This window comes from Desmodus rotundus, chromosome 2 (genome assembly GCF_022682495.2).
Source record: "Desmodus rotundus isolate HL8 chromosome 2, HLdesRot8A.1, whole genome shotgun sequence".
NCBI lineage: Eukaryota > Metazoa > Chordata > Mammalia > Chiroptera > Phyllostomidae > Desmodus > Desmodus rotundus.
In genome coordinates, this window is record NC_071388.1 from 103,769,441 (window position 1) to 103,913,619 (window position 144,179).

The window sequence follows — 144,179 nt, forward strand, 5'->3', positions numbered from 1 at the left end:
CCTATGACCTGACCTGGGGTTGGAAGAACCACAGGATGTGGGAATGGAAAATGCTTCACAAGAGAGGCTGAAATGATGGACTGAAGCTTGAGAGAGAAGACAGGTAGACCATGTGGGTCTAATGAGTAACGGCTCAGCAGAGGAGTCACAGGTGGGCTGGGAGCCAAATACGGGTGGAGTGATTGAGTGGTGACTGGGAGGATGGGAGGAGGTGGGCAAAGAGGACTCCTCTGTCCTTTCAGATATCTCAATGGCTCCAGCCCCTCCTTCATTAAGGTGGCAGACTACTATCTTCCTAAAACAGCCTTTCGAAGTCGTTGTCTTACTGAAGAAATCTCATGGCAAGAATGTTCACTTTCACTACTCAACACTGCACTGGAAGTTCTGGACATTGTAGTAAGAAAAGAAAAAGAAAAAAAAAGAAAAGGAAAAGAAATAAAACCATAATGTTGAAAAGGAAGAAATAAAACTCTCCTTATTCACAGATGGCACAGTTTTCTATGTAGAATCAACAAAAAAAGTTATTAAACTAATAAGTGAGTCTAGCAAAATTGCAAGATTCAAGACCAATATACAACAATCCACTGTATTTTCTTATGTGGTCATGTAACACATAATGGTGCTTCAGGTTCTTTATCAGCCTCAAATTCACTGTGGTCACTGGCAGACTGCATATATAGTAGTGGTCCCAATTAGACTACAATAGGGTTAAAAAATTCCTATCACCTTGTGAGGTCATAACCATTGTACTATCATAGTGCAACACATTACAACTACTTACACTATTCAGTACAGTAGCATGCTGTACAGACTTGAAACCTAGGGGCAACAGGCTATATCATATAGTCCAAGTGTGTAGTGGGCTATGTAGTTGTGTACACTTACACAAACCTAGGTTTGTGTAAATGTACTCTATGATGTTTGCACAACAACAAAATTACTTAATGATGCATTTCTCGTTATATATCCCTGCAGTTATGTGATGAATGACTAATAATAAACAAATGGAAAGTTAAATTTTTAAAATTATAATAGCACAAAAAATGAAACACTCAGAAAATATCTAATACAATATATGCAAGATTTATATGTGGAAAACTGCAAAACACTAATGAAAGAAATCAAAGAAGACCTAAATAAATAGAGAGGTATACCATTTTTACATCAATTTTCCAAATTGATACGTTCACTCCAAATGAAAATCTCAGCAAACTTTGTTGTAGAAATTGACAAACAGATTCTAAAATTTATGGAGAAAATCAAAGGAACTAGGATAGCCAAAAGAACTTTGAAAAGGAACAAAGTTGAAGAATTCACATTGCACCAGCCAAGGTGGAGGTGTTGGTAGATACACTTTGCTTCCTCACAGAACCAAAAGAAGGATAACAACCAATTTAAACACACAAAAACAACCAGAACTGCCTGAAAGTCGAACTGTACGTAAGTCCAGCAACCAAGGAGCTAAAGAAGAAACATTCATCCAGACTGGTAGGAGGGCAGGGATGGGCAGTCAGGGTGGACAGGAGGTGCAGCAAGACGACAGCTAGCATACCAGGTGGTCCCACATTCGTGTCCAGATAAACCAGCAGGAACAACTGGGGAGCAACACAGAGTGCCCAACCCAGACTTCCAGCCCCAGGAAAATAAAGCCTCAAAATCTCTGGCTGTAAAAGTCCTGGCTGGTGTGACTCAGTAGATTTAGTGCTGGCCTCTGAATCAAAGGGTTGCCAGTTTGATTCCCAGTCAGGGCATGTGGCTGAGTTGCAGGCCAGGCCCACAGTAAGGGGCACACAAGAGGTTCTATCTCTCTCTTTCTCCTTCCCTTCCCCTCTCTCTGACTTCCCCTCTCTCTGAAATCTTTAATTTAAAAAAAAAAAAAAAAAAACAAACCTGTGGGAGTTGTGGGGGCAGGAGAAACTGCCAGTCTCACAGGAGAGTCCATTGGATGGGACAGGGTCCTAGAATATACACAAACCCACCCACCCAGGAATCAGCACCAAGACAGCACTTCAGAGGGCTCAATTTGCTTGTGGGTAGTGGGTAGTGGGAAAAGTGTCAGAAAGCGGGGTGAGAGCAGAGCAAGACAGCATTTTGCAAGCAGTATTGTTCCTTCTCTGACCCCCACCACATACAGCCCACAATATGAAGTGGGGTTGCCCTGCTGTGGTGAATACTAAAGCCCGGCCCCTTACAAGGTTAACAGGTGCTCCAAGACAAAGAAATAATGGCCCAAATGAAAGAACAGATCCAAACTCCAGAAAAAAAAAACGATGAAATGAGGAGATAGCCAATCTATCAGATGCAGAGTTCAAAACACTGGTAACCAGGATGCTCAGATTGGGTATGGACACAAATAAAGAAAGAAGTGAAGGCTTTACAAAGTGAAATAAAGAAAAATGTACAGGGAACAAACAGTGAAGGGAAGGAAACTGGGATTCAAATCAACGATTTGGAGCAAAAAGAAGAAATAAACATTCAGTCAGAACAGAATGAAGAAACAAGAATTCGGAAAAATGAGGAGAGGCTGAGGAACCTCTGGACAACTTTAAACATTCCGACATCCAAATCATAGGGGTGCCAGAAGAAGAAGAAGAGCAAGACATTGAAAACTAAAATAATGAAAGAAAACTTCCTCAATCTGGTGAAGGAAATAGACATAGAAGTCCAGGAAGCTCAGAGAGTCCCAAAGAAGCTGGACCCAAGGAGGAACACACCAAGGCACATCATAATTACATTACCCAAGATTAAAGAGAGAAGGAGAGAACCTTAAAAGCAGCAAGAGAAAAGGAGACAGTTACTGACAAAGGAGTTCCCATAGGACTATCAGCTGATTTCTCAAAAGAAAGCTTGCAGGCAAGAAGGGGCTGGAAAGAAGTATTGAGAGTCATGAAAGGCAAGGACCTGTCTCCAAGATTACTGTATCCAGCAAAGCTATAATTTAGAATGGAAGGGCAGATAAAGTGCTTCTCAGAAAAGGTCAAGTTCAAGGAGTTCATCATCACCAAGCCCTTATTATATGAAATGTTAAAGGTCCCCGGTAGGGGGCATGCAACAGGCAACCATACATTGATGTTTCTCTCCTTCACTTTCTCCCTCCCTTCCCCTCTAAAAATATATAAACAAAATCTTAAAAAGCACTACAATGAAATACTTCTACACATTTATTAGTCTAGATAAGATTAAGATACAAAAAACAACTGACAATGCCAAATGTTACTGAGGGTAAAGAACAACTGTAATTCTCATGCATTTCTTTGGGAATGCAAAATGGAAAGGCCATTTGGAAGACACGTTGGCACTTTGCTGCATGGATAAATAACCTGTGGTACATCCACATGAGCGAATACTACGCAGCAACCAAAAGGAAGAAACTGCTGATATGAACGACAACATAGATGAATTTCAAATGCATTGGGCTAAGTGAAAAAGGCCAGACTCAAAGGGTTTTGACTCTGTTTCATGAGACTCGGGAAAAGGAAAACTATAGGGATAGAAAACAGATCAGTGTTTGCCAGGTCGGCAGGGAGGAAAACTGACTGCAAAAGGCCATGAGGGAATTTTTGGAGGTGATGGAAATGTGCGAAATTTTGGTTATGGTGGTGGTTACAGGACTGTGTGGCTTGTCAAAACTCATGTAATTGTGCACTTAAAAAGTGTGAATTTTACTGTATGTTCAAAAAAGAATCCTATCATGGCTCCCAGGATTCCACTGCACCAAGATCAAATTCTCCACCCGATCTCCTGGGCCTTGTAAATCCGGCCAACTCCAAGCAGTCCACTTGACTTCTATGCCGTCTTCTGCTCCAGTTAGGACTATTTCTTCTCCATCCTCTCCTCATTCAAGCGATCTGCCTTTTGAAAGCTGGCCCCTCACCTGCAGTGCTCTCCCCTGCCTTCTGCCCATCGAAAATCACTAAGTGGTACTTCCTACACTACACTGCAGTCGTGCCTGAACTGTCAATTCCCACTCTGAATCTGTGCTACACAGTGTAGGCCAGGCCCCACAGAACGTTCACAGGTGTCTGGTAGGTGTTATTCTGATTTCAGGTTCTTTATAAACACAAGCGCAAAATGTGGCCTTACTCACCTCACGACCCCCTCCCCTCAAAATAATGCTCACGCGTCCAGTACACACAGTAGGCCCTAAAGGCAGAGCACCCAGAAGGGAGAGTTACCACCGACCTCCGGAGAAGGCAAGTTTTGAGCTTGGTCTGGGTCTGTAAGGGCTAACGAAGCTCCCTAGAGGGAAATCAGGCCATCAAAACCAGGGCAGTGGAGAAAGCGTGAAGTGCTGAGGTGACCGAGGAGCTAGGTGACCACCTACAGCCCGATGTAGTGGCGCTCCGCGGTGCCCCGTGTACCTTGCCCTCGCAGGAGCGCTCAGCCGCGCTCACTGACAAGGCCTGGATCAGCAGCAGCAGGGAGAGCGGCACCAGGAAGCCCGCAGCGGCTACGGCGACCACGATGCTGCACAGCAGCTAAGGAGCAGCGAGTCCCGAACTGTCCTCCCTGGCCCCCACACACAACCACCTCGTCTATCCTCGCCCTCCCCGCGCCCTGCCCCGCTCCACGCCCCCCCCCCCCCCCCGCATAAACCTCACCCGACCCTGCAGTTCAAGCCCCCGTGCTGCCTTCAGCTACCCCCAATTCCTGACCTTGCTGGATTCTCACCTCTTTGCACTTCCTCCTAGGCCCACCCATCATCTCCCTGGCGCCCCCCACCCTCAGGATGGGTGGCCCGAGCAGCTTCTCTCTCAAACCCCTCCCATCATTAGCTCTGCCCCGGAGACCCCGCCCGCCCCTGTCGTGAGCTACCTACTCATCCCTACTTAGGCCTAGCGGCCAGGGGGATACGCGACGACCTTGTCTATGTAAAGGGGCTGTTGAGTCTTGCGCAGCAAGAAGATCAGGCAGGTGACCAGCATGGCGCCCGAGTGGAGGCATAGGGACAGGACCAGCAGCATAAATAAGCGGAAGTTGCGGTGACCGATGCAGTTATTGACCCACTTGCAGTGATGGTCAAAATCCTGGGCGAGAGGAAGAAGAGGCAGGCCTCTAGGACCCGACCTCTGTCCCAGCCTCCATTACCCCTAAATCTGAGGCCTTACCTTCTCACCCTGAACCACCGCCCTTGGCCCCACGCCCTGCCTTCCCCCTACCCCTGAGTCACAAAGTCCCTAACGCTGGCATTTTCAGTGGTTAGAAGTGGCTCACAAGGTGGCCTGTCAAGGTCGGGGTCTGTAAGGGCTAAGGAAACACCCAGTGTTTAGAGACAAAGCCTGCCTGGTCTTCTGTGGGACACCTATTGGTTACTTTAGGCAGGAGGGCACAGTGTGTCTCTGGACAGCTCTTTTCTCACCCTAGGGATGAGGATAACAATAATACCTTGTCCAGCCAGCCTTCTAGGGTTGGAAGGACTGCACAGGACAGCACATTTGTAAACCTCTGTGGGCTGTGCAAGTGAGAAAGACAAGCACCCAAGTTAGGGTTTGAGCCAATCTGAGTCCGAGGGTCCTGGGTGTCTTCTGTCAGCAAGCGTGGGGTGGGGGTGGGGGTGGCGGCGGGTAGGACAGGGATACCTTTCCTTCTTCTGGCCTGACCAGGCCAGTATAGATGTGGGTGCCCCTGTGTATATCAGCACCTGTGCAGGCAAGGGCCAGCCTCCCAGGACAGGTGCGGGCACAGGTACAAAGGCAGTGACTGCATGAGTAACCAAGAGTGGCTGGGCATTACTGCCACCCTTGGCCTTTAGCAGTCCCTGAAGTGGTTTCATAGCCACCACTGGCCCTGTATGAGTGAGCTTCCTGGTCCCCACCAGGTAATGATCTGGGGGGTGGGGCACACTGGGCAAGCAAGAGGGGCCCTCACCTCCACACAGATGTTGCACAAGGGGCAGTGGTAGGTCCGGGGTGGGCGGTGGAAGCAGCACTTCTGGCACCACTGCAGGCGGAAGGCCCTGTGGTTCACCCATACCACGTGCACCGTCATGGGACCCTGTTCGTTGGAGCCTGGCATGGGAAGAGGATCGAGCAGCACCAGGACGTCTTCTGTCAGTCTCTTGCTGGTTGTGGGAAGCCCTGCAGTATTACTTGGCTCCAAGAAGGATGGGGGGACGGGGCGGGTGTTGGCAGGGGACTCCCTAGTCCCTGCTGAGCAAGCTGACCAAACTCAGAGAGGCTGGCTGTCAAAAGGAAGCATGGTTTCCACCAGAGGCCTCTTGTGAGAACCCAGGCCTTTGGAATCATGAATGATGCTTCAAGGATTTTGTGCAGTAGGAAGGAGCAAGAGAGAACTGAGTGCAAAGAGCTGGCTTCTCTCCCCAGCCTGGCCCAGCACCCCACCCCCACCCCCGCCCCCCGCCCGGCCAAGGCTACTGGAATACCTCCAGAATTCTGTTTTTTTCACATCTCAAGCCCTGGGAAATGAAGGACCACAAGCAGGGCCTGAGAAAATGAGGACTTGGGATGAACAGGTCCCGAGGCCACAGCAGGAGAAATGGGAGGGGCACTTTAGGAATCATCCCTATAGGCAGGACCCCTTAGGCTGCTACCTCCTTCTCCTGGGGGCCCAGGTCTCACCTTGATGCAAGATGCCAGGGTCTGAGAAGTTGAGTGAAACAAGACTGAAGAAGGTGAAGACAAAGAGGGGACCCGTGACAATGGGAAAGACCCACTCTCCGTTCTGGGCCAGCCACCTGCAACTGAGACCGGAGCAGGACTCAGCCCTGATCTGGGGTGGCCTGAAGCTCCCAACAGGACCAAGTTCACCTCTCAGAACCCACAGACCTTAAAGCCTGTTCCAAATACCCAGGCCAGTGATAGATCCATAGACGCTCCACCAAGTGTCCCCCAGTATTACCAGCCACCTGCAGCTCCCAAATGCACCAAGTACTCTATGCATCTGTGCCTTTGCATATTCGATTCCCTCTGCCTAGAATTCTGCCTAGAAGATTCCCTTCTCTGACCCCCCTCTTCTGAACTTCTCTTGCATTTGTACTATCAGTATCTGTTTTCCTTTCTCTCTCTGTAAGGAACCTGCCAGCTTGTGTGGTAGACTCACGGGAATGCAAAGAAGAGGGCGCTGAAAATCAGCAGCAGCACAACATTGAAGGCAGCAAACAGGCTGGGGAGGATCCAGGGAGGTGGGGCCAGAGGTGGGGGATGGGGCTCCCTCAAGAGCGGCATGGCTGGGCCTCCTGTGCCCCCAGGGGAGATCAGAGCCACCAGGCTCCCTCTCCCCTGCTGGCTCCAGGCACCCCATGGCCATAGCAGCCAGGCCAGCAGCCACAGCTTAGGGTGGAAGGAAAGTCCCAGTGTGACATCACAGAGGCTGAGGAGAATGGGGGCCAGGGGCTCTTCAGCAGAACTGTCTGCAGTCTGTGACTGTCACTGCCAACATGAAACCCACCCCACTCTCACTCGTGCTGGGGACCGAGAGGTCCTGGCCCGGTAAGGAGTTAGCTTCAAGACTACATGAGATTAAAGAAACATGTGGCGAAAGCGAATGATTCTAATCAGCCTTTCAGGGGTAACACTAATTGAAGGTGTGCCCATTGCTCACTCTATTTACGTTTTGTTATTACAAAAGGCCCCGTTGGGAGGGGCAGCCAAATAATTTCCTAGGTTCCCTCATTTCCATGGCTGGCTTCATGTCACAATTGTGGTCAATGAGAATGAGTGAATGTCTGTTGAGGGTTTCTAGAAACCCTTTTGCCTTCCTGATACATGGGGGGAAAGACATGGTTGGCATGGTCTGCCCTTCACTTCCTGTGTTGAATCTAGACACGCTGGTTAGGGTGCCACCTGGGACCCATTAGGCTATAAGTCAACATGCTGCATAGACAGGATGACACTGATGACGTTGTCGAATCACTGCCCCAGACTTGAACTGCCTGCCTTTGAGCTGGTTATTATGTGAGAAAATAACTGGGTTTTCTGGTACCAGCTGTAGACATTTGTCATCTGTTTTAGCCATTGAGCATCTGAACCCCTATGTGTTTGGGGGACTCCCCACCCTGTTAAGTCCTGATGAAGGGCAAAGACTGTTTCCTTGTCCCATTTGGAGCTGAAAATGCCGGACACTCGCATTCGAAGCCTCCCTCACAGTTGGCACATAGGCCCGTGACCCAGATGCCAGCACCAGCCTCAGAAGGGTTCTCTCAGAGTCTGCTGTGATGCAGCAGCTCCGCGTGTTGTCAGGGCGTCTGCGTGGTGCAGTGTGATGGCCATTTTGAATGCCACTTTAATTTCAACAGAGATTATATTATTCCTCAACATGGATAAAATTTGTAATTTCGAGATTCCTACTTTGAATTGGACTAAATGAACAGGGACACTTTGAGGAAATTTGATTTAAAACAAACAGCAAAATTCCCTCAACACAAAATCATTGTTACTTATATTTTCTTATCTACAGAGACATATTTTTTCTTTCTATTTTTGTTTTACTCATAACCAATCTTTCTATTTATTTCAGGACATAATATACTTTTTAAAAAGATTTTATTTACATATTCTTAGAGAGCAGGGAAGGCAGGGAGAAAGAGAGGGAGAAAAACATCGATGTGAGAGAGAAACATCATCGGTCAGTTGTCTCTCGCACTGGCCCTGACCAGGACCAGGCTACAACTCAGGCATGTGTCCAGAGACCTTTCGCTTTGCAGAACGATGCTTAACCAACTGAGCCACACTGGTCAGGTCAGAATATAGTATATTTTTTAGATCCATTTATGGTACTAAGTTATAATCCTGTTTATATATCCATAAGGTATGTTATTTTTGCGAAGGTAGGTTCTAAAAATCATAAAATCAAAGAGATTAATAATAATATACATCAAAATTTATTTAAAATCTAGGCCATGGCTCTCGTTCACTGTCTTGGCATTACAGGAGTTGTAAACATGCGTACTTAGAACACCAGCAAGTATCCCAACGTTTTCTGACAAGGTGTTGTCAGAAAAAAGTCTTTCTCTGATTTTGGCAAAGAGAAACTATCCAAATTGTATTTCTTAACTACTGACATTGTTACCGAACAAAGTAGGATTCAGCCACCTGCTGCCATCCTCAAGCATAACACAATAATTGGTGAGGAAGAAAAAAGGTCTTTATTAAAAGGTCCCCCAGTTTGGGGGAGTGGAGAATCCCAGGCTCCAAGCCATTCGCTGCTGCAAAACACAGAAAGAAGCCAGCCACCCCCAGGAGCAGAATCAGTCTCCAGACACACCCTCCATGCTTACCTGTCTTCCCCCTGCCCAACGCTGTTCCATGAACTGTCTGTCTCTCCAGCTCTGTCTCTGTGGAGTGTGCATTTGTGGGCCTGGCATCACTATTATCTTGCCGCAGCTTCCTGTCTCTCCCAGGGCCTAGTACGCTGCCAGATCACTGCAGCTGGCGTCCAAGGCTGTTCGTGCTCCCGGGGCCAGTGAACATTCCGGGCCCAAGCATCTGTGTGCTGATGTCAGAGCGAGAGAGTGGGGAACAGTCCAGGACCGAGCTGTGCGGTGCGGAGCTGCAGCGGCCCACAGGCTGCTGCAGGAGAGGCTCATGTCCCGCAAAAACCTACTCTGGCCAGGCAAGAAGGGCAAGGGGCCCTCAAGCGGGGCCGCCATCCACTGGTCCTGCAAACGCTCTTCTCCCGCCCAACCAGACAAGTGAAGGGAACGCAGAAAAGGGGCTAAGTTTCCATGTGCCCTCTGTCCAGATTTTTCACCCCAAAATCCTGTGTATTGTGAGAGTGTCCAGCTTGTCAGCCAATCTAGTGTAACATCCATCGCATGCGTCAGTCCACACCGCACCTCTGCCCCTCCTCCTGCCACCATGATCTGGGGAGCAGGTAGGAGGGTTTCTAGCCACACTCAGGGGCACAGTGTCTCCGCCAGGGGTGGGGCATCACCATGTTCATATCCATGACTTACGTATGTTGTGACCTTTTCAGCCCGCCCATGCTCTGTGCAAGCTGTATCACGAGAGGCATTAGTAGTTTCTCCTTTGGGGGATGGGGGGATGGAAGTGTGTCAGGCGGTTTTGGTTTCATTTCAATCCTGCCACCTTCAGCATTTCCCAACCCCTTCTCAACCCTTAAGGGGGCGGGGGGGGGGGGGGGGGATCTGGCGAGATCCCTTCCCTTCCCTCCCCTCCCCTCCCCTCCCCTTCCCTTTTCTTCCCCTTCCTTTCTTTCCTTTCTTCCCTTCCCTTGCCAGATCCCCCCTGTTACAACACAATTAACTTCTGTTCATGGCACTACTACTTCTCCTACTGAGGCAAATTCTAGTTTTTTCAAGGCGTTTTCCCTGACTTTTCTGGAAATAAAATATCGTATTTTCAACCTTCAAATTAAAATATTATCCTCATAAATACACGTACCAGGTTGGTATATTCAGATATATGCTTTTCATTTACAATAGAGACTATGTTCTCCGTGTATGTTAAGATCTGTCTGTAGGTGGCACTGTGAGGTGCTCCTCAGGCTGCCCTCCGGAAATAAAGAACTTGCCCCCCCAGCTGCTGGGAGAGTCTCAGTTTGAGGGATAGCTCCCCCCAAAAGAAAACTCACCCAAAGTGCCATCTCCTTCCAGGGGTGTCTTGCATCCAAGGAGCAGCCAACATGAGGGTATAAATGCCCACTTTGACCCAAAGCAGAACAGTTCTGAAGGGATATCCCAGCCCCCATACGACCTTCCAGTTAGCTAAGGCTTTTGTTGGGCCCTGAATACAAATCTCCTTTTGCTCAACCCTGTTTCCTCCCCTCCCACAGGTGCTGATCCCCAAATTATTCTCTAGTAATTATCCTGCATGCTAATAGAGTCTGTTTGTAGACTTTTTGTTTCATTAACTTATTAAATTTAGCACCATGTATTTCAACTTTTTGTAATTTTAGAATTCAAGGCACTTCTTGCATTTTTAGTTGCCATCACCTGAATCCCTAAAGTTATGATGTTACATAGTAAAAAAAATTATAGCACAAACATATCCACTAATAAATAAGAAATAAGCCCTCACTCAAAGATCACTTTTTATTTAAACTAGCATCTTTTTCCCCATCTCAACCACAATGTAAAACAATGCCAAAAGCAAACTGAAATTTAGAATTTTGCAAAAGAAGCAGAATGTTATGATGTTAATAGAAGCAATATTAGAATACCATTTAAATCAGCCCAAAAGTCTACAGCTAAAAACTGAAGAAGAAAAAAGCACCAAGGTTGACAACTTTGTAGTCTCTTTAAAAAACAAAAATGGGCTGTGGCTGCATTGGCTAATTCTACCAAACATTAAAGAATGAACATCAATTCTTGTCAAACTCTTAAAAAATAGAAGAGGAAAGAGTTCTTCCCATCTATTCTATGAGGTCAATAGCACCCTGATACCAATGCCAGACGAAGCATCACAAGAAAAAACTATGGACCGATATCCTTTATGAATATAGCTGCAAACATCCTCAACAAAATACTAGCAGACTGAACCCAGCAGCAGAGTAAAAGGGTTACACACCATGACCGAGTGAGATTTATGCCAGGAATGCAAGAGTGGTTCAGTGTACAAAAACCAATCGATGTACTACATCACATTAATAAAATAAAGGAAAAGAATACAACATGATCATCCCAATGCAGAAAAGGCATTTGCCAAAATCTAACACCTTTACATGATTTAAACACTCCACAGACTAGGGCTAAAAGAGAACCTCCTCAACCTGATAAAGGGCATTTATAAAAACCCCACAGCTAACCGTGCTTAATGATAGAAGACTGAAAGCTTTTCCTGTAAGATCAGGAACAAGACTAGTATGCTTGCTTTTGTCACTTCTATTTTATGTGCTGAAAGTTCTAGTCAAAACACTTAGACAAGAAAAAGAAATAGAAGCATCTGCATTGGAAAGGAGAAAGGGACACTCTCTCTATTTGCAGATGACATGGCCTTTTGTATAGAAAACCTTAAAGAATTCACACACAGCCCTGACCAGTGTGGCTCAGTTGGCTGAGCATCGTACCACAAAGTGAAGGGCTGCCGGTGTGATTCCCAGTCAGGACACATGCCTGGGTGGTGGGTTCAGTCCCTGGTCAAGGCGCATGCAGGAGGCAATCGATCAATGTTTCTCTCTCTCTCTTTCTCCCTTCCCCTTTCTCTAAAAATAAATAAATAAAATCACACACTTAAAAAAAAAAACCACTCACACACAATTAGAGCTAATAAATGAGTTCAGCAAAGTAGCAACATTGTTTATAATAGCCAAAAAATGTACATAACCCAAACATCCATTAACTGATCGAAGGAATGAAGCGCCGCTACACGCTATGACACGGGTAAGCCCTACGTGTGTTCAGACACGACAGTTCACATATCAGTATGATTTTAGATGAAATACCTGGAACAGGCAAACCCATAGAGACAGATGAAGTAGAGTAATGGCCCGGGAGTGGGGGGAAAGAATTGGAAAAAACAAGGTTTCTTTTGGTGACGAGGAAAATATTCTGCAATGAGATTCACAGCGATAGCTGCACAGCATTATGAGTGAGCTACAAACCACTGAATTATATACTTAAAAGGAACTAAAATGGTGAGCTTTATGTTATGTAAATTTTATCTCAATGAGGAATTTTTAAGAAAGAGAAAATAGCCCTTAAATATCAAATGATTGAGGAGACCTGGAAAAAATTGATGAGATTTGTGGGATTTTTTTAATATCTTGATTTTTCAAAAATGTCCCTCACAGTGAGAAAGCCAAAACTGAAACAATAGGTGTCCCATCATGTCATTGTATAATTTTCTGGGGAAAATTAAGCCAAAAAAATGAAGAATGATTTGTTCTTGCTTTTAAAAATCAGTGCTTGACAGCTAGCCGTCCAAAATGAGCAAGGAAGGAATCAGATTGGCTGGGACCTTGTCTTCTCTTGCCATGCCTTAGCTACAGATGAGCTGGCCTTCAGTCAAGGGCATTGCTCTGGACTAATTCATGGGTCACACCACATAGAAGATAGCCACTTAGGACTTTGGGTGGGGCCACAGCACCCCATCAGAGTTGAAGCCTTCCCTCTCACCAGCACCCTCCCACTCCTCCATCATCATCCAACCTGAGAATTATCCGGGCTCCCCGGGACCTCCCAGCTGCCAGACTCTGGAAGACTGAATGTCAGCCCAGCCACCAATTCTTCCAGACTCCCTCCTGCTCTTCAACACCCTTCTCCTGTCTCCCCCAGTTCCACCCTGAAGAAGTTTCAGAGCACATCCTCAGCACCTGCTACCTGCTTTAAGGAAATCTAAAGTTCAGGGGTTTGGGCAATTAAGCCCAAGGCCTCTCACTGCACTAGAGGTGAACGACCCAGGGAGCACTCCCGTGGAAACGGTTTCAGGAAGCTGAGTCAGCTAGTGTCTTTGTCAGGGCGGGCCCCAGGCAGTGGGCCCTCTGGAGGTCAATGCCCCCTCTTCTGGTGGTGTCCAAGCCCCCGCCTTAGGAAGTAATTGAGCCCTTGAGATTCCTGGCTCACCACACTGTCCTGCCTTGAGAACTGTGGAAAGTAAAGGAAGCAGAGGACTCTGCGTGGTCCTCCGAAGATATTTTGAGGTGTTTTGAGACAGGAGCAGGCAGTTTTCTGGAACCACATCAGTAACTGCTTCCTCTGATTGTATCTACTCACAGCCCCATCAGGGAGCCTCCTCTGCTCTCCGGAACTGACTCTTTTGACCCTCTCACTGGCCCTCTCTTAATATCAAAAATCTTCACCTGAATCTCCACAAAGCCCCAACCCAGGTCCTTTCTGCCTCTCTCCATACCTCCATGGCTTTCTACCCCACCCGGTGTCATAACCCCTCTGACTCCCAATTTCCTTATTTGTGAAACGGAAATAAAGATAGCACTTACCTTTACAGAGAGATTGTAAGGCTTAAATGAGATAAGTAACATTGCATTTCCGGCACCGTAAGTGCTCAATAGACCGTAGCTGCTGCTGCTGCTGCTGCTGCTGCTGCTGCTGCAATTTTATTATTTTATCAGCCAGGCAACCAATTCTAAGGAGCACTGAGTGTGTGTCAGGCCCTGTACCAGGAACCTAGGGGTACTGAGCTTGGCCTCAGATAGGTTTATTTGGAGAGAGAAGAAAAATTACCAATCAATAAAATAGTCCATAAGCAATTTGGCACAGTTTAAAAAAAAAAAACACCTCAATATGTTCAGAAATCTCATCCACAATTCTGCCTCTTACATACAGCCTCCCTGTCCCATTTGCTGGATCTTTGGCTGCTATTTGGCTGACAAACTCACCATCAAGAGGTGGTGGGCTGGGCTTTGGAAAACTACAGGGGTCTTGTCTGGCTTTCCCAAGTAGCCCTTCCTTCCACATACCAAGCCACCAGCACCACCACAGCCAAGGCTTCAGCCCTGATTCTCCCACCCCAGGGCCCCAGAGCCTGAGTTCCCACCAGATTCTTGAGGAGAAGTAGTTATCGACCAGGGGCCACTGAGGGGAAGATTGAGAACTTCGTCCCCACCACCACCCTAGAAGGCTTCTGGGGGGCAAGGGTGGGGGAAGATAAAGGGTAGGGGTGGGCCATGGGCAAAGGATGGCTAAAGGTACTTCTGGGAGGGAGGCGGGAGGGACCACACCTAGGGGCAGGGGTGGAGTCAGGAACCTGGGAACTCAGCCAGCTGAGAGGATCAAATTTCAAATTACTCTGGGATGAACTCTGAGATAGAAATTGTGGGCAAGGAGGACTGAGGAGGGAGAGAGCCAGCGTGGATGACCCAGACACCCTACCTATCCTCTACCTGAGTTCTTTGGGAAAAGGCTGGCAGTCAGCAGGGCCGGGAGCCACCTACCTCAGGGCCCACACCTGCCTGTCCCTCCTTGCTATTCAGTGCCTGCCAAGAAGAATTCAGAGTCGAGAACCAGAGAGTGAGAGAAGTAATGGAGCCAGACAAGACTCAGATAAAGCTTGACCCCAGGTGAGTGAGGGCTGCAGGCTCTGAGCCAGGAGCTGGTTGCTATGCAGCATGTGGCCTCTATCGCTCTGGCCTGTCCCTCCCTCCCTCCCAGTACCCTTTGGTTTCCAGCACACAGAATAAGACAGAACTGATAATGGTCTGGCTGTCCCTAAGGTCCTCAGGGACACTTGGGGTTCAGCCAGTGCATGACCCTTCAGAGCCTTGGCTTTCTCTCCCCATTCAAGGAGCGAAAGATCCCAGAGCTGGGAGCTGGGGGAGGAGGGCGCATGCACAGAACGCCCACCAGCTGGGGACCCACCCCTAGTGCTAAGGATCCACTCTTTCCCTGGGATTCTGTTCTTTCTCCCTGGCTGCTGCCCCAAGAGATGTGAAGTGAAGGGACTGTGGGCTCTGTGGGCACTGCAGCCAGGCCTGTCCATGGCCTCGGTGGCAGGCTGCTGGGATCCTAGACAGGATTCTAGATGGGATCCTAGACGGGATCCACTCTCCAATTCCTTCCAAGAATCAGGAACTTGAGGAGAAATGGACAAGCTCCCCGAACCCAGAAGTGTTTGAGGGAGTGTCCAGTAACTGAGGTCCCTTCTGGTATTCTCTCCTGTCCATAAGGCTATCTGAACGCAGGCTGTGTCTCTCCAGGTACACGGCAGACCTTGTGGAAGTACTGAAAACCAATTACAACATCCCCTCTGCCTGCTTCTCTCTCCCTCCCACTGCAGCCCAACTTCTGAGAGGTGAGTAGGGGACCCTCCCTGGAGGGAACTAAAAGGAGGGGGTGAGCATCCCTGTGGTAAGTCAGGACAGCTGAAAGGAGCAGAGGAGTGGTGGTCCTCAGCTGGCCAGCCTGGAGGTCTTGGGAGGATGGCAGGCCCAGGGTTTGTCTACCATGGTTAAGGCCTTGGAGAAGAACAATTCCTCAAGGAGCCCACAGGCCAAAAGAGGGTCATGACAACCTAGCCCAGGAGACTGACGTGCATGTTGGACCTCCCACCTATCCTAGCCTCAGAGTTCCTTCAAATTGGGGACCCCGGCCTAGAGCATTTTTCAGACCCCAGGGCCATCGGAAGACTCAAGATGGTGCTCAAATGACCCAAGCCCCACAGGGTCCCTTGAGGCCCACACAACAGCCTTCTTGGGGAGAGGCCTAAATCGTTCAAGAGGGATGGTTATTACGAATAATGTTCTTAAAACTTAGGTGAACCTGTAGATGTATTCTCACAGTCCCGGCCAACTAGAGTCCTATTACTGAATTACTTTGAAAGTGAAAGGCTGAAGATGGGACTCGGTTTATTTTCTGGATGCACAAAACATGACATTCAAATGACCCCAGCGTCTTCATAGCAAATACTGCTCACCCACATTTTATTTCATTTTCCTACTGCATGATTAACTACCTCTGACACATTGACAAATAGGAGCCTGTGCCTCGATGGTACCTAAATGCTTTTCCCAAACTCCTTCCTGCAAGGAGTAGACTCTTTCTGAACAACAGGTGTGGTCAGCGCGCATTAGAAGGCACATATTAGCATATCCTTGAACAATGGTCAGCCTTGTTTCAGATGCTCTGAACCAGAGGGAATGCCAGCTGCCAGCAAGTGTCCAGAGAAGCCTCTTAGCTGTCAGGAGGCAGCTGCTACATCTAGCTCCAGGAACCTCTTGTTCCCAGAGTGCAGCTGGTGATAGAAGTCTTCCCTTACACCTGAGGTTGTCAGCCAGAGTCAATTTTGTCCCCCAGGGGACTTTTGCAAATGTCTGGTGACAGTTTCAGTTGTCACAACTAGAGGGTGCTACTTGGCATCTACTGGGTAGATACCAGGGATGCCGCCCTGGAAACAAAGGAAAACCTCCCATGAGAAATCCTCTTGGCCAAAAGGTGCCGAGACTGAGAAACCCTGCCTTATGCAGTGAAAATGGACCTCACACTGCTTGGCTACAAAGTGTGCAGAATAGAAGCATCAAGGGCATTCAAAGTAGGGAGACCATTCTGGGCCTGGTAGTCTGGTGAGCTGCCAGCTCCCAGGTGGAACTGTCAGAGGGGGTAGCAGTCGGAGAGCAGCGAGCAGGTGGCAAGCACTGCTGGGCTGGGAATGAGAGTGAGCAGAGAGGTTCCCCAGGCATGGAGGAGCCCTATCTGGCAGGATTCAAGGTTGCTGGTGGGGAAGTAGGGGTCTGCCAAGAGGCTGGGCAGGTAAGGTAGGGTCCAATGAGTGTCAGGCAGAGGAGTTGTACTTTATCCTGCAGACAGGAGGAGCCTGGTGAGGGCTCTGAGATTGGGAGGGGCTGGATAATGCTCAGGACCATTAATCAATAATCAGACTGAACTTCAGGGAAGAAGAACCTTGAGAAGCAGGGATATAAACTGGGGGTTATTGCCCCCGCCCAGCATGAGGGACAAGAGTCTGAGTCACAGCAATATCAGGGAAAGAAAGGGAAGGTTGGAAAACACAGGAAATCCAAAGAAAGAGCAGGCCATCTGGTAAATAAATACCTAGGCAAGGTGAAGGAAGGAAAAAGAGCTTCCCAGGCGGTGGTGACGGCACTTCTGGAAATGGGAGAGTCAGGAAGAGGCACCTGCCGGAGTGGGGCGGGGGGGGGGGGGGGGGGGGGGGGGGGGGGCGGGGGGTCGGGAAACCCCTTCCTTCTTCTTCTGTCAACTGTGCTGTTCCTTGAAATAAATGCCATTTAACAAAGAGCTATTCTGGAAGAATTACTTCAATAATCCATTTTTTAAAAATGCCTGTGATATGAGTGCATTTATGATCCTTACAGGAATTTTTAAAAATGGACTGACCCAAACCTTTATGTATAACTGTAAAGAACCATGTAAAGCCAAGACCTGCCCTTCCAGAGATTAAGGCTTATAATAAGACTAAAGTAGTTTAGGTAACAAGGCAATAACTATAAGGGGTCAGACAAGTAGAAAAATGGAAGAGAATACAGGGCCCAGAAATCATCGCATGCCCACTCAGTGGGGCAGGATGGACTCTTCAAGAAGTGATGGTGGACAATTGCCTGTCCCTACAGCAAATAAATAAACATGACACAGCTTTAATCCTGGTTAGTTAAAATCCTAAATGTAAAATGCAAACATCTGTACAAAATAAAAATAGAAAACTATCTTTATGAGAGTAGAGAATAATTTTTTAAACACAAGAAAGCATAAATGATCATGGATATTCACTACATGAAGCAACCAAACTTCTGCACGACTAAAAACACTATAAAGAATGTTAAAAATCAAAGTACTGACTGGGAGATGATATTTTCAAGCCTATAATCTATAACAAAGGTGAGTAGTCAGTATTAAGAAAAATTACCCAATGAAAATTGGATAAAATACATGAACAATTTACAGAAGAGGGAGCCCAAATGGCCAATACATGTACAAAAAGGTTGTCTATTTCCTTAGGAATTAAGGAGCAAGAGTTAAATAATGAATATCATTTCACTACACTCTTAAAGACAAAATAAAAAACCTGATAATCCCAAGGTGATTTTGAGGTGAACTGTGAACTCATAGACTGCAGGTGGGATTCCAAATTGGTATAACCACTTTGGAGAGTAGATAGCAGTAACTTAAACTCCTTGTGTCCTACAACCTAACTATTTTTAATTTTTTAAGTATATTTTATTGATTATGCTATTACAGCTGTCCCATTTTTCTCCCCTTTATTCTCCTGTACCCCAAATCCCCTCCTCCCAGCGTGCCCCACTCCCTCTAGTTCCTGTCCATGAGTCGTACACATAAGTTCTTTGGCTTCCCCATTTCCTATACTATTCTTAACCTCCCCCTGTCTATTTTGTACCTACCATTTATGCTTCTTATTCCCTGTACCTTTCCCCCTATTCACCCCTTCCCCTGCCCGTGCCATGTGATCTCAATTTTGGGATTCTCTTCCTGTTCTAGTTGTTTGCTTAGTTTGTTTGTTTGTTTGTTTTTAGGTTCAGTTGGTAGTTGTGAATTTGTTGTCATTTTACTGTTCATAGTTTTGATCATCTTATTTTTCTTAGATATGTCCCTTTAATATTTCATATAATAAGGCTTGGTGATGATGAACTCCTTGAACTCGACCTTATCTGAGAAACACTTTATCTGCCCTTCCATTCTAAATGATAGCTTTGCTGGATACAGTAATCTCAGAGGTAGGTCCTTGCCTTTCATGACTCTCAATACTTCTTTCCAGCCCCTTCTTGCCTGAAAGCTTTCTTTTGAGAAATCAGCTGATAGTCTTATTGGAACTCCTTTATAGGTAACTGTCTCCTTTTCTCTTGCTGCTTTTAAGGTTCTCTCCTTCTCTTTAATCTTGGGTAATGTAATTTTGATGTGTCTTGGTGTGTTCTTCTTGGGTCCAACTTGTTTGGGATTCTCTGAACTTCCTGGACTTGTATGTCTATCTCCTTAGCTAGATTGAGGAAGTTTTCTTTCATTATTTTTTCAAATAAGTTTTCTATTTCTTGCTCTTCCTCTTCTCCTTCTGGCACCCCTATTATTCAGATGTTGGAATGTTTAAAGTTGTTTTGGATGTTCCTAAGCCTCTCCTCATTTTTTTTTAATTCTTGTTTCTTCATTCTGTTCTGATTGAATGTTTATTGCTTCCTTCTGTTCCAAATCATTGATATGAGACCCAGTTTCCTTCCCATCATTGTTGGTTCCCTGCATATTTTTCTTTATTTTACTTTGTATAGACTTCACTTCTTCCTTTATTTTGTGTCCATACCCAATCATTTCTGTGAGCATCCTGATTGCCAGTGTTTTGAAATCTGCACCTGATAGGTTGGCTATCTCCTTGTCACATTTCTTTTTCTGGAGTTTGGATCTGTTCTTTCATTTGGGCCATATTTCTTTGTCCCGGCACACCTGTTGCATTGTAAGAGGTGGAGCTTTAGGTATTCACCAGGGCAGGGCAACCCACTTCTCCACATTGTGGTGCTGCATGTGGAGGAGGGGTCAGAGAGGGAAAAGTGCGGCTTGCTTGGATCTCACCCCATTTTCAGATACTTCCCCTGCTACTCACAAGCAAATTGAGCCCTTCTGGTGCTGATTGTCGGGTAGGTGGGTTTGTGTACATTCTAGGGCCCTGTGGGTCTCTGCGACGAACTCTCCTGTAAGGCTGGGAGTTTCTCCCACCGCCAGAACACCCGCAGGTTTTTATAGTCAGAGGTTTTGAGGCTTTATTTCTCTGCACTAGAACCCTGGGTTATGTGATTTGTCTCACTCCCCAGTTGTTCCTCCAGGTGTATCGCACACAAATGTGGGACCGCCCAGTCTACCAGCCGCTGCCTCGCCGACCCAGGTTCTCCAGCCACCACCTTGCCAGAGTCCTCTTTGTCCCACCGCCTGTCTCTGCCCCTCCTACCGCTCTGGATGAATGTTTCTTTAACTCCTTGGTTCTCGGACTTCCATACAGTTCAATTTTGTGTCAGTTCTTGTTGTTTTTTGTTTTTAAATTTGTTGTTATCCTTCTTTTGGTTGTGTGAGGAGGCAAAGTGTATCTACCTATGCCTCCATCTTGTCCAGAAGTCAAAATGCATTTGGAATTTTACTTTGAATTCATGTGTCTCTAACTCCAGAGCCTATGCTCTTAACCTCCATGGAAACAAATATGCAAAGATAAAGTAACTTTGACTAGGACCCAAACTAAGATTATGGATAATACTCTTTCTTCAAAATTTTAATGTTCTGACATTGTTTTCATTATATAAAAAGTAATCTTCACTATTTCAGAGACAGTGAGAAATTTGCTAGTTGCTAAAGTTGTACTTGTATTCAAAATGGTTAGACAAGCATTTCCCAAAATGTGTTCCTGGAATCCCAAAGAGTGCTTCATGAAAACAGGGTCTATAGAAAAACAAGTTTTGTAAAAGCTGTAATTCTATAACCTCCTTTTGGAAATTAACAATGTAAATCAGACTAAACACTGCAGTATGCTCTGCAGGAAAGAAACATGTATAACTTTAAGGATTTCCAAAAATTCTTTGTCCATAGAACACTTTTGTTCCATAATAGCGATTAAGATGCAGAAAATAAGGTAGGGGACAGTCTTCTAAGAAGATAAATAAGTTTGATGGAGGACAGTGGTGCCGGGCCATGAATGTTAAGAAACTCTCTTGCTAGGCTTTTGCACCATGGAGGTGGATACAAGAACCTATAGATACTACAAGTGTGAGAAAGAATAGACTACCAAAGCCAGCATTTACAGTGCAAAAGCATTTCTGCACTGAAGTCAGAATATGCCCTTCCCCCTCCTTCATAAACTTAAACAATCTTTTAGGGTTGCATTTGGTTGTGTCTATCACTCCTCGTTCCCTCTCCTATGGATGTAAACCCAGCCATTAGTCAGCATGTGTAATGGTTGAGAAACCCCTCCATTTAAAATCCTAGCTCACTCACTTCAAGACTGTGTGACCTTGGGCAAAGTGCTTGTCACTCTAAGCTTTGTTTCCTGAAAAACCTGGAAAACAGAGATGGCAATAAAAATTCTCATGAGATTATTTCTTTTATTCCACAAATAGTCACAGTTGCTGTTCCAAGCCCTTGGAGACAAAACAGAGAACAAGACTGACAAAGTCCCTGCCTTGGTGGAGTTTACAGTGAGGTGAAGGGGCAGACAATAAGCAAGTAAATAAATATGTAAATAACTTCATTGTGGGAGGGGCAGGTCACACTGTGCATTTAAAGGAGGCTGCCAGAGGAGAGGTGTTTGAGCTGAGAGCTCAGTGATGAGAGGAGCCCTCTTCTAGGCGCTCAGGGAGAAAAGCTGAACCAGCAGAAGCCAAGTGTAAAGTCCCGGAGGTGGGAAAATCCACGTGGTTGTTGGGAGGCTGAAGGAGTGGCAGGGAAATCCTATACCTCTATGAACAGAGAAGAGCTGAGCTGCTTTGACTGAGTTTGCAGAACACAAGGTGTGGGAGAGGGTGAGGAATCAGCAGAGGAGACCGAGGGTCAGAGGCCCAGAGGGGAGCCATGAGGACTGTGGTTCTGTGAGTCATGGGGAGAGAAGAGTTTCAAGGAGGAGGGAGGAGTCAAGGACAGTGAAGACTGGGGGAGGATTTGGCCTTGATGGCTTGCCTGAGAAAGGGCAGTTTCTGCTCTCAGTTCAGTGAGCTGATGAGGACAAGAGCCAAGGAGGGAGTGGGGTCAGGCCAGGAGAGGCTGAGGCAGGATGACCCCTCCCAACAATGAACATTGGCTCTTAGAAGTCTACTGAATTAATTTTGGTTTCTGCCTACCTGTACTTTATCTTTGTGTGTATTTTTAACTAAATATTTCTATTGTAAAAATAATTCAGGTTTAGGAAAGTAAATATGGAAATTCAGCAAAGTAAAAAGAGGGAAAGTCATTTATAGTCCCACTGCTCAGAAACAGGCCCTGCTTGTAATTTCCTTTTTCTGTGTTTTTATGTAACATTAGAAATCACACTATACCTACAATTTATGTCCTGTTTTTATAAGCAGAAGATCATAAGAACCTTCCATATTAGCATATGTTTGACAAAATGTATCCTTTTAAAAACATTTTTAATAAAATACATGTTTATTACAGAATAATTGGAAAAGGTAGAAAAGAAGGCAAAAATCACCCACAGTCTCATTACCCAAGGACAACATTGCTACTTTTTTTTTTTTAGTATTTCTAGGCATTTTTTAATATTTTCATTTTACCAAAGTAATACATGAACATGGTTAAAAATTCAAATAGTACAAAAGGGCTCTAATGAGAGTCAACAATCCCCTGCTCTATCCATTCTCATTTCGAATCCTCCTCCTGTTTTAGCTGAAGGTTCTTTTGATAGTTACCAGCACGTCACCAGCACGCGCACCTTTATTTCCTGGGTATAAGCTTTGCGCATCACCTATGGCTGCCTCTGATACATGAGGATTTAGCCCACTTAGCACCAAACTTCTTTCCTTTTCTCCATATAATTATGTCAGTATTTTTTGTTGGTTACCTCTATAGGTTTACGTATTATACCTATAGTTTATTTCCTATTCCGCTAACTATCCATAATGTTTCTTGACTTTCCATTTTGTCAGATAAAGATATTAGTGCTTCACTCTTCAAGTTCTTTGTACCTTTCTTTCCCCAAGTAAACCCTTTAAACATGGTTATAATTTTACTGTGCTTATTTTCCATTCTGTTTTGTCCACATAAGTTTTTTTTTAAGGTATGCATTTAAGGACAATGATCTTAAGTATATAGCTTGGTGAATTTTTACCTATGTGTACATCTGTGAAATTGCCACCCAGGTCAATACATGCAACATTGCCAGCATCTGGCGGGGGTCTCTCACACTTTCCCCACTTAATATTCCTACAAAGACCACTATTCTAACCTCTGCCACCTTTATAGATTTAATTTTCCCTGTTCTTCAATTCATAAAAACAAAATCCAACAGTTTGTGCTCTTGGGTCTGGCCTCCGTCACTCATCATTATGTTTTTAAGAGTGATCAGTTTTGTTGCATGTATCAATAGCTCATCCTTGTTATTGCTGTGTGATATTCCCTTGTGTGAACATATCACAATTCCTTTGTCTGTGTTCTTATTGAAGAACATATGGGCTATATTGGGGAAAACCTCAAAAGTCTAAATTCAGTCTTTCCTAAGGGAACCAAGACGGCGGCGTAGGTAGACACACTGCGCCTTCTCGCACAACCAGAACTGACAGAAAATCGAACGGCAAGGAAGTCCGACACCAAGGAGAAAAAACATAAACGTTCATCGAGACCGGTAGGAGGGGCGGAGACGGGCAGCCTGGGCAGAGACTACTCCCGTTGCTGTGGCAGGACCGAGACTGGCAGAGTGTGGGACGAATGGGGCAGGCAGTCTGACCACTAGCAGACCCTGCGGCCCCACATTCGCGCACAGATAAACCCAGACAAAGGGCGGGGAGCAAAGCAAACCGCACAACCCAGGGTTCCAGCTCAGGGAAATAAAGCCTCAAACATCTGAGTTAGAACACCTGTGGGGGTTGGGGCAGCAGCAGGAGAAACTCCCAGCCTCACAGGAGAGGTCGTTGGAGAGACCCACATGGGCCTAGAGCATGCACAAGCCCACCCACTGGGGAACCAGCACCAGAGGGGCCCAATTTGATTGTGGGTAGTGGAGGGAGTGACTGAAATCCAGCAGAGATTGGAGCAGACGCCATTACTCCCTCTCAGCCCCTCCCCCATGTACAGCATAACAGCGCAGCGACCAGCATTACCCCGCCCCAGTGAACACCTAAGGCTCTGCCCCTTTACATAACAGGCACACCAAGACCAAAAAAAAAAAAAAAGGCCCAAACGAAAGAACACTTCAAAACTCCAGAAGTAATTCAACTAAGCAGCGAACAGATAGCCAGCCTGCACAGTTCAAAACACTGGTAATCAAGAAGCTCACAGAGTTGGTTGAATTTGGTCAAAAACTAGATGAAAAAATGAAGGCTATGCTAAGAGAGACAAAGGAAAATGTACAGGGAACCAATAGTGAGGCGAAGGAAACTGGGACTCAAACCAACGGTGTGGACCAGAAGGAAGAAAGAAACATCCAACCAGAAAAGAATGAAGAAACAAGAATTCAAAAAAATGAGGAGAGGCTTAGGAACCTTCAGGACATCTTGAAACGTTCCAACATCCGAATTATAGGGGTGCCAGAAGGAGAAGAGGAAGAACAAAAAATTGAAAACTTATTTGAACAAATAATGAAGGAGAACTTTCCTAATCTGTCAAAGGAAATAGACTTCCAGGAAGTCCAGGAAGCTCAGAGAGTCCCAAAGAAGCTGGACCCAAGGAGGAACACACCAAGGCACATCATAATTACATTACCCAAGATGAAACAGAAGGAGAGAATCTTAGAAGAGAAAAGGAGACAGTTACCTACAAAGAAGTTCCCATAAGACTGTCAGCTGATTTCTCCAAAGAGACCTTACAGGCAAGAAGGGGCTGGAGAGAAGTATTCCAAGTCATGAAAGGCAAGGACCTACATCCAAGATTGCTCTATCCAGCAAAGCTGTCATTTAGAATGGAAGGGAAGATAAAGTGTTTCTCAGATAAGGTCAGGTTAAAGGAGTTCATCATTACCAAGCCCTTATTATATGAAATGTTAAAGGGACTTATCTAAGAAAAAGATCAAAAATATGAACAGTAAAATGACAGCAAACTCACAGTTATTAACGACCACACCTAAAACAAAAACAAGAGCAAACTAGGCAAACAACTAGAACAGGAACAGAACCATAGAGATGGAGATCACATGGAGGGTTGTCAATAGGGGAGTGGGAGGGGGAGAGGGGAGGAAAGGTACAGAGAATAAGTAGCATAGATGATAGGTGGAAAATAGACAGGGGGAGGGAAGAATAGTGTAGGAAATGTAGAAGCCAAAGAACTTATAAGTATGATCCATGGATATGAACTATAGGGGGGGAATGTGGGAGGGAGGGGGTGGGCAGGATGGAGTGGAGTGAGGGGGGAAATAGCACAACTGTAATAGCATAATCAATAAATATATTTTTTAAAAGTTTAAAAAAAAAGTCTAAACTCAGGATTGATTCCGAAGCACTGACACGAACGAAGCCTTATTCAAATTTATAAGAGCTTTACTAGGAGAAACTTGCATACACAGGCAGAGCAGCTGCTTGCTCCCAGTGGCGGCCTGGTGGGAAGAAATCAACACCCCTCTCTGAACAGGGTCTCTTTTTATAGGGGATTAATAGTAAAACCACGTGGTGGGTTGCCACATAAACCACCAAAAGAACAATGCATTTCTAAGTTAACAGATAACATCAGTCAGTTATCCACACCCGTACATTCATTAACCTCCTTCCTGGCCTGACTTTTATTGGGAGGCAATCACCTTTCTCAATTACCGTCAATCAGCCTGAGGCTACAGAGAGTTAAACAATCACAGAAAGTTAAAGAATCCAACATTTTTCAGGAGCCTTTACTGCTGGAACCATATTGCATTCCTGACTTCCCCTACAGGCTGTTTCCAGTTTTGGCCATTATGAATAAGGCTGCTCTGAACATTCTTTCCGTGATTATAAGCATTTCTAGTGAATATGTATCCAAGAGTGCAATTTCCGTGTCATAGGGTAGGTGGATGTTTAATAGCTACTACCAAATTGCTTGCCAAAGTGCTTGGACTCCTCTCAACAGCGGTGTGTGAGAGTTCCAATCGTTCATCTCCACCAACACTTGTAATCGTCAGTACTGTTGATTTTAGCCCTTTTGGTGACTTTTTTTCTGCCAGCTGTAGATACTTAGCACCTTTTTATGTTTCGTGAACATTTGGGTATGTTCTTTTGTAAAGTAACTGTTTAGATCTTTTTTTAAAGTAAAAAAATTATTGTCTTTTTCTTACTGATGGGAATTCTTTATACATTATGCGTCTCTTGGTGAGTGTCTGTATACAAATATCTCTTCTCAGTCTGAGCTTGCCTTTTCATTCTCTTAATAGTTTCTTCTGACCAGTGGAAATTCTTAATTTTAAGGAAGTCCAATTTATTAATTTTTTATGATTGGTGTTTTTTGACCTATTTTAAAAGACCTTTGCCTATCTCAAAGTCACAGAGATGTATTTCTCTGTTTTCTTCTAAAAACTTTGTTTAACTTTCACATTTAAGTGTTTTTGAATGGTATGAGGAAACGGTCAATGTTCATTTTTATCCTCTAGTGGGTCTGCTAAGAAGTTTTTTGGGTTTTTTAGTTGAGTGTTAATAAGTTGGGTTTTGTTTTTGTTTGTTTGTTTGTTTGTTTTTTAGAGAGAGGGGAAGGGAGTGAGAAAGAGAGGGAGAGAAACATCAATGTGTGAGAGAGACATCGATCAATTGGCTGCTTCTTGCATGTCCCCAACTGGGGACCCTGCCTACCGCCCAGGCATGTGCCCTGACTGGGAATTAATTGAACCAGTGACCTTTAGGTTCACAGGCCACCATTCAATCCACTGAGCCACAACAGCCAGGGTGTGTTGATAAGTTTTTAAAAATATTATTATGTACTCTTCGCAAAGATTTTTGATGACATGCACAAAATTTTCATGTTTGAATAATATTCTATGGGATAGTTGACTTAATAATTCCAATACTGTCAGATATTTAAGTTGTTTTAGGGCTATTACTCAATAATATTATAAACATTCTCATTTTAATATTAAGCATTATCATTTAATAGAACAAAAAATAATATATCACCTTTATTTTGCTCTTCTCTGGCTGCTAGACAGAGTGACGCTTTTCCCATGTGTAAGAGCCTCCTGTTTTTTGTTACCAACTTTCTTTAAGTGACAAAGATCGTCAACTTTAGTACACATTTATTAAAAATGCTTTCCCCCAGTTTATTTTCTCCCTTTTTTTAACATTCAGAAGTCTATGTCATATTGACCATTGTTCTCTTTGTGATTTCTTAGATTGCTCATAAGCTCAGAAAGGTGTTTCATCTCCAAAGTTTTAATGAAAATACAATTCTTTCTCTCTTTGCTCTCTCAATTTTTCCTGGTTGATTTTTAAAGACTTATCTCTTTAACCTATTTGGAATTATTTTGAAATATGGCAAGCTTTATGTGTATCTCCATAATTGTTTTAAATACACATTTTTGATGTAAAAGGGTAATATCATATAAAACAAATCCTCTGTGTGTTTATATTTTAAAATTTTCAAGGAGAAAAAGGTGAAGTGTTTTTTTTAAGTAAAGGACTGCAACAAGTTTTTTAATATTCAAAACTTGCAGGGCCTTTGAACAATATCTGGAAAGGTAATTGAGAAAGAGGCAACAGAGCTAGACAGTAACAGCAAAGCCAAGCCAGTCACTTATTCATTTATTTTTTTATTTTTTACTGATGTATAGTTGTTATATCATGTTATATTAATTTCAGATGTGCAACATAGTGATTTGACTTTTTTATACCTTACAGTGTGATCACCCTGCCTTCAAGCCAGTCATTTAGACACCCAGAGCGCTCTATCCTAACTCACTGGAGCTGAGTGGAGAAAGGGATGGTTAGGAGCAAAGAAAAACAGCACGACCCTGTCTTTTATGGCCTGTGATAGAAAGAAAAAGTTTACTACTAGCTCCCTGCTTGGGAGCCATAATCCAAGGGCCACCTTCCCTGTGGCAGGTCCTGCGGATTGGCAATTAGACCTGACTGTGATCAGAGATAAAAAGCCTCCCCGGGATAAAGCAAACAGAGAGACAAACATGTGCCCTGAAAAGCCACTGGGATCAACATGGTATTTTTGGACAGATTCACCTTTGCCTGGTTGCCCCTTGTGGTGCCACCAGGTATGACTGATCCAAATGACAGGTCTCTACTGTGGTGTGGCTTCCTTCCTCCCTGGTTTGGTTTTGGCAGTATTATCTCCCTGACTGAGCTGCCCTCAGTCACCAAAACATAGGGCAGACTAGCCAATGCCTTCCTCATACTTTACTCCCAAAACACGAGGACAGTGGATTGGGTTCTGACAGTCTTCCTTTGCCCTTTCTTCCTCTCATCTAGCCAGTTAGGAGGTGGAAAGGAGTGAGTATGCCAACTAGGGAAGAGACTTAGATAAATGAGGGTCTGGGCTTAGTCACTAAGGACATAGAACCCTTTAAAACTAGTTGTTGCATTGATGAGTCACCTGTTTAGAAAAACATACTGTAACTAGATTAATTTCTTTCTGTTAACACTGGTGAGGCCTGAGGAGCTTCGCTGGTGTTTGTCAAAATGTTTATCCCCTGACCATTAATCAGGTGAATCTGTTAAAAATGCAGTTACTGGGCCCATCCCGGATCTACCGAAGCAGCATCTCTAAGGGCTGGGCCTGGACAGCTACTTCTTAACAACTCCTTGAATGAATATGATAAACACCAAGAGAGCCACGGGGCCACATTTAATGTAAGACTAAGTGTGAGACCAACACTCAGTGTGGAGTCCCAGATTCATGACATAATTTCTGAAATCAAATTCAAACAGCTCTAAAGTATACACTCTACATTCTGCTTCAAGTATCATGTTCTTTGCTAGCATGACACATGGGACCCGAAGAGAAAACGAATAGGCCCTACTGACCTCCTACTCCAAAATTTTTGCTATGTAAAACTTGTTTGTTGTCTGTACCCTTGTTCAGGTAAACCTCACCATACCCAAACTATATGGTCTGGTCTCCCATCCCTGCAGAAGAATGCCTACTTTCTAGCCACATGTTGGATTTTCTAGGTGTAAGAAAAAGCCTAAGGTTGTTTTGCATGCATGGGAGCCGATTCTGTACATGGTAAAGCAATTTAGATCCAAGTGAGGAAGCTACACTCCTGCCCCTCAGTCCTGGACTTCAGCTCACTGGAGTCTGTCCTCTTTCTGCTCTAGCACTGGGCCCTGTGGAAATTGCCCTCATGGTCATCATGACCTTGCTTACCCTGGGCGCAGTTGCCATCTTCCTGGAGGATGCCGCCTACCTGTATAAGAACACCCGTTGCCCCATCAAGAGGAGGACTCTGCTCTGGATCAGCTCTGCACCCACGGTGAGGGCCCTATAGGTGCTTCGGGAGGGACTGAAGAGGAGGTCAGGACCATTCTGAGAATTCCTCTAAACTCAACAACTCAAATCAGCAAAGGGTTGCCTGCCTCTACCACCTTAGGGTGGAGGCTTCTAATGTGAACTCCACTTGCATTCAGGACCCACGCTGGGAAGGTCAACAGGCAGTGGGATGGAGTGTGGAATTCTTAGAGCCACAGAGACAGCTAAAGAAACCACTCAGCCACCAGTGGCCCAATCACTCCTCCTCCACCATATTACTGTTAAAAGCAAGCCTCCTTTTTGTATGGACAAGCAGAGGTTCCTCAGAGTGGAGGGAAAGAATTTTTTTCCCATGGGGTCATACTTAGCTCTACCCTTACATTGTAAGCTTTTGAAACCCCCACAGCCATTATGAAGGCCTTGCTCATAGACCATAAAGTTGGACCTGTGTTTCCTCCTGGGGAGCTCTGAGTGCCCATTTGGGTGGAGAGTGAGGCCCATGAGGTCCTTTCCCGCCCAATGACATCTGCCTGGGCTATCTCAGGTCATCAGTGATGCTCTAATAACATGGGATGTTGAAAAGGAAGGGTTGGATATTGGTCCTCTTACTCCTAAGGATGAACTTATCTACCCCCACCGCAGGGATATAGGATGAGATAGTCTTCAAAAAAGCCCCTGACTCAAGGTGACTTGCTGTCTTTAACTACAGACATAGAAGGAACTGACAGCTAAACTTTTTTAAAAAATTCAATTAGTGATTTTTTCAGCTGTCCACTTTTGAGTAATAGTACCTCAGATGTTTAGGTTTTGCTTCCCTGAGCCCTTGTCATGAAAGTTTCAACAGGGTGAGCACAGTCTCCCTCGTTCCCTTAACTGGCTTCTCGCTCCTGTCCAAGCAGGTGGTGTCTGTGTTCTGCTGCTTTGGTCTCTGGATCCCTCGTTCCCTCGTGCTTGTGGAAATGGCCACAACTTCGTGAGTGTCCTGCTGCCCTCAGCTCTAGGCCCAGTATCCTTTTGGGGTCCCATTCTGCTCCCCACTCACCCAGAACTCCAGAACCCATGTCTTCTTTTACCCCCTATCCCTTCCACAAATCCCTGCAAACCAATTAGTATTGATCACAAATCGATCCCTTTCCAACTTGTGCTAACTCGGGTCTCTTGAACTTCTGGATCTGTTTATCCTCAGCCACCATCTCAACCCCACAGCCTGAAATTTCCTTCCCAGGCCCCTGGACGCTGTCCTCTTCTCTCGCTCCTCCTGGGTCACACATTCAGAATGGCTAGTCCCTACCGTGCTCCCCTCAGTAAGCCTCGCCCCTCTCCACTCCCTTTGCAGTCCATCTTTCTTTGGCAGCAAAGGGTGCCCCTCAGCTGGCTACTGCCTCCCCTCTGTGTACTCTCAGGCCCAATTCTCTCCCCACTGCAGGTTTTATGCAGTGTGCTTTTACCTGCTGATGCAGGTCATGGTGGAAGGCTTCGGTGGAAAGGAGGCAGTAGTGAGGACACTGAAGGACACCCCGATGATGATCCACACAGGCCCCTGCTGCTGCTGCTGCCCCTGTTGCCCCAAACTCATGCTCACCAGGTAAGAGAGGAGGGAGAGGCATCCTCAAAGAACAGGTTACCTCTTCCTGCACTCTCCCAAGAGCATCTGCTGGCTCTCTCAGCCCTGCCTCAAGCCTCCTGGAATTAGTCTGTGGGCATTCCACCCAGGAGTAAGGGGAGCAGAGAAAGGAGAACTACAAAGTTCCTGTCACTTAAGCCCACTGCCACCTACAAAGTGTAGCCACATGGAGCAAAGTAGACTGTAGGCTCTCTACTTGCCCCCTCTTGCTCATTTTGGTTAATGAGAATGGGTCAACACTCAAAAGGCAGCATTCTGGTCTAGGAGTGAGTGGGAAGCAAGAATTGCCAATGCTCTCAATATCCTGGCTTCTTCCTGTGTCCCCATCCACTTAACCATTTTGGTATCTCTGACGGCAGCCAAGCCTCAGCCCGGGAGCCCAGTGAGGGAGATGAATTTTCTTGGGGTGGGTGCTCTGTGGGTTCTAACCCTCTTTTCCCCTCAGGAAAAAGCTTCAGCTGCTGATGTTGGGCCCGTTCCAGTATGCCTTCTTCAAGATAACACTGGGCCTGGTGGGCCTGTTTCTCATCCCCGATGGCATCTATGACCCAGCAGATGTAAGCCAGGAGGAAGGGGCAGCAAAGTCCAAGACTCATTTAGTATCTTTGAGCTTTAAGAGGAATAGCAGGCGCCAACAGCCTCTGCTACCTGGGGACTGTGGAAAAATACAGGTTCAGGGCCTATGGTGGGAGGGAGGAGACTGGAGCAGGCCAAGGCTATGGGGCCTTTTTAATTAACTGTCCCACCTTGGGGAAAGAAATAAAGAAAAGGGCCTGCCTCCTTCACTGACTCCTATTTGGTCTGTCACCAGATTTCTGAGGAGAGCACAGCCCTGTGGATCAACACTTTCCTTGGTGTGTCCACCCTGTTGGCTCTCTGGACCCTGGGTATCCTTTTCCGTCAAGCCAAGCTGCACCTGGGCGAGCAGAACATAGGAGCCAAATTTGTTCTGTTTCAGGTAACTATACCCTGAGAGAGAAAGGATGGTTCATAATAGAGCTACAAATAATTAGGGTTAGGAGGTGAGACTAATAGAGGCTAAAAACAGGTCTGGGAATCTTAAGCCTCAGGTTTCCTGTAAGACTTGGAAAATGGCCCCTGCCACTTCCTAGTTTTTGCTTTTCTGTGCTGAAATTGTTCGCCAGAGCTACTGTCACAAAATATCACCAAGTGGCTTAAAACAACAGAAATTTATTCTTTCACAGTTCTGGAGGCTACAAGTCCAAAATCAAGGTGTCACCTGGGCCATGCTCCCTCTGAAATCTGTAGGGGAGAACCCTCCCTTGCCTCTCCCTAGCTTCTGCGGGTTTGCCACGTCTGGCAGGCTTCGACTGAGTGCAGCAGCGTCCCTCCCAGTTCTGCCTCTGTCACCACATGGCCTTCTCCCCTCCTGTGACTGTGTCTTTTGTCTCTTTTCTTCTTCTTATAAGGACACAAGTAAAATTTGAATAAGGACCCACCTTACCCCAGTATGACTTCATCTTAACCATTTACATATAATTAGTTAACCAAAATAATGATTTTGTTTTGAAATAAGGTCACAGTCTCAGGTACTGGGGTTAGGACTTCAACATATGTTTGTGGGGCACATTTCAACCCATAACACGTGTATTATCAAACATTAAATTCTTCTGCCTTTGCTTTTTTTCTTTTCTATGATTACTTCCCAACACCCTATGATCCATCACCACCACCAGCATCAGCATTATGTCAGCTACAACATGAACTACCTATGCCATATGCTAGGCCCTTTTCATACATTCCATTTTAATTTTCACAACAACATTAGAAGTCCTTATTTTACAAATAAGGAAACGGAGACCCAGAGATGCTGTGGAACTCTCAAAGACACATAGGGACAGGCTACAATATAAACCCAGATCTGTCTCACTCCCCAACCCACGTCCCTTCTTCTCATCACATTGCCTCTCGTCTTCATACCTCTTCTGAAACTTCTCTCCAAAGCACATCTGTTCACTTCTTACACTTTCCATTCTCCAAGTCCAAAGACAACTTTTCCACCAAGTGCAATATCTTGTTTTCCTTCTCTCTCCATTCTTTTTGTCTCCTGGCTGGGCCCTTCTCCCACTCCCAAGAAATAAAACTGCATTATAGTTAGCAGCGTGCTTTCACATGAATTATCATTTGATCTAGGCACATGCCTCTGAAATGTGAATTTCCAGGCACATAGTAGATAGAATGGAAGGGGCTAGGGGAAGAAAGAGAAGAACCTGAAATGGAATCAGGGACTGAGGGGCAGAAAGGATCTGGGCCCCAGAAGCACTTCAGTGCTTCAGTGAACCTTTCAGGCAGAAAGGATCAGGCCTCAGGGTAAAAGCCTGTGGCTGCCGAGCAGGCCTGTGATTATGGTGGGAAGCCCAGACAAGCCACGCTGCCTTGACTTGGGGAGAGCAAGTGCTAAGACAAATGGTGCTCCTGGGGCCTCTGGACAGAGATGATCTTTTTTTTTTTTATTGTGCTATAATATACATAACAAAATTTATAATTTTAACAATTTTCACATGTACAGCTCAGTGACATTAAGTGCATTCACATTGTTGTACAACCATCACCACCATCCGTCCCCAGAACTTCATCTTCCACTCAGAAACTCTGTACCCACTGAACACTAATTCCCCTTTTCCCTTCAACTCCAGCTCTGGTGTAGCAGAGATTCTTCAGAGGGCACTTTAATGGTTAATTGTCCATCATCCTATCAGCAGGGATCTCAGATACTTGAGGTAGATGGACTGACTCTTCCCTAATCATCCACCCTTTTCATCCATTAAGTGCTCCTTAGCAGCCATGACTGAAATAGGGGAATAAACTTGAACCTCCGATGAGTTCTTATTGTTTCTTGTCAGGAACTCTTATAAATAAAATATTGGTTGAAGATGAGGTTACAATTTTCCTAAAGATCAGAAACTCCACCAAATTTTAATCAAGTGTGAATCTCAGCCTTCTGGAACTGCACAGATCTAAAGGTTGGCCAAAAGCACTGTGGCAGGACAAGCATGGCAGTGGACCAGCTGGCCTCAGCGCCCTGCACCTGGGCCCGCCCTGCCCTCGCTTCTCTTCTCCCTTCTGCAGGTGCTGCTCATCCTGACTGCCCTGCAGCCGTCCATCTTCTCAGTCTTGGCCAATGGCGGGCAGATTGCTTGTTCGCCTCCCTTTTCCTCTAAAATCAGGTCTCAAGGTGAGCACATAAAAGCTCTTACCTCATTCCAGGATGAGTGAGTGCGGGGGTGGGGGGGGAGCCTCGGGGAAAGGTCAGGGAGGAGAAGATCTTAAAACAGATGTTGGGCCAGGTGGGCCGCTGCTCCAAATACTCAAAAAAGGATCTCCAAGAACCCTAGCAGAGATTTAAGGAGACTCTGACTTCTCTGATCACACAGAAGAGAGCTGCAATTCCACAGCTTGAGGCCGGCCTTGTTGGCCATGGGTTGGATCCTTAGCTCTTGGGAGAGAAATGGGTGTGGTTAGGGAGGAGATAAAATGCACAAAAGAAATGAGGTTTAATGTTGGCCTCAGATTACAGGTTGAGAGGCAAGTTCTGGTTTTGGCTCTACCATTAACCTGCTATGTTACTCGCACTCCAGGTCCTGGTTTGAGGATAAATTGCAGAAAGTATTGTCCAACTCATATGCCAGGGCCGCTGTTGGGAGACCACCTCTATACTTTAGTATAACTTACACTGTATTTCACCCCACACTGCAGTGATGAATTGCCACCTCCTTGTACTGGAGACTTTTCTGATAACTGTGCTGACGCGAATATACTACCGAAGGAAAGACGACAAGGTTGGATACGAACCTTTCCCTTCTCCAAACCTGGATTTGAACCTCAAAGCCTGAGGTGAATGGCTTGGATTATGAAAAAGACACTGTACTCATGAGATGGGCACAAGATTTCTTTATTGTCCCTCAACATTGACCAAATGGGAAAGATTCCATTGTCGGCACAAGCTGGCAAATTACATTTGACTATAGAGATGAAGGTGAATTATGCAATAGGATGAAATTGTTTTGGATCTTGCCTGGGAAAGGTAACTTAAGTTTCATAATAGACAAACAGGATGGAATTTGAAACTGTATAACTGGGCACACTACCCTTGTGGGTGCCACTATCAGCCCTTAAATCTTGTATATTGAAAGGTCACTCTGAGTTTTCTCAAAGCTAATGAAAGGGGGAAGAGTATACAGCAGTTTGCCTGGTATAAGAATGAGAGTAGAACTCAGGCAAAATAGTACAAGCCCAAAATCTCACAGGAACCAGGCTTCTGAAGAAATAGATCGAAGGTGTTCTTTTCCTTACAGATGACATTAGACCTGTGAGATTCAGGTCAGCCTCTCTTTGTGGGACAATGGCTTTTTAAATCTTCTGTGCCAAGCTGAAAAAGGAATCCCCAATAATATGGTCATGGAGCTTGATTTTGAGAAAATAAATTAGAGTGCAAAAGCAAATGAATTGAGAGTACAGGAAAAAGATCCCAATACATAAAATGTATCATACAAATGTATATCAGGTCAAAACACAGAAAATAAAACATTAGGTAAAACCACTTTGCTTTTATTTGGCTAAATGACAAAAGCCAAAATAACTCTGAACAAATTAATAACACTCAGACAGGAAAACAATATACTGGACACCAGTTGAGGAAACCATTCCTGTGGATGTCAGCTCTGGTGATGGGGTTAACTTTTGTGCCGAGGCCAGCATTTCTTTACAAGGCTATTTTTCTTTCAGGTTCCTCAATACAAAAAAAAAAAAAAAAAATCCAACCAATCAAGTCTCCGTGTTCAAAACATTCAGGGCCTCTAAAAGAGGGTGGGAAATCCTGCTTCAAACCTAAAGGACCACAACCTGAGTAATCCTTAATGTTAAGACTTGTACTTCTCCACCCCAATCCGAGTACGAAGTTTGGCAGACAGAAAATCTTGCTTCTTTTAAAGAAAATTAGCATTTAATAGTATAATCCTGAGAACATGCTCTACTTATTCAGATAAATAGAAGCTAGGGACCACTCTCTACCCCATGACAATCTATTCTATAAGAGAAAACAAGAATAATCATCATATGATTTGAAAATATATAACCTTCAAAAATACTTATATTGGTAAGCTTAAAAAATACCATCAGTTAAAAATATTGTTAAGGGAGGGTTTTTTTTTCCTTTTTTTCCTGCATGTATTGGTGTATGCTGACAGAAAATGTAGAAGCTATGGCTTTTAGGGAATTAAAGAAAATCAGCAAAGTATAATTGATTTGGAAAGATTTTAAGTATGACACCTGGAACAGGATTAGGCAATAAGCTTCAGAAAAATCAAAAGTTACCCACAAATCAAAATACTGAAGAAAGAGTAACAAAAGCACTGTGAAGATCTATTGTACAGGGAATACCCAGAAACTGCCTAACCAGCTGTGCGGTCACAAGTAAAATTTTTAAAATGTAACTCAGGTGCTGCCCAAGAAGTTATCAGCAATCAGAAAAGGTCAAAAGTTCTCTTGCCCTCACTCATATATTTTCTCCTCTTCAGGATTTTCAGCCTCCTCACATCCCCAACCTTTTTACCCAAGTCTCAGCAAAATAATGGTCTTTGACTGGAGCTCTCAGAAGCAGCTATAGCAGTACAAATGATCCATTTCTAGTCCTCTAAAGTTTCAACCTCTATTTGTCAGTGCTACTGAGTCTAGTATATGAAAAAATCAAACTTCCTGCTCGTGTCATCTCAAGGGAACTGCTGAAACGGCACCTGCTGGGCACCAGTGATAGGGCTTCCTTCTCCATTCTCCTTCCATCTTGCACAGTGGGGCCAACTCAGAGATTCTGGGGCCAACCAGATTTTAAAGATCTACCATCTCTGCCACACTTGACCTATTTAGGCTGACAGCTTTGTGTGTGGCATTCACAGAAATAGCTCCACAACCTCAAACATCAGTATTAGCTTTACAAGTCACAGGTATGGCTGTGGTATGCAAACCACTAACCCCATTTAAGTAGGCACAAGTGATCAAACAATGCATCATCCCAACAGCTTCCTCCATCCACCCATCCTTATCCAGCACCGAGGATCACATTTATCCCAAAGTAGCTAACATGCCATGCCATAAAAGTTTTTGCTTTCTGTCAAAATTATTGGAATATACTGGTGTTAGGGAGACTGAGGCTGTAGAGACTCACCAACCAAAAGGGGCAAAGGAGTTTTCCAAGAATGTGTGCACATGCCGGCACTAGGAGTCTCACAGAGGTTTCAGCCTAGAAGTCACACTCCAAGGGCCAGGCATGTCAAAAGCCGCGCACTGAAAGAGCAGAGGAGGAGGGCCCAAAGACCAGAGATCCAGACAATATCCTTGAGAGGAGCGACTACAGGGAGGAAAACCACCTTCTGGGCATCTCCCTTTCAAAATATACAGCATAATGTGTACCTGGAGGGAACAAGAAGGTGGGCTTCAGAGGTGACTTCCTGCCTTTCTGTACCAGGGAGAATAAGACGGAAATAGGCAAAATTCCCAAAAGGAAGATTAAAGCAGAAAAGTTAAAACATGATCATATGAAGCTGGGTAATGTAGGCAAACATCAACTTCATGTTTCAAAAAAAAAGGATGCCAAGCCAAAGCTCATGTAAACCAGATTTGATAGTAAAAGTAGCACTTCATGAGGAGACAGAAATGTAGTTTTCACAGGCCATCAGGACAAGAGGTTCCCCTCGTGTCCCTCTACTCTGCCACGTTCTGCCTCTGGGTGATCCTAGGTTTTGAGAACCTAGGTAGTCCCAGTGTGCAGGCAGGCAGCTTTTACCAGGAAGTGTTAAGGGAGATGACTATGAGATACTCACAGCCCTAGCACAGGCAAGATAAAATGTGGTTTTCTTAGCTGAAAACACTAAAACTCCACCCCCACAAGGGGTATTTATGAGTGACAGGGTGGGGCCTGGACATAAGCAGCCTTCCCCTAAACCCAGCTACAGGATTACTGGTGGAAGATGATCTGCTAAGTCATGTAGGTATAGGATGCTGTAGGTTTAAAATGAGCTCAAGCCCAATAGCAAGTGTGAAGCTTCAGCATTCTCTGATGTGAAATTTAAGTGATGAATACCCCCAGGGAACCTAACAGGAGAGGTGAGGCCATAACTACCAGGCACATGTGGAAGAGAGGGAGAGACCTTACCATATCCTTGTAATGGGAACCCTTCTTTGTGGCTTGCTGGAAGGGGCGATGGAGGGAAATAAGTCCCTGCCAGCTGCCACTCTCAGAGGAAAACAAACCCTGTGGAGCACTGGTTCCAGTCAAGAAGAAAATTCTTAAGAATGTTAAGAGGGGCAGAGGTCAAGATAGGAAGGTGGACGTTCCCTTATGCTTTTGCATCTATGCTCTATGCAAAGGTCTCTAAATATTCAGTGTGATGTGAGCAACATGGATTAACCGATCGTGTTAAAATTGCAGACATTTACAAAGCACCCTTTGTAAAAAGCTAGGTAATGAGCATAGAAATAGGAGCAGCAGGACCAGGGACTAACTCCAGGGGGAAAGGGAACCTGAAATGACTTTGTGTAGGATTGAGTATTGCCCCACCCCCCTCCACGATCACAGTAAACCTGAAAGTGTTCCTTCCTTTAACAGTAGATTACAGGAAAGAGATCGACAAGAGCTCCGAAATAACCGAGCAACAGAATTTTCTGAGATGAACACAGCAGAAAAGCCATAGCTGATGCCATCAGTGTCTTCAGGGACCCCACTGGGTCCAACAAGAAACTCCTCAGGGAGTAAGAAAAGTTAGGCTTAGATCTCCTTCTCACAGCCACGCTGACCCATGTGCTAGCAATACTGTTAGGGGATTTGTGACTACTACCCGGCTTTGAGTATTTTTTTTTTAAGGAAACCAAAACTATATCCTCCCCTACCCCCGCCCGCCCCAAAGTCACTCCTCAGCATGGTCAATGCTTGAAGGACTTGGCCAGCCAATTTGCCTCAGAGCAGAAGGCAAACCCTATAGTGTATCAGGAAGAAAAGGCCTCTGGGTATTCTACCACTTCCTTCTGCCCACTCCTCAGGGGCAAAAGAATTAGTTCTATTAATTGTAGTTGAAAGATTGATTTTTAAAAAAATTAATAAAATGACAATTTCCCTGTCAATATCACATGAACATAAACAGTAAAGCGAAGTCTGTGGGAAGGGTACACTGATGCAGAACAGGCTTCTAAGGTGTAGTCAGCCTCCTTCTCGGTGTGGGTAGGTGATGTCTCTTGGAGGGTGGGCGGTCTGCTCCCCCCATCTGAGGTCCTCTTGCCCCAATTGTCTTTCTTTTGTAGCTGTCTTTAGGTTTATTGTTGGGACCACAATTTTGAATTCAACAGAGAGCTTCTGAAGGTGATGGGACACGGGGAGGGGAAAGGAAAGGAGGGATGAAAAATTAGTCTTCTTCATCCTCACTGATATCATAGGCTGCAGCCTTGTGCCTGGAGAGGTTTGCTGGGGAGGAAGGAGGGGAAGTCTTGCCAGAGAAGGGCCATCGGAAAGAGGGTGAGGGGGAGCGTTCACGAGTAGGGCTGCTGCTGGGACTCTGCTTTGGACTGATGGCCTGCAGCATCCGGCCTTTCCCTTCTTTCAGCATATGTTTCTGGAGAGACCAAAGGAAGAGTTAGAAGAAACCTATGGATCCTACTAAATCACCACTGGCATGCCTGAGACTTCAAGTTATCACAAGTGCCTTATGCAATGTCGAAAGTGACCAAGTAAGCCAGACGAGGGACATGGCTATAATTCTAAGTAATTTTCTCCCTAAAGTGGTCTATGTTATGTGATTTATCTAAAGGTTCCCACCTGCTCTCCAGCCACCTGATCCTACTTCTATGTCAATGGAATTCTTGAAAGCCTACTTGGCTTGTAGTCCAGACTCCAGGCAAGAACAAAAGAACTAATTCACACAAAAGGGTACCTCTCTGAATTTCAGAGTTCTCTGAAGAGGGAATTCATATTTTCCCTGAATAATCTATTCTCGTATCCAAACACCTTCACAGTCAGGTCCTTCCTAATATCTAACCTAGGGCTCACTTGCTGAATAGCCATATACACACCCCTCCTCTATCTGACTTGAGGAGAACTTGCTACTCCTGAAGGGCAGAATTCCCACCTCACCCAGCAATATAGAAGTAGCTGTTTGTAGTGGAGTGCAGCTTTCTTTTTCCTGTTCGTTCCTTTCCTTCTATCTATAACTATAGTGTACAAGTGGGCAGGGCTACTCTCTTATCTTGTCACCCAATTTGGACATTGATAGCTGGCAAAATTATTTAGGAGAATATGTAACCTCTTTCTGGAAAGATTTCAAAGGAGTTTTTGGGGACAGATGAAACACAGTTCTGCCCACTAAGGGGAACAGATTAAATAACTTCTGAATGTCCATGTCCCTTTCTGGTCAAGGATGCTATAATTCTTTCCACAGCATGACAATTCCCTCAATTATCCAGCAGGAAAGAACATACCAGTGCTCCTTCTGGACCAAACATTTCCAGGAAATTTCCAATGAATTCTCGGGATTTCTCCTCCCATTTCTGAATGAGATCAATGCTTTTTTCCTCTACCTTCTGAACAAATTCTTTAGATTTTTCTTCCACATCTTTCACTTTCTTCTTTACTTTGTCAACCCGTTCCTGCAAGTGGTATTTCTTCTCCTAGGTAAAGAAAGAACTGTTTTGAGAAGTAATACCTACCCAGACCTTTCATACCAAAGGGGACAAAGAAACATGGTTCAACACTCTAGTGACACTTTTTCCATAAATTCTCTTTAAAGATTCTTTTTAAAGATTGCATTTATGTATTTTAGAGAGGGGAGGAGAAGGAGAGAAACATCAATGTGTGGTTGTGTCTCATGCGCCCCCTACTGGCAGCCTACCCTGCAACACAGGCATGTGCCCTGACTGGGAATCAAACCAGTGATGCTTTGGTTCACAGGCCAGCACTCAATCCACTGAGCCACACCAGCCAGGGCTCTATTAACACTTTTTAACTCTTTACAATTTCACTTTGCTTAATCTCTCCGACACTTCTCTAGCATAATAACAGAGAAGAGATGCTCTGAATTGTCATCTTATACAAAAGTGTGATAATTTTAACATCTTGGAAACCCTGACTAATCTAAATACATAGGGTAGGTCTAGTAACATATATGTAAGCAAATGAAGTCAAATTTTTAAAGAAAAAATATGAACTTAGAACATAAACATGCCAAACATAACCCAAACCCCATTCTAGACAGAGATGTGAAGGGAGCAACAAGATCACTGCACAAAATATTGCCAAGAATAAGTCAATTATAACAGGTTGAAAGTGGAAGTAGTAGATCTTTTACTTATTTCATTTATTGTATTAGATTTTTCTCCTCTATCACTAGCTTATTCTATGATTTTAAAAGAGTTACTTTTAGTATTTGGAGGTCTGTCTCACAAAGTAAAGATGATATGCTTGGTCCTACTAGCTTCCCTAAAGATAAGAGAGAATGATGGGATATCTCTGGACATAGGGGGTGAGGAGGGGAGTCTTTAGTCAAATGAAAAGTATTCTCCTATTTCCTAATCATAAAGGGGTAAGGAAATATGTTAAAAAATTTTAAACACCTGCCCTGGCTGGTATAGCTCAGTGGATTGAGTACAGGCTGTGAACCAAAGGGTTGCCGGTTCAATTCCAAGTCAGGGCACATGCCTGGGTTGCAGGCCAGGTTCCCAGTCGGGACACGTGAGAGGCAACCACACATTGATGTTTCTCTCCCTTTCTTTCTCCCTCCCTTCCCCTCTCTAAAAAATAAATAAATAAAATCTTAAAAAAAAATTTAAACACCTGAAAATAGATAAAAAGTTATGTAGTAGGTAGTTAACAACAGTTAGGGTTTATCTGCATAGATAAATCATATTCAGATGAAACCATTTCACCCATTCATAATTCACAGTGAGGTACAGATAAGGAAGCATGGTAAACTACTAATGCAGAAGATATAGTTAGCAGCTTCTTTTTAAATAAACTTTATAAAGGGATAATTTATATACAAAATATACATCAGTTTGTTTCTAAAGAGCAATGTTTACCTAAAGAAAAATTGGCTTTCATAAATCAAAATTTAAAACTTAGGTCTACATGTCTTTAGAAATTGCATGCAAAATGTGTGTTGCTATCCACACAGGCAGGGGACCCACAGCTTTCAACAGATTTTCAAAAGACCATCAAATCAAAAAACAAAAAGGCTAAGAACCACTATTTTAATTGTATTTAGTATATATATTGTACTTTGTAAGTTACATATTCTTCTTTATTTAATTAGCTGTGTGTCTTTATATCAATGTGTTGATACCAGACCATAAAGGCAGAAAATCCTTCTGTTTCATTCTATCTGTAAAGAGCTTGGCATAGTGTTATCTGCAAAGATGATTCATTGAGCTTTTGCAGGAGATAATTATAGCAGACTGAAAAGCAAGTTCAGTTCAGATGAAGTGGTAGGCAACGTGTGTCTTTATAGGGCCAGGGAACTCTGGGATGAAGTTGGAACTCACGTTGATAAAGCTGACATTGAGCTCCTTTGCCGTGTAGCCCCTCTGTAGGTTCCGTCTGGCATACACATCATAGTCCCGGACAATTCGGGTGATTATGTCTGATGTGGAGATACCTTCTGTCCTCTGTGTTGGAGCAAACATGCCTAACCCCAAAACACATATGAACACTCTGGTTAACATTCTGGTTAGCTCAGGCAGTAGGACTAGATGGAAACTGGGAACAACATTCTTTTCTCAAAAAGCAGAATCTGCTGTTATTAAGGGAAATCTGGAGATAGTGACATAAAGAAAGAGGAATGAATCAGAGAACAGGGGTTAAGAAAAGGAGGAGCTATATGGCCCTAATATTAAGAAAAATATGGGGTCTCCATTCTTGCCTCCTCCCTGTAGCTGCAGTCGATCCAGTCTTAGGCCGCCTGTAAGGGCAGCATAAAATATAGGCACTTGGATCAGATCATCCGCTCCTCCTGCCTTTATCTCTCATGCATTTCTAATATTGGTCTTTATATATATTAAGACTGTATCTTAAGTCTAAAAATATGAACTTTATATTGTCCTTTTATGTCACAAGTAAAATATTACTTACCAAGAAATTTTTATCCTGAAATATTAGACTTTACAGAAAAGCAAAGTTCTTTATCAATTGCATTTTAATCAAATCTACAACTATGTCATTTTAAATTTGGTCATTTATAAACAGTCACTGTTTTACTCTATTGCATTTACAAATGTTTCTTTAAACAGGTTCACGAAAAGGACTCTAAATTACAGGTGTCTAAGTAGGTCATATCTTTGAAGTAAATAAAGATTTATACAATCCTTAGAATAAATTCATGGACATACTGGCAAATAAGACAAACAATATTGGTTATATGCAGCTAAATGAACTAAAGGTAATTGTTATTCATATGACTTCATTCAAAATATTGCTAATTTTAAGTATTTTTGTTTTTCAAAATGTAAGGAAACTTTTCCCCCCTAGAACAATTGGTAAATTATACCCTCATAACCAATATTGAAACATTTATATTTTTCTCCCTACCTAAATCCCTCCAGAATTTAGCAACTCTTCATAAGTACTATTTTCATGGCAATATGGTTGTTTGTATAAACTCAGTAAGAGTATGTTCTCTTTGTAATAGCACCAGTTTCCAAATGTGCCTTTATTTGCCAAGTCTTTGTCTAGAATGTTATAATCAAAAGAGTCATGCCTGGACTCTGGATGTCACCAGAAAACCTTAAGGAATTAAGATTGATAACTTCTGGCCAAGAGAGAGGCATAGGTAGATAGTCTGTGCCTCCTTGCACAACCAAAAGACAGACAACAACAAATTTAAAAACAAAAAACAAACAGAACTGCCAGAAAATCAAATTGTATGGAAGTCCAACAACCAAGGAGGTAAGGAAGAAACATTCATTCAGACCGGTAGAAGGGGCAGAGAGGACGTGTGACAAGGCGTTAGCTGGAGGACTGAGCGGTCCCACATTTGTGGGAGGATAAACCAGGAGGAATAGCTGGGGAGCAAGGCAGACCATGCAACCCAGGGTTCCAGTGAGGGAAAAGAAAGCCTCAAAACCACTGACTATAAAAACCTGTAGGGTTGTGGCAGCAGGAGAAACTCCCAGTATCAGAGGTGAGTTTGTTGGAGAGACCCACAGGGTCCTAGAACATGCACAAACCACCCCCACCCAGGAATCAGCACCAGAAGGGCTCAATTTGCTTGTAGGTAGTGGGGGAAGTGAATGAAAGCCAACCAAGAGCTGAGCAAGTGGCACTGTTCCCTCTCTAACCCCTGCCCCTATATACAGCACCACAACGCAGCCATGTGGGTTGCCCCACCCTAGTGAATACCTAAGGCTCCATCCTTTACAACATAACAGGTGAGCTGAGACAAAGAAATGGCCCAAATGAAAGAACAGATCCAACTTCCAGCCAAGATGGAGGTGTAGGTAGACACAATGTGCCTCCTTGCACAACCAAAAGAAGGACAACAACAAATTTAAAAACAAAAAACAACCAGCACTGACAGAAAATCAAACTGTACGGAAATCCAACAACCAAGGAGTTAAAGAAGAAACAAGCATCCAGACCAGAAGGAGGGGCAGAGTGGGCAGCTGGGTGGAGAGGGCTCACAGCAAGGTGGTAGCTAGAGGACTGGGGCAGGTGAGGCAGCGGCTGGCAGAACGGGTGGTCCCACATTTGCGTGCAGATAAACTGGGAGGAACAACTGGGAAGCGAGACAGACCGTGCAACCCAGGGTTCCAGTGAGGGGAAATAAAGCCTCAAAACCTCTGACTGAAAAAACCTGTGGGGGTTGAGGCGGCAGTGGGAGAAACTCCCAGTCTCACAGGAGAGTTCGTTGGAGAGACCCACAGGGTTCAGAATGTACACAAACCCACCCACCTGGGAATCAGCATCAGAAGGCCCCAATTTGCTTGTGCATAGTGGCAGAAGTGACTGAAAGCCGGCAGAGAGCTGAACAAACTTCATTGTTTCCTCTCAGGCCCCTCCCCCACATACAGCCCCACAATGCAGTGACCTGGGTTACCCAGCCCTGGTGAACACCTAAGCCTCTACCCCTTACTATGTAACAGGCGCACAGAGACAAAAAGAAAAAATGGCCCCAATGAAAGAACAGATCAAAGCTCCAGAAAAAATACAACTAAGCAAGGAAGAGATAGCCACCGTATCAGATGCACAGTTCAAAACAATGGTAATTAGGATGCTCACAGAATTGGTTGAGTATGGGAGCAAAATAGAGGAAAATATGAAGGCTATGAAAAGTGAAATAAAGGAAAATGTACAGGAAACCAACAGTGATGGGAAGGAAACCAGGACTCAAATGAACGATTTGGACCAGAAGGAAGAAATAAACAGTCAACCAGAACAGAATGAAGAAACAAGAATTCAAAATTATGAGGGGAGGCTTAGGAACCTCTGGGACAACTCCTAACTTTTATGATTAGAATGTTGGAACATTTAGGATGTTAAATGTTCCAACATCTTAATCATAGGGGTGCCAGAAGGAGAAGAGGAAGAGCAAGAAATTTAAAGCTTATCTGAAAACATAATGAAGGAGAACATCCCCAATCTGGCAAAGGAAATAGAATTCCAGGAAGTCCAGGAAGCTCAGAGAGTCCCAAAGAAGTTGGACCCAAGGAAACACATACCATGGCACATCATAATTACACTACCCAAGATTAAAGATAAGGAGAGAATCTTAAAAGCAGCAAGAGAAAAGGGGACAATTACCTACAAAGGAGTTCCCATAAGACTATGAGCTGATTTCTCAAAAGAAACCTTACAGGCAAAAAGGGGCTGGAAAGAAGTATTCAGAGTCATGAAAGGCAAGATGCCAAAGAACTATATATACGACCCATGGACATGAACTAAGGTTGGGGAATGCTGGTGGGAGGGGTGGTACAGGGTGGAGGTGGATAAAGGAGAGAAAAATATGGGACACAGCATAATCAATAAACCATACTTAAAAAAAAGAATTAAGATTGACTTTTGAAGCCAATAAGAGCCCATTGGGAAATGGCCTGGTACCTTACTTGGTCACGTGGTTTATGGAAGTCCTTCCAGGTAAGAAGCCAAGGTTGCTTTCCTGAAAGATGGCAAGGAAGGAACCTCAAGAACTTGAGGAATCTGCTCAAACTAATAGGTATTTCAGACAAAGCCAGATGGCAAATGTGTCACTCAGTTTCTTTGCCCTGAAAGGCTGACTAAAATTCAATCTGAAGGTTCCTTGTAAAAATTCCAGCAAAGCAGATATGAAAAAGCCTGTGTAATTAATTGCTGTTCTTGTTGTGTTCATGCAAATAATCAGGTCATATTAAAACTAAATTTATATACAGTCTCTCTAATAAAATGAGGGTGATTTTAGGGAGAGAAATTGTGTTTCAATGGAAATAACAAGGCCCAATTGTCACCCACAAACTGATTGAATCCTAGTTTTCCTAGTTTTCTTCCAAGCTAACGTTTCTTTTTTTTCTTTCATCCTTTGACTTGGAATTATTGAGAACTACTGATGTAGTGTGAGCCATACAAAATTCACCTACTACTCTGCCTCTCCCTTTTTGGGATTTTAAGTTCAGTATCTGGTGTTGGTTTTCCTGACTAATTCCCCTCCTGGGACCTATAGCAGCCTTTTTCTTTATTCTTATTTTTAGGCCATGTCTCCTCACATATCTCATATCCTTCATTCAACAGAGTAGCCAGGCTCTGCAAGATTCTCTACAAATGGCCTCCAGCCACAGCTTTTGCTTTATGGGCTGTCCAATTCCACCATCTTCTCTTTAATGACCCATACCTGGACCACAGGCAGGGACAGCTCTACAAACCTAGCCTGCCTGAAGTAGTTACAGAAGATGAGACCTTCATCCCTAGTCCCCAAAACCAGAGCTGGGCAAGGACATAAATCCATTTTATTGGGAGGAGTTCCAGCCAAGACAGAGGTGTAAGCAGAAACCCTTTGCTTCCTCCCATAACCAAAAGGAGGATAACAACCAATCTAAAATCAATAAACAACTAGAAGTGCCAGAAAACCAAATTGCATGGAATTCCAGCAACCACAGAATTAAAGAAACAGTCAAACAGAACCACCAGACTTGGAAGGGGGCAGATGGAGAGAAATCGAGGTGAGGCAGTGGACCGTGGAGGCAGGGCTGGCTGCTGTGAGGCAGCAGGCTGCCCAGGAGGGGCTGACTTAAGGGGAAACTGAGACTCAGAGGTGGCTGTGGACTAGTGCGGTTGCCGCAGTGGGAGAAACTCCCAGTCTCACATGAGAGTTCATTGAAAAGTGGGCTAGACAGAGACAAGCAGGCGAGCTGCATTGCTCCCTCTCTGGCCCCTCCCCCACAGGCAGCTCTGCAGCACAGGTGGGTCGCCCTGCCCAGGTAAATACCTCAGGCCCCGTCCCCATGGCCCACCAACTTATCAGGGGCCTGGAACAAAGAAATAGGGCCAAAATGAAAGAAAAAAGCAAAACCTCAAAAAGAGAGCTAAGCGAGGAAGAGACAGCCAACCTATATGATGGATAATTTTAAGCCCTGGTAATAAAAATGCTCACAGATCTGATTGAACTTGGTCGAACAATGAAAAAACAAATGATAGATACCCAAAATCAAATAAAGCAAAATATTCAGGGAACCAACAGTGATGGGAAGGAAACCGGGACTCAAATCAATGGTTTGGAACAAAAGGAAGAAATAAACATCCAAGTGGAACAGAAAGAATTCAAAAAAATGAAAAGAGACTTTTGAACCTTTGACAACTTGAAACGTTCCAATATCCGAATTATAGGGGTGCCAGAAGGAGAAGGACAACAGCAAGAAATTGAACACTTATTTGAACAAATAATGAAGGAAAACTTCCCCAATCCGGCAAAGGAAATAGACTTCCAGTAAGTCTAGGAAGCCCAGAGAGTCCCAAATGAGTTGGACCCAAGGAGGAACACACCAGGGAACATCATAATTACATTACTCACGATTAAAGATAAGGAGAAAATCTTAAATGCAGCAAGAGAAAAGGAGACAGTTACCTAGAAAGGTGTTCCCATAAGACTGTCAGCTGATTTCTGAAAAGAAACCTTACAGGCAAGAAGGGGCTGTAAAGAATTATTCCAAGTCATGAAAGGCAAGGACCTGCATCCAAGATGACTCTATCCAGCAAAGCTATCATTTAGAATGGAAGAGCAGATAAAGTACTTCCCAGATAAGGTCAAGTTCAAGGAGTTCATCATCACCCAGCCATTATATGAAATGTTAAAGGAACTTATCTAAGAAAAGGAAGGTCAAAACTATGAATAGTAAAATGACAACAAACTCACAACTATCAACAAATGAACCTAAAAAAATAAAAGAAAGAAAAACAACAAAAACAAAAACTAAGCAAACAACTAGAACAGGAACAGAACCAGAGAAATGGGCATCACATGGAGGGTTTTCAGTGGGGAAAGGGAGGACTAGGGGGAAAACGTACAAGGAAGAAGAAGCATAATTGGTAGGCATAAAATAGACGGGGAGAGCTCAAAAATGGCACAGGAAACAGAGAGCTCAAAGAACTTTTATGTACAACCCATGGACATGAACTAAGGGAGGGGAGAAAGCTGGAGGGCCGGGGGTGGGGGGCAGGGTGGAGGGGGGATAAAGGGAGGAAAATTAGGAAAACTGTAAAAGCAAAATCAGTAAAATATACTTCAAAAAAAAAAAAAACCCTCCAAAAAAAACAAAAAGAAGAAGAAGAAATCCATTTTTAAACCAGAAGGGGATAAAAGGATAAAGTCAGTGCCATTTGCTATCAAGGCACCATCTGCTGAGCAGGCCAATGACCTTGTTGAGTATGACTGCCATGTTACTCTTCTGAGCTTGTCCCCAGGACTGGAAATTACTGGAAAGCAAGAACAGAACTAACCGCTCCCTACAGCTACAGGCAGAAGATAACATTGGAACAAACTGCACTCTGGTGTTTTGAGGCCCCAACAGCTCAGGGGCCACACAACAGCAACATCCCCCACCCTTTTAATCTAATTATAATTCAATAAAAGCTGAAAGCCCCAACTCCTTAACGATGGTGCATCTCTTCACACCATGCCCTTCTCATTTCTTGGAGAGTGAATAAAATATTTATTCTCTACAAAAAAAGAAAAGAAAACAAAAAAGAAAAATAAGGAGTTGGAGAAAGGTTTCCTGAAATTAAAAGAGATATCAATAGTATAAGTTTAGACTGAGATTTGCTGGATTTCGGTACTATGCTCACCTTAACCTCTTATCCAAAGTGTGACCTGAAAGTGGATGTTGAATTTCTCAGTGTACAGACTTTTCTCTGTAAAGTAGCGATGTGGATGAATCCGTCACTTCCCCTGAGACTCACTCATAAATTGAAAATGCACATCAACTTACTCACCTGCTTCCTTGATGTGCTTATAAACATCATCACTTCCAGCAGAAGAATAAGGGATGTCGTCATGGGCTACAAAATCAATCTGAAAAAAAGGAAATATCATTTAAAACCCAGGATACCAGCCATTCAGAAAGAACCAGTACATACTCAGGTCCAGGAAAAGGACAAAAAGGAAAGGCCAGTCCTAATTGGACATTTTCTCTTTATCTCTCTTTGCTTTGCTCATAAATTCTATGCTTCATTCACAAGCCACTCGACTTAATTATTTACAGATCACAAATATGAAGTCAGCTAGTTTCCTTTTTTTTAGCTACTTTTCCTGGTCTACTGAAGGCACTACCCGCACACTATATGCCAGTCACCATGCTTGGAAAATTGGGCTAGGTGTGCTAGTTAGTGGGTGGAGCTGAGGAAAGAAGAAAGGAAACCTCCTCATCCTCCTGGGTCTATATGAATTTGCCAAATGAGAGTTTCTGAAATTATGAGAAATAAGTCATGTCTTTGTTAATTGGTTCCTCTCTCAGTCCTGGAGATGAGTAGGAATATAAAATGGCAACCAAGGACCCTTGAACTTGAATGGATACATCTATACTCCTGATAAATGCAAAATCCAAAGCCATAAAAGACCTTTAGGTCTCAGGATTCACCATTTTACTAGTGTCAATACCTTTCACAATAGTGAAGAGACCACTGGCACTGAGATCAATAATATTTCTGGGAAATATGCTAAACCTCACTTATTTACTCCTTCCTGAATAAGCCATATACCCTTTGCTAACATGATTGCTAATACCCCATAACCAACTCCCAGAGGCCACTGTAGTTTGAAGCAGACTCATCAGGACTGTGTCAGGGACTCTCAGCTAACATCTCAGTTACCCATAAACAACTCATCAGGGATCCATAGGTAACAAAATGAAACTTGGGTGGGCAAGCAAGACTTGTGGCTGAGGAAACACTGCTAACAAGAAGAAAAGCAAAATTAGAAGTTCCTCTAACCTCTTCTGCCTGGGCCTGCCTGCCTGTGTTACTAAGAATAATCTTGCCCATTACACCTTTGGTACCATTGGCTGCTAAATGTTGGCATAGAAAAGCTAGAAAACTGTAAAAGGTGTGTCTAATCCTAAACAGTTATAACAAATATCCCTTAGCTTCAGACCTATGCTTCAAAAGTATTGCTCTTGAAGCACTTTGGCTAACTCTGCTCCTTCCTGTTTCATTGAACAGTTCACTTTCAACCTTCCATACAAGCCCTCTAGAGAACTGATGATATGCTTGCAGGTTCCTCAAGCTTGAGGTCCCCAACCTGACCTGAAAAATCCCTCTCATCTTTTTACCTACCTTTTACAGGTAACCTGTTGCTTTAATGTGGGAGAATTAAAAAGAGGTAAGGGGCTTTATAATACCAACTCAGTCAGCAAAAGTGAGATATCCCCCTTGTTTCTGACTGCATACAACTTGTAGTCCAAAATCAAAGTCCTGAAACTAAATTCAAGTCAACACAAGAGAAGTCTATGTTTGTCTGATTTCCTGTGATGCGAACCCAAGAGCATGGCTGGGGCTATGTGTATTCTAAAGAGACTGATCCCAGCAGTCGTACTCTCCCTCTGGGGAGCAGCCCCCGCCATTCCCTTTCCTTTCTTCTCCCACTTCTTCCCCCACTTCTTTCCCCACAAGCACATGTCTAAGCTCTAAGGCAACGGGCAGCTGGCAGCTTGTCCCAGGCTTATTCTCTGAACCCGTCCCAAGGCCCCCTCTTCTCTGACTTCCCAGTGAGCTAAGGTAACCCAGCCTAGGCTCTTCTGTTGCTTCTTCTATGCTAAGCCCTTCCTTGTTTTACTGTCCCCAGCTTTAATAAAAGTATCCTCATAGTCACCTGGGGAAAAAACAAAGAGACTGATATGCTATGAGGATGGACACCTACAATGTGCAGTGGGGGCGGTGGGGGTGGAGAACCTAACTGATGCATTCAGTTTCTACCTGATACAGTGTGATTGGGACAGGTTATTTGGTCTCTCTGGCCTTGTTCTCATATATAAAATGGAAATAATAATCACGCAACAGGACTGTTATGGGGAGCAAATTAAAATATAATAAATGTAGAAGTGCTTATAAACCATCAAACCCCAAATGTCAGGGATGACTATTATTAATAGTAATATCACTGTCATCTCCTCTATGTGAAATTTACATAGAAGCTAGGAGTAAAATAAGGCTAATGGAAAACTACCAACTACCAAAAGCCCTGAGAGTGGAAGAAATTCTGAAACAGGGAACCGGGACATGTACTCCGTTTCTTACCCGGTGTTCTGCCAGGAACTCTGGCGTCAGGGTCCAGGGGGCGTTCCTCACCACCTCGTCCACATAGCGGCAGTGCTGCACCGCATCATAGCGCTCGTTTTCATTCATCACGGTGAAGCCTTTGAAGTTGTGCGTTAGCTCATCACTGCAAACTGAGGTCACCATATCCGAAAGTTGTAAGTCAAAGCTCCCTTTGCTTAACCACTCCTCAGTCACCAACCTCTCCTAGGACTGTAACCATTCTCCCCACCTGGAGAAAAATCTGGAGGTAGCGCATCCAGATAACAATGCTTTTTCTAATCCAAAATACACCTCCAGGAGCAACACTCACTAATATGTTCACACTTTGGAGAAGAGAAGCTCCAACAGGACTAACATCTTTGCCTTTGAAATAAACCTGCAGTGCATTAGTGCATCAATTAAGTTTTTAAAAATGTTTTTGAATCCTAATTTTATAAGACTGGACTGTACCATGTAACATTTGTTTAGCTGAATTTTGTAATTCAGCTGATTCAAAATGAGAAACTGAAATCCAGAGTAAATGTCATTCTTAAATAGGCAGGAGAAGTGTCCCATGACTGCAGACACTCAGCTAAAAACAGTGAGATAAACACTGGACATTTCAGGTCAAAGGGCTTAGAACTTCTCTCTCTCCAGGTTTGTACACCATGTTTTAGAGAGGCTGTACTATATCCCTCATTTAAAAGCCAAAACAAGAGCCAATATACTCAGGTTATAAAGATAAAAGGTGTTTCCTTACCTCCCACGATGAGGTATGTATTAGGAAAAAGGTTCTTCGCTTGCATTAGAGCCCGGGCGTGACCAGAATGAAATAAGTCAAATATTCCATCTGCATAAACTCTTACAGGTCGCTCACCTAAATCCAAAAGAAAATTTCTCACAAAAATACACTGATTCAATATCTCACATTTGGCAAATTGGACATGGCACTGTGTGACTGTTCCATCCTTGCATACCCCTCTCTCAAGGTGTTCTCTGGATAGTCGCCCTAATTTGGGGGTTGTGAGGAAAAACATCACAGATGTACAAAGACTCTTTTGACTCTTTTTCATACCCATTAACTCTCTTTGTTAGAGTGGTTGTACCAAACTGCTCAGGTAACTGGATTTCACAATTGCTTTTTCTTAAAGTTATTTTAGAAGTGAAAGGGAAGAGTTATACAACAGATAAGTTGAAACTTCAAAATCCTCAGTTTATGTTTAAACTTCAGTTGCATATAAACAGAATACAGTTATACTATAATCTGGCTGCTTGCTCTCTTTTTCAGGCTGCCTTGGATACTAATTACTAATGCTTTGCTTTGAAAATAAACCTCCCTGCTATTGACTAGAGAGTAAGGAGTGATCCAGAAAGGTGAGATTACGAAAGAAGGAAGGTAAGTTTACCAGTTATCAATTTATTGCTTCTCAGTCCCTGCTCTGGGATAACAGATGGAATTCCTTCAAGCATCTCTCCTTTTTTAAAAAAACAGATTTTACTTATTTTTAGAGAGAAGGTAAGGGAGGGAAAAAAAGGGGGAGAGAAACATCGGTCAGTTGCCTCTCACATATGCCCCAACTGGGAAACACACCTGCAACCCAAGCATGTGACCTGACCAGGAATCTGGCGACCTTTCGCTTTACTGAATGATGCTCACCAACTGAGCCACACCAGTCAGAGCCAAGCATTTCTCCTTGATAGTGAGCATGTGTTATACTTTCTCAGTAGAGGGTCATATACTATTTATGTAAGATTTGAAAATCAAACATTATTTTAGGACTTTATATTAGGGGTTTTCTTCTCTCTGTTAGCAAGAAAATAACTGTCAATTTACTTTTTGTGGTAGTGGGCTATGAAAGAAAAGCCAGGAAGTGTTCTCTTGGGTCACAAGACTAATTCCAAATCCAAATAAATTCACTGAGAATGAAATTCATATAATGGTTCATCATGCTTCAAATGATAAATCTAACAAGTCCTAGTAAAATATTCCCACTATGTGAACAAAGGAAAAGCTACTTCACTGTAGCAGCAGAAAGAGCAGGAGCACATACATCACTCTGGGAAAGAAGGGCCAAAGTCTTATCAGATACACACACTGAAAGTGGGGACAAGATACCTCTCTCTCCTGTCTGGTGAATCAAGAAAACAAATCAAGGGGGAGGAAACTGGTTCTCAGGAAGCTTACGGACTTTTATTTCCAGATACCTTTATCCATAAGCAAGTAGCTTTTAAACTGAGAATTCATACTTTGCTGATATAAACTGACACAGCTTAAGATGGGCATTTAGGCAATATCTTATCAAAGGTCAAATGACAAATGCTTATGCCCTTTGGCCCAGCTATTCCAATTCTAGGAATATATCTCACAGATAAACTTGTAAAAATGTATGTTATTCATTGCAGCATTGTTTGTAATAGCAAAAGTTTGGAAAAAACCTAAATTTCAATGGAACACTGACTATACCATGATACATCCATTAAAAGGGTAGGAGGATATGTACATTATTTGCTTAGATATCCACAAGAAATTGGTAAAACTGGTTGCCCATAAAAGGAATACTAGGTGGCTGTGAGACAGTGGTGAAAGGAAGACATTTCACTCTATATACCTTTTGGTACTTTATGAATATTAGGCATGGTATTGATTTTGTAATACAGGTAATACAATTTTTTAATAAAATAAATATACCAACACAATGAAAAACTGAGAAATAAAATAATGGACTAAAAAGTCAGAAAAGTTGTAACTCAAGCTTGCCAACCACCCTCTCTCCTCTGTACTTTCAACCTCTTTAAGCCTCAGTTTCCTCATCTATAAAACAAAGCAAAACAAAACAAAACCTCAGTAGTATAATCTTTCATCTACATTTTAGAATTAATGACCATGAAGTAACTAATATACTTCAATCTTTCCCAAACAAGTCCAGAGTGGCTATGATCTCACTTTATTTGATCATAAAAGATAAAGGACAGAATACAAAAATTAAGAGTAATTTTGTTTGGTTTTTGTTTGTTTGTTTGTTTTTGTTTTTGCCATTAGTATTAGTGTACATCAAGGGCAAAGTGAGATTTCCTGATAGTGAAAATAGCATAGAATGCTGTTTGCCAGTAACTAATCATCCCATATCAGGCGGCGCCACCACTGAATCCTTCTCTTAGACCAACACCAGATGTGCTTCTTGCCCTCTTCAGTGTTTCCCTAAGCCTCCCAACTTCTCAATTCCCTCTGACTTCAACTGAAGTCTTTGGTGAACCCAGGCTGGTATATTAACCAAGTGACCAGAAGGGGCCACTGTTAAACTAGAAAATCTGAGGAGAAAGCACAAGTTATCATCTTTCACCAAGAGGCTATTGGCCAGGATAACCATACCTTCCCTCTGATTTATATCTGTTGTCTCAGTGTATTATTAAGAGCAAGCTGATTCACTCTCGAAATGGTTCTGATCTGGATTACAAACTTCAGTCCTTGCACTACCGCTGGCTAAGTCACTAGATGTGCTCCTTCAGGCCAAACAGACCGGGGTCTCTTTCAATATATTCTCTCAAATACCGATCACCAAAACATTTTGTCCCTACCTAACAGATTTCCAGTGCCCTTCAGACTCTGCTTTTTCTTCCTTTCTCTAAGAGAACATATCACTGATTTTTTTAATCTTTCAAAGGAGATAAATCTCATCTCTCAAGCCACATTTGGTTTTTTTTTTTTCCTCTGGGTAGTGAGTTTTCTCCTAGAGTACACAGACTTCCCTCTTGTACTCCCTTAACCTCCTAAGTGAAAACCTGGGAGTAGAGGGAGGAATGCTCCCTTGTACCGATTATTGGTTTAAAGTTCACTATGGTATGTGTATATGGATTTACTACTGGTTTATCCCTTGTCCAGCACTGGCATGAATTTGGTCAGTTATTTAGCTATTTAAAAGGCAAAAGATTTATACGATCTGAAGAGAAACCAGAGTATTGGCTATTTAATATCAAACTGAACATACATAATGAGATATAGGAGAAACACTGGAGATAGAATTAGACTGGCCAACGTTATAGGCTAATCTGTACAGCCTAAAACACAATCAGTTGGTCGATGGTCTTCTATTGTTAATAACTGATGTCTATGAAGAGTTGTACTACTCCAGGGTTAAAAGAACACAAAGATGGAAATACTTAGAATTTAGCTTCAATTCTATCACTAATTATTTGTTTTACTGTAGAGGAGTTTTTGTTTCTAAGTTTCTGTGGACCTTAATTCCTTTGTGCATATAATAAAGAGAGTATAAAGTATATTATCTCAAAAATAAACTACTTGTAAAATTCTGTTACTCTAAATTTTTTAAATTAGATTTATTAGTTAGTGCTTGTTAATTATAAGCTTCCAAACTTGTGAAAAGTATATCTACACACACATACATTTTATGTATCACAAGTGGCATGGACAGATTAGCAACAAGCCAGCTAACACAGTTAACATGATCAGATCTGAGGGCGGTACTGCATTCTGAACAAGTGTCATTAGAGAGTACGTGAGCAGTTCTTGCTTTCAAGAGACTCTACTATCATATCTGAATGTGACCCCTGAACGGTTTAAACAGTGGCTTTTGAAATGTGACCTCCCACCATTACATCCTGTTACATACAGCCTGTTTTTCCGTGTTGTCATTTAACCTGCTCCATTAGCCTTGTCTATTAGTCAAGAAAGGAAAGCCAAACCCAAAACATGACATCATGAATCAGAAGGCTTATGACCAACATGTATTAACACTTTTTCAAAAGGAAAGCATTCTCTGGAATTTTGAGAACCAAAAAAACTATACGCCATATAGCCAACACATAGTCCAGGGGTATTGGGATCCCTGGCCTAACACTGCCCAGCATTACTTTATATTTGTATTTCACTAATCCTCAGTTTTACAACAGGGAGCAAATATGCTAACACAATTAAGAAGTAACCACAGACATCTTCTGTAAAGATTTGTGGCTATAACTGCTTCTTATTCCCTAGTGCTTGCCTGAGTTTGAGTCCAGACCTATGTTTACACAGTAGACAGAATACTTACCATAGTAACTGGAAGAAATAAAAAAGGATTGAAAAAAAAAGAGAGAATAGAAGAATTTATTAGGAAGTCAGGATAGCTGTCTATAAGACTCTGTATCCACAACAAATGTTCATGGAAGTTTCTATTTACGATGACCCCTAAAACCAATTGCACAAAACATACAATTCTATGTATCTAGAATACATATATTATGTAAACCAAGCATACAAATAAAGAGTATGAGCTTTGATAATAATAAAGTGAGTCTTAAAAAACAGGAATATTATAATATCAATAAAGATAAAATTAAGTGAGGAGAATCTCAACTTGGGATATTTCTGTCCTCTGTGATCAACAGCATCATAGCCAGGGTACTCGCTGATAGAAAGGAAGATGTGGGGAACAATTCCAAAGGTTATTAAAAATGTGACAGACAGCCTGACATATTATTCAGACCTCTGTAAAAATAGACAAAATTAAAATCCAGCTCAGGCTAATAATGTCTTATTGTCTCTGCTCTGCTATATCTCATAACTGTGACCATGGCCCAGGAAGCAAGTGTGCACTACTATCTCTCAAAGCTGTGACAACATCCTGGAAAACAAGTACATAATAGGAAGAAAAAAATGAAATTCTATGGTGTAGTTATCCTCCCAAAAAAACAGCAAGGGAAATAGGAGGAACTCATCCCCCTTGTCCCAACTGACCTTTATAGGTAAATTGAGGGAAGACTATAAGAAGTAGGTATATATTTGATAAATACAATTAAATGCTAAAAACAATATCAAAACAACAAAATAACTGCGCCTTTACTTACAAGGAGTTCCTCTGCTGGCTTCTTCCATAGTTACCCTGACATAGGGCTTACTAAAGTCTACTTCAATTTCATCAGAAAAAGGAGCTGGCTGCCGTAAGCCCTTAAAAGAGGAAAGTGAAGGGAAAAAAAGTTAAATTCAATGGTACAAACTGAAATACTCAAAAAATGACAGCTTTAAAGAACAATCAGTTGTTCAACATACAGTGACTAAAATTCCTCCTAAAACTTCATAACATGAAGAAAAAAAAAGACATTCCAAAAATGACAGGTAAAAGTGGCAACCTTTTACCAAATGGGTAAATCATGGTCTCAAAGATAAATGTCTTATGGTGATTTCAGGGTAAAGACTGAGCAAGGTGTCTGGGAACAGTCCCAACTAACTGGGCGCAGAATGACGGCTCCTCTGAGGCATGGCACAACTAGCCAACCCTGTTCTATGTGTCTAAACTGCCAAGGTTTGTAAGTATATTTCAAATTGCTTCAACTAAGGGACTGCGAAGGCAAACAGCTCCTGTGTACTTTACTGAGTACAATTATCACTGTGTAAATCTTTGCACTGTAAATACATTCTAATGCTCATAATAGCCCTGTGAAGCAAGTAGTGCAATAAATAGTTTGGTACCCTCAACTTAAACATGAGGAAAACAAGGGTCAGAGAAGTTACATGAATTATATGCCATTACTTAGAGGCAGAGCTGAAATAAGAAGGCAGGTATGGGTTTTCCTTTATAAAGGAATGCCTTCCTCAGGAGTTTTTGTTAACTTTATTCCTATTTTATTCTATTTGATGCTATTGTGACTGCAACTGTTTTCTTAATTTTATTTTTGGATTGTTCCTTGCTAGTGTATGTGTCTGTGCGTATAATTTCAGTTCTTCTCGTATATTGATCTTATGTCCTATGACTTTGCTAAACTCAATGACTAATTCTAGCAGTTTCGTCGATCCCTTAGGATTTTCAACATATGAGATGATGTTGTCTATGAATGAAGACGGCTTTACTTACTCCTTTCCAATCTAGATGTCTTTAATTTCCTTTTATTACCCCTCCTTGCTCTAGTTGGAACTTCTAGTACAGTGTTGAATAGAAGTGGGAAGGACAAATATTCTTGCCTTCTTCCCAGTCTGAGGCAATCTTTCACCATTAAGGGTTATATTACCTGTAAGGTTTTTGTAGATAGCCTTTATCAGGTTGAAAAATCTCCCTTCTCTTTACAGTCTGTTGAGAGTCCTTATAATAAACAGGTGTTGGATTTTGGTTTTGTCTTTTATTAATTATGGTATATTAAATTATTTTAATATGTTAAACCAATCTTGAATACCTAAGTGAAACCCTCTTGGTCATATTATAAGAAATCATTGTATATGTCCCTAAATTCAATTTAATATAACACGAACTTTGTGTCTAAATTTGTGAGAGATTTTGAACTACAATTTTCTTCTGATGCATTTCCTGGCTTTGATAGTTGGCCTCATAAAATAGGTAAGTGTTCTCTTTTCCACCATTTCCTGAAAGTATTTGCATAGGATTGATATTTCTCCTTCCTTAAATGTTGAATAGCACTCACCAGCAAAGCCATCTGGACCTGGACTTGTCTTTGCAGGAAGACTTTTAAAAACTAATTCAAGTTTTGGTTTTTTTTTATTTGGGATAGATCTATTCACATTTTCTATTTTTTTTTAATTTATTGATTTTAAAGCGGGGGAGAGAAAGACAGACAGACATAAGTTGTTTCAATTACTTATGCAGTCATTGGTTGTTCTTGCACGTGCCCTGACTGGGGATCAAACCCACAACATTGGTGTATTGGGACGATGCTCTAACCAACTGAGCTACCTGGCCAGGGCACATTTTCTATTTCATTTTGGGTCAGTTTTGATAAAATTGTCTCTTTCTAGGAATCTATTTCATCTAAATTGTCAAAATTTTTTACACAAAGTTGGTCATAATATTCCCTTACCACCCCTTTGATTTCTGTTGGGCTGTAGTGATGTTCCCTTAGAATTTTAAATTCTAAACACATCATATCCTAATTGGGCTAAATCCAGAAACTGGGAAGACACTGTTTTGTCCTGTTTTCAGATAAGGATAGATTTTTTTAAATGTTTTAAAATTAAAGTATATTTCTTTTTTAAATCACTTATATAAGCTTAGTTTAAAACATTATAACTATAAAATAAGCAAAACACTCATTTTTAGATGTGTGTTATCCTTTTTAACACATTTTTTTAAAGAGGTAAGAATAAATCAAGGACCCAAATGTACAATTTTCTGAATTTATTAGTGATTTTCCTACAGACTAGAGGGAACAATTTATCCTCTAGAAGTTAGCATGCGAAGAGTCACTAAAAGTATATGCTATTCACAAAATAATACATATTCTATGATTTCATCTATATGATGGTCAAAAAAGACAAAGCTAATAAAAAATAGAAGCCAGAGGACAAAGAGAAAATTTGGGAAAAGAGGATATTAACTAGCACAGGGCTTGTGAAAGTCTTCTGGGAATACTGGTGATCACATATGTAAACATATGTAAACATTTACTGAGCTGTACTATTAAGGTTTGTACACTTTTCCATATGTAAGTTATACCTGAAGAAACAGATGACATTCAGCCACAAAAGGGAATGCAGTACTGATGCATGCTACAACATGGAACACATTATGCTAACTGAAAGAACCTGCCACAAAAGACCACTTACATGATTCCATTTATATCTAATGTCCAGAATAGGTAAATTTTTAGACAGAAAGTAGATTAGTATTTACATTGGGCTAGGAGGGCTGGGGAGAAATGAGGAGTGACTACTAATGGGTACAGGGTTTCTCTCGGGGGTGATGAAGATGTTTTAAAACGGGTGACATGATGGTTGCATAACTCTGTGACTATTCTAAAAACCACTTGATTGTATACTTTAAATGGGTATTGTATTATAACAGTATATGAATTATATCTCAATAAAGTTTTTTACATATGTAAAATACATTTTTATATATGTAAAATATAAAAATATATGAGGGGGGCCCCCCCAAAACAGAATTTATTTATTAAAATTGTGTATTTATTCCTACATGTTTAAACTTCAGTCACCTTCAAAGTACTTTCTCTCTATTTGGTGCAATACACCTATCAAGATGTCTTTTCTACCACTCAGAACAGGTTTTGAACTCACTGATTCTGATGCCTTTTAGTGCTTCTGCCATTTTTTGTTTCACCTCTTCCACATCAGCAAAACATTTCCCTTTGAGAACTCTTTTCACCCAGGAAAACAACAAAAAAGTCACTCGGGATGAGATCAGGTGAATAGGGAGGGTGGGGCATGGGGGTTACGCCGTTTGTGGTCAAAAACTGCTGAACACTCAGCACGGTGTGGGCAGGTGTGCTCCTAAGTCACCCATCATGAAACAAGCAAAGGCATTGAAAGAATCTTCAAAACAAATTCACCGAAGCCAAACACAGCCTCTCACAACAACACCAGCTGGCACACTGATACAGAGTGGTTCCTAGAACACACATCTAGTGGGGGAAGCCTGTCTTACAGTGGGCTCTCCCTCCAGAAGATAATTCTAGGTTTTAGGGTCCCCCTTATATGTGAAACAAATAGGAAAATATATAATTATTAACAATAATGTATTGGGAGCAGAAATGGCACCAGAAATTACACCTCAGTTCAGCAACCTTGGTACTTGAGTTCTTGCTAAGGAAGAATTCAGAGCCAAGACTCCAATTATAAGAAAAAGCTTATTTAGCAAGACACAGAGGTAGAAGAAGTGAGCTATGGAAGAAATGGGCCCAGGAAACAAGTTACAGAGGCAAAAGAAGGGTGCTTAGGAGAGGGAAAGAGAGGGAGGCAAGGAAAATCGGGGAAGTGGGTGGGTAAGCTCTATAGAGCAGCTGGGTCCTCCATCTTAAGGGCTTTTAGGTGAGGTCACAGAGGAGGATCTCAATAGAATATTCATCAGCTTTCCACTGTGTCCTTTCAGGTCATGGTCTCTACTGATTGGTCAGCACCAGGGCAAGGGGTCATCAGTCAATGTAGCTGGTCCTGGTGTCAGCCATTGTGTTGCTTGTCTGACTTTGCTGTTTTTCTGGGCCTGGAGCTGAAACACAACTGAGGCCTAGATGTATTTGATGGAGATCAGAATTTGACTGTCTTGGGGGATTAATGCTTTAGGGCTATTCCCTGGCCCCTCTGTTCATTTCCCCTCTAAGGGGGTCTAACCCACATGAGTAGCAACATGCTGGAGGAGGAAAGGTCAGGGAGGGTATGAACCATATGACCAGAGATACAAGAGGTCAGGACGTCTGAACCGCATATGCTGGGGGAGGAAAGGTTACCCTGGGTGGGGCAAGGTCCTTGTTTTTCTAGTTTTGCCTGTTGTTAGACACCTGGGGCTCTCTACTTTGGTGACCTTCTGTATGTGGCCCATCATCCTTGCTCTGCTCATGCTTGTCTAGCTGCCTACACATGTAAATAAAAGACCAGCCTTACTGTGTCTCTGCAAGTTATTACCAATAGTATGCTGAGTTTTGGTTGTTAAATGCTGAGGAATTTTGTAAGCCAGTTATTAAATCATTGGTAGTTAAAAATCAATTGCAGAAATCAGCAAATGCTACATATCAGGTTTTCCCCCCTCAGTAAGCCAGTTTACCAGGACACCACTGGTTATTTTGCCTACTTAGAAATAGATCAGTTCAGAGGTTATTACAGGGAGAAGGACATGGACTCAGGGATTTTTCCATTAATATTGCAGTGGGAGTAGAAAGGGTGACAGATAAAAGAGTTTGTAAAGGAAGAATAGGTGGGATATAGTAAAAAGAAAACATATTTTCACCTGAGAAAGAGTTTACAATAACAGATTTTGATCTGAAGAAAATAAGCTTGTGGTACCATTACCAGGAATAGAGAAATTTTAAAAGAAGGAGTTGAGATCAAAGAAAGTGAGAACTGAGAAAAGTCTTTGAATTTGGAGATTCAAATGACTATTAGAGACCTTTAGAATATATTACTGAAAGTCAGAACACCAGTGCCTTTAAGAAAATTGGAAGACGGTAAAATAAATTAGTAATAATCTCTCAATACAGATGTGTGACTATAAAAATGAAAAAAACATAAAGGTGTCTAGAGGGGACAGAAGGATTTTTAATTAAGGGGATATGTACATATCTAAGACAGAAGAAAAGGAGCCAATGAGATTGAAAATGCTGGAGAAGGAAAAAACAGAATTAAGGGAGAAAGAGGCTAGAAGAATAGCAGGAAATGGCCTCACAGGAGAGCAAGGGAAAGGTGTTAGCTCTAGAAATAAGCAGGATCACATTTTGCTAAAAGCAGAGGAAAGGAAAGGTGATAAAAAAAACAATGTTGAATGTAAAAGAAGAAAGATGTGCAAACCTATATCTGATGCCCTCAATTTTCTCAGTATAGTGGAAAAGTGAAGTTACCTATAAAGAACAAGTACTTTGGAATGAGAATGAAAGCTTGAGGAAAGAAGAAAATATTTGGAATAGTTGTGGGAAATGTATTAGAGCACTAACAAATAATTAATGAGACTATCAGGCACTACATTCAAATTCAGATCAAGCTAGAAACTATAGTAGCCAAGTTAATGAGTCCAGGAAGAGAAGTAGGCCCTGGTGAATGGAAGGGAGAAAAGAGGAAATGACAAGTTAAGGAGACAAAGGGATCTGGACATTTTTCCAAAGAAGATATACTAATGGCCAAAAAGCACATGAAAAAAATGTTCAACAATATTAGTCATTACGGAAATGCAAATCAAAACCACTAAGAGGTAGCTTATAACCATTAGGATGGTTATAAGCAAAAAAGACAGGCAATAACAATAATGGCTGGGAGAAACTGGAACCTTCATATACTGCTGCTGTGATGTAAACTGTTGCACAGCTTTGGAAAGCACTTTTCAAAACATTGAACATGGAATACCATACAACCCAGAAATTATACTCCTAGGTATATAACCAAAAAAATAAAAATATATGTTTTAAAAAGAACTTGTACATAAATATCATAACAGCATTATTGACAATCGCCAAAAATGAAAACATTCCAAATATCCATCAATTGATGAATGGATAAACAAAATGATACATCAATATAGAATATTACTCACCTATAAAAAGGAATGAAGTACTGATACATGCTACCACCTAGATAAAATAAAAGAAGCCAGACTAAAAACACCACATATTATGATTCCAGTTTTATGAAATGTCCAGAATTAGGGACAGAAAGTAGATTAATGATTGCCAGGAGGTAGAAAGCGAGGGTAATGAGGAGTGACTACTAATAGGTAGGGGGTTTCTTTTTGTGGGGATGAAAATGTACTGGAATTAGAAAGTTGCACAACATTGTGAATACACTAAAAACAACTGTATTATACACTTCAAAATGGTTAAAATGGTGAATTTTATCTCAATTTAAAAAGATACATTAAGTATCCTATCTTTCACAACTCTTATTTCTTCAATCTCCCTTGTAGTATACCATATACGTTCAAGACAGAAGGCAAATGCAGCTGTCTCTCCTGGCTAGGGTTTGTGCTGAATCAATTCCTCCTAAGTACAGAGAATGAAATGTAGGGTTCTTCAGCTACAGCAGATCAGCAAAATATTTCTCTCTCTAGGGTTGCCTCCAGTTAGAAAGTGTAGTATTTTTGGACTGCCAGCCAAGATGGAGGCATACATACACACATTTTGCTTCCTTGAAGAACCAAAAGAAAGACAACAACAAATTTAAAAACAAAAATAACCAGAACTACCAGAAAATTGAACTGTATTGAAGTCCGACAACCAAGGAGATAAAGAAGAAACACTCGTCCAGATTCAGACTGGTAGGAGGGATGGAGATGGACAGCTGGGGTGAAGAGGACAAGCGGCAGGGTGGCAGCTGGAGGACTGGGCAGTCCCACATTTGCGTGCAGATAAACCGGGAGGAACAACTAGAGAGCGAGACAGACCGAGCAACCCAGGGTTCCAGCACAGGGAAATAAATCCTCAAAACCTCTGACTGTAAGAAGAAACTCCCAGCCTTGCAGGAGAGTTCATTAGAGAGACCCACAGGGTCCTAGAACATACACAAACCCACTCACCCAGGAATCAGCACCAGAAGGGCCCAATTTGCTTGTGGAAAGTGGGGTAAGTGATTGAAAGCCAGCCGACAGCCGAGCAAGCTGCATTATTCCCTCTCTGACTCCCACCCCACACAGAGAACCACAATGAGGGCACATGGGTTGCTCCGCCATGGTGAATACTTAAGGCTCGCCCTCTTACATTGTAACAGGCGTGCTGAGAAAACAAAATATGGCCCAAATGAAAGAACAAAGTTCCAAAAATAAAACTAATCGATGAAGAGACAGTCAACCTATCAGACACAGAATTAGAAACGCTGGTAATCAGGATGCTCACAGAAATGTTTGAGTATGGTTGCAAAACAGAGGAAAAAGTGAAGGCTATGAAAAGTGAAATAAAGGAAAATGTACAGGGAACCAACACTAATGGGAAGGAAACCAGGAATGAAATCAACGGTTTGGACTAGAAGGAAGAAATAACATTCAACCAGAACAGAATGAAGAAACAAGAGTTCAAAAAAAGGAGAGGCTTAGGAACCTCTGGGACAACTTTAAATGTTCCAACATCCTAACATAGGAATGCCAAAAGGAGAAGAGGAAGAGCAAGAAATTTAAAGCTTATTTGAAAACATAATGAAGGAGAACTTCCCCCATCTGGCAAAGGACAAAGACTTCCAGGAAGTCCAGGAAGCTCAGAGAGTCCCAAACAAGTTGGACCCAAGGAGTCCAATGATGGACCAAGGCACATCATAATTACATTACCCAAATAATGTAACAAATACACCAAGGCACATCATAATTACATTACCCAAGATTAAAGATAAGGAGAGAATCTTAAAAGCAGCAAGTGAAAAAGGGACAGTTACCTACAAAGGAGTTTCCATAAGACTATGAGCTGATTTCTTAAAAGAAACCTGGGAGGCAAGAAGGGGCTGGAAAGAAGTATTCCAAGTCATGAAAGGTAAGGACCTACATCCAAGATTTCTCTATCCAGTAAAGCTATCATTTAGAATGGAAGGACAGATAAAGTGCTTCCCTGATAAGGTCAAGCTCAAGGAGTTCATTATCACCAAGTCCTTATTATATGAAATGTTAAAGGGACATATCTAAAAAAAAGAAGATGACGAAAAATATGAACAGTAAAATGACAACAAACTCACGACTATCAACAACTGAACCTAAACAAAAAAACAAAAACAAACTAAGCAAACAACTAGAACAGGAACAGAATCATAGAAATGGAGATCACATGCAGGGTTATCAGTGGGGATGGGTAGGGGGAAGAATGGGGGAAAAGGTACAGGGAATAAGAAGCATAAATGGTAGGTACAGGGGGAGGTTAAGAATAGTATGGGAAATGGAGAAGCCAAAGAACTGACATGTACGACCCATGGACATGAACTAAGATGGGAGAATGCTGGTGGGAGAGGGTGCAGGACAGAGGGGAAAAAAATGGGACAACCGTAATAGCATAATCAATAAAATATATTTTAAAAAAGAAAGTGCCATATTTTTATAAATACCCTGTTACTCTCATCTCAGTTAGAGAACAGTGTCTCTAAATGTTGAGGCTTATAAAAGCAGTACCAAGTATTTCTACCTGTGTTATAAAACATACGTCCTTCATTTTAACCTCAAAAGAATCCTACAGAATAATACTGTTTTCAAGTCTTTTGACTATCTGATAGTGAAGTATACAGGAAAGGGAATGGGTTTAAAAGTTAGATCTAAATCCCAGCTCTATCACTTAATAGCTGTGAAATCACAGCAAGCTTTTAAAACTTTCATTTCTTCTATAAAACAGAAGGTAATACTTCTGCCCCACAAGGTTATTATGAGAATTAAATAAAATAGCATATGCAAAGTAACTAGCATAATATTTCACATTTAGTAGGCACTCAACAAATTTAGTTCACCATCAACAATGTTAGCTCACTTTCTCTTCTATTCTATGAACATAGGTTTCATTATGACAACAAAATTAATTAAGTCATATTAATCTACGAATTTAGCTTCTAAATGTTATATAAAGTATCTAAACCTATGCAAATTATAACCAATACTGATCATCATTATACCCTAAATTTAAAATGATCTACTGAATACAATATTACTTCAATAAAAACTTTTTCCTGATTTTGTTCACATACATAACTCATTATTCCTCAAAATTCCAAAGAAAAAGAAGAAATTCTGGTGTTCATGCTAGTAGGGAAATGGAGATAACTCAAATCATTGAGACTAGAACTTAATATTGGCTTTCTAGTACTCTTTCTACGTCTAAGGCTTCTTTTTCTTTACATTTAAATTTTTATTTTTTAAATACAGTTGACATACAATATTATATTAGTCTTCAGGTGTATAATCCAGTGATTAGACATTTATATAACTTATGAAGTGATCACCTCAATAAAACTAGTACCCATCCGACACCATACAGTTATTACAATACCATTGACTATATTCCCTATGCTGTACTTTACATGCCCATGACTATTCTGTAACCACCAACTTGGGTTTCTTAATCCTTTCACCCTTTTATTTTTTTAATCTCCATCCAAGGATACTTTTTCATTGCTTTTAGAGACAGAGAGAGAATGGGGGAGAAACATCAATGTAAGAGAAAAAGAAACATCGATTGGTTGCCTCCTATACACACCTGGATCAGGAATCGCACACGCAACCTAGGTATATGCCCTGACCAGGAATTGAACCCACAAACTTTCAGTTATGGAATAATGCTCCAACCAACTGAGCCACATAGCCAAAGTACTTAGTGGTTTTTACCTATTTCCCACCCCTTCCCATCTGTCAGCCGTCAAAGTATTCTCTATCTACGAGTCTGTTTCTATTGTTTACTTGTCTATTTTGTTTTTTTAGATTCCACATGTAAGTGAAATCATATGGCGTTTGTCTTTTTCTGTCTTATTTTACTTAGCACAATACCCTCTAGGTCCATCCATGTTGTTTCAAGAGGCAAAGTTTCTTTTTTTTTTTTTTTATGGCTGAGTCCTATTCCATTGTGTGCTCATACATACACCACTTCTCTACCAATTCATCTGTTGATGGACACTTAGGTTGCTTCCATAAAGGCTATTGTAAATAATGCTACAATGAACATATGAATGTATATCTTTTCAATTTAGTGTTTTGGGTTTCTTTGAATAAATACCCAGAAGTGAAATTGCTGGGTCCTTCTGTGTTTCTTGTTATAGCCTTTGTTTTAAAGTCTATTTTGTCTGGTATGAGTATTGCTACCCAGTTTTTTTTTTCTTTCCATTTTCATGAAATATTGTTTTTCATCCCTTTACTTTCGGTCTGTGTCTCTTTCAATCTGAAGTGAGTCTCTTGTAGACAGCGTATGTAAGGGTATTGTTTCCTTATCCATTCACCAACCCTATCTCTTTTAATTGGTGAATTTAATCTATCTGCATTTAAAGTAATTGTTAGATCCAATATGCAGTGGAGGAGGTGGAAGTTACACTCACCTCCTCCTAAGTCCAAACTGTAATTAAAAATAAATTATAGAACAATGAACCTGAATTACCAACTGAAGACTAGCTGAACAGAAGTCTTATAACCAATGATTTACAAAAGAAGCCAAATCAAGACTAATAGGAAGGGCAGAGACATAAAAGGTCTGGCACTGCAACCACATATCTCAGCTGCGAAGGGTGAGATCCCTAAAAAGCATGGAATCTCAGCCCTACACACGGATCCCACCAGCCTGAAGCACCAGAGCCAAGAGGAGCCCACATAACATCTGGCTGTAAAAATCAGCAAGGATTCTGTATGCCAGGGAGAAACAGGAGTCTTCTAGAAACCCAGGTTCCCTGTTAAAGGGCCTGCATCAAAATCTTATTCCCGGCCACTCACCCTGGGCTCCTGCAGAGAGAAGGTGGATTGGAGAAGACTGCAGTCACATAAGAACTGACTGGGCTTCATGGCTCCGGGGAGAGCTGAAGGGACAGCCACCTGGGTGCCTGTACTGAGTTCCCCTCTCACTCCACCCACAGACACCATCTTTCCTGGGTCAAGCACTCCCCTCCATACTGAATCAGCCTGGAGGAACGCAATAGCCCCACCAGCCCAACTCCCTGTTGCCCTGCCCTGCTGAGCTCATAACCTGTAGAGGAGTCACCTGTAAGGACCCATGGTGTAAACTTTCTTGGAGGGCTCTTAATAGTAAATTCAGGGGGTTTCAGAGACCAAGTTGCGTGGCTCTAGGGCAGAGGCCATTTCCCTCCACCCCTAGCCAGACCAGTGCTGCTCCCCCCATGAAAGATCCACTAGCCCGCCCATCCCAACACCTGGTGGCCCCGCCCTGCTGAGCTCTCACCCTATGGAGGAGTCAGATGGCTGTGGCCAGTTTGGGCCTTTGGTGCAGGCTCTCTTCGGTGAAAGTCTCTTGTGGAGGGAGAGACAGCTCTGTGGCACTACAGTGCGGAGCACATTTCCCTCCCATGCCCAACCCCCAATACCATTCCTGTACAGAGCTCTCCCTTCACACAGCCAAATCTTGGTCTATTTGGGTCTGATGACTCCGAGACCCCACCCCACCTCAAAGGTCTGCAGGCACTCAGTGAGTGGCAGCTGGCCTTGGTGTACCCTGAGACTTTGGCTGAGTGGCCTCAGTCCCAGCACTAGTGCTGAGTTTGAATCAATATTAATCTGCCTCTACCTGGTGACTCACTGGGAACCTACCTCATACACCTTGTAAACTGCCAAAGACTATTTCAGCCACTTATCCTAACAGCAAGCCATCAAGTGGAGGCAGATCTCAGGGTACCTTGGGATTTTTGCTGATGTGCCCCCAGTCTCGGTGCTACTGAAAGCCGGCCTTGGTGCACAGCTTGGGCCCTCCCCCATACACCCAGGCCCAGCAGAGGCAGCCACAAACTGTGGATCGCTTTGTAGCTCCAAACAGGTATCCCAGGGCTGGCAACAGGCAGCACCTGATATTGACCTGCACCACAGCATCTCCCAAGAGGCCCTAGACAGGGGTGTCAAACTCATTTTCACCAGGGGCAACATCAGCCTCAAGGTTGCCTTCAGAAGGCTGAATGTAATTTTAGGACTGTATAAATGTAACTGCTCCTTAACTAGGGGCAAGGAAACAAGGTGCTGCCTCCAGGTAGAAACAAGGTGCTGGGCCGGATAAAACAAGGTGGAGGGCCGGATTTGGCCTGAGGGCCTTGTGTTTGCCACCTGTGCCCTAGAACCAACACACCTGGTGACAGTACTCAGGCCACATTAGAGCACATCCCAATTAACTCTGCAAGTGGCACACCCAAAAGAAGATATTAGCAGGCACCAGAACTTGCTAGGGGGGATTCCAATTCATGGGGTCAGCCCCTGCACAGAAGTTTGTACACTGTGGTCAGGATCAATCCTCATAGTCAGTGAGCCCAAGAGGCAACCCCACCCACGGACAGGCCAACAGCAACTACAACAGGAAGGTTCACATAACTTACATAATGGACATTCCTGGAACACCTAGCTCAGGCAATCAGGAAGACTGTGCCACTGAGCCCCACAGGACACTTACTACATAAGGCCACCCTACCAAAACTGGGAAGCCTAACAGATCTAAGTACCTAATACACAGAAACAATTACAGAGAAGCAGCCAAAATGGGGAGACAAAGAAACATGCCCCAAATGAAAGAACAAGAGAAATCCCCCCAAAAAGAACTAAATAAAATAGAGGCAAGCAATCTACCAGATACTGAGTTCAAAACAATAGTTATAAGGATACTCAAGGAACTCAGTGGAAGAATGGGGGAATTCAATGAGAATTTAAAGAGACAGTAAACATAGAAAGGACACAGAAACCATAAAAAAAGAACCAATCAGAAATGAAGAATACAATAACTAAAATGAAGAATACACTACAAGGAATCAACATCAGGTTAGATGAGCCAGAGAACTGAATCAGCAATCTGGAAGACAACATAGCAGAAAACACCCAATCAGAGCAGCAAAAAAAAAAAAAAAAAAAAAGAATCTTAAAAAAAAAACCAAAACAAAAAAATGAGGATAAATTAAGGGACCTTTGGGATAGTATCAAGTATAACAGCATCTACATCATAGGGATACGAGATGGAGGAGAGAGAGAGAGCAAGGGATTTAGAGCCTATCTGAAGAAAAAATTACTGAAAACTTCCTTAACCTGGTGAAGGAAAAAGACACACAAGTCCAGGAAGCAGAGAGCCCAGACAAGATGAACCCAAAGAGGCCTACACCAAGACATACCATAATTAAAAGGGCAAAGGTTAAAGACAAATAATCCTAAAAGCAGCAAGAGAAAGCTCCCTAGAAAGGAGCTCCCATAAGACGGTCAGCTAATTTCTCAACAGAAATTTTGCAGGCCAGAAGGGACTGGCACAAAATATTCAAAGTGATAAAAAGCAAGAACCTACAACCAAGATTACCCAGAAAAGCTGTCATTTAGAATTGAAGGATAGAAAAAACACTTCCCAGAGAAGAAAAAGCTAAAGGAATTCATCACCACCAAACCTGTATTACAAGAAATGTTAAAGAGTCTTCTTTGGGAAGAAGAAAAATATATATATGAATAATAAAATGGCAATAAATATATTATCTACCAATAATTACTGTATTTTTATTTCATAATTTTCTTTTTCTATTATAGTTTATATTCAATTTTATTATTTTATATTAGTTTGAGGTATACAACATAGTGGTTAGGTAATAATATACTTTATAAAGTGTTCCCCACAATATTTCCAATACCCACCTGGCAAAATACAAAGTTATTACAATATTATTGACTACATGCCCTATGCTGTTTTCTTTATGTTCAGGTTCTTCTTGATATCCTTGGTGCTGGGGGAGGCATTGCCCCAGAGGGCGACCAGCAAGTAGGAGGCAAAGTAGCACATCTCAGAGGTGGTGGAAAGGCCTCACAAATGCAACCTGAGAGGCAACAGGTGTGGAAAGCCCTTGTCTATTTCTTGAATTTCTACTTATCCTTCAAAGCTCAAGTCGGAAATAATCTCCTCAATGAAGCTTATCAAAAACCACTGTCCTCACCCCTCAGTCAAAATTCCTCTAACCTTCTACTTGGCCTTTTTCATACTGTATCTTAATTATGTCTCTATCCCCTATTTTTCTGTGAACTTCTTAAGGGCAAGGTCATCTTTTCATTTTTGTATCTCTAATTCTAGCAACTGGCACACAGAGGTTCTCAATATATGTTGATTGAAATGAGGTTATGAGATCTCCATAAGCAGAACTGTGGCCAATTTCCCCCAGAGTTTAGGTACTTTGTGACTTATTCATACATATGATAAAATATTAAGATAAGGCTAATGTTTTAGTCTTTGTAAATATTTTTGTGATCCTTTTGATTATACCTTTGTAAATACCTATATCAGAAAATTCTTTATACTTATAAACAAAGTAGCCATAAGAGTTATCCCTTAATTTTTCCTCAACTCTTTCTCTCTCTTCTATCCACTTCATCCTGACCCATCAATCCAACTGTCTAATACTTGGTGATCCTTCCCATTCCTTTCCCCACTTGCAAGTAAAGCATTTTTCTAAAGCTAATGAACTCTGAGCCTTGGAACTCTACATTATGCTCACATCTCTCAGAGGGAAGAGCTTGCTTGTCTTTATACTCCTAGTTACCTACTGCCACGCTGGCACATTATAAATGTGTGATAACATCTTGTCTGCTCAATCCAAATGTCAGCTAATGATTGGATAAATAAAAAGTAGTATGTAATATTTGATGGCATGCTATTAGCCAATAAATAGAAATCAAGTACTGATACATGCTACAACATTAGTGAATCTTGAAAACATGCCCAGTGAAAGAAGCTAGACACAAAAGACCACATATTGTATGATGCCACTTGTATGTAATACCCAGAACAGAAAAATCTATAGTGCCCAAAAATAGAATAGTGGTTTCCAGAGGCTGGGGAGGTTGGAAGGAAATGGGGAGTGATTGCTAATGAGTTGGGGCTTCTTTTTGTAGTGATACAAGTATTCTAAAATTAGTTGTAGTGATGGTTACACAACTCTGTGAATATACTAAAAACCATTGAATTGTACAGTTTATATTGGTGGATTATATGATCTCAATAAAGCTGTTATTTAAAAAAATATCTTGCTTACTTTTGCTACAGAATTGAAAGGGGTTCAGAGACAGAAAGTACAGGTATATATGATGGAGATGACAAACAAGTTTATTTAATATATACTCCTCATTAGGATCCGTCTAGCCAGTTGGGTGAGTGAATCTTCAACCATTAGCCCATTCTAAATAGCCAGCATGTGCCAGAGAAGAATGTGGAACAAAAGTCACTCAACTGATTTGTGACATGAATATATGATATAAAGTAATTTAAAGCACTGAGATTCCTCAGATTCTAAGGAGCAAAAATTTAAGTCTTCTCAGAGCCCATTCCACTAAGAGGGGCCTTCTTTGCTCTATTCCTGGCTATGGCGACTGGCTGACAGTACCACCTATTTGGTCATAATTTGTTCCTACTCCAAGTGAGATTGTTGAAGTGGTGTCTACCACCATCTCCTTAACCTAAACTGTCTAAGAAACATTCAGAAATCAACAATGTGCTGTTTTGTTGACTGCTGAATTATTTTCTGAGTTTACTGCTGTATGCAGAATAATGATATTTATTTACACCTAAATCTCCATAACATATGACTACGCTTTCCATGGCAAAAGGAGCTTTGAAGCTATGATTAAATTAAAGGACTTTGAGGCAGGGAGATTATCCTGGATTATCCAGGCATGTCCACTGTAATCACAAAGGTCTTGATAAGTGAGTAAGGAAGGCAGGAGAGTCAGGATAAGGAGATGTGATGACAGACGCTGTGGTCCAGGTGACAGGATTGCTGGCTGGCACCAGGAGCAGAGCAACGTGGCCAGCCTCCAGAAGCCAGAAAGGCAAGGAAACTGATTCTCCCCTAGAACTTCCAGCCCCGCCAACACTTTGACTTTAGCTCCAAGACCCATTTCAGTCTTCTGACCTCCAGAACTGAAAGATATATCTGTATTGTTTTACTCCACTGAATTTGTGATAACTCATTACAGCAGCAATAGGAAAGGAATACACTTGCCCCACAAATATAATGAATACCAGGCCTGGAACATATGCTTCCTATCTGTGAAGTCCAGTTGCTTTTATTGCTCAAGATAGAGTATTGGTTTGGAACAATTGTTAACTGTGTCCAAGTAGAAATGTTTTTCCATTTGGGTCATGAAGCTCCAGAACTAACCCATGGAAAGTGCAGTTTGATCACTGGCTAATCACCAACATAGGTAAAGAAAATACAGAAACATGCAATTTTGTCATTGGGATTTTGAAACACTGATTTCATAATATTGTATATCAATAACCACTTCAATTGTGTGTTCTTTGACATATTTTGGGGGGAGGAAGATTTAGTAAGGATATAAACCTGAGGCAGGATGAGCAATTTGAATGAGGTATTTCACTGAAGGCTTGGCAATAGTTAGAAATACAAAGATAATGTCCCAGAGATAAAGGATCATAAGCTAAGCAGTAATAGAAAGAAGTTCTCATCTAATATATAAGCAGTAATAGAGTGGGTAAGTGATATGGAAGAAAAGACAGTAAGACACAGAAAACTAAACACCATGAGATGATACCAAGATCAGATCACTGCCTAGAGCCCCAATTTCTCTATTTCATTAGTTTGAATTTGATCTTTAGCCTAATATACAACACAATCTCCAAATTTTCCTAACATTCTTTTTCCAATTTCAACGTAAAGCTGAGTTATAAACAAGAAAGCATAAGATTTACAACAACTGTGAAAATACTCACCATCCACACTTACTATTCACTCCCTCCATCATTTAAGAAGACATGTAATGCTGTATCAGTTTTTCTACCCTCCCTCTAGGTTATATGCACAACACAGAAATCTCTTCCTTACTTACAACTGCACAGCGTGGCATTTTAGAAGGAATCCCATCTTCCTCTGTTGCCCCATTGGGTCCAGGTACCTCTTTCCTCCTCTTCCTTGTGTTGACTTTGGCTGAACTCTGTGCATCCATCTTCTTTTAACCGGTCATACAAAGTGAAAAAGAATTTTTTCTCATTGAGGTTGAAAAAAGTCTGTCACCAGTATTTCAGAGATGTTAACACAGATATACTCAGCAAAAGATCAATTCCATAGCACACATTTCACAAAGAAGATCCAACTGCATCTGGAAAAAACAAAGCTTCACAAAACACAGGATCCAGTAGAAACTCTGAAATGCCTCTCTGTGGAACAATGGCCACAGTTAATCACCTGACTTGGAAATTATTCTTCCTGACCAATGAAGCCTTCATACTAACTACTAATTTCATATTCTGATTGAATTCAAAAGATTGGAATAACTTGGCTGAGAAAGTTAGTTATACAGACTTTAACACTACCCCTTATATCATTCCTGGGATATCTGGAGGTATGATCAGCGAAAGGAAATATAAAAGGTATGTCTTCTGTGCAGATGGGGAAAAGAGCCTTTTTTAAAGGAATGGTTATCACCATTCCTGGATTAACAAAACATGGATTTCTTAACTCTAAATGCTCTATAGATTTCAGAGACCACTCCACTAAGGATCAATAGAAATTGTAGTGTAAATGTACTGCATCTTTTAAATGCCCTTCCTTTTCTTTTTTCAATACACAGTTCCCCTTACTCTTTCAGAGTCTTAAGCCCCTTACATTTGTTCACAGCCCCCAATTATTAAAACCCTACCCAGGCTTCTCCCTCCCCCAGGAAAAATCTTATTTATCACTGTTTCATTTAGCAAAGGGCTTTTAGCAACCGGCTATCATATAAAAGGTCTGAATGTTTGATATTTCATGTTTAGATGTTGCCTTGTGCTACCTCTCCAATCCCCAGCAAGGATATCTGCATTTTTCTTGGGTAACAATTTACACAAACAACTTAATTTCTTGGTATTGATGAAATTTTAGGCATTAACCAGAAATTAGGGACAGAGGAATTTTATGATCAGCTGCCATCTCTGCCCAAGATATGGTACAGTGAAAGATGGAAGACAGACCCTCAGGGCAGAGGTGGGAAACATCAACTGCCAGACAGAATGAGGATGCTCCACTCTGCCTCACTGACTCTATCTAATAAGCCCTTCTCATCTAAACAAAAGCATTCAGCCTTACTTTCTTTCCTCCAGTTAAATTCCAAGTGGCAATGTGACAAGATCTATAAGAAACCTGACCCAATTCTTAGAGACTGAAGGTGACACCCTAATGCCCTAAGTATTAGGCTGACAAAGAAAAAACATGTGAGTCTAAAGTGAAAGATGAACACCACCCAGAAACTCCCTTGCATCACAAATGCAAATTAAAATGGAAGGATCCTATACTTTTACAAGTTTTTCCAGTGATGATGATCAGAGCTTTTCTCCTTCTTCTTCATTATTATTATTACTTCAAAATATTCAGGTCTGTATTTCTATTCTTATCTCACTGTCTGAGAGGCCTGAGAAGAATGCCTATATCAGTCCATTTAGGGAGCATCTCTCACTTGCATATGACAAGACTTCTCTAAGTATCCACTAAGTTCTTCTCAGGATAAGCAGACAAAATCCACTGGAGAAATGTAATCAGCAATCTGGTGACAGACAGCTCAAGATCAGTTAATAGTACTTACTGTGCCCTGGCTGATGTGGCTCAGTGGACTGAGTGCCAGCCTGCAAACCAAAGGGTCACAGGTTCAGTTCCCAGGCAGGGCACATGCCTGGGTTGTGGGCCAGGTCCCCACTTGGGGGTGTGCCAGGGGCAACCACACATTGATGTTTCTCCACTTCTCCCTTCCCCTCTCTCTAGAAATAAATAAATTAAATCTTAAAAAAAAAACTTAAAAAAAACAGTACTTACTGTATACAAGGTACTATAACAATTTTTAAAGTAAAAACTATTTTCTCAAGAAGTCTTCAATCAAGGTAACGAAACCACATGTTTATGTAAAAAAGATCTTTAGAATTCTAAAACCACTGGGAAAAAGTTTATAGAGGAACAGGATATTTACACAGTTTCAAAGTATCTCCCCATAGATTATTTGCTAATTACAAAGGGAAAGCATTACCTTTATAACAGTGAAAAAATCTCTTAGCAAAGTGATCAAAGTTAATTAACATCATCAATAATGCCTCCTTATGTGAAGCACTGAGGATACATTATCTGCCAAAAATGCATAACCTGTATGGATATATGAGGAATAAGCAGACAGACCTTAATTAAAGGACTGTCTACAAAACAAGCCTGCATTCTTCAGAAAACGACAATCATGAAAAACAACAAAAGCCTGAGGGGCTGTTGTATGTTAAGAAACCAAAGAAATGAAAACTAAATGTAATACAAAATTCTAGATTGGAGGAAAAATTGTTATAAAGAATAGTTATTAGGACAATCAATAAAATTTGAATATAGACTATATATCAGGTAATATTAGGCATCAACATTAACTTCCCAGATTTGATTTTATAGCACATTATGTAAAAAACTGGTTTTTAAAGATTTTTATTTATTTTTAGAGACAAAGGAAGAGAGGGAGAAAGACAGGGAGAGAAACATCGATGTGCGAGAGATACATTGATCAGTTTCCTTCTCATGCCCCCAACAGGAGACCCAGCCTGCGACCCAAGCATGTGCCCTGACCACAGGAATCAAACCAGCAGCCTTTTGGTTGGCAGGCTGGTGCTCAGTCCACTAAGCCATACCAGTCTTCTAAAAACCAGTCCTTGTTTTTAGAAGATAAATGCTGAAATATCTAGGGATAAAGTGTTATAATCTCTGCAATTTACCATCAGAAAAAAATAAAAAGGAAAATGTATATGTTATGTTACATATAAGAAATGTAAAGCAAATATGGTAAATGTTATCAATGTATGAATCTAGGTGGGGCATAAGAGTTCATTCTGATATCCTTTCAACTTTTCTATAGGCTTTACTTTTTTTTTAATAAAAAATTTAATTTTTAAAATGCTCTATAACAATTTCTGCACAGAGAGGCACTCTTTAGGGTCTCTAGAAACTGATTTCCTCTCCTTTTTTACTCTTTCATTCAGAATACATGATAACATATATTCCAAAAAGTACGTCTAGTAATCTAAATATCTTACAAGGAAGTAAGTTAACAACAACAGTCATAATAATGGCTATCTTTTTTTTGAATAGTTACTATGTTCCAGGTACTGTACTAGGCTATTAATACACATATATACAGGTATTATTAGCCCCAATTTACAAATGAGAAAACTAAGGATCAGGTAAGTTAAGCAACCTATCTAAGATCACACAGCCAGTAAGTAGAACAGCCAGCATTTAAATTCAGGATTGCCTAATTCCTAAGTCCTTACCAAAATATTTTGCTATCTTCCAGAAACCTAAGATTTTTAAAAAGAAGCTGTCTCATTACTGTTGTTTCTTTATATCAAGAACATTCTCTCTACAGCATGGGTTCCTTGTGTTTTGTTTTAATTTTATGTATTGATTTGAGAGAGAGGGAGAGAGAGAGAAAGAGAAACTATCAATTTATTATTCCACTTAAGCATTCATTGGTTGATTCTTGTATGTGCCCTGACTGGGGATCGAATCCGTAACCTTGGCAGGACCAACTGAGCTATCCAGCCAGGCCCCTCTGTGTTTTTTCACACTTAAGTCAGGCCAGCCTAACTGAGCAGTGGAATAAAAAAAGGTCACAGTTACTAAAAGGTAAACAAGGCCCCAGGACCAATCAAATAGAACTGACTGTGGCTACTGGTTCAGAGGCTGCCTGATTTGTCAGATATATAGATGTTTAGATCTTTCCTACTGGATAGGTTAGCTAGGGTTTCCTGGTAACCTTTCAACTTAAGCAATAAAGAATTTTTAAATATCTGCTCCTCCTTCCTTTGACATTACAAATAGGTAGTATTTTAAAGGTACTTGTACTTTTCATTCACGATACAAAAGTTTTAAGGGTTCATAATAAATCAAGGAGGTAAATGCCATTTCATATTTTCATCAGTTATTTTCCATAATTGCAAGTTTAAATTCCTTAATGTTTACACATCCGAAGTCATGTTTATAGGAATTTCCCAGAAGTCTTCGCTCTCTGTTTGTGTTGGGGGAAGGGGTAATGTGTGTTATATTTGTACAGCTTTACTGAAGTATAATTTGCAAATGACAAACTGTACATATGTAAAGTATATGATTTAATGAGTTTTAACATATCTACATACCCATTAAATCATCAAAATTAAGATAATGAACATATCTATCACTCTCAAGTTTCTTCATGCCACTTTGTAATTCATCTTTCCTTCCCCACTCAGGTTTTGCTTTGCCTTCTTGTTTGTTTTATGTTTTATATTGTGGTAAAATGTAAATACCAGTAATAGAAATTTGCTTTGTTTTGTAACTGCTTACTTCCTGACGTACTGAACCATCTTGTCATATGAGTCAACTTAACCAGCCAAACACATGGTGAATATCATTATAGTAGATAAGCGAAGGCACTCCTTCTCCCATTTAAAATACTGCCAGCATGGTTTTAAAGACATCTGAAAGCCAAATTAATATCTTGGGTTGCTAGATCTTGTGCCACTGGATCTATTCCACTATATTAAAAATAATAATACAAAAAATATAAAATATCACAATGAGGACTCGAGGCAAGAGAAAGGAGTTGTCTGACTAGTTATTTAAGGCTAAAGTAAAATTCACAAACAAAAAATAAAACACAAGGCAACCATAATATTAACACATTACAAAGGCCTTTAGTAAATAATAGTAATACTAATACATTTTACCTGTATTTCAGTTGAGTACATACATTCTTCAACAAAATCTCTCATCTGCCTTATATAAACACCTCTAATCAAGTGTTTATAGCAATATTAATCAATATTTTGTATCCATTCTCCATTCTAAGAAATGTAAAAATCTTTAACATCACCATCAGCATAGTATAGTGATTAAAAGTCAGATTAAAAGTACGAATCCTATCTCTACCACTTACTGGCCATGAAAACTTGGACAAATTCCTTCCAACCCTAGGTTGTATCATCTAACAAACGAGGTTTAAATGGGATAATCCATGGGCTATGTAAGTAAAGCCTTAGGTCAGTCCCTGGCACATAGTAAGTGCTTGTAAATATTAGCTATTATTATTTAGTAGTAGTATTACTGCCTTGTAGTATTCATGCATCCTTATATCCAAAAAGATTTTGCCAAGTTTTCCCCCATGATTATTATTATAAAAAGTAAACTCTTAATATAAAAGTATGGTAAATATGAAGTATGCTATATCACCTATTTTTTACTCCAATCCTATTCTAAAATGACTAGTGTAGCAAGAACTCTTCTAGAGTCTGATGTCAAGCTACAAAGAAGAAAGAAACATTATATTACTCCTCCTAACAGTGAGCACTTATATAATACCTATATAGGTAAACACCTTAAAAATATTAAAAGCCCAGGCTAGGTAGCTCAGTTGGTTACAGTATCACCCCAATACGCCAAGGTTATGGGTTTGATCCCTGGTTAGGGCACATATAAGTATCAACCAACGAATGCATAAATAAGTGAAACAACAAATGGATGTTTCTCTCTCACACTCTCTTTCTCTCTCTCTCCCTTCCTCTCTCTCTCTAAAAATCAATAAACTAAAAAATTCTTTAATGAAAATATTAAAACTCTTAATATTCACAACACTTTGATATAGGTATATTATTATCACTATTTTACAGATGAGGAAACTGAGGCGCAGAAGATGAGATCACACAGCTAGTAAGTAGTGAAGCTAGAAATCAAATTTTTTTAAAAAATCAAATTCAGTCAGCCTGTCTGCAGACTACATACCCTTACTACTATAGTATTATATATGATATAATACAGAAGGTACCTGGTAATTCTCTCTAAATATTTGAAAGCCTATCATGTTAGATAGGGGGACACTGCTCTGTGAAAGTCCAGACAATAGAACATGGATCAGTGGTTGAAAAATACAGACGCACAAATTTTAACTAAACACAAATTTTAACTAAACATAAGAAAAACTTTTTCAGGAATAAGCATTATCTGAAAAAGGACTGGGTGATCTCAGGAAACATTTCATTGTGGCACTCCAGGGCATTCAAGCAGAGATTATTATATAGAAATATATTTATTCATTTTGTTGGTCATAATCCTATTAAAGTCTAACTTTGTTGAACTTTTTGTTTATACACATTTGGTTTTTTTCAAATCTTGACCACTATCTGTCATATTAACTATTTATCACAGTTGTATATAATCTATAAACTTAAAAAGCATAGTTTTTATGTCTCCATCCAACTCACTAGTGAAAATACTGATCAGGACGGATATGTCACCATATGCCAACATGACATTCCACTAGAACCCTCTTTCCTCATTGAGATCCATCCCTAACACTCTTTAGGTTAGCACCATGTAAAACACAGTAAAGTGTGTCTTTAGAAAACAGAATAGAGAATATACTTAGAATTCTTAATGAGTTAGGGTATTCAATCCAATGTAAACCTGTTTTACTGTACTAACACAAGATCCACATTTATCTATTACAGTCCCAAAGAGTATTATGATAAGCAGTGATAATAATTATAGCTAATACTTACAGAGTACTTCCTATGTGCCAGAAAGTTATAAGCCTTTAGCATACATATATTAAATAACAATCCTCACAACAATTCAATGAAGTAGTTAATACTATTATCACTTTTTTTTTGCTAGTGAGGAAATTAAGGCACAGCTAGGTTAAATGACTTGCCTAAGGTCACACACCTAAGGCAGAGAAAAAACAAGATTTGAACCCAGACATTCTGGCTCTGGGGTCTGTGTATTTAATGACATTACACTGCCTAGTAATAAATGGTCATAAATGAATTTAATCAAAACCACTTCTTGAACTCTGGCCATGTGCTACACTGTGCCAAGCAGGAATTTAATTTCATCTTTCATAAAGACTAAAGCTCCCTTCCTACTGGGCACATTACTGGCAGACTACTAAGGAACTCCAGGGGCGTGTTTTGGTTTGGGCCAGAGTAGGAAAGAGCTCGGGGAAAAGAGGGGAGGGTAAGACAGTGATAGGTGATGTGACTTAGTCCAATCAGAGTGAGTATCTGGACTCACCAGATGGGAATGCTTGGACAAAGATTATCACATGGCTCTTTGTAGATCTGAACCTGAAGACATGGCTCTAAGAACAGTCCCGTGACAATCTAGTGGCCAACCTATGACCAGGAGGAGAGCCTTTTTCAAAATAGTCAACAGAGAGAAAGCAAAGCTGATGAGAGAAGGCAGACCCTGAACTAATCATGCCAACCAAATACAATCCCCTTTTTGCTTAATTCAGTTAAGTTGGGTTTCTTATCACTTGGAACACAAAAATCATAATTAATGTGCCTGATATGTAGCAATGATCCCTGGAACACAGGAAGCACTCAATAACTATTTGAATAAATATAGTAAGTATAGAAAACTGCTTTGAAATTTTGAAAAGCACTATGTACATTACTGTTTTGTTTTGATGGTAAGAGGTCAAGTACTTGTCAATTTATAAGTGTATCAAAGATGGTGCAACAACGTTCTCATCCTCTCAAAAGTATTTTTCCTTATCTGCTTACATACAGTTCTGTTTTCTAAAGATGACCTTTGTGTCTTACATTATACTTTACATTTTACTTTCAACTGAACATTACACATTAGACAAACTAAAGTCTTAAGAGCCTTTGATTTAGAACAAACACAACTGATACTTTTTGGTTTTTAACGTACAACACTTCTATATTTTATCTACTTTCTTAGGAAATGGAAAACACCCAGGTCACAGACATTCCAAAAGAATTTAGAAATTATAGAGATTAATCCTCACACCTTTCCTCTGGAACTACTACTAAAGTTTAAACTTTGATTTTATAGATCTCTCAAGGTTTTTCATTTTTCACGAGCTCTCTTAGGCTATCCCCATGTTCCCTCACATCTACTAACATGCCCCCAAAAGCAAATAGAATAATTTATTAATGCCCAAAAAATTCTCCCCAGTTTCCTTAAAGTTCCAGTACATGCCCTCTAGGGCACATCAACTTTGCTACTGAGAAAAGGTAGTGGAAGGATGAGGACACACTGAGGACAGTAAACACATGTTGGCTTTTAACTCATTACACTGAAACTGAGCATTCCTAAAACTACACCGCCTCTACAACCTCCACAATTGCCCGGTAACCACTGAATACCTCCAACAAGGATCATACTTTCCAAATTCTCTGTTTATGATAACGGCACCTTTGTAACCAACCAATGCCATTAAAGTAAAGGTACAGTGATGGCCCTGAAAATGGAGGTGGCTTTAAATATCTACCTCTAAGAGGGGGAAGAAAATAAATACACATACAGTCTGGCTTAATATCAGTTTGTCCAGCAGGCAATGAGGCTGGGAAAAGATGGCACCTCCTGAAAGCCAATACAGTACAAAAATCAAAATGAGGGTGGGGAACAGGGTATTGCCTAATACTTCACAAGTGAATCCTGGCTTCCAGCCATAGCACCAACATTAATTAAACTGAGATGAATCAGAATGAGAGTAGTTATAGAATATAAAGCCTTCCTCATGAGTCCATTAGGGTGGACCAAACTTCCTGTTTCCTTAGCGGTTTATCCTCTAAAAGTTTGTTAAAAGAAGCTATACTAAAAGAAAGACAAAGGGAGCTAGCAGCCAAAATATAGCATTTGTAAGGCCTGATCTTTCTAACACTACCTATTCAGTCCCTAGTAAGTTGCTTTATCTTAGTCACTCCGACTCTCCATTCAAGCACATATTCTAAACATGGACATAACTGCCCACACCACCACCACCAACTACCACCCTGCCTATTAAGTGCATTAGTGTCTGTAATTGCTTTCAAGATACAGAATGCAATATTGTGCCTATTTTCACTCACAAAATCTGGCTCCATTTCTGCTGACTCACCTCCCAGGACACACTGCTTGCTTTATTCTTCAGTGTTCCAATAGATGCCTGCTTGGATGCACCAACTTTGCTACTAAGAAAGTAGAGAATAAGTGGAAACGAGTGTGAGCAGGGAGGAGTTGTGGTGAGAAGATACTGAGGATAAATCCAGTCAAGTCTTTTCTCAGTACGAATGTCCTGAAGGAGACAAAATGTGGGCACTAGCGTGCATAAGCTTGTGTTTTGAAGATGAACGTCTTCCACAACTGCAGTTTTTGGGACTCTGCCCAATCCCCTTCATTCTATCTCCTTATTACTAGTAGCACTAGTAAGCACCCCAGGGTGATAAAGAAGGTAGACTCTGCTTCTAAACTATGTAACCACCTAAACAGTAGCACATTGTAGTTACATATACTCTTCAAATTTCAAAAATCTAATTCAAATTTGACTAAGTACTACAGAGAACTATCTATAAAAAGAGGAGACATAAATTTGTCCTTTGCATTCTATTCCTGCTTCTCCATCTCTGGGCCTATATTACCTTCCTAAGTAAAACCCTGTGCTCAGTAATTTTCTGGTAATACCAATGCTCAGTTCCAAAGCTGAGAAAGTATACTTCATATTTGGGATCTTTACCAACTTCTACCATTGTAAAGCTTAATAAGTGGTGCTCTAAGAGGCAAGTTCTGTGAACTTGTAGGTTAAAGTGCATCTAATACTCTTGACATTAATCATGTCACCTGATTGATAGATAGATGGATAGATAGATCTGCTCAGCCTTTCCACAGATGACGCTGCAGTCACATTACCCCTTGTGTAAATGCTGTTGACACTTGAGGGAGAATATGTCTAACCCATACAGGGGAGGAGGTCCTGGATTCAGGGACCATCATATATCCTAGATCAGGGGTCAGAGGGGTCAGCAAACTACCGCTCACAGGTCAAAAATATCCCATTGTCTGATTTTGTAATTAAAGTTTTATTAAAACACAGCCATGCTCATTCATTGATACACTGTCTATGGTTGCTTTTGTGTAATAACTGCAGAGTTAAGTGGTTGCCACAGAAACCTTATGACCTTCAAAGCCTAATAGTTACTACCTGGCCATTTACTGAATAAATTTGTCAACTCCTCTCCTAGATAAAGATAGGGCAGATTTATCAATAATTCGGTAGCAAATTCTACCTAGATTATGCAAACAGTTCTAAAAAGGAGAGCAGTACTAGGAATAGGATTATTTCAAGAAATTGTACCATATTTTTCTGATACAGGATTACTTTAGTTTATGTCACTAACCTGTATATGTCACCACACTATACAGAATAAGTTAAAAGAATGCCTGATTTGGGAAATTCTAAATGTAAAGGTAAATTTCACAGCATGACCTGCGCTGACAGATTACTTTTAAAGCAGAGCTCAATGTTACTCTTCAACATCTGAGGCCAGTAAATTGCCACATCTAAAAGCTTAGCTTTGAACTTGATCTCTTTTCTCATTTCTTCAGAACCACCCTTATTCAACAAACAATGAGTGGGCACTTTTTCTGTGCCAGACTCTCGGTTAGCTCTGAACTAAATAAAGCTTATACTTGGTCCTGGCCACACAATAGGATATTTCAGGAAAGAGATTATCCTAAAAATCACAAAGGACACTTGTAATAATTGCTACAGTTGAATGATTTTGCTTTGCCACTGTTCTATTGTACTAGAAGATTCAGTGAGTAAACCCTGTGTTTAGAGTGTGCTCTGTGTAGAGTGGGTTATGGAATTCATATCTCTAAAGCAAAGTCTGTGATAAATTCCGGAAGCCTGGGATTTGGACCCTCCAAAATTATATCTTTATTTTTACTTACCTCTGACAAACTCACCTTTCCTTCAACTATGAACATAAGCCACAACCGTAATAGTAGACTCAGTAGAATAATAGACTTTGTAACCAATAGAAATCATAGATATTTCCATATTATTACACTTGTTACAAATATCTTATTTAAACACATGATCGTTTAAAAATTATTATAGTGCCCTGGCTGGTGTGGCTCAGCTGGTTGGAGCACAGTCCCATGACTGAAAAGTCACGGGTTTGATTCTTGTTCAGGGCACATGCCCAGGTTGCAGGTTTGATCCCCCATTGGGGGCAACCAATCAATGTTTCTCTCTCACATTAATGTTTCTCTCTCTCTCTTCCTCTTCCTCCCTCTCTAAAAGCAATGAAAAAATGTCCTCAGGTGAAGATAAAAAATTTGTTTTAATAAAAATTATTTTAGTTATAAGTCCCACTGACAGTAAACATTATTTATTATATTAATAAAAAGCACATAAGTGCTATATCACACATTTAAAATATTTTGATAACTATATTTCAACATAATTTGTTTCCTTGATAATTCTATGTATTTTAATTTTTGCATATAAAATTATTATTTCAAAAAGGGAGTCCACAAGATTTCACCATACAGCCAAAGGAGTTCACACCACAGGAAATTAAGACTTTGCTCTAAGGCCAAAAGATAAACAAATATAATCACATCTAAGGTAATGCTCTGTAGATTAAAAAAAAACACTACCTATTTTCTTTTAAGTGCCATACACTCATTTTGTTCTCTAATATAGAGCAAAAAACAAATGTCACTATTTTTAGCAGATCTCACTTCAAAACTGGTTTGCAAATATATAGTTGTGAATGTGACATAACAGCCTACCAGACCCATGGGTTCCCCTGGCTCATTGGCAGCCATTCTAGGCCAAACACAGAAAGCTTCAAACTAATATAATTTTCATCTTTCAACTAGAGAGTTACTGAAAGAGAGAAAAAAGACAAAAAAAACCCCTGCTATGTATCTACACACTAATCTGGTTTGCAAACAGTAAAATATAGTCAATTCAATTATTATATTAATGAGATATTGTATATAAACTAATCTAACACAGTACCAAATATATATTAGACATTCAGTTTCTTTTTTTCTTCCGGAATAGTACTTTGGCCCATACTGCAAAATAGAGTATATAAAAATGTATATTCCCTAAATTTACTGACTGAATTGTAGAAGAAGGGAATGAAGATTTAAAATTTGCCACAAACATTTATAAAGCAATTAACAAAATAAATCAAACTTCAAACACATGTCCAGGTACCCACTGGACAGGAATATTGTGAAAAGAGAAGTTTAGAACTAGAAACAGAGAGGTTTAAGCTTAGGAAAGAGAAGGTGCTAGAAGTCATCCTTTGAGCAAATAAGCAGGAGAGCTGAGCCTAAAGCCCTGACTTCCTCACTCTTTCAGTCCTAAATCACATTGTTTATCCTAACACCACTGACTGATGTGGTGATAATGTAACAAATGTAAAAGCAGCCACAGTCTTGAGCAAAACAGAACTCTCCAATGATTAGTACTCTGACTTTAGGGTCTCTCTAACTGAAAAAATTCCCTCCAGAATAATGACTTCTGGAAAAATTTATTCTTGCCAATCTATTTTAGGGTAACAGATGTTGATGTGAGAGAGACCAAATTCTGTTTGATTCAGAAAGGGGATTATCTCTATTAGTAGAAAAGCCAGATGATCTGAGTTAAGATCAGAGTTGTGCATAACAATAAGAAATTATTATGCTTGCTTTTTCTATGATTTTCATAAACTAATTCTCCTCTGCGTTCATAACATGAAGACGTTACTCAACTACCCAGGGGAATCATGTCAGCCTAGAGGTTAGACATCTCCACAGGGGAATCATGAATGGGGTCATGTGGTTTACAAACTTGAATTTGTACACAGAATTTGGTGAGTATGCATATATTTCAGATTATTAAAGGGCTGTTTAACCAAAAGAATGACTACCTCTGCCACAGTTAGAATATCTAAAACAAAAGAAACAATCATTCTTCCCACAGTCACAGAGTGAGTCAATGTTGTCAGATAAAAGTAAACCAGGACTTCTAAATCCAAGGCTCTATCTGACTACATCATTAGCCTCAAGGGATCAAATATCCAAAAAGGACAGCTCAAATTAAAAACAAAAAACGAAAAACCCTCACCTGTTTATGGAGGGAGAAATCATAGGCGAAATAAATTAGAGGAGAAATAAAGTTAATTCTTTACCAATCTGGCCATTATACTGGTTTTCAAAGGGAATTTGCAAAGCAGGATAGGTCAAAAAGAATCATTTCATTCAGGAAACACAAAAGACCCTAGAGGCAGTGCTGCATTTCCCAAGTCTAAATGTCTTTTCTTCTCTGGCCATTTACCCTGAAGCATACATTCTGTTCTAGAAAGAAATTCTTCAGTAGTTCCTTTTAGTTATGTATAATGTAAGCCAAGTAAACTCTAGACGTTTTTTTTTTTTTTTTTTTTTTTTTTTTTTTTTTTTTTTTTTTTTAGCTAAACAAAGGCTATCGCTCACCATTCCCCACTCACTTCCATCTGAGACTCTGAACTCTCTTCCCCTATCACAAAGTGTATTTGTGTATAGGAGGTAGGGAGTGATTACTAAGTTATCAGATAAATACAGTGTCTGATAAGTTAAAATTACCTCAAGCTTCTTCTATTACATATTTTTTAAAAATTGGGTGGCACGATCAGTAGCACCTTCTACAAAGGGCTGCAAGAGAGGAGGGGGTAATGTAACTTTAGTTCGTTTCACCTGCATCACACAGAGCCGGCATGAAAGGGAATCAGCAGGAAATAAAACCAGCACCTAAAATATTATTTGAATCACCCACAGCAGAGCTTCATTCCCAGTTTGCCAGTCTTGGCCTCCAGTGCACAAATCACTGAACTAAAAGGCTAAATACATTAAAGCCTCCCCCATGTGGTATTCTAGTCACAACTGTTGACCTTCCCAGAGTCATCCTTTCTTTTCCATGATTATCATCATGTGTTTGCCACTGATTACTGCACAAAATTCTACTCTCAACTAATATCTTTTTATTAGCAATTCTCTGTACTTGCAGAATCACTAACTATCAAGGTTGAAAGGTACGTTGAAGGTTATACTTCCCTACACCCATTTCATTCTTGGCAGAATGTTATCTATCTATCTCTATCTGCTGTTCCCTTCCTAAACCTATTCCTATCTGGCCCAAAGTTTCCCCACCCTAAATGTCTATTCCTAGCAGTTTTTCCTATTATAAAACTCTATACCCTCACTGCCTCTATAAATATCACCGTCCCTATTTCAATATATAAGTTCTGGTTCTCCCAGCTGAGAACCTCAGTTTCAATCCTCTGTCATAAGTAGTCACCTCAACTATATTTGGGGAGGCTTCTCCAGTTAAGTCTCTCTTTTAAAGTCTGTGCCTCAAGAATACAGCCAATCTTCCCAATTGCCTCTTTGTACTTACAAATAGCCATAGAATCATGATATTTCAGACCTGAAAGAAACTCAGAAATAATCTGGTCCAGTGTTTTCAAATATTTTTACTACATTTCACATATTTTTGTATGAAATCCATTTTACATGACAATCTCATATACACTTACCTGAAACAAGTTTCATGAAACAATACTTACCCTTACTATGTGAACACCTAAAAATTTGTATTCTATTCTATTTTTTTTTAATTCAGGTGCTATCCACTGAATGGATTTCACAACACAGCAATAGGACAGAACCCATAATTTAAGAAACATTAGTCCAAACTTCCTATACACTAAAGAAGAAACTGTAATTCAGTGGTGAAGTAAGTTTCCCAGAAACAAGAAGTTTGTCCATAAACTTTTAAACTCAGGTGTCTAGGATAGGTCTCAGACCAGTGTTCTTTCCACTAAAGACCTTCTCTCCCCAGTCACAGCCACTCAGTCACACCCTGTGCCCAAACCCAACCCAACAGTACCATCTCCAGTCACTGGTCCCACACTCTTCTCCAAGTCAGCCCTCCCAAGTTAGTGCTCGTTGGTCAGAGTGTCTGACAGCCGCTGCTTCATTTTCCCTTAGGTCAAAGTATCCTCACAGTCACTACCCATTGATCAGTCTCCTCCGAATCATTGGCCCTTGGTCACAGTCCCCACGCAGTCACTGCCTCATACTTCTTCGGTCATAGTTCCCTCGCAACGTCTGCCTCGTGCTCTCCGAGGTCAGAATCCCTTGCATTCAGCGCTCCTGGGTCGCAGACACCCCCTCCACCCCCCACCCCCGTAAGCGGCTACATCTCGGTCACAGTCCACTCGCTGTCACTGCCCCTGGGTCACAGTAGCCTCACAGTCCCTGCCTCCCGCTCCCCTGCTGTCACTGACCCACTCTCCTTTCAGTCTCCTTGCGGTCTCCGCCCCGCAATTCCTCCTCTAAAACAGAGCCGCAAGAATATGCCCACACCGGGTCCCCACCTGCAGTTCACGTTCCCTCGACCCCTGTCCCGTCGGATTTCTCCTGGGCACAGCGTCACCGACGAGGGAAGTTTGGGAGGTTGTGAGGAGACGCCCGAAGAAGGCAGCTGAGGGAACGGCGGCCGGAAATCCCGCCTACCGCCCGCCCTCTTGTCAATCCAACCACGACTTTTCTCCGCAAACCCTGACCCGTGACACAGTAGTTCCGCCTCCACGGAAGCTCCGCAGACGTGGTGACTGAGCAGAAAGCACTGCACAGGAGATAAACTGGCTAAGGGTCAGTCCCTGTGCGGAACTTGAGTACGCGCTGGCCTCCGCGTGCGGATGACGTGCGGATGCGGCCTGTCACGCGTGCTACCCCGCGGTCAGTCTAGAAACAGCGTTAACCCCACGGCTCCGAGCCCCGTCCTCCTCAGGCGGACCTGTCCGGATCCTTCCCACTCTGTCCCCCGCGCAGCGTGGCAGACACTTGTACCAGGGCATTCACAATGCGAATGGCTGTGACGCCTTCCGCCAAAGACCCACCCGGTCTGCGACTGCTTCACCACAGCGCCAACTTTTCCCTACTGGGTGCTGTAAAGGGAATTTAGGTCTGCCTACCAAGTCCGGTAAAAGCCTGAGGCTGGCTCCAAACCCTCTTTCTTGAATTGTATTAACCTAAATATAATACAGTGAATCCTGTTATTTCTGACGGACGTTGCCGCACCAAGAAACGATCCCTGGGACTCAACAGTAGAGCGGGAGCAGTGTGGAAGAAAAGGGGGTTCTGTGGACAGGAACCTCACCGGGTGACCTGATCATAAATTCCTAACTGAGCAGGTTATGTGGGTTGCCAGCCCCAGGCACATCTTTTTACGTAAAAGGCTTATCTTGTGCGTGGCAAGTCCTGTCCATTGTTTCTGTGCATCTAGGTTAAACCACATCTGAAAAGCCTCCTTCCGGACCCCTCCTTCTAAATGATGGCCACCCTCAAGAGTTTAACTATTCTATAAGCCAGCCCCCAGCTTGCGTTCCCCACCTTTCATGTGATCTTCCTTAGGGTCCCTCCATAATTACAGATGCATAAAAGCAGCAGCAAACTGTTATTCTGAGGAGCATTCGAGATCTTGCTCCCAAACATATGCTGTCAATTCAGCTCAAATAAACTCATAAAAATTCTCTGCAGGTTGCACTTCTCTTGGGTCACCAAGCAGATTTGAGGGAGACCATTGACAGGAGACCACACTGCAGGGTTTCTGATGAAGATAAACTTTTTCTTTTGCTAGAATGAATCTTGGAGGAGTTCCTTTACATTCTGTAGATGTAAGACAAGCAGATCCCAATGTTATGGCAGAAGGATGTAAACAACTTTATAGTTTCTTATTAATTCATTTTTATTTTTATCTACATGCTTGTGATAGTGGTTAAGAGAAAGGGTGGGTACACTTATGTATCTGCTGAGGAGCATCCGGGGAGAAAAAAAGATTTAAATTGTGACCCTTTCCCTTTTGAGTTTCAAACAGTTATTTGAATAAGGCTCTTTTAAACAAAACTTTAACTCTGACAGCTGAAAGTCTCTCTCTCTCTCTGAAAAAGGTTTTATTTGGCCTTTGGGGCATGAAGTCCAACCCAGCAGTATACTATATTCCTATCATCCTATCATTCCGATCGTTTCTTATTCATCAGTTGGGGAGTGGGACTGGGAAGAACGATGTGAACTGTCTGAAAAACTTTATATTAGCTATAGGCAAAAAGGGTGGGAGAAGGTGAGGTGGGGCCAGCTCTGGGATAGGCGCACAGCCCACCAGGAAGAAGTGTCCGTTCCTCTGGATTGATGGGCAACAGTCCAGAAAGTTCATGCACACAAGAAGTGGAGGCTCCTGGGGTTGGAAGGCACCTGGCTATAGTCTCTTTTGAATAATCGCAAGAATAGCCACCTGGAAATTAATCTGAAGTTCCAACAGACTAATGAATATGTGCAGTCTTTGGTTAGCTGGTCCACAGCTATTAACAGACTAATTGTTCTGTCTCTCTCACTCTCTGGATGCTATAATTTAGATCATCTCAGAATTTTCTCCTTGTCAGCTCACAGACTAAGGTGCTCCCAATAACAGCTAGCTGGAGAAGACACTAGGGACTCTAAGGAGAAGATCACTACAAAGACAGTAGGAATTAGGATAGTAACCAACATAATTTCAGAGAGTCTTAAGGGAGGGCTAATTTCATATACAGCTTAGAAACTCTCAGACTTGTCAGAAACTCTGGCACTGGAGAAACCCTGGAGAAAACAGATTCATGTTTAAGTTAATAAGCTGTGTAAGGTGTAGGGTGGAAAGAGCTGAGTAAAAACAATGAGTGACAGGTAAAGGGAACAATTCAAAATGTAGGAAAAAACTTTATGCACAAATAAATTCATCTCAGTGTTATTTGTAATAGTGAAAAATTAGAAATATCAGTCCTCCGATAAGGACATGGCAAAAATAACCAATAGTATAACCTAATGGAATAAATGCAACTATTAAATTGTGCTTATGAAATCGTAATGCAAATAAAATGACATAAAACTGCACATGGCATTATTAGAAGTGAAAAATCAGGTTACAAAGTTGTATGTATGATTTTTTTAAACCTTGCAAATAAAAAAACACTGGTAGAAAATATACAGAAATATTTATAGTTGGTTATGTAGAACAGTTGAATTATGGATTTCCTCCACTTTCTTCTCTACTTTCCAAATGTAGTTAGGACATATTACAAAATCAAATCATTAACTATAAGCCCTAAAACTCAATAGACTCAGTTATAAGCCCAAACTGCCAACTTATCTTTATTTTGTCAAGATATTTAACAATATAAAAAAGTCCATATTTCTTCATGGTCCTATCTTTTCTCAGCATTCAAAGGTTCAATAGTAGAAACAGCCGAATGCTGCTACGACACAGAATAAACTGTCCTATAAAACAAACAAAACAAAAAACACACACAAATCCAGAATGTTAGGATGCGTAAAAAGTTAGATTTTCTAAATATAGAAATAAACTACAAACGAATGAACTTTATGTAATACATAATCATAAAATAAGCATTCCCATTTTTCCTGATTTATCAAAAAAATAATATGTGAAATGCTTGGAGTTTCTTGGAGTAAATGTATTACTTAACCCAAAGAACTATTTTATATAATAAAAATAATAAAACTAACATAATAAAATAACAGCACCTTTTCATAAATTCTGGGTAATGGTAAAAAGTATCTGGATGTTTGTTGTTAATTTATAAAGTTCATTTGTCCATCTTTTAGCTCAGAATCAAAATGCTTTCCGGACCCCAGTTAAACTATTTAAAATACTTAAAAAAATTTTTTTCATTGACCTTAGAGAGAAAGAGGAAGGGAGAGAAACATTAATTTGTTGTTCCACGTATTTACGCATTCACTGGTTGCTTCTTGTGTGTGCCTTGACCGGAGATTGAACACATAACCTTGGTGTATTGGTACGATGCTGTAACCAACTGAGATACCCTGCCAGGGCTTAAAACACTTTTTAGGTACTTCTTATAGGACCTCCACCTACCTCACTCACTCCTGACCTACTGACCTCACCTCCAGCCTGAGGGCAACAAGAGAAAATCTGAACTCAAGTACCTTATTAACCAAAAGCAAAATTCTTTAGTTAGCCCAGTTCCCTGGCTTCTTGGGTGGGGTAACTGTGAGTTGTGTTCTATAACAGTACTATCTGAGGTGAGGGACCTATTTTTGTTTTTGTTCTAATTTCCAATCCCTCATGCACTGATCCTTTTGTAAAATACAATAAAATGAATAAATAGGATAACAAAATAAAAAAACATAAAAATATAAGCTAAATGTTTTATTATTAGATTTAATGGACATAAAATTACTTTGTCAAATTCCTGTAAGAGTTTCTAAACCCTTACACTCAATTTATGTACTTACCTCATCAAGGACCTGTAATAAATGGTTCGAGGCACTAGTCTGTGGACCCCACTTTGATTGGCACTGTTCTACAGTGTCACCCAGAGTTCTCCAGCAGGATTGAGCCAGGTTATCCACAGCAATTATGAGCTCAAGAGCATTTGCCTTTCTCTCCCCTCTCTCACTTCCTCACCCTCTACTGGTGCTTCCTGGGATCTTCTCCCAAATAATAAATTACTTTAAGTTCTGAAAATAACACCTAAACACTCAACTCAACAAATTGGACTAAAGATACAGTACACTAACTCCGCAAGCTAAATCAGGCTCTCAAAAATGATTTTTAGACACCTCACCCACTAACCCTGGGTTCTGAAACTCAATCCTGGCAACTTTAAGTAATAATTGATAAGTAAAGTTTTATACTACATATCTGTTAATTTGAGTATTGTCTGGCCCCAACTGTTTATAAACCCTCTACAGGCACTAGCCATGCCTATCTTATTCCTCATTTCTAGGAATTCCTCATTCCTAGTACCTCCAGTACAGAGATTGGCACATAACAGGAGCTCAGAATTATGTTAAATTTGTATTGCAGAAGGAATCAGAAAAATACAAATTTTTAACTTCCAAAAAGCAGGAAAAACTATCATCTTAACTTGACCCTTTCCCCAGAGAGCTGATAAATGAAGATTTACATAATACTTCCCACCATTCAGCCCTTGATCCCTCAGGTAGTTGAGCGTAATATGAAACTTTGGTAGGTCCAAAGAATTATACAGCTTAAAGGTACTTTAAGATCTACTACACAGGCAGCTTTCAAATCTGGCAGTAAGCATAACCATGTGGGGAACATTTTAATAACGTCCTAAAATTCAGATTCACTGATCCAAACCCTAACTTATTTGATTAGAATCTACTTGAGTAGGGTCCCACCATCTGTATTTTAAACGAGTTCCTCAAATAATTCTTAGGCAGCCACAGTCTTTGGGAAAATATAGTACAGTTTCTTAATGTCGCTGATACAATCAGACAAAAGTCCAATCACTTACCTAAAGTCATTAATTACAAAGTTACAGAGCTGGAATGGAACCTCTCTTCTAATTCACTCAGTCCAGTTTCTGTTCTACACTACTATACTTAATTCTGACTCTACTAATTCATAACCTGGGAGATTTGGATAGAGGAATCAAGCATAAAACATTATTAAAATTTATAAAATTTATAAAACATTCATGTCTAACACTTAACCAATGTTTAATGAAATCTCTTTTTTAAGAATTCCTCTTTTTTTGCCCAGTTCTGAGAAATAGCTTTAAGATAAAGTAATTAGCCCTGCCCGGATGGCTTAGTTGGTTGTAGCATTGTCCCATACACCAAAAGGTTGTGGGTTCAATCCCTGGTCAGAGCACGTACCTAGGTTTCAGGTTCAATCCCCCAGGCAGGCAACTATCAATGTTTCTCTTTTACATTGACGTTTCTGATATTTACTTATTTATTTATTTACTTACTTACTTATGTATTTATCTTTCTCTCCTTCTCTCTCTCCTCTCTTTCTCTTACTCTCTACCTTCCTCTTTCTCTAAAATCAATTTTTAAAAAAACATATCCGAGGGTGAGGATTTTATAAAAAGATAAAGTAATTAATTTGGTTACTAGAAGAAAAATCACCTTTGCTCATGGAATCCCTGCCACCCAAATTTCTTTAACTTAGCAAAATGCTATGTGTCTATTAGCACTAAACAATATCCTATTTCCAAATTCAAACTTGTGAGAAGTTATATCATCTGTATACATCTGTGTCCTTGCCTATAAGCAGCACACTAGGTTTCTGCTTTAGTAACACAAAAAAGAACAGTAAAGTCATCTCATCTAGAAGGATTCTAAGATAAATCTCTAAGACTAAAAAGTCCTCACATCTCAATAAATATTAAGTCATTTCATTTGAAATGCTCCTGTACCCTTTGAGAGGAAGAAAGGATTCTCAAATAGACTTACGTTCATGAAAATGTCATGAGTGTAGTTGTCAGTGTCGGCATCCCAGAAACAGCGAGCAGCCATACTACAAAGTCAAGGAATGGAGAACTATCAGCAATATAACACAGATCTTGAACCACATCTATCTGCCAGCAGCAAAAGTTTCCCTTGATACATTCTTTTAGATCAGTGCTTGGAAACCTTTTCACAGGTTGACCCAGCATATCTTACAAAAAGAATACTGGGTAAACCAAAAGGGACTAGAGTCACAGATACGGCTGCCTGCAACTGGAGGTGACCAGCCCAGGTGTCTAGCAGCCTCAGACTCTGACTAGTTGCCTAATGACTAAAGGGGTCACTACCTTGAAGTCTTTGGTATTCTTTGTGAGAAGCTCTGTAAAATAGATTACTTCAGCTTAGATATTTGTGTGTGACTTTTAAAGGAAATAACACCTAAGATTTATGACTAAGATGGACTTAATACTGCACAATAATATGAGGCAAGGAGTCTGGAAAGGATCCAACAGACTGTTTACTCCCATCTAGAAAAGAAAGGGGGCAAACTGTGAACAAGAATTCAACCTTCTAACTAATTCTAAATCCAGTATTATCTCTACAGGATGTTATGCTACCTTTTTTTTTTAATATACACAATTTTATTACAAAATTTTTTTATAAAACAAAATGCAACATTCTAAAAAACCCAAAATTTACTATTGATACTAATTCCTATGAGTTTGTTGTGCTACCATACACAAGTCAAGAAATTAAAGAAACCATTAAATATTTAGAAACATTTAACATCCAAAGCCTTAAAATCTAACTGTATGTAGTAGCCCTTCAAAAAGCTACAACCTGCATTTTGAAAAAAGTATTTTCTCTACGTAGAATCTTACCAGCTATACAAAAATCTATAGTTTTTATACTGAAGCTAATATTGAGCTGCACTTGAATTCATATTCTTTTTCTTTTCTGCAAATCATTTTTTTAATATATTTATTGATTATGCTATTACAGTTGTCCCATTCCCCCCCCAACTCCACTCCATCCTGCCCACCCCCTCCCTCCCACATTCCCCCCCTATAGTTTATGTCCATGGGTCATGTATATAAGTTCTTTGGCTTCTACAGTTCCTACACTATTCTTACCCTCCCCCTGTCTATTTTCTACCTACCATTTATGCTACTTATTCTCTGTACCTTTCCCCCCTCTCCCCCTCCCACTCCCCTATTGACAACCCTCCATGTGATCTCCATTTCTGTGGTTCTGTTTCTGTTCTAGTCGTTTGCTTAGTTTTCTTTTGTTTTGGTTTTAGGTGTGGTCGTTAATAACTGTGTTTGCTGTTCATATTTTTTATCTTCTTTTTCTTAGGTAACTCCCTTTAACATTTCATGTAATAAGGGCTTGGTGATGATGAACTTCTTTAACTTGACCTTATCTGAGAAGCACTTGATCTTCCCTTCCATTCTAAGGGAAGTGCTCCTTCATTATTTGTTCAAATAAGTTTTCAATTTTTTGTTCTTCCTCTTCTCCTGGCACCCCTATAATTCGGATGCTGGAACGTTTCAAGATGTCCTGGAGGTTCCTAAGCCTCTCCTCATTTTTCCGAATTCTTCTTTCTTCATTCTTTTCTGGTTGGATGTTCCTTTCTTCCTTCTGGTCCACACCATTGATTTGAGTCCAAGTTTCCTTCGCATCACTATTGGTTCCCTGTACATTTTCCTTTGTTTCTCTTAGCATAGGCTTCATTTTTTCATCTACTTTTCGAACAGATTCAACCAATTCTGTGAGCATATTGATAACCAGTGCTTTGAACTGTGCATCCGATAGGTTAGCTATCTCTTCCTCGCTTAGTTGTATTTTTTCTGGAGCTTTGAAGTGTTCTGTCATTTGGGCCATTTTTTTTTCCTTTTTTTTTTTGTCTTGGCGCGTCTGTTACTTTAAGGGGCGGAGCCTTAGGTGTTCATCGGGATGGGGTAATGCTGGTTGCTGTGCTGTGACGCTGTACATGGGGGAGGGGCCCAGAGGGAGCAATGGCGCCCGCTTCACTCTCCTCCGGATTTCAATCTTTCACTTGCTACCCACAATCAAACTGGGCCCCTCTGGTGCTGGTTTCCGAGTGGGTGGGTCTCTCCAATGACCTCTCCCGTGAGGCTGGGAGTCTCTCCTGCTGCCGCCCCAACCCCCACGGGTGTTTTCAATCAAAGGTCTGAGGCTTTATTTCCCCGAGCTGTAGCCCTGGGTTGCGTGGTCTGCTTAGCTCCCCGCCATTCATCAGGTTTATCTATGTTCGAATGTGGGGCTGCGGCATGCTACCCGCACTCTGCCTGCCCCGCTCTCCGCCACTCTGAGTCAGGCCCTCTAGGTTTATCTGCAAGAATGTGTGGCCGCAGGGTCTGCTAGTGCTCGGACTGCCTGTGCCGTTGGTCCCACACTCTGCCAGTCTCGGTCCCGCCACAGCTACGCGAGTCCTCTCCACCCCGGTGTCCGTCTCTGCCCCTCCTACCCGTCTAGATGAATGTTCATTTTTTATTTCCTTGGTGTTGTACCCCCTTGCCGTTCGATTCTCTGTCAGTTCTGGTTGTGCGAGGAGGCGCAGTGTGTCTACCTACGCCGCCATCTTGGTTCTCCCGAATTCACATTCTTAGCAAAACAATTGCCTGAGCACACACATACTCCACACTCATCATTACAGGATAGCCTCTTATTCTCCATCTTCATCCTCTTCCTCCTCCTCATCTTCTGGTTCGTTCTTCTTCTTTGAGCCTGTTGGCCTGCCAGGTCCCTTCTTTCCCACTTCACTTTTGCCTTCGGCACGGTATGCAGCAATATCCTTTTCGTACTTCTCCTTTAGCTTAGCTGCTTTTTGTTCATATGGTTGCTTATCTTTGGCTGACTGTTCAGACCACATTTCACCCAATTTTTTTGCAGTATCCCCAATGGATAAACCAGGGTGTTCACTTTTGATCTTTGGGCAATGTTCAGAGCAAAACAGGAAGAAGGCAGATGGAGGTCTTTTAGGAGCATTGGGATCTTTCTTCTTTCCCTTCTTATCACCTTTGGAAGGAACGTAATTTTTCATCTCCCTGTCGTAGTGAACTTTGTCACTCTTTGCCATATCTTCGAACTTTGACTTCTCCTTTGCAGACATGGTCTTCTATCTCTCTGAACACTTCCTGGAGAATTCGGAAAAGTTCACAGACGAGTCCGGGTGTTTCTTCTTGTGCTCTTCCCAGCAGGTCTGCACGAAGAAGGCATATGAGGACATCTTGCCCCTCGGCTTGTTGGGGTCGCCTTTAGCCATGGTGATGGATGGCGTCTACCTGGTGGTAGGTTTTCCTCAGCGTCCCACCAAGCAGCAGGCTCCTGCCTAGGCGCTTCCCTCGCTGGGCTCCGGCATGAACTGGTTTATCGGATGTTATGCTACCTTTAAATTCTCAGTTTGGCCATTCTCCTCTCCAGTTTTGGGGTAAGAAAAAATGTCAGTCAAAATAAAAAAACAATTTAAAAATGCAAACAATTTAAATTTCCAGTAGTATTAGATTGGTAGACGAAATTAGGGTATTTCTTGGCAATGAAATTTTATGCAGCTATTAAAGATTATTTTTTACAAAATAACTTCAAGAACATGAAAAGATGTTCACAATATATTAAGTTTAAAAAGTAATTACAAATGTTTTACATTTTTTATTAAATGTATATGTATGATTCATCAATAACATTGAGTGCTTACTTTGTGCCAGCCTCTGGCATAAGTGCTTAACATGTATTAACTCACTTAATCCTATAAGATAGATACTATTATTATATCCATTTAATAAACATAGAAACTGAGGATCAGAGAAATTAAATAAACTTGTCCAAGGTCATTCAAATAGTAACTGACAAAGCTTCACTTTGAATCTAGGCAATTTAGCTTCAAGTCTGTAGCAAAGGATATACAACCACCATATTACATTGGTTCATTTTTGAAAGCTTTAAAAAAAGTTTTACATAGATGAGCTCCCCTTAACCTCATATTTTACACATTCTTAAATCAAAAAAATTCTACCTATTTCCAAGCTTCAAAAGTAACAAAATGATATAAAGCTCATCTGCTTAATTGATCAATGAACAAGTATTTATTTAGAGTTCTGGCCAAGATGGAGGCATAGGTGGAAACCCTTAGCTTCCACACACAACCAAAAGGAGGATAACAACCAATCTAAAATCAATAAACAACCAGAAGTGCCAGAAAAATCAAACTGCATGGAACTCCGACAACAAAGGAATTAAAGAAACAGGTCTGGTTGGTCTGAAATGCTCACAGACCAACCAGACCGGTAAGACGGGTGGATGGAGACAACCTGCAGCAAGGCGGTGGACTCGGCGGGCAGCATGGGCTGAAAGGACCTGAGGTGAAGTGGCAGACCACATGGGCGGGGCTGGCTGAACAGGAAACTGACACTCAGAGCTGACTGTGGACTACAGCGGGGTCAGCGGGATAGGAGAAACTCCCATTCTCACACGAGGAGGATTCGTTGGAAAGTGGGGCAAGAGCCGAGCAGGGGAGCTGCATTGTTCCCTCTCTGGCCCCTTCCCCACAGGCAGCTCCACCACCCAGCAAGGAGGGTTGCCCTGCCCTGGTAAATACCTAAGGCCCGGCCTCCTAACAACTTAACAGGTGTGCCAAGACAAAGAAATATGGCCCAAATTAAAGAACAGAGCAAAACTCCAGAAAGAGAGCTAATAGATGAGGAGATAGCCAACCTCTCTGATGGAGAGTTCAAAGCCCTGGTAATCAAAATGCTCACAGAACTGACTGAGCTTGGTCACAAAATGAAAGAACAAATGAAGGCTACCCAAAGTGGAACAAAGCAAAATATTCAGGGAACCAATAGTGACAGGGAGGAAACCAGGAGTCAAATCAACGATTTGGACCAGGAGGAAGAAATAAACAGTCAACCAGAACAGAATGAAGAAACAAGAATTCAAAAAAATGAAGAGAAGCTTAGGAACCTCTGGGACAACTTGAAACATTCCAATATCCGAATTATTGGAGTGCCAGAAGGAGAAGAACAACAGCAAGAAATTGAAAACTTACCTGAACAAATAATGAAGGAAAACTTCCCCAATCTGGCAAAGGAAATAGACTTCCAGGAAGTCCAGGAACCTCAGAGAGTCTCAAACAAGTTGGACCCAAGGAAGCCCACACCAAAGCACATCATAATTACATTACCCAAGATTAAAGACAAAGAATCTTAAAAGCAGTAAGAGGAGAGGAAGGAGTTACCTACAAAGGAGTGCCCATATCAGCCGGCTATCAGCTGATTTCTCAAAAGGAAACTTACAGGCAAGAAGGGGCTCGCAAGAAGTATTCGAAGTCATGAAAGGCAAGGACCTACATCCAAGATTACTCTATTCAGGAAAGCTATCATTGAGAATGGAAGGGCAGGTAAAGTGTTTCTCAGATAAGGTCAAGTTAAAGGAGTTCATCATCACCAAGCCCTTATTATATGAAATGTTAAAGGGACTTATCTGAGAAATTGAAGATCAAAAACTATGAACAGTAAAATGATAACAAACTCACATCAACAAATGAAACTAAAAAAAAAGAAAAACAACAAAAACAAAAACTAAGCAACAATTAGAACAGGAACAGAATCAGAGAAATGGACATCACATGGAGGGTTCAGTGGGGAGGGGGAGGGGAGGAATAGGGGGAAAGGTACAGGGAATAAGAAGCATAATTGGTAGGCATAAAATACACAGGGAGAGGTCAAAAATAGTATAGGAAACAGAGAATTCAAAGAACTTACTGTACAACCCAAGGACATGAACTAAGGAGGGGGGAATGCTGGAGGGTTGGGGGGTGCAGGGTGGAGAGGGGGTAAGAGGGGAAAAATTGGGAAAACTGTAATAGCATAATCAAGAAAATATACCTTTAAAAAAACAAGTATTTATTTAGAAACTACCATATGTCCAGAAAGAGCAAAATCTGGATCTATCCTCAACTCTCCATTTAATTAGGTGAAAAAAATTAACACACATCAAAAGAGTAAAATAATGTAGAGTTGTGCTAATTTATATCTTATTCGGTTTAAAAGGGACTATAACACCTATCTAGTCCAAGCCTCCAAGTCCAAGTTGCACAGTATTTGGAATTAAATCTGTAGTAGTGCTACAGAAACTTAGGAGACTCTAAAAGGAGAAAGCCGAAGAAGTCTTCATTAAGAAAGTGGTACTTAAGCTGAGCACAACCAAGTGAAGACATAAATATAAACATGAATTTAACAGCCTTGGCCAGGTGGCTCAGTTGATCAGAGCCTCGTCCCATGCACCTAAAGGTTGTGGGTTTGATCCCCAGTCAGGGCAAATATCTAGGCTGCAGTCTCAATCCCCAGTTGGGGTGTGTATGGAAGGCAACCAATAAATATTTCTCTTTCACTTCGATATCTCTCTCTCTCTTTCTCTCCCCCTTCCTCTCTCTCTAAAATCAATAAATATGTATATCTTTGGGTGAAGATTAAAAAATTTTTATTTAACAAATATTTTTTGAGTATCATATATGAGCAACATGCTAGGTGCAAGTGATAAAGATGAACAAAACACAATTGTTGCCTTCAAACTGTGAACTCTTTACACCATTTTCCAATAAAAGGAACCAGAGGTACTTGGGAAAATGGCCAATTCCAGGTCTATAAATGTAGAAGATAAATCTGAAATATCTGGATCATATCAAAAACCCAAACTATTAAATATGTATATTTATATATACTTATAAAGTTTTGTCAAAATGACTTAGAAGAATATGATGGAACAGTCTGTAGCAGGTCAATGCTCCCTCTCAGATCAATTAAAAAAAACTGTATAAAATGAATCAGAGCTGCTGAAGCAAACAGGACTAGGGGAGTCAACATCCAAAGAGGTGAACTGCTTGGAGGAAAACTGATATTCTGCACCCTAGTTGTCCCCTAGTCCTGGTCTCCCCTAGTAGGGCATTTGCCAACTCTGGGTACATGGCTAGAGGCTAAGAATATGGGTTTTATCCAGGTAGAGGACCAATTACTGAAGGAAAAATAAACCATCAGGACTGCTGGCAGTCTTGCAGGGCTAGGGGGATAAAACTGGAGACTTGAAGGACCAAGCTCCCTGTAAAAAAGAAGAGAGCAGAACTGAGCCTTAACATTACGTGGAAGGTTTCTCCTCAAAATGTGCTGAACTCTGAAATTGCCTATGCAGGAACCTAAAAAACTAAGTGCGGTGGGCAAAATAATAGCCTCCCACCAAGTATGTCTATGTCCTAAACCCCAGAACCTAGGAATATGTTATAATACATGGCAAAAAGGGTTTTACATATATGATTGAGTTAAGGATCTTGGGATGGGGAGAGTATCCTGGATTATCCAGGTGGGTTCAATGTAATCACAAGGTCCTTACAAAAGAAAGAGGGAGACAGGTGGGTCAGAGTCAGAAAGATATTTGAAGATAGTATGCTGCTGGTTTTGAAGATGGAGGAAAGGTTGATGAGCAGAGATGCAGACAGCATCTAAAAGCTGGAATAAGCAAGAGAATGGATTCTCCACTAGAGCCTCCAGAAGGAATATAGCCCTGCCGACACCTTGATTTTAGTTCAATTAAACCCATTTTGGATTTATGATCTCCAGAACTGCAAAATAATATATTGTGCTGTTTTAAGCTACCTGGTTTGTAATCAGTTACAGCAGTAATAAGAAACTTAATACACTAAGGAAAAAGACTCTGAAATGAAGAGTAGTTTTACGCTGAGGAAACAAGGACTAAAAGTCAGTACTTGCTGGAGTGGGGTTCAAATGAATACTTCAGATTCTTGGTTGAGAGATCTGGAGAGTCATCTTCAAGAAAGAAGGGTGAACTGAAGAGAAAGAGAGAGCTTTATCAAAACTGGAATCAAACCTAAACTCAGCTCAGTATCTCATTGGATTAAGGTAAGCAGCCCCTACTCTATCTCACAGGTGGCAAACACGAGGCCTGCAGGCCGAATCCGGCCCTCCGCCTTGCTTTATCCCGCCCGGCACCTTGTTTCTACCCAGTGGCAGTGCCGAGCTCTCCCTTAACTGTTAAGGAGTAGTTATGTTTATTCAGTCTTAAAGTTACGTTCGGCCCTTTGAAGGCAACCTCAAGGCTGATGTGGTACCCCATGAAAATGAGTTTGACATCCCTGCATATGAATAACAAAGGAAATGATCAACTCTCTGAAAGAAAATAATGTTATCTGGAGGTTCTACAGTTTTTTTTAACACAATATCCAGGATTCAAATGAGGCATACCAAGAGATAGAGCCCTATGAGAGGTTATCAAGAAAAAAATAATCAGTGGAAACAGACACACACACGATCCAGACACTAGAATAGGCAGAAAACGACTAACATAACTGCTATGACCAAAATGTAAAAAGGGAGGATAGAGAAGAGATTAAAAAACAATTTCACCAGAAAATTGGAATCTATAAAAAAGATTTTAAATGGAAATTCTAGACCTGAAAAATATTGCATTGGCCAAAAAGTCTGTTACATTTTTTCCATGGCTCTACTAGTGCTTAGTTGTCTTGAACTTCATTTGAAACAATTTTTTTAGATTGTATTGTGACAGCTGTCATATCAGTGTGCATTTAAAAATAACATCAAAATTGGTGAATTTTTGTGCAGCCATTTTAACATTGAAAATGGAAAAAAACCATGCAACATTTTCAGCATATTATGATTTATTATTTCAAAAAGGTAAAAACACAATTGCAACTCAAAAAAAAGGACTTGTGCAGTGCATGGAGAAGGTGCTGGGACTGATCAAATGTGTCAAAAGTGGTTTGCCAAGTTTCTTGGTGCTATTGACAATTTTACCAAACAATTCTTTGCTGTGGGGCTGGAAGATGTTTAACAGCACCCCTGGCCACTACCCACTAGAAGCCAGTAGCAGGAGATAGCTGACATGCTCAAAATATCCAAATCAATAGTTACTGGTCAAAATGAAAAATGTGTCTTTTATTTATAGGAAAAACTATATGAAATTTTTGGCCAACCTAATATAATAACTGAAATTAAGAATTCAGTAAGTGGTTTAACAGCAGATTAGACACAACAGAAAAGAGGATTAGTCAACTAAAGGGTCAATAGAAAAATGTCCAAACTGAAGCACAAAAAAAAAAAAAAAAAATTTAGTCAAGAGCATAAGAGACATGTGGAATGCAATAAAAAAGATATAAATACATGTAATTGGAGTCTAAAGAGGAGAGCAGAGAGCAAAGAGTGGAAGTAATATTTTAAAAAGATAATGGCCACATCTAGCACCCAGATCTTAGTTTCTAAAGCCATTCTCCAACAAAATGAACTAGGGCTTCTTGGACATATGGCTGATTCTAGGCTGGAGCAGGGAATAAGTAATATGGAGCATCTTATAGTGCAAACAAGTAAGGGAGTGCTAAAAAAACCTCACAATAGTAGAGTATGTCAAAGGGACATAGGAGTCAACTGAAAGAGTTCAAATGGTCAAAGCTGGAATGATTTGAGCAATAAAATAAAGTAGTAGATTATAATCCATTACTGAATAAATAAATTAATTAAAAATAGACACATCTATGCTGAACAATTCCAAATAATTTATGTAAATGCCCTGCCTTCAAGGAGATAGATCATAACTCCCTGCTCTCTAAGTGTGGACTTCACATAGTAATTTAATCCAGTAGGAAAAGGGAAGAAAGAGTAGCTTTTCAGGGGATAATCTAATGAACATTACATCAGGCAGGTGATTGCAGTTAACATCAGTGGTAATACGTCATGCTGATAATAAGCACCATGACACGTTGAAAATAGCACTTTACTTTATCTCTGTGATCTTCCTCCCAAGGAATAATTAGCCCAGGGTAATCATGAGCAGACAAATCCCAATTGAAGGAAATTCTACAAATACCTAACCAGCACTTCTTAAAACTGTCAAAGTCATCAAAATCAAGGAGAGTTTGAGTAACTGCCATAACCAGGAGGAGCCTAAAGAGACATGAAATGTGCTATCCCAGATAAGATATTAGAAAAGAAAAGGACATTAGGTAAAAACTAAGAAACATGAATAAAGCATGAACTTCAGTTAATAATAATGCATCAATATAGGTTCATCAGTTGTGACAAATGTACCATTCCAATAATGTAGGGTGTTAATGATAGAGGAAAATAGATGTGGGGTGTATTATATGAGAACTCTCTGTACTATCTCTGCAACTTTTCTACAAATAAAATGATTATAAAATAAGAAGTTTGTTTTTAAAAATAAATGTTCTATAAAAAGACTGTGTAGGTAAAGTGGCCCCAAAGGGGCTGAGAGACCAAAGAATGAGACAGACGGGTCCGGGTTTTTAGTTAATGTGTTTACTGGGGAACTTACTTACAGAAAATACTTGTCTTGGCCAGCTGCAAAACAATCAAATCTCCATCTTTCCCCTCCTAGACCACCGTATTTCCTTTTTATTTTTTAAAATTTTTATGTATTGATTTTTTTTTGAGAGAGAGAATCATTGATGCATTGTTCCACTTATTTATGCATTCATTGGATGCTTCTTGTATGTGCCCTGACTGGAGATAGAACCCACAGCCTTGGTGTATTGGGAGAACACTCTAACCAAATAAGCTACCTGACCAGGCCCTAGACCACCATATTTCATCCCCACTCAGAGATAGACCTACATGTTCCAAAAGGACTGCATTGGTAGTCAGGGAGAACAAAGAAGCCAAATACCAGCAGACCCTGGTGCCAGGGTGAGCCAAGAAATAGATAACTTCTAGAGCTCCTTGCCACAGAGTAAGAAGTAACAGAAGCTCTGTGAGTAGCCTGAAACCTCTGGATACATTCCAGAGTACACCCAAGGGAAGGGGGGGAGGGGGGTCAAAGGTCCAGACTCATTCACTCAGAAGTTAAACAGATGGATTAGCTTCAAGATGGGAGTCAGGTCTGTCCACACACTAAGAATTTCCCCAAACTATACAAAAAATATTCAAGAAGCTCTGAGAACCCTAAGCTGAATGAATTAAAAGAAAATCATATACATCACAGGAAAATGACAATGAGAAAAACATTTTGATGTGGCTAGGAAAAAAAAAAAGACATATCACCTCCAAAGGAAGAGTAGTAAGAGTTACGGCTGACTTCTCTAAGGAAACAATGGAAACCAAAAGACAACATAATCACACCCTTTTCTACGGCTGACTTCTCTAAGGAAACAATGGAAACCAAAAGACAACATAATCACACCCTTTTCTAAATATATTTATTGATTATGCTATTACAGTTGTCCCATTTCCCCCCCTTCACTCCACTCCATCCTGCCCACTCCCTCCCTCCCATATTCTCCCCCTATAGTTCATGTCCATGGGTCATACTTATAAGTTCTTTGGCTTCTACATTTCCTATACTATTCTTACCCTCCCCCTGTCTATTTTCTACCTACCATTTATGCTACTTAGTCTCTGTACCTTTCCCCACTCTCTCACCCTCCTACTCCCCTGTTGATAACCCTCCTTGTGATTTCCATTTCTGTGGTTCTGTTCCTGTTCTAGTTGTTTGCTTAGTTTGCTTTTGTTTTTGTTTTAGGTGTGGTTGTTAATAACTGTGAGTTTGCTGTCATTTTTACTGTTCATATTTTTTATCTTCTCTTTCTTAGATAAATCCCTTTAACATTTCATATAATAAAGGCTTGGTGATGATGAACTCCTTGAACTTGACCTTATCTGAGAAGCACTTGATCTTCCCTTCCATTCTAAATGATAGCTTTGCTGGATACAGTGATCTTGGATGTAGGTCCTTGCCTTTCATGACTTGGAATACTTCTTGCCAGCCCCTTCTTGCCTGTAAGGTCTCTTTGGAGAAATCAGCAGACAGTCTTATGGCAACTCCTTTGTAGGTAACTGTGTCCTTTTCTTTTGCTGCTTCTAAGATTCTCTCCTTCTGTTTCATCTTGGCTAATGGAATTATGATGTGCCTTGGTGGGTTCCTCCTTGGGTCCAGCTTCTTTGGGACCCTCTGAGCTTCCTGGACTTCCTGGAAGTCTATTTTGTTTGCCAGATTAGGGAAGTTCTCCTTCATTATTTGTTCAAATAAGTTTTCAATTTTTTGTTCTTCCTCTTCTCCTTCTGGCACCCCTATAATTCGGATGTTGGAACGTTTCAAGATGTCCTGGAGGTTCCTAACCCTCTCCTCATTTTTCTGAATTCTTGTTGCTTCATTCTTTTCTGGTTGGATGTTTCTTTCTTCCTTCTGGTCCACACCATTGATTTGAGTCCCAGTTTCCTTCGCATCACTATTGGTTCCCTGTACATTTTCCTTTGTTTCCCTTAGCATGGCCTTCATTTTTTCATCTAATTTGTGACCAAATTCAACCAATTCTGTGAGCATCCTGATTACCAGTGTTTTGAACTGTGCATCTGATAGGTTGGCTATCTCTTTGTCACTTAGTTGTATTTTTTCTGGAGCTTTGATCTGTTCTTTCATTTGGGCCAATTTTTTTTTGTCTTGGCGCACCTGTTATGTAAAGAGGTGGAGCCTTAGGTGTTCACTGGGGTGGGGTAATGCTGGTCGCTGCACTGTGACACTGTATGTGGGGGAGGGGCCAAGAGGGAGCAATGGCTCTTGCTCCACTCTCTGCCGGATTTCAATCACTCCCTCTGCTACCCACATTCATACTGGGCCCCTCTGGTGCTGCTTCCTAAGTGGGTGGGCTTGTGCATGCCCCTAGAGGCCCCAGTGGGTCTCTCCAACGAACTCTCCTGTGAGGCTGGAAGTTTCTCCTGCTGCTGCCTCAACCCCCACAGGTGTTTTCAATCAGAGGTTTGAAGCTTCCGCCCCCTCGCTGGAGCCCTGGGTTGTGTGGTCTGTTTTGCTCCCCCCCGCCATTCCTCCCGATTTATCTAAGTGCGAATGTGGCGTCACAGTGTCTGCCAGCCACCACCTTGTGGGGTCTGCTAGCTGAAGCCTGGCCTGCCCCATTCCACAATCCGCCACCGCGCTGGGTCCACCAGCTGCTGCCTTGCCACTAGTCCTCTCCACCCCAGCCTGGCCGCCCGTCTCCGCCCCTCCTACCGGTCTGGATGAATGTTTCTTCTTTATCTCCTTTGTTGTCAGACTTCCATACAGTTCGATTTTCTGTCAGTTCTGGTTGTTTTTTGTTTTTAAGTTGTTGTTGTCCTTCTTTTGGTTGTGCAAGGAGGCACAGTGTGTCTACGTATGACTCCATCTTGGCCAGAAGCCATAATCACATCTTTAAAGTGCTGAAACATACCTTTCCTTCTATCTCTTTCCCTTAAGGAATGTAAACGTAGTACTGTGCCATCTTCAGTCATGCAGGTGAGGACACACCAGAGCAACAGACAGGAGAGTCTCTGTCCTCGACACCTGTGAGGCACCACAACAGGCTTGGACTCCTCTGGTGTGGGATGTTTTGAGAAGAAAAATAAACCTTATGTTTTGTGCTTTTTTTTTTTTAAAGGAAAAGAAATAAAAAGGATCAAGAGTTAACGTGAAGAAACTAGCAATGGCAAAAGATAGGACAATCTGAACCTCAATAAGGATAATAACCACAATGGATTTAAACATATCAAATATATTTAACAACATGGGTCCATAGATAGAAAAAAAACCTCACTATACTAGGGAACCAATTCATTATTCTGAAAATTAGTACACTTATCCTTCCTTTCCTATACAAACTATACCTCATTGCAATGAAATAGTTTAAAGAAAAGCGATTCTTAATAGAATTCCAGCTAATAATCAAAGAATAGTAGAACTAGAAGATCACCATTTTGTAACCTCTGATGAATACTGGATCTAGGACAGGCCGCTAAAACCATTAATGATAAAGCTGCTGGCGAACTTCATAACAGATGGATTTATGTGACAACATCTGAACTCCCTGGTCAATCTTAACAATTAAAACAAGAACAACCAGACATTTTGTGCCTCCTAACGAGATGCAATAGGATGTATACTCTACACCTAGGTAACAACCTTCCCCAAAGCCCAAACCTATGACTAAAACTCTAACTACTTAGATAGAAGAAACAGGAACAACACCATGGGAATACAATCAGCAATGTCAGAATGTAGGACTCTCTACAGGACAAACAACCCAATTTCTTCAACAAATAAATGTCAAGGTAAAAAGAAAGAGACAGAAACAGCAAAAAGAGGGAAATAAATGATATATTAAAAGAATTTAAGAGATATATCAACCAAATATAATGTGTGGACTTTGGATCCTGATTTGAACAAACTGTAAATATATACTGTATTTTTCGGACTATAAGACACACTCCCCACCACCCCCAAATATGGGAGGAAAATGGGGGTGCATCTTGTAGTCCAAATGTACCCTTACATTTACATTGGTGAAATATTATGTTATTTATGTTATTAAATATTTTACCACATTTTTTGCTTCAAAATTTTTTTTCCTATTTTCCTCCTCTAAAACCTAGGTGTGTCTTATAGTCCGAAAAATACGGTACAGATGTACACATACACACACATAGAGGACACATATATATAAAACAATTGGGGATATTTGAATGTGAACTGATATTTTATAATATTAAGGACTAACAATATTTTGATGTGATGCTATTTTATTATGTTAAAGGCTCTTTATATTTTAGAGATATATACTGTTGTATTTACAGATGAAATGGTATAATGACTGGAATTTGCTTCAGAATAATCTGATGGGGGCAGGGAGAGTAGGTGGGTGTATAAATGAAACAACATAGATATGTATTGATAACCTTTGAAGCTAAGCAATAGATCCACAGGAATTCCTTAGTCCCTAAACATTCACATATGTTTGAAGGTTTAGACAATCAAAATTTTAAAAGGGGGTGGGGTAGGCCTTGTGTTCCAAGTTTTAGAGTTGGGCCTGATCCCATTTAACCAAGCCAATTTAAAGGAGTTTATACTTGACAGGGTTTGAAATAAACTCTATATAGAGTTTGTGGAAAGAAAGTAAGGTGTACTCCTGGGAGACTGGTCTAGTATGCAAAATGAATTGTAGAGGAGAGAGACCAGAGTCAAGAAGTGCTGATAAGGGGCTGCTACATAATCCTGGAATCCAGATTACAGTGCACACAATGGGAGAGAGTAATGGCTAAATAAGGTAAAAGAAGAACCTTGGTGAGACTGTGAGAGACAAAGAAATTAAACTGACAAGCTGATTTAAGGAGAGGAAGGGAAAAGATATTTGGAACTCTTAACATTTTTGAGTCGGATGTGACAGAACAGTAAAGTATTTCTTAGTCTCTCTGTGGTGAGAAAATCTTCTGAAGCCTTTAAGAAGATGGTAGATGACACCACGGTGAAGAGTACTGTGCTGGGAGTCAGAAAGGTGGATTCTGTCTGTGACCCTGCCACCAGCCATATCTATAATTTCGAGCAAATCATGCTGAATCTCCCAAGTGTCATCATAAAATAGGGGGACTAGACACTACAAACTCTTGGGTTGGCCAAAAAGTTCATTTGATTTATTCTGTAAGATGGCTCCAGTAGTGCTTAGTTGTCTTTAACTTCATTTGAAACAATTTTGTTAGACTGTATTGTGACAGCTGTCATATCAGCATGGATTTTATAAAAAACTTATCAAAACAGGTGAGTTGTGCAGCCATATTAATATTAAATATGGAAGACAATATGCAACATTTTCAGCATATTATGTTTTATTATTTCAAGAAAGGTAAAAATGCAACTGAAACACAAAAAAAGATTTGTGAAGGTGCTATGATTAATCGAACTTGTCAAAAGTGGTTTGCGAAGTTTCATGCTGCAGATTTTTTGCTGGATGGTGCTCCATGGTCGGGTAGACCAGTTGAAGTCAATAGTGATCAAACTGAGACATTAATTGAGAACAGTCAACATTATACAATGCAGGAGAGAGCCGACATACTCAAAAATCCAAATCACTAAAGTTATTGGTGAAATGAAAAATGTGTCTTTTATTTTACAGAAAAAACTAAATGAACTTTTTGGTCAGCTCAGTATCTGTAGTCCCTTTCAAACCTAACTTTCTACACAGTGGGAATTCTCAGTGATAATATCTACAAGGTATTTTAAAAATTCATTCAACAAATATTTTAGTACTTTCTTACAAAATACTACCATGCAAGACACACTTTACAAATGGTAACAGCAGATTAATACTATGGCATAGGAAAAGACAAGAAGTACATATTTTGAACCTCACCAATACAGAAATCACAATCTGAGGTCATGAGAATGAATGAGCTCATTGAGAGAGCATATAGAAGAGCTGAAGAATAAGAATTGAGCCTTGAATAAAGCTGACAGCTGGAGATGTAGAGCATAAAGAGGAACCAGTGAAGGGAAGAGAATAATCAGTTACAAAAACAGGAAAGAAACAAGTTAGGTAAGTCTTGACATCAGGGCCAATAAAACCAAAGTGAATTTTAAGAAACAGAAGACCAGGCCAATACAAGAGCTAAGAAAGAGCTTTAGATTTGCTAATAAGGAGGTCTCAGACAATTTTAAAGGAATTAATTTTGGATAATGGTAGGACCAAAAACAAAGCAACAAGGAATATGGAAGGAAATGTATATACATAATCCCATACTTTCTTTGGGAACATATACAAGGTCTGTCCAGAAAAACTCCAGCTATTATTAATGTAACAAGAATGGTTTGCATGACATCGATGTAATCTGGCAGCCAAGGAGAACGCATTGGAATGTACGTGCGTGAACAATGACAACTTCACTGTACTAGTCAGTGGGGGTGGTAGATACCGTAAAGTGAGCATGTGTACTGTGTGGCTGTCATGTTCAAAATGACTGAGCAAATAGAGCAACGAATCTGCATCAAATTTCACATTAAGCTTAAACATTCCTCCACAGAAACTATTCAGATGATTCACAAGGCCACAGCTATGGGCAACTGGTGATTGGCAGCTTCATCACAACAACAGACCCACTCATTCATCACGTCTCATGCAGAGTTTTTTGGCAAAACATCAAATCACCCGGGTGACTTAGCCCCCCTACAGCCCAGATCTGGTGCACTACAACTTTTTGGCTTTTCCCAAAACTAAAATCACCTTTAAAAGGGAAGAGATTTCAGACCATCGATGAGATTCAGGAAAATATGACGGGGCAGCTGATGGCAATTGGGAGAACTGTGTGAGGTCCCAAGGTACCTACTTTGAAGAGGACTGAGGCGTCATTGTCCTACGTACAATGTCTCTTGTATCTTCTTCAATAAATGTCTCTGATTTTCATAGTACATGGCTGGGTACCTTCTGGACAGACAGTGTATACATAAACCCTAAAAGACTTAGTAGCCTGCAGACACTGTGCAAGTGAATTACCCCATGGAGCTCACTCAGACTGTGAACCTCACTGTTCAGTACCAGGACCTCTTGAGTTCACAGTTGCATTATGTTATACTGTCCTTTCCTCTCAATCTTGAAAAGACACAATCTTACTGAATCATCAAGAGGATAATAAAAACAAGAATGAAAAACTAACTACTCACAATACTCCTTCACCTCTTTGTTCTCCAATCACTACTTGCACCACCATTTTGTATCGGTCAAATCCCATTTCTAGAAAGAAAAAATTAGAAAGTTATCTATAAGCAAATATGTGGTAAAATTACTTAATGAAGGTGACTGAAAAAGAACATAAGCGTTCAGTCTATAAGCACTTACTGAGCATGACGATAAGCCTGAGAGTCAGAACTGAGGACAAATTCTAACTGTAAGCTTGCCAGTCAGTGTGCAACCTTAGACAAGCAAAATCCTGAAAATTCTCACTAACAACAAATCTGGAGAGAAGAAAATGAATGAGCATGCCCTATTCAACCTGTCAACCACAATAGAAAATATCAAATGGAAAATTCCATAAATAATACATAAGTTTTAAATTGTGAAACCATCTGAAAAGTGTGATGAAATCTCACACTGACCCACTCCATCCCGCCCAGGCCTTGAATCATTCCTTTGTCCAGGGTGTCCATACTGTAATCAGTGCCCGCCCATTAGTCACTTAGTAGCCGTCTCCGTCATCAGATCCACTGTAGAGCTCCTGCAGTGCTTGTGTGCACGTCACCCTTACTTCACCCAAATAATGGCCCAAAGCACAAAAGTAGTGACACTGGCAGTTTGGATATGCCAAAGAGAGGCTGTAAAGCACTTCCCTTAAGTGAAAGGTGAGTACAGCACAATATGACCTTTTGATAGAAAGATACCACGACATTCACATAACTTTCACTATAATATACTGTTATAAATGCTCTATTTTATTATTATTTATTTTTGTTAATCATACTATGCCTAATTTATAAATTAAACTTTATCCTAAGTATGTACGTATAGGAAAAAACATAGTATGGATAGATTTTAGTACTACCCATGGTTTCCGGAGTCCACAGGGGGTCGTAGAATATACCCCCACAGATAAGGGAAAGTCTCCTTATCTGTGGGGAAATATATCTGTGGACTGCATTGTCCAGGTTTATTACAATGAAAATGTATTGTTATTACAGAGACATTTCTTCTCTCCAAAAAATAATTTTTTTAAAGGACAGATAGAAAGACAGGACTTTTCTGATGGTATAACGTTTTTAATAAAAGAGAGACGGAGAAACAGATAAAGAATGGGAAGGAAAAGCACAAGATTTGCTCTGCACATGTCGAGTGTGGTACAAATGGAGGGCTGAGTAGGACAAGTAAGGATTCAGCTGGAAAGACTGACTGAGGTCAGATTGAAAGGGTGCTGATGACAAGCTGAAGAACTGATACCTTGATACGAAAACAACCAAGGACTTTTTGGGGGAAGGAGCTCCAGTACTTCCTGGATTTTCTGCATACCTGTGTTTCCTGAATAGTGTGGTTTCATACAATGTCTTATTTCAAATCTTTACTCTTTCCCACCATCTGCAAAAACCTATATGAGAAGTTACCAAATAATTGAGAAGACTAGACATTAAAGAAAAATGTGTCTTTAAAAGAATGCACATTTGGGGAGAACCAAGATGGCAGCGTAGGTAGACACACTGCACCTCCTCGCACAACCAGAACTGACAGAGAATCGAAAGGCAAGGGGGTACGACACCAAGGAAATAAAAAATAAACATTCATCTAGACCAGTAGGAGGGGCAGAGACAGGCACCGGGGTGGAGAGGACTCGCGTAGCTGTGGCGGGACCGAGACTGGCAGATTGTGGGACAAACCGCAGGTAGTCCGAGCACTAGCAGACCCTGCGGCCACACATTCCTACAGATAAACCCAGAGGGCCGGACTCAGAGTGGCAGACAACGGGGCAGGCAGAGCAGTGGGTAGCACCACGCGGCCCCACATTCCCCCATAGATAAACCGGACGAACGGCGGGGAGCGAAGCAGACCACGCAACCCAGGGCTCCAGCTCAGGGAAATAAAGCCTCAAACCTCTGATTGAAAACGCCCGTGGGGGTTGGGGCAGCAGCAGGAGAGACTCCCAGCCTCACAGGAGAGGTCATTGGAGAGACCCACGGGGCTTAGAGTGTGCACAGGCCCACCCACTCCGGAACCAGCACCAGAGGGGCCCAGTTTGATTGTGGGTAGCGGAGTGAGAGATTGAAATCCGGAGGAGACTGAAGCGGGCGCCATTGCTCCCTCTGGGCCCCTCCCTCATGTACAGCGTCACAGTGCAGCGACCAGCTTTACCCCGCCCCAGTGAACACCTAAGGCTCTGCCCCCTAAAGTAACAGACGCGCCAAGACAACAACAACAAAAAAAATGGCCCAAATGACAGAACACTTCAAAGCTCCAGAAAAAATACAACTAAGCGAGGAAGAGATAGCCAACCTATCAGATGCACAGTTCAAAACACTGGTTATCAAGATGCTCACAGAATTGGTTGAATCTGTTCGAAAAGTAGATGAAAAAATGAAGCCTATGCTAAGAGAAACAAAGGAAAATGTACAGGGAACCAATAGTGATGCGAAGGAAACTGGGACTCAAATCAATGGTGTGGACCAGAAGGAAGGAAAAAACATCCAACCAGAAAAGAATGAAGAAACAAGAACTCGGAAAAATGAGGAGAGGCTTAGGAACCTCCAGGACATCTTGAAACGTTCCAACATCCGAATTATAGGGGTGCCAGAAGGAGAAGAGGAAGAACAAAAAATTGAAAACTTATTTGAACAAATAATGAAGGAGAACTTCCCTAATCTGGCAAAGGAAACAGACTTCCAGGAAGTCCAGGAAGTTCAGAGAGTCCCAAAGAAGCTGGACCCAAGGAGGAACACACCAAGGCACATCATAATTACATTACCCAAGATTAAATGCAAGGACCTACATCCAAGATTACTGTATCCAGCAAAGCTATCATTTAGAATGGAAGGGAAGATCAAGTGCTTCTCAGATAAGGTCAAGTTAAAGAAGTTCATCATCACCAAGCCCTTATTATATGAAATGTTAAAGGGAGTTACCTAAGAAAAAGAAGATCAAAAATAGGAACAGTAAAAATGACAGCAAACTCACAGTTATTAACGACCACACCTAAAACCAAAACAAGAGCAAACTAGGCAAACAACTAGAACAGGAACAGAACCATAGAGATGGAGATCACATGGAGGGTTGTCAATAGGGGAGTGGGAGGGGGAGGGGGGGGAAGGTACAGAGAATAAGTAGCATAGATGATAGGTGGAAAATAGACAGGGGGAGGGTAAAAATAGTGTAGGAACTGTAGAAGCCAAAGAACTTATAAGTATGACCCATGGACATGAACTATAGGGGGGGAATGTGGGAGGGAGGGGGTGGGTAGGATGGAGTGGAGTGGGGGGGGGGAATGGGATAACTGTAATAGCATAATCAATAAATATATTTTTAAAAAAAAAAGAATGCTCATTTATGTCCCTTGTTTAAAGATGGAGAAGGAGCCCTGGCTGGTGTGGCAGTGGATAGAGCACCTGCCTGAGAACCAAAGGATCACCGGTTCTATTCCCAATCAGGGCACATGCCTGGGTTGCAGGCTGGGTCCCCACTGGGGTCACGTGAGAAGCAACCACACATCGATGTTTCTCCCCCTCTCTTTCTCCCTCCCCTCCCCTCTCTGTCTGAAATAAATAAATAAATATTTTTTAAAAAAACACTGGGGAAGGAGACAAATGGGTAAAACTGAACATTTGAAAGGAACAAGTCATTTCTAATTATCACTATTATTACCTTTTAATTTATCTTTAATATTTTCTGATAAACGTTTTGTGAGCTGAGGCATTTCTTCTGGAGAGTATTCAGCATTTGCCAGTTCTTCCTTGAGCACAGCATGGATACAGTCTTTAACCACAGAGGGTCTGAACCTGAATGAAACAGTTTGAAACATCTAATTAGTTACCTACAAAACTCCCACTTACCTTCACAGTTCAAATTCCTCCAGCTCTTTGTCATTAGAACCATTTAATCCTTCTTTTTCATATTATTATAAAAGTAATAAAAAAAAAAACCAAGTTAAGAAAACAAATCTTATCTCTTCCCTGAACTTCATGTCACATATTCCAACATATATTCCACCTGGATATCTAGTAGGCAACTCAAAGTTGATACATTCAACACTGAGCTTTTGATTGTCTCCTTTCCCCAACCCGGATCCTCCTGCAGTCACCTCCATCTCAGTCAGTGGTAACTCCATTCTCCCAGGTGCTCAAGCCAAAAACTTTGATATCAGTCATGTTGCCTTTCTCTCTCACAGCCCATATCCCATTCGTGAGCAAATCTTATCCGTTCTACCTTCAAAATAATCTAAAAGTCAATCATTCTCATACCCAACCCCTATGACCTTGCTCCATGCTACCATTACTGCTTGCCTGGACTACAATGGCATCCTAACAAGTCTCTGTATCTGCCTTTGTCCCCAAATCCCATTCCCAGCACAGCAAACGGACTGGTCCCATTAAAATATATGTCGGATCATGACACTCCTCTATGCAAAATACCCCACGTAGTTCCTGCATCACTCAGAGTAAAAGCAATACCCTAACTGTGATTCGCAAGTCCCATTTGACCCACCCTACCAAACTCTCTGCCCTTGTTTCCTACTTTGCCCCTAGTTCTCTCCACTTGGGCCCCACAGGCCTTCACTATGTTCTTTAACCACGCCGGGCATGCAAACTTCAGTGCTTCTGCACTTACTGCCAACCTCTGCCTGAACCTGTTTCCCCTTTTATGCATAGTGAGCTTCCTCACTTCTTTCAAGTTTTTATACAAGTCGCTTTTCCTAGGCACCCTCTCTAAAATTTCAAACCACCCTCTTACCATATCACTTTATATCTCCTTTATTACTATCTGATACATAGTGTGGTCCACTTATATTGTTCATTGTCCTTTTTCCTAGCTAAGCCATAAACTCAAAGAGGACAGGGATCCCTATTTCTTAGAACAGCACTCAGCGCACAGTAGACAATAAATTTTTTTGAAGAAATAGATAACTGAATAAATGCATAGAAAAAAACCTTCCCTAATTTCACCAACCTAAGAATGCCATTAACATTTTCATTGTATTCCTCACATGTTATAATACTAACTTCCTTTTCTGGGATATATATTCTAAAGATGATTTGTCTATCATGTGCCAGGTCACCAGAATGTTTCACGTTTTTTGAGTTAATAATGTGGTTTAATATTTGGTAGTACTAGTGGTCCCTTATTACATTTTAACAGTATTTTCTTTGGTCTCTTGCCTGTTATATTCTCACAGATGAACTTCAGGATCATTGACAAACTTGCAGGATTTGATATGTTCAAAATGTGGCCTACCTATTAATAAACATACTTTATCTGGCTCTTCCTTTAAGCCTTTTCATTCTCAGTAAATGTTAAAAGTTTTTTTTCAAACATGTCATAAATAGGATTATTCTCACATTAATACATATTTTTCGTGAATCATGCTCTGTACTGTTTTACAGCAAAAACACAGGCAAATGACACTATGCATTTAGAATCTTTTACAAAGATAATGAACGTATCTTTTTTTTTTAATGTCCATTCTACCCATCAGAAAACTGCTGTGTGAAATGCTTGATCACATTATAACCAAAAGTCCTGGCTTTAGGTACTTGCCAAGCATCTGATCCAGCGATCTGGTTTCAAGAAACATAGGAGGGGCTTGGGAAATCTTTTACTCTATTTTTTTTTTCATCTCATGGAAATGAAGTTAGTGATGTATCCCTGCGGCCCAGCAGACTGCCCTCTGCACTCTTCTGTGTGCTTTAATTCTGGGAAGCTATGAGGGTGGCAGGCCAAGGACTTCCACATATGGGGGTGGGACACAAACTTATTTATTAAAAAATTGTATATTTATTCCTACATGTTTAAACTTCGGTCACCTTCAAAGTACTCTCTCTCCATTTGGTGCAATACACCTACCAACACATCTTTCGGACAACTCAAAACAGTTCTTGAACTCATCGATTTTGATGCCTTTTTGTGCTTCTGCCACTTTTTGTTTCACCTCTTCCACATCAGCAAAACATTTCCCTTTGAGGAATTTTGTCATCAGGGGAAACAAAAAAAAGGTCACTTGGGGTAAGATCAGGTGAATAGGGAGGACAGGGCACATGGGTCACACTGTTTTTGGTGAAAAACAAACAAATGAACACTCAGCGCTGATGTGGACAGGTGCGCTTATAAATCACCCATCATAAAATGGGCAAATGGTTGAGTCTTCAAAAATAATTCACTGAAGCCAAACACAGCATCTCATAACAGTGCCAGTTGGTACACTGATGAAGATGGGTTCCTAGGACACCCACCTGGCAGGGAGGTGGGGCGGGGGAAGCCTGTACTGCAATGGGCACACCCTCCATAAGATAATTCCGGTTTGGGGGGGTGGGTCTCTACCCCTACAGAGGAGTAAGTTGTTCCGGCACATGTATGCACACAGCAACCTTCAAAAACTTGTTTTCTGCTCCTCTCCCTTCCATCCATTCTCCTTTCCACTGTGCCCACATCTTGGGTCTCCTAGGCCGAACCAACCACCCTCACTCGCTGCGCTCTAACACTGCAAGGACAGGTAGGGTCCTCTGCTGCCCCCCAGCTGAAGCCCAAGAAGGACAGTGCCCCTCTCCCCGCGACTCGCCCCTAATTCTTCAGCCCTCTCCCGCCCCCCGCCCGGTCTGCGGCTCCGGTGGGGACCTTCCCGACACCCAGGCTTCCAGGCGGGCTCTGCCAGCCTGGCCCACTCTCGCAAGTCGCCCCACCACAACCCGTCTTCTACCCGCCTTTGCTGGAAAATGGGCCTCAGAATATAGGTGTTCTCGGACTCCCCAGAATTCTTTTCCGTCTCAGGCAACCCGTCTACTGCAGAGAAGGATGCGCCTACAGCGAAGGACGTTTGAGGTACCGAAGCCATGGCCAAGGCTTCTAGGCCTGGTGTATCTCGCGAGGAAGCCCTGGCGCGTCGGAAACCGTCGCCAGGGCAACAGGGCCGCCCTTGGCCAGGACTTGACGCGTGCGCACCACTGCTGGGCAGGAACTGGCCCAGCGGGAGGGACTAACTTCGGCAGAAATTCATGTAGTTCTGTCTGGCTTGCAAAATACTTTAATACGCATTAGCTCTTATTAACCACGCTACTGGCTGAAGTAATTGATACGGAACATGAGGTCCATTGACGTCCAAGAACACACAGCTAGAGAGCGGCAGGTCCCTGTCTGTAATTAAAATCTTCAAATTGTGACCTGAGGGCCAAATGCAGCCTTCATCTTGTTTTGTACGACTCGTGAACACGTTTTATATTTTTAAGTGATTAAAGAAAGTCAAAAGGAAAATGTTTCATGGCTGGTGAAAATTACAGGAAATTAAAATGTCAATATCCGTAAATAAAGGGGTTTCTTTTTAAAGATTTTATTTATTTTTAGAGAGAGGGGAAAGGAAGGAGAGAGAGAGAGAGAAACATCAATATGTGGTTGCCTCTCATGTGCCCCCTACTGGGGACCTGGCCTGCAACTCAGGCATGTGCCCTAGACTGGGAATGGAGCCTGCAACCCTTTGGTTCCCAGGCCCAGGCTCAATCCACTGAGCTACGCCAGCCAGGGCGTAAATAAAGTTTTATTGTAACATAACTATGCTCACATATTCTCTATGCCTGCTTTTGCTCTATATTGGCAGAATTGACTCGTTGCAACAGAGGCCTTCTGGCTCTCAAAGTCTAAAATATTATCTGGCCCTTACAGAAAAAATGTTCAGGGCCCTGCTCTAATCCATAACTGCCAACCTGCAATTTCCCCAGCCTCACCCACACCTCCAACTCCAGTGCAAAAATCAGAAGGAGCATACTTAGGGTGCATTCCCTGCTAATAAGCACCAGTCTCTGGTCCTGTTTTACAAGGCTGTAGTATCCTGGCCTCTACCAGCTTCAAAAACTAAGAAGAGAAATTCCCCCAATATTCATCCAAGCTTCCTTTGAAAATGTGTAACCTACTGGTGGGATCAACAACTTAAAAAACGTGCTACTATAACATGCAAAGGGGGTAGTTTCTATAAAAGCACACTTTTGCAAGTTCCACCAGAAGCCAAATAATTTTACTATTCCACGTTTTGTTTTATAAAGTTTTTTCTTGTTCATGTTGCCTACATTGGTCTCCCAGACTCCAATAAGCTCACCTCACCCTCACCTTCCCAGTCCACCTTTCGCATTGCCCCCAATGGCTTTCCTTTGTCACTGGTCTGCGTGAAATCTTGTGATGGCTTCCTGTGGCTGCCCCACCCGAATTCACACTTTTTTGCTTGCAGATAAGACCCTTCGTGATCTGGCTGGGTTGTTGAACCTTCCTCCTGGCACTGACCAGCAGAGTGGAGTTTGTGCAAGGGCCACAGGGCCAGGTGTGCACCTAGCACCAGCTCAATGCTGCCTTAATCATGCCCTCTTTGCTTCCCCTTGATTCAGCAGCACCAGCCCCATCTCAGGCTGGGTCATCAATTTACAGACCAGCCTGGTCCCTGCCTGGTATAGAAGTCCAATGTCTCCCAGGGGCAGATAGTGTCTTTTCACCTGGCTGTTTCACCTGCCTTAAGAAATCATACCCCTATGATGCAGACTTTTTCTCACCTTTAATGAGTTCTTCATCTCTGTTTCTCTCACCCTATCTACTACAGTTCAACTGAAAACACAGAAGAGCTGGTGCATAATTCAATTCAATAAACATTTTTATGCCATCTGTACTAGGCACTGGAAATACAAAAATGAATAAAACCTAGGCCTTTCCCTAAAGAGTGAACAGATTTGGCTGGGAACAGTGGGCTAAACTAATGATTTTTAAATGGAGGGCCACTTGCTATAATAGAAAGCTGAAGGACAAGCCTATTCCAAAGATGGGCCTACTCTTCTCTGAGCAGGATTACAAACAAAACAACATTTTCTTCATTCCTGGATGATGTTTAAAAAGGCATGTACATGGTAAGGAACAGACATCTTTTCTTCTTAAAATGTTTATTTAACACTGTCCTGATAAACAGATTAGCATCAGCCTCTCTGCCCAAAGCTTGGTTGGAAGTCAAGCCAAGAGCCAGATGTACATTTTGTTTGGGGAGAAAAAACCAAGGTGAAAGCCCATTCTGAGGGTGAGATGGTCCTGGGATGTAGGCAGAAGGAGGGGGATGCAGATGTCTTCCAGAATCTCACAGAGGGCAGCCATGTGTAGAGGTCTAGGGGGCTCATGGTAGACTGATTGCAGAACCCCCTCTCCTCTGCTGTCATCTTCTTTCCTTATTGCTTCTCCAAGGTCCTTCTCCCTCTTCACCACAGCCCTTCACAATCACAGTAAGTTAAATTGTGAAGAGAGAAGGTAAGTGAGCTGTTCTAGCTCTAGATTCAAGGACATTGAACCCCTCACCTGGTGGGATTGGAGAAGGGGCTGTGAGATTTACTCCCAGACTTCTGTTTTTGATCTTGTACACTTTGAAATCTGTGAGTGTCAGCAGCCAACTGTAGGAAGATCTACCCTAAATGTGCAGAATCTGAAGGAGAGAACAATTGGCCTATCAGAAGCAGAGGTTGCAGACATTGTCTTTTGAAGTCCCGTTAAGGTCTACAATAACATCAGTCTGAGGTTCCTGAAAGGATGGAAGAGGCTCAGGCAACAGACAACTCTTCACTGTGAATTGTCTTAGTGCCAAAGACTGATGTTTCTCACCTCAGTGTTCTGCTGAGCCATCAGAATAGACCTGAGCCAGGATGGGGACTGTGAACCTGGCATGTGTGTGTGCATGAATATGTATATGTGTGCCTAACGTGTCCAAACCTAGACACAAATTATCTTTAAATTCTCCATTAAGTAGGTGGGGGGCTCAGTACCTTTCCCCTGCAGGAGAAGCTCCTATGAATCAGGCACATCCTAACCATAACCCTGAAACTAAATCAACCAACAGGGAACTATGAGACAGACACAGGCAATTCTTCTTGGATGCTATATGTGGATATATGATAGGGTGTCTGGACCTCAGGACACCCTATCTTCTCAATAGACTGTTGGGAACCACCCTGCCTGGTTTCAGAAACTGTAACCCCCATGGCTAAGGCTGAGTGAGAGACCTTGGGACCATAAGCCACTACAGAGACAAAGCTTATCTCCCTGGCAGGGGCACCTCCTCTGCCCCTTTTACTTCACCTGCCTAGCCCTGGGCGGATGACCGGTTAGCCAATGACAGGTAGGATTCCTCAAGGGAGGGACAACCTAAGACAGGCATGGTCACGAAAGGGCCCTCAGGGAAGGACTTGGGGGGCTATAGAAAAAGGGGGTGATGGAACCTTGCCCTTTGGCTTTGACATAGCCTGACTCCTCATTCTGTCTGCAAGGAGTCTCTAAATCTCTTGGCTGCCTTACTTCCCCTGACTGACTTAAGCCTGAAACAGTGCTGAAGGGCAGTGCAGTCCTGGGCAGGAATGGGTGGTTCCCCTAGGTGATCAGGCCTAAGAAAGAATGCATAAAGTCCTGTGAAACCTGCTTTGCTAAGAATGCTCTCAGTTTTCTGATAAGGGTCCAAGCATGAAATGAGTTTGTTTCCCAAAGTTTTATGGCCCTTTAGCTAACTGATCCTGATGCAGAATAAGCCCTCAATAGTTCTTTGAATGTTATCTATTGTTTGATCATTACTGCCTGACAATGATTGGTGAGCTTTACCTGTATTCCTGTGCAAATTTAACCCAATAAAAGCCTATTGAGGAAAAGGCTCCTGGCCCTTCTCCTTTGAGAGATCGGCCACCTTTCCTCCCCAAGCAGATCATGTCTTGGTAGACTTATTCTCGTCTGTGGCAAATGGGGTGGGCGGGGGGACCCTGCAGGCAGACCGCCCCCCCACCATAGGCTATGCCTTTTTCTGTCCCTGATAGTTCTGTCTGTCCACTTTCCCCACCCTGGGCAGGTCTGTTGAGCTATCAGCTCCAGATAGGAAAGGGTGAGATGGTGTTTAGAGTGACCTGACTTCTACAAGCTCTGCTTGCTTGGCTGTCTGAAGACAGAACCATGCTCCTCAGTCCTGCTGAGTAGCCCCAAGAACAGAGGAATTGGTGTGTTCTGGAGCCCTCTGGTGCTTCAGCACCTCCTCGCTGACCTGGGATAGTGCTGGCATGGAGCTGGGATCCAAGGGACTATGGAATAGATACAGCAGCATCTGGGCCTTCACATTCCCTTCCAGGCTTGGTCTACTCTGTGGCCTCAGAGCCTGGGGTTCTCTGACTCATTTCTTGGACCTACCTACTATCTCTTCTTTCGAGTGTATCCATCTTCCTGGGTCTTCCCAGGATACTTCTGCCTCCTTCATTCTTTTCCCTGCCCATCAAACCTTCCCACCAGGGTCTCCTTCATCCCACTTCTGACTCTACTCATTATCCAGCACCACACCTGACCAAAGGTCCTAATATGGGAGAAATGGAGGTCCTCTGCTTTCCCTGTTCCACATTAGAAGCAGCTGTGATATCCTAGTCCTTCACGTACCCCATCCCATGTCTCTCCCCCACCTCCCAGGCTTTTGAATGTGCTGATTCCTCTGCTGGGAAACCCCTCCTCCCTTTGCTTGAATCAGCTCAGAGACAACTGAAGCCTTCCTTGATCTCTCACAGATCCTTTCCTTGGAGGTTCATTGTTCCTCTGAGCTCTCATTGTACCCTGCGTTGACCTCTAACGTGGCCCTTACCATATAACATTTAAATTATTGGTACGTGTTTGTTTCCCTACCCTGACCATGAGCTCTTCAAGGACAGGGAAAAGTCCAAGGTCAAGGGCCATATATTAATCATCTTTGGATCCTCAGCACACAGAGCAATGAATACCAGGCACACAGTAGATACTCAATGCATACCACTTAATGAACTGCACTGAACACTAATAAAAAGAACACTGGTGGATTAATCAGCTCAGGGTGCTGTAACTACAGGCTGGGTCACTTAAACAACAAAAATTTATTTTCTGGAGGCTGAGAGTTCAAGAGCAAAGTTTCAAAAAGGTTAGTGTCTACTGAGGCCTTTCTCCTTGACTTACAGATGGCAACTGTCTGGCTATATCCTCATGTGTCCTTTCCCTCTGTGCTTGGTATCGCATCCTCTTCTTATAAGAATGTCACCCCTACTGGATTATGGACCTTCCCTTATGACCTCATTTAATCTTAGGTAGCTCCTCAAAGGTCCTATCTCCAAATAAAATCACATTGGGGGTTAAGGCTTCAACCTGTGAATTTGGGGGGGCACAGAGTTTAGTTCAAAACAACTGGTGAACTTGAATTTAGAAGATAGGAGCTCAGGTACTGGCTTTACCTGAACCTAGTCAAGATTTTGGGCAGCAAGTCCACCATCCTCTAGGAGCTCTAACTTTTTCTGTTACATGTAGCAAATTTTATGGGGTTCTTGAGAGGCTGAAGTGAGATCATGGCTGGAGAACATTTTATGGACTGTGAGCTCTTGCACAATAATAATGACAAGTATTCCTCCTCTTAATATATCATCTTGCGGTTTACAACATGATTTAAAATGCATTACAACATACATGCAAGGAATTATTATTGTTATTATTACTACAGGAATACCTAAAAGGGAAGTTTGTTTATGATTCATACCCATGAATCCTAGTAGCAGAAAGGATTCAAGGCAGCTTCTGATGAAAACTCCCATCCACAAAAGAGCATTAGCTATGACTTCTCACAGAGGCCGCACAAAAGGCCCAGCAAGGTGTTGAAGAAATGAATGACCACCAGGAGAATCTGGAGGAGGCTGATGCACAAAAGGGCGGAGAAGAAGGACACGTGCCAGATGACGGCTTTAAAAGGCTCCAGGCAGACAGAATTCCAGAGTGAATAGTCATATAAATAATTCCTGTCCCAAAAATTAAAGAGACCAGGGGTTGAAGAATAAGTAAGAAAAGCCAAATGAGTAATCTCAAAAGACAGCAAGGGCCTCCACCAACCAAGCTGAAGTCACAGGCCTAGACCCTTAAGGGTGACTATTGTTACATTTTTTAAATTATATTTTATTGACTATCCTATTACAGTTGTCCCAGTTTTTCCCCCTTTGCCCTCCTCTACCCAGCACCGCCCCCCCAGGCAATCCCCCCACCATTGTTCACGCTCGTGGATCATGCTTATAAGTTATTTGGCTACTACATTTCCATTACTGTACTTTACATCCCTGTGGCTATTCTGTAACTACCTGTTTGTACTTCTTAATCCCTTCATCTCTTCACCCATTCCCTCACACTCCGCCTCCCATCTGGCAGCCATCAAAAAGCTCTCGGTATCCACGACTCTGTCTCTATTCTTCTTATTTTCTTAATTTGTTTTTTAGATTCAATTGTTGATAGGTTTGTATCTTTTGCCATTTTATTGTTCATAGTTTTAATCTTCTTCTTTTTTGTAAATAAGTCCCTTTAACATCTCATATAACAATGGTTTGGTGATGATGAATGTGTTTAGTTTTTTCCTGTCTGGGAAGCTCTTTATCTGCCCTTTGATTCTAAATGATAGCTTTGATGGGTAGAGCAACCTTGGCTGTAGGTCCCTGCATTTCATGACTTGGAATATTTCTTGCCAGTCCCTTCTAGCTGGCAAAGTTTCTTTTGAGAAATCAGCTGACAGTCTTATGGAAACTCCCCTGTAGGTAACTAACTGCTCTTCTCTTGCAGCTTTTAACATTCTCTCTTTGTCTTTAAACTTTGGCATTTTAACTGTGATGTGTCTTGGAGTGGGACCTTTGCATCCATCTTGTCTGGGACTATCTATGCTTCCTGGACTTGCATGTCTATTTCTTTCACAAAATTAGGGAAGTTTTCTTTCATTATTTTTTCAAATAGATTTCCAATTTCTTGCTCTTTTTCTTGCTCTTCTCCTCTGGCACCTCTATGATGCAAATGTTGGAACACTTGAAGTTGTCCCAGAAACTGATTACACTATCCTTGGGGGAGTTTTTGGATTCTTTTTCCTTCTTGTTGTTCTGATTGGTTGCTTTTTGGTTCCTCACATTCCAAATCTTGATACTTGGCTTCATCCACTCTACTGTTCTTTCCCTGTAAATTTTTCTTTGTATCCTTCATTTCTGACTGGATCTTTTTTATGCTGCTGAGGTCCTTGCTAAGTTCCTTTAGCATCCTTATAACCAGTGTTTTGTACTCTGCATCTGATAGATTGCTTATCTCCATTTTGTTCAGTTTTTTTTCTGGATTTTTGGTCTGTTCTTTAATTTGGGCCATGTTTCTTTGTCTCCTCATTTTGGCAGCCTCCCTGTGTTTGTTTCTATGTATTAGGTAGAGCTGCTATGATCCCTGTCTTGGTAGCATGGCCTGATATATTAGGTGTATCCTGTAGGATCCAGTGGCACAGCCTCCCCTATCACCGAAGCTGGGTACTAAAGATGTGCCCTCCATGTGCTGAGTTCCCCCTCCCCTTGTAGTTGATCCTTGGTCGCTGTTGGCAGGTCAATGGGAAGGATTTACCCAGGCCAGTCAGCTGCAAGGACTGGCTGTGACCACTGGCCACCAACCTCTGCCCTCCGTGGAGGTTTAGCTGTGCAGGGGCATGAGGGTGGTGCTCTGACATGGTCTGTAGTTCTCCACTGGGTACCCAGGCTCTGGGGTTTCCTGGGTGGTGCAGGCCAAGGTCAGCCCCAACCTGTTTCTGCCAGGTACCACCCGGCGTGAACCATAAAGCAATCTGAAGTGACTGCTACTTATGCCGGGTTTGAATATTCTCAGGCAAAGTCACGCTGTGAATCTAAGGTGGTTGCTGCTAGTGCAAGGCCTGAGACCACTTAGCGAGACGTACTGGGGCTAGGAGCTGAGGCTGGCTGTTGTTTGTTTGATAGGATTTAGGAAGTTGTGAAGCATGAGCCAAGACCAGCCTTTCATATGGAAAAGCCACTGTTAACAGCTTGGATAGGCTGGTAAATTGGATGGGACAGGGCCTCAGGGGATCTCTGGGGTGGGGAAAACAGTGTTAGCCAGGTTGATGGAGTCTGAGATATGGCTCCTATCTGCTGACTCTGTGGCTCTGTGGGGGGAGGGTTCAGAAAAGGACCAATGGCCTTTGTCTGCCTTTCTGACTGGGAGAAAGCTGTCCCCCAGCTCCTGCCTTGATGCCAGACACTTCAGTTCCTCCCTGCATGTCACTGGTGACTTTCAAGCTTCTACCCCATTGCTGGAGCTCAGAGGAAATGAGTCCGAATAAGTCTGTGTGTGGGTTCTTTAAGGGGAACTGCTTGGGACTCTAGAAATTTCTTCCACTGACTCAATCCCTGCTGCTTTTTGCAGCCAGAAGTTATGGGGGCTTATCTTCCTGGCACTGGAACCCTGAGCTGGGGTCTGGTGTGGGGCTGGGACTCTTCACTCCTGAGATATCCCTCCAGAATTTTTATCCACCACACATGGATGTGGGACCAGCCCAAGCCCATTCCATGTCTTCACCCTTCTTACCAGTCTGATAGATGTGGTTTCTTTAATTCTGTAGTTGTCAGACTTCCATTCAGCTCAATTTCTGACAGTTCTGAGTGATATTTGTTGTATAGTTTAGTTGTAGTTTTGATATGGTTGTTTGAGGAGGCAAGCTGTGTTTACCAGTGCTGCCATCTTGACCGGTAGTCTCCATATGATTCTATACCCCCTTTTTTCAGCTGCCATCTTGGATCTTCTGATTGAAGATTCCATATTCAGATGGAATGCCATATACATAGGCTGAAAGTCCCAGGATTGGCATGGAATACAAGAAGCAGGCATCAAGCCTCCCAAGACCACCAGTGGCAAGCTCAGCATCTTCTTCCATTTCTTCTAACTCCTTTATATCCAATCCAAGCTGGCAAATGGCCTCATCACAGGTATTTTGCAGGCTAAGGTTGATCACAGTGTTCTGTGATGTTTGGCCCATGTAAAATTCCAAAGAAAGGTAACAAACACTCTTGGGGCATTTATTCTAGTAGTACCAGTTCCCTGCAGATCCAGCTCCCCGCCAGGTGGTGCGCACCGTGTATGCCAGCATGAAAAAAGTAGTCCCAGGTGGTGGCCCTGTTGCAGTCCTTGATCAGCGTGAAGTGCTGGTGTCGGTTGAAACCCTTCTTCAGCTCCACCACTTTTTCCACTTCCAGGATACCAGGGATGCTGATATGCCACTGCTTCTCATGGTCAGTTAGGGGCTTGGCCATGGTTGAGGTGGGAGGCAGGCAGAGCAGCTAGCAGGCCACACAGCCAGAGGAGCCTGGTGGCAGGACATGGGTGGAGGAAACTCTATGGTTGCATTTTTTGAGCATCAGAGGAGAGGGATGCTAGAATGCCTCACAAAAAGGAGTTTGTAGTCTGTCTGTCTGTCTGTCTCTCTTCTCCTCGCTCCTTCTCTCCCTCTCTTCCTCCCTTCTCCCAGTCTTGAAAAGGCTGAAAATCCATTCAAGTCTCCACCCGCTTACCTGTTATGTAGATCTTTGAATGGGTAACCATACTTCCAAGCTTTTGTCTGGTTGAAGGATGAGATATCAAACATGCAAAAAGGACCATCTTTCAGGGCTACTCCAGAAGTGATAAAGCAAATCAAGGCTCCAAGCAAAGCCAGGCCACTTGACAACAGAGCAGTGAGCATCTGCAGAGGGAGGGAAGAAACAGTGAGCCTGAGGTGGGGCCATGACTACGTGACTTGTGGGACTACCCGGAAACCTCTCTGATATTCAGGCTTTCTCCCATAATATCAAACGGGGCTATTCCTGCCCATGGCATCTTCTTTAAAGCTTAACAAGGTAGGGTGGCTAATGAGGGGTCACTGGGTAGAGCTAGGAAGGGATGGAAGAGAAATTACTGAAAAGGGGGGGAATGCTGGCTCTGCCTGACTCAGCAGGCTCTTCAGAGCTCCTTAACAGGTCTCCATCAAAAACTTTTAAGCTCAGACTGCAGTCATTTAGCCTCTGAGTTAAAGGATCAGATTATTGCATGCCCACTTCTGACTGTTTTGAGGGAAGGCTGTACTTTCAAAAGTTCCAAGCTTCTATCCCTGATTCCTGTCTTTTTCAAATCAAGCACTAAAGTAAGGAAGGGAGGGAAGTGGGAAGGAGGTTAGGAGAGAAAGGAAGGAGGGAGACAGAGAAGAAGAGAAACAGAGGCAGAAAAATTAGTCAACTCTGAAGTGACACCAGTTCTGTCCCTATACTTTTCTAGTCTGTGCGCCACTCTTCCCTCCCAAAAGATAACAACGAAGTTTATTTTTCTTGGCAGGATTCTAGCTCGCTTCCAAATTGGCTTCTTCCCCAGGATACTGGACTTTTTCTTTTCCCTTCCAAAGAATACGTATTTTTAACATTTAAATAAAACATATAAATAGTCTTTGTACAGAATTATAGTCATTTCCCCATGATATCAAGCTAGTTTGGAGCTCAGGAGGGCCCAGAGAAAAGTATGCAGTACGTTTTGACTCTAAGTTAAAAGATTCATGATGACTTAGTCTGATGTAAGCCTAGGAGAGTGTTTCTCAGAATGTGGTCCCTGTCCCAGCAGCATCATATCACCTGGAAACCTATACACAATACAAATTTTCCCACTCTACACCAGACTTACTGAATCAGAAACTCTGGGGGTGGGGCCCTGCAATCTGTGTGTTTACAAACCCACAGGGATTCTGATCCACACTCAACTCTGAGAACCACCCGCCTAGGGGAAAACCAGATATGACTGAGAACAGACAGTAAGTGAAATGTGAGGGTGTTTATATTTAATTCTTTAACATATAATTCTGAATCAGTGGGGTTTCCAACATACAGGCTGCGGATATCAAAGCAGGCTGTGGAGTTACTGTGAGGGGGCCACAGATTCATGTGACTGAGACTGAATAAGCAATACAATGTGTAAGAATACTGAGAGTTTTCAAATAAATGTAGATGATGCTGTAATTAACAGAGTGCAAATTTATTCTGGGCCTCAGTTTCATTATCTGTAAAATAGAGAGGCTGGATTAGAATCCAGTTATTAGATGATCTCTCGAGAAACTTCCAGCTCTCAGTAAAATTAAGCAAAATAGGACATTTTCTATCAAAAACACATGATTTATAATGTACTTAACTCATGACCCTACTGTTCAATAGGCTAACAAATAATAAAAACAGTTCTCACATTTGTATAGACATTTATGGCTCATTAAATGACAGGATCATTGACTTGATCCTGTTAACTCCCATTTTACAGATGAGGACCTGAGGCTCAGAAAAGTTAAGGGGAATAATTAAAACCCCAAGATCAAAATTGCCTTTTGACCACTCTGCCTCTGAAGTAATAGAATGTGGGGACATTCTAGGTGTTGGAAGAGTGGAATCTGGTGCTTACGCTTCGGCAGGGCCTGCTCTTGCTGAAGCAGCCACATCTCCAGCCCATCAAGGAGATGAGGGTCGCTGCAATGAGTACCTGGGAGCAGAGAGGAAGGTGTTAAGAAGAGACTGGGTAATTTACATTTCTAGCTGCCACCTGTGGCTGTTGAAATAGAGTAATTGGGCACCTCACATGGATTTGATTATCTTGTCTTTCCCAGAAGGTTTGGCTTTGAATGTCAGAACCCCATTTTGGATGATTAGTTTGATATAATTCTATTGATGGCCATGTTCACGCTCAGTATGCCTAGTCCAAAATTCAGCCACCCTTGACAGGTTTTCCTAGAGTCTTCCATCCCTTAGAGTTGATGTAGACTCAAGACCAGCCTGTTACATCAAACTTTTTTGCAAGGAATCAAAACACTCCTCCCCATCACCTTCCTGCTCTACCCTTGGGGGCCACTTTGGGAGTTCACACTAAGGGAACCCAGTACACTTACCATGAGGCCTCCTCCCCAGAGCCCAGAGCCCAGCATGGCATGCTTGCCAATGAGGCCCCTCAACAGGTAGGTCACATCCCAGTTAGGAAAGAGGAGCACCATGTTGGCCCCAGCAGCAAATAGGGCTGTAGTCCCGAGGCTCAGCCCCAGGACGCGGGAGCAGGTCCTTGAGCATGCCATCATGCAGGGAGGGGACAGTGTCCTGAAACAATGGAAGGAAGATCATGGTAGCTCTGCTACTGGGAGCATGGGCTGGGGGAAACAGACTACAGATACTGTCATCTCCCAGGGTCAGATCAAGAAGAACCAAAGAATTTGCTTAAAGACTCTGACTCTTATAAATATTCCCCAATGGATAGGATTTTATTGTTCAATTTTCTGCCAACTTCCACTCACACACACTCCTCATCTCATCATATTTTGCTTCAGCCAGTGATTATTTCTATTTGATATGGAAAAACAAAATTTTTAAGGGTGTCATCCTCTCTTTAAAAGATGTCATTTTAAAGATGCCACTGTCACCACTTTCATTCAACATTGTACAGGAGGTCCTTTCCATTACAATAAGAAAGTGAAAAGAATCAAAACCATACAGATAAGAAAAGAAGAACTGTCATTATTCATGGATATCATGATTATATTTGTAGAAAACCTTTGCCCTGGCTGGCATGGCTCAGTGGATTGAGCGCGGGCCTGCAAACCAAAGTGTCGATGGTTTGATTCCCAGTTAGGGCACATGCCTGGGTTGCGGGCCAGGTTCCTGAATGGGGGCAACCACACAGTGATGTTTCTCTTCTTCTTTTTCTCCCCCTCTCTCTAAATAAATAAATGAATAAATAAATAGCCCTGGCTGATGTGGCTAAGTGGATTGAGCACTGGCCTGTGAACCAAAGGGCTGCTGGTTCGATTCCCAGTCAGGTCACATGCCTTGGTTGCAGACCATGTTCCCATTAGGGGGCGCAAGAGACAATCACACATTGATGTTCTCTCCCTCTCTTTCTGCTTTCCTTCCCCTCTGTCAAAAAATAAAATAAATAAAGTCTAAAAAAAAAAAAAAGACTAAGGAATGTATCAAAAAGTTACCAGGACTAATAGGTGAGTTTAGCAAGGTCACAGAATAAAACATTAATATACAAAAATTTTATTGTATTTCTATATATAAGAAATGATAAGTTGTCAAAATATTTTTACAAATACCATTTACAATAGCATAAAATTAGAAAATACTTATGGATAAATTTAACAAAATATGTGCAAGACCTGTACACTAAAAATTATAAAACATTCCTAAGCAAAACTAAAGGAGACATAAATAAATAGAGATACATACCATGTTCATGGGTCAAAAGACTAATTATCTTTAGCATGTCAGTTCTTTCTGAACTGATACATAGATTCAGTGAACTCTCAGTCAAAATCCTAGTAGGGTTTTGGGGGTTTTTTTTAGAAATTGACAAGTTGAATCTAAATTTCTATAAAAGTTCAAAGAACCTAGCTTAGCCAAAACAATTTCAAAAAAGAAAAAAAAGTTGGAGGACTTCCTCTATGTAATTTTAAGACATTTCAAAGCTACAGTAATCACAGCAGTGAAGTAAGGTATATAAAGATATAAGACCACTGGAACAGATTAGAGAGTTCAAAAATATATCTACACACATATGATCAAATTTTTATTTTTTAAAAAGATTTTATTTATTTATTTTTAGACAGAGGGGAAGGGTGGGAGAAAGAGAGGGAGAGAAACATCAATGTGTGGTTGCCTCTTGTATGCCCCTTACCAGAGATCTGGCCTGCAACCCAGGCATGTGCCCTGACTGGGAATCAAACCAGCAACTTTTTGGTTTGCAGGCAGGCGCTCAATCCACCGAGCCACACCAGTCAGGGCTGATTAACTTATTTTTTAAAAGATGGTGTTTCAGTGGGAAAAGGATAGTCTCTTCAACAAATGGTGCTGAAACAATGCATATGCAAAACAAAAAATATATATACCTTGACTATTACTGCCAACCATATTCAATAATTAAATTGAATTGATCCATAGATCTAAACTTAATAGAAAATTCTAGAAGAAAACAAAAGAGAAAAGAATTGGTGTTTTCAGTTTAGATAAATATTTATTAGATAAAATACAAAAACTACAATCCCTAAAAATGACAAATTCAACTCCTGAAAAAATGTTTCTCTTCAAAAGATGTAATAAAGGAAATGAAGAAGTAAAACACACTCTGGGAGAAAATACAATGTATATTTTGAGAATATGAATATATACAAATCTGACAAAGGTCGTATATCTAGAATACATAATGAACTCCTAAAACTATAATAAGAAGAAAAGCAATGATTTAAAAATGGAGAAAAGATTTGAACAGACACTTTACTTCATCTCACAAAAAATATACATATGAATGACAACTAAAAACATGAAAAAACACCAAACATCATTAACATAGGGAAATATGAATTAAAACTAAAATAAGACCCTGGTTAAGGGAAATGCAGGACAACGTGAAACATAATAATATCTATATAATAGAGATAGCAGAAGGAGAAGAAGAGCAAGGAATAGAAAACCTGTTTGAAAAAGTAATGATGGAAAATTTCTCTAATTTGATGAGTGAAAAAGTCACACAAATCCAGGAAACACAGAGAGTCCCAATCAAGAGGAACCCAAAGAGGCCCACTGCAAGACACATCATAATTAAAATGGCAAAATTCCAAGACAAAGAAAGAATCTTAAAGGCAGCAAAGGAGAAACAGGAAATAACATAGAAGGGAGCCCCAATAAGGTTAGCAGCTGACTGCTCAATGGAAACACTCCAAGCCAGAAGAGAATGGCAAAAAATATTCCAAGTAATGAGAACCAGAGACCTGCAGCCAAGACTACTTTATCCAGCAAGGCTATCAATCAAGATAGAAGGTCAAATAAGGAGCTTCCCAGACAAAAGAACTCTAAAAGAATACACCTCCACCAAACCAGCTCTGCAAGAGATGCTAAAGGGACTGCTTTAAGGAAAGCAAGGAAAAGAGAGAGAGAGGGCGGGGAGGAACATAGGTATGAAAAAAATGGTAATGAATAACTACCTATTAATAATAACCTTAAATGTGAATGGATTAAATGCTCCAATAAAAAGACATAGAATAGCTGAATGGGTAAGAAAGCATGACCCACACATATCTGCCTACAAGATACCCACCTCAGGACAAAAGACCTATACAGACTGAAAACGAAGGGCTGAAAACAAATTTTCCAAGCAAATGGACATGAAAAAAATCAGGGGTAGCATCAGACAAAATAGACTTCAAACGAAGGTCCATAAAGAGAGACCCCAAAGGTCACTTCTTAACACTCAAAGGAAGAATCCACCAAGAAGACATAAACATTGTAAATATATATGCACCCAACATAGGAGCACTCAGATACATAAAGAAAATCTTGGAGGACGTCAAGAAAGATATTGACAACAACACAATTATAGTAGGGGATTTTAACACCCCACTGTCAAAGATGGACAGATCTTCCAAACAAAATATCAACAAACATATTGCGGCACTGAACAATGCCCTAAATGAAATGGACTTAACTCATTTATATAGAGCATTTCATCCCAAAGAAGCAAAATACACATTCTTTCCAAATGCACATGGAATATTTTCAAAGATAGACCAAATGATAGGACACAAAACAAGCCTCAACAAGTTCAAGAAAATTGAAATCATATCAAGCATTTTCTCTGACGACAAGGGACTGAAACTAGAAACAAACCTCAAGGAAAAAAACTGAAAACACTCAGAAATGTGGAGATTGAATAGCATGCTATTAAACAATGAATGGATGAAGAATGAGATTAGGGAAGAAATCAAAAAGTTTCTGGAAACAAATGAAAATGAATTCACAACAATCCAAAACCTATGGGACACAGCAAAGGTTGCCCTGAGAGGGAAGTTCATAGCAATACAGGCCTACCTTAAAAAGATAGAAACAGAGAACCAAGATGGCGGCGTAGGTAGACACACTGTGCCTCCTCGCACAACCAGAACTGACAGAGAATCGAACGGCAAGGGGGTCCGACACCAAGGAAATAGAAAATAAACATTCGTCTAGACTGGTAGGAGGGGCGGAGAGGGGCACCGGGGTGGAGAGGACTCGCGTGGCTGTGGCAGGACTGAGACTGGTGGAGTGTGGGACGAACAGGGCAGGCAGTCCGAGCACTAGCAGACCCTGCGGCCCCACATTCGCGCAGATAAACCGAGAGGGCCTGACTCAGAGTGGTGGAGAGCAGGGCAGGCAGAGTGCGGGTAGCACACTGCAGCCCCACATTCGAACATAGATAAACCAGACGAACGGCGGGGATCGAAGCAGACCCCGCAACCCAGGGCTACAGCTCGGGAAAATAAAGCCTCAAACCTTTGATTGAAAGCGCCCATGGGGGTTGGGGCGGCAGCAGGAGAGACTCCCAGCCTCACGGGAGAGGTCATTGGAGAGACCCACAGGGGCCTAGAGTGTGCACAAGCCCACCCACTCGGGAACCAGCATCAGAGGGGCCCAGTTTGATTGTGGGTAGCGGAGTGAAAGATTGAAATCCGGAGGAGAGTGAAGGGGGCGCCATTGCTCCCTCTGGGCCCCTCCCTCATGTACAGCGTAACAGCACAGCAACCAGCATTACCCGGCCCTGGTAAACACCTAAGGCTCCGCCCCTTAAAGCAACAGACTCGCCAAGACAAAAAAAGAAAAAAAAATGGCCCAAATGACAGAACACTTCAAAGCTCTAGAAAAAATACAACTAAGTGAGGAAGAGATAGCCAACCTATCAGATGCACAGTTCAAAGCACTGGTTATCAATATGCTCACAGAATTGGTTGAATCTGTTCGAAAAGTAGATGAAAAAATGAAGCCTATGCTAAGAGAAACAAAGGAAAATGTACAGGGAACCAACAGTGATGTGAAGGAAACTGGGACTCAAATCAATGGTGTGGACCAGAAGGAAGAAAGGAACATCCAACCAGAAAAGAATGAAGAAAGAAGAATTCGGAAAAATGAGGAGAGGCTTAGGAACCTCCAGGACATCTTGAAACGTTCCAACATCCGAATTATAGGGGTGCCAGGAGAAGAGGAAGAACAAAAAATTGAAAACTTATTTGAATAATGAAGGAGAACTTCCCTAGTCTGGCAAAGGAAATAGACTTCCAGGAAGTCCAGGAAGCTCAGAGAGTCCCAAAGAAGCTGGACCCAAGGAGGAACACACCAAGGCACATCATAATTACATTACCCAAGATTAAGCACAAGGACCTACATCCAAGATTACTGTATCCAGCAAAGCTATCATTTAGAATGGAAGGGAAGATCAAGATAAGGTCAAGTTAAAGAAGTTCATCATCACCAAGCCCTTATTATATGAAATGTTAAAGGGAGTTACCTAAGAAAAAGAAGATCAAAAATAGGAACAGTAAAAATGACAGCAAACTCACAGTTATTAACGACCACACCTAAAACCAAAACAAAAGAAAACTAAGCAAACAACTAGAACAGAAACAGAACCACAGAGATGGAGATCACATGGAGGGTTGTCAATAGAGGAGTGGGAGAGGGAGAGGGGGGAAAGGTACAGAAAATAAGTAGCATAAATGGTAGGTAGAAAATAGACAGGGGGAGGGTAAGAACAGTGTAGGAAATGTAGAAGCCAAAGAACTTATATACATGACCCATGGATATGAACTATAAGGGGGGAATGTGGGAGGGAGGGGTTGGGCAGGATGGAGTGGAGTTGGGGGGGGAATGGGACAACTGTAATAGCATAATCAATAAATATATTAAAAAAATATTATACCAAAAAAAGAAGATAGAAACATTTCAAACAAACAACCTAATCCTACACCTACAAGAACTCAAGGAACAACAACAAAGACAACCCAGAGCAAGTACAAAGAAGCAAATAACCAAGATCAGAGAATTAAATGACATAGAAATTAAAAGCACAATTGTAAGGATCAATGAATCCAGGAGCTGGTTCTTTGAAAAGATAAACAAAATCAACAAGTGTTTAAGCAGCCTCATCAAGAAAAAAAGAGAGAGGACCCAAATAAACACAATCAGAAATGAAAGAGGAGAGACTACAACTGATACCACTGAAATACAAAGGACTATAAGAAATTACTATGAAGAACTATATGCCAAGAAATGTGAGATGAAATGGACAGATTTCTAGAAAAATATAACCTTCCAAAACTCAATGAAGAAGAAGCAGAAAGCCTGAACAGATCAATAACAGCTAATGAAATTGAAACAGTAATCAAAAAGCTTCTGACACGCAAAAGCCCTGGACTAGATGAATTCTCACAGGAGAATCCTACAGAGCATTTAAGGGAGAGCTAACCCCCATCCTCCACAGATTATTTCAAAAAATTCAAGAAGATGGAAGACTCCCAAACTCGTTTTATGAAGCCAAGATCATCCTAATCCCAAAACCAGATAAAGACATAACAAAGAAAGAAAACTTCAGGCCAATATCACTGATGAACATAGATACTAAAATCCTCAACAAAATGTTGGAAAATGCATCCAGCAATACATTAAAAAGATCATCCACCATGATCAAGTAGGATTCATCCCAGGGATGCAAGGATGGTATAATATTCGCAAATCAATAAACATAGTACACGACATAAACAAAAGCAAAGAAAAAACCACATGATCATATCAATAGATGTGGAAAAAGCATTTGATAAGGTACAGCATCCATTTATGATAAAAAAAAACACTCAGCAAAGTGGGAATAGAGGGAGCATTCCTCAACATAATAAAGGCCGTATATGAGAGACCTACAGCCAACATCATAGTCAATGGACAAGAACTTAGAGCTTTCCCACTAAGATCAGGAAAAAGACAAGGATGCCCAATTTTACCACTTGTATTCAACATAGTATTGGAAGTCCTAGCCACAGCAATCAGACAAGAAAAAGAAATAAAAGGCATCCAAATTGGAAAAGAGGAAATGAAACTGTCACTGTTTGCAGATGACATGATAGTGTACATGGAAAATCCTATAGACTCCACCAAAAAACTACTCAACCTAATAAATGAATTTGACAAAACAGCTGGATACAATGTCAATACTCAGAAATCAAAGGCATTGCTGTATACCAACAACGAAACTGCAGAAACAGAAATCAGGAAAAAAATCCCATTTGATATAGCAACAAGAAAAATAAAGTACCTAGGAATAAACCTAACCAAGGAGATAAAAGACCCATCCTCAGAAAACTACACAACACTGAAGAAAGAAATGAAGGAAGACACAAACAAATGGAAGCATGTACCATGCTCATGGATTAGAAGAATTAACATCATCAAAATGGCCATACTACCCAAAGTGATTTATAGATTCAATGCAATCCCTATTAAAGTACCAATGACATATTTCACAGGTGTAGAAGAAACACATCAGAAATTTATATGGAACCATAAACGACCCCGAATAGCTGCAGCAATTTTGAGAAAGAAGAACAACGCAGGAGGGATCACAATACCTGATATCAAACTGTATTACAAGGCCACTGTCATCAAGACAGCCTGGTACTGGCACAAAAACAGGCACATAGACCAATGGAACAGAACAGAGAGCCGAGAAATAAACCCAAGTCTCTACAGTCAATTAATATTTGACAAAGGAGGCAGGAGCATAAAATGGAGCAAAAATAGCCTCTTCAACAAATGGTATTGGGAGATCTGGACAGCTACGTGCAAAAAAATGAAACCCAATCACCAACTTACACCATACACAAAAATAAATTCAAGGTGGATAAAAGACTTAAATATAAATCGTAACACCATAAAAGTCCTAGAGGAAAACATTGGCAGGAAAATCTCAGATATTCCATGCAGCAACATCCTCAGAGACATGTCCCCTAGAGCAAGGGACATAAAGGAAAGAATAAACAAATGGGACCTCATCAAAATAAAAATCGTCTGCATGGCTAAAGAAAACAGCATTACAATAAAAAGAGAACCAACGGTATGGGAAAACATATTTGCCAATGATACCTCAGACAAGGGCCTGATCTCCAAAATATATAAAGAACTCACAGGACTCCAGGAAGACAAAAAACCCAGTTAAAAAATGGGCAAAGGACTTGAACAGACACTTCTCCAAGGAAGACATACAGAGGTCCCAGAGACATATGAAAAGATGCTCAGCATCACTAGCCATCAGAGAGATGCAAATTAAAACCACAATGAGGTACCATCTCACACCAGTCAGAGTGGCCAACATAAACAAATCCACAAACAAATGTTGGAGAGGATGTGGAGAAAAGGGGACCCTAGTTGGTGAGAATGCAGACTGGTGAGGCCACTGTGGAAAACAGTATGGAGTTTCCTCAGAAAACTAAAAATGGAACTGCCTCTTGATCCAGCAATTCCACTGCTGGGATTATACCCTAAGAGCCCTGAAACACCAATCCAAAAGAACGTATGCACCCCAATGTTCAAAGCAGCACAATTTACAATAGCCAAGTACTGGAAGCAACCTAAGTGCCCATCAGCAAACGAGTGGATCCAAAAACTATGGTATATTTACACCATGGAATTCTACGCAGCAGAGAGAGAAGGAGCTTATACCCTTTGCAACAGCAGGGATGGAACTGGAGAGCATTATGCTAAGTGAAATAAGCCAGGCAGTGAGGGACAAATACCATATGATCTCACCTTTAACTGAAACATAATCAACAGAAGAAAAAAGCAAACAAAATATAACCAGAGACATTGAAGTTAAGAACAATCTAACAATAGCCACAGGGGACAGGGGAAGGGACAGTGGGGAGAAGGGTTTTCAGGAATTACTATAAAGGGCACAAGGACAAAACTAAGGGGGAGGGTGGAAGCAGGGGCGGGAGGTGGGTTTGGCTGGGGTGGGTTGGAGGGGTGGGGAGAAAATGCAGACAATAAAATTAATTGAATGACAATAAAATAACTTTAAAAATAAAATAAAATAAGACCCTACTATATACCTGGTGGAATCATCATAGTTAAAAAGTTGAATTATACCAATGTCGGTGAGGATGGAGAGCAACTGGAACTCTCAGAGACTTCTGGCGAGATGCAAATGGTACAACCACTTGGAAAATGAACTTGGCAGTTTTCTCAGAAAGTTAAACATTCACTTACCAAATAATCAAGTAATTCCACTTCTGCATATTTATCCAAGAGAAATGAGAACACCTGTCCATGGAAAGACTGGTACATGAATGTCTGTAGCAGATTTATTCATAATAACTGAAAATTAGAAATATGAAAACATCTTAAGTGCCCACCAACAGATGAATGGATAAAGAAATGTTTTATATATGTATAGCTCACATTATATTATTCAGCCATAAAAAGGAATGAGGTTTTGTTACGTGCTACAGCATGGATGAAACTTGAAAAAACTATACTAAATGAGACAAGCCAGTCACTAAAGGACAAATAAGTATGACTCCACATATGTATGTAAAATATCCAGTACAGACAAACCCATAGAAATAGAAGGTAGATTAGAGACTACCAGGGAATGTGGGAAGGGGCAAATGATTACAGAGTTTCTGTTTAGGGTAATAAAAAAGGTTTTGGAAATAGATAGTGGTGATGGTTACAAAGCAGTGTGAACGTAATTAGTGGTACTGAATTGTACACTTTAAAATGGTTAAAACAACAAATTTTGTTACATATATTTTACCGGAATAAAAAAAATCTATTAAAATGAGAAGTACAAAGAGAAAGAGAGAGAGAGAGAGAGAGAGAAATAACTCAACTGTTCATCAATGTGAATAAATAAATTGTGGTGTATTCGTGCAGTTGAGTCCTACTACTGTGCCACAAAGAACAAAAAAAATTGATACATGCAACAACATGGATAAGTCTCCAGAGTATTATGCTAAGTGAAAGAAATCAGGAACAGACTACTTACTGCATGATTTTGTTCACATAAAATTCTAGAAAAAGTAAAACTAGTGACAGAAAGCAGATCCATGGTCGCCAGGGGTAGGGGATGGAAGAGAGGATTAATATAAGGGACATAAGAAAAAATTTTGAGGTGATTGAAATGTTCTAAATCTACATATACAAATATATGTATTGACAAAACTCATCAAACAACTCTGAAAATTGGTGAATTTTAGCATATTTTAACTATATATCAATGAAATTGATTAAAAATTAATATGTCATGTCTATACACATTTACTTATAGCCATTATAATCTTTTATATTTTCACTGATATGTGAACTTCTTGGGTTTTTTAAATACGAAATAGCATAGGACCAGTAAGAATAGTAGGGTACCTCACATCAATGTGAATCTGAAGAAAGTCGGTACCGCGGGATCCCGTTGCCACTTTGCAATTCAGTTACATGTCTGTCTGTTCCACCTGAGGCTCTTGACACTCCCCTCTAACACATTGCTTTAGACATAATTTTTTTAAAAAAATGTATGGATCAGTCTCTCTGTCTCTATTTCTCTTACATATACACATATATAAGTAATGAATATTTCAGTGTTTAAAGCATTAAACATAATGTGTATAATATATTTGTACTTGTAAATTGTATGGGATAATTAAACAACATCCTTGTAAATACAACCACTTTACAAGTAGGCCGTTACCACTAATATTGTGAAGCCTCAAGTGTGCCCTACCATCTTCCTGGATTCCTTCCTAGAAATGACTATCCTAAATTTGTGTTTTATCATACCTTTTTGAAAAAGTTTTACAACTTATGAACTCGGTTTTTTAAAAAAAGGATAGCCTAGAGTTTTCTATTTTTAAAAAAATCAGCCCACAGGTGTTTTACCTTTTTCACACTTCTCACGCCGTGAACTCGCAGGGCCGGGGCTCCAGCAGCCCGGGCTCCTTTCCATTGGTTTTCGCACCGTGTGCGTCTCTGGGGGGAGCAGGCTGGTGCTTCAGCGGAACCCAGGCACCTTTCCCTTTGGCTTTTTTCTTTTCCTGAATTTTTCCCTTCACACATTTCAGGAAGCTATCTCAGCTCTGAGAGTGCCCGGTATGCTCAACATGGACATTAATTCTCCTGGCAAGAATCTTGCCCTTAACTTATTTGCTCACAACAGTGCCCACCATGTGCTCAGCAACACTGTGGACTCTTCCTGTTTTGCTCTGGTGACATTTGTGGGGCATTGCTTCTTGAACAGAGCCCATTGCCTTGATGTCTACAGCATCACCTTTCTTGTGGATCCGCATGTACGTGGCCAAAGGAGCAACTCCTGGTTTTTTAAAAGGCCAAGAAAATATATGAGGTCTGCGGAAGGTATCCAGCCATATACTATGAAAAATAGAGACATTTATTGAAGAAGATACAAGAAACATTGTACACAGGACAATGACGCCTCAGTCCCCTTCAAGGTAGGCACCTTGGGACCTCACACGGTTCTCCCAATCACCATCAGCTGACCTGTCGTATTTTCCTGAATCTCATCAATGGTCTGAAATCTCTTCCCTTTCAAAGGTGATTTTTAGTTTTGGGAAAAGCCAGAAAGTTGCAGTGCACCAGATCTGGGCTGTAAGGGGGCTGAGTCCCCTGGGTGATTTGATTTTTTGATTTTTGCCAAAAAACTCTGCATGAGACATGATGCATGAGCAGGTGTGTTGTCATGATAAAGCTGCCAATCACCAGTTGCCATTAGCTGCAGCCTTCTGAATCATCTGAATAGTTTCCGTGGAGGAACGTTCAAGCCTAACACAAAATTGGATGTAGATTTGTTGCTCTACTTGCTCAGTCATTGTGAATGTGACACCCACACAGTACACATGCTCACACAACAGTGTCTACCACTCCCACTGACTAGTACAGTGAAGTTGTCATTGTTCACACATGCGCATTCCAGTCTGCTCTCCTTGGCTGCCAGGTTACATCAATGTCATGCAAACTGTTCTCATTATATTAACAATGGCTGGACTTTTTCTGGACAGACCTCATATAGCGGTGCCTTTCCTCTTCTTTTACGTTAGTCATTTTG

At 41.4% G+C, this 144,179-nt stretch overlaps 4 protein-coding genes and 1 pseudogene across 16 annotated transcripts in view; 1 reads left to right on the top strand and 4 right to left on the bottom strand.

Annotated features, from left to right (window-relative positions):
- ZDHHC19 (zinc finger DHHC-type palmitoyltransferase 19) overlaps positions 1–7,184 on the bottom strand; it is a 10,270-nt gene extending 3,086 nt beyond the window's left edge. The window contains exons 1-5 of the mRNA XM_024577930.1: positions 7,060–7,184; positions 6,579–6,700; positions 5,869–6,008; positions 4,855–5,027; positions 4,362–4,467 (exon numbers count right to left, since the gene is read on the bottom strand). Of these exons, the coding sequence (XP_024433698.1) occupies positions 4,362–4,467; positions 4,855–5,027; positions 5,869–6,008; positions 6,579–6,700; positions 7,060–7,184 (666 nt within the window). The remainder of the gene's footprint in view (positions 1–4,361; positions 4,468–4,854; positions 5,028–5,868; positions 6,009–6,578; positions 6,701–7,059) is intronic.
- A 7,495-nt stretch (positions 7,185–14,679) lies between these two features.
- On the top strand, positions 14,680–35,117 carry SLC51A (solute carrier family 51 member A). 7 transcript variants are annotated; one of them, XM_045185812.2, is made up of 10 exons: positions 14,891–14,934; positions 15,571–15,665; positions 20,155–21,912; positions 29,251–29,405; positions 30,301–30,374; positions 30,828–30,986; positions 31,471–31,582; positions 31,837–31,983; positions 34,116–34,221; positions 34,743–35,117. In XM_045185812.2, the coding sequence occupies exons 4-10, from the start codon at positions 29,277–29,279 to the stop codon at positions 34,877–34,879; spliced, it is 864 nt and encodes a 287-aa protein (XP_045041747.1). In that variant the 5' UTR covers positions 14,891–14,934; positions 15,571–15,665; positions 20,155–21,912; positions 29,251–29,276; the 3' UTR covers positions 34,880–35,117. The 7 variants fall into 7 exon arrangements, with proteins under 7 accessions (XP_045041746.1, XP_024433964.1, XP_045041747.1 ...); XM_045185811.2 differs by lacking the exon at positions 20,155–21,912 and having other exon boundaries at positions 14,680–14,934; positions 15,541–15,665; XM_024578196.3 differs by lacking the exon at positions 20,155–21,912 and having other exon boundaries at positions 14,680–14,934.
- A 461-nt stretch (positions 35,118–35,578) lies between these two features.
- Positions 35,579–120,330, bottom strand: PCYT1A (phosphate cytidylyltransferase 1A, choline). Of its 7 annotated transcripts, XM_045185809.3 has the most exons (13): positions 120,146–120,327; positions 117,096–117,229; positions 113,423–113,492; positions 103,683–103,763; positions 95,912–95,975; positions 74,661–74,780; positions 57,613–57,712; positions 52,529–52,645; positions 51,769–51,920; positions 49,471–49,549; positions 42,564–42,706; positions 40,506–40,694; positions 35,579–39,643 (listed from the first exon to the last, which is right to left on the bottom strand). In XM_045185809.3, the coding sequence occupies exons 1-13, from the start codon at positions 120,274–120,276 to the stop codon at positions 39,437–39,439; spliced, it is 1,587 nt and encodes a 528-aa protein (XP_045041744.1). In that variant the 5' UTR covers positions 120,277–120,327; the 3' UTR covers positions 35,579–39,436. The 7 variants fall into 7 exon arrangements, with proteins under 7 accessions (XP_045041744.1, XP_024433706.1, XP_024433707.1 ...); XM_024577938.3 differs by lacking the exon at positions 103,683–103,763 and having other exon boundaries at positions 120,146–120,328; XM_024577939.3 differs by lacking the exons at positions 103,683–103,763; positions 113,423–113,492; positions 120,146–120,327 and having other exon boundaries at positions 117,096–117,214.
- LOC112320500 (high mobility group protein B2 pseudogene) lies at positions 98,448–99,285 on the bottom strand (annotated as a pseudogene).
- Positions 120,331–126,042: 5,712 nt separating the features above from the next.
- On the bottom strand, positions 126,043–132,363 carry TM4SF19 (transmembrane 4 L six family member 19). The gene is made up of 4 exons (XM_024578134.2): positions 132,172–132,363; positions 131,691–131,768; positions 129,794–129,963; positions 126,043–126,226 (listed from the first exon to the last, which is right to left on the bottom strand). Exons 1-4 carry the CDS (start codon positions 132,352–132,354, stop codon positions 126,043–126,045), a joined length of 615 nt encoding a protein of 204 aa, XP_024433902.1. The 5' UTR covers positions 132,355–132,363.
- Between the last annotated feature and the right edge of the window lie 11,816 nt (positions 132,364–144,179).

Excerpts from the sequence above, each read along its gene's own strand:
- SLC51A (XM_045185811.2), top strand. The coding sequence starts at position 14,897 with ATGGAGCCAGACAAGACTCAGATAAAGCTTGACCCCAG. Across the intron at positions 29,406-30,300 it reads GGATCAGCTCTGCACCCACG|GTGGTGTCTGTGTTCTGCTG; the intron begins GTGAGGGCCCTA and ends CTGTCCAAGCAG. Across the intron at positions 31,583-31,836 it reads GCATCTATGACCCAGCAGAT|ATTTCTGAGGAGAGCACAGC; the intron begins GTAAGCCAGGAG and ends GTCTGTCACCAG.
- PCYT1A (XM_045185809.3), bottom strand. The coding sequence starts at position 120,276 with ATGGCTTCGGTACCTCAAACGTCCTTCGCTGTAGGCGCATCCTTCTCT. Across the intron at positions 52,646-57,612 it reads AGCCAGCAGAGGAACTCCTT|GTGAGCGACCTGTAAGAGTT; the intron begins GTAAGTAAAGGC and ends TTTTGGATTTAG. Across the intron at positions 49,550-51,768 it reads AGTTCCTGGCAGAACACCGG|ATTGATTTTGTAGCCCATGA; the intron begins GTAAGAAACGGA and ends CCTTTTTTTCAG.
- TM4SF19 (XM_024578134.2), bottom strand. The coding sequence starts at position 132,354 with ATGATGGCATGCTCAAGGACCTGCTCCCGCGTCCTGGGGCTGAGCCTC. Across the intron at positions 131,769-132,171 it reads TCTGGGGAGGAGGCCTCATG|GTACTCATTGCAGCGACCCT; the intron begins GTAAGTGTACTG and ends CTCTGCTCCCAG. Across the intron at positions 129,964-131,690 it reads AGAGCAGGCCCTGCCGAAGC|ATGCTCACTGCTCTGTTGTC; the intron begins GTAAGCACCAGA and ends CTCCCTCTGCAG.